This window comes from Elephas maximus, chromosome 6, assembly GCF_024166365.1.
Source record: "Elephas maximus indicus isolate mEleMax1 chromosome 6, mEleMax1 primary haplotype, whole genome shotgun sequence".
Lineage (NCBI taxonomy): Eukaryota > Metazoa > Chordata > Mammalia > Proboscidea > Elephantidae > Elephas > Elephas maximus.
The window spans coordinates 79,182,867-79,327,045 of NC_064824.1; the positions used below are offsets into that span (position 1 = coordinate 79,182,867).

The window sequence follows — 144,179 nt, forward strand, 5'->3', positions numbered from 1 at the left end:
GAAGAGAGTGGGAGTGTGTGGAGTAAGGTTTAAAATTTATAACTTAGCATCTTGGGCAATAATCCTGGCCAAGTTTCTTAAAAGACAATTTGACACACTAATAAAACTTCTGCCAAAATAACCATTTGCAGAGCCAAAGTAACTTTAGGTATGATAAACTGGCCCCAATGCATGAACTCATGAAACAAACAATTGTAACAGGCTATCTGTACTTCTGATATTGCTGTTTTCTCTAAAAACACACGTAGAAGAAAGCAACATTTTGTACAGCAAGTGGTAGTGATGCAGCTAGGCCCCAAGTAATAATTTCTATTTGTACAGGATCTTATAATTTTTATGAACCTTCTTCACAATAAAGGTCTTTATTTGGTTACTATGGTAATTTAAAGTCACCTCACTTCTTGGTAATATTTTTTCTTAAATAAATGTTTTTATAGCTCAAGTAGTGTAGTACTGAGGTAATTTAAAATAAAATCCATGATTGTTTGATGAGAAGCAATCATGATGCTGTCAAGAAGGATAAGGTAAGTCACCATGATGTTTATATCTTGTATTATTGCAGTTTCTAATTAGCATATTTACCTCTAGTTCAGACTCTACATCATTATACATCAATACTCTACTTTATATAGCTCCTTAATGTTATGTCTTCTAAATAGACAATTGGCAACCGCAATAGCAAACAGTCCGTGAGAGGAAAATATGACCTCTTAAGAGGAAAGTGTCGTCTACTGGGACTTGATGTCAGGTAATGAATATTCATTCAAATAAGCATCTGTTACTTCCACAAGCCACTGCAGTAAATCAGTTTTAAGACGCTATACAGAGATGAATATCACATCACCTTCTCTTACCCCAAATCGATCTCTTTAAAACAGGATCCCCTTCGCTTGGATTTTACATCACACGTACACATTAAAATACATTGCAGCTGCTTAGCTCAGGCAAGATAGAGCCCATGTGTAAACTCTGGGTGTTAGTTTCTGATACTGGTTTTTAGTTATTTTATGTTCACAGCATGCAGATTAGGTGTTTTCAAGTTATGTGGTTGTGAATGCTGTAATGTTGATCTTCATTTTCAGTGTCTTTAACAAATACGTGCCTGTTCTTGTAGCAAATTGGCTACCTATACACAATCATACAACACACATATATATGTATATTTCTATGTACATATATATGTAGATATGTGTATATATATGTATATATGGAAACCTTGGTGGGGTAGTGGTTAGGAGCTACGTCTGCTAAACAAAAGGTTGGCAGTTCAAATCCACCAGGTGCTATTTGGAAACTCTATGAGGCATGTCCCGTAGGGTCGCTATGAGTCGGAATCGACTAGACCACAACAGGTTTTTTTTTTTTTTTTTTTTGGTTTATATGTGTATATGTATTTGCCTACATATATATGTATATATGTGTGTGTATATATATATATATGTATATATGTTGTTAGTTGCCATCAAGGCTGGTCCCTGACCCATGGTGACCCCACGTGTTGTAGAGTGGAATTGTTCCACAGAATTTTCTTGGCTATAAACTTTATAGAAGTAGTTTGTGAGGACTTTTCTTCTGCAGAGCTGCTGGGTGGTTTTGAACTGCCAACCTTTAGGTTAGCAGCAGATCAAAAACCATTTGCATCACCCAGGATCCTTATGTGTGTATATATATATATATATATATATATACAGACACATGTATGTATATACAGACACATGTATGTATATACAGACACATGTATCTATATACAGACACATGTATCTGTATACAGACACATGTATTTATATACATACACACATACGTATGTACATATACATATATATTTGCACTCTTTTTTACTAATTGCAGTCAGTATACTCAGAGAAATCATTAAAATGTATCCTAGGTACAGATTGCTTTGTGATGCTGGGAATTTTCACTAAACAACTCCTATGAATAACTCAGTATTATTTTTCTGTATTCACCTAGTTAAACACACAAATACAACATCAATGTTTAGTATTCTTTTCAGAAACCCAGAAATTTCAGCATTGTATAAACTTAACCTCCCTTAGATACACATGAACTTCTTGCTTCCATTAAAAAGAGTCTAATTAAAGTAACAATATTCTTAAATATAAATTTGGGGGTATTGTCAGAATTTAAAGGAAAATGCTAAATTTCAATATAAAATGCTTTGTATTTAAAATACGACTATCTCTTCTAATTTGAAGTGACGGAACATTGGAATTTACTTTCATCATCTCATGTACTTTGGGAGGCTTTTCTTCTATTAACAGCTACTGACCTACATGTCCCAATAAGGAAAAATTTTGAAGATTTTTTTTTAATGGAAGTTGAGAGATAATTAGATGATATAAAAAATGTAATAAGTATAATAACTTAAAATTTAAGTCAACGTTATAACCAGCCAAAAGGAATAGTAGAGAAAATGGAAAAATAGACAAGGGAAGAGAATGGCATAAAGAAAGAGACTGAACTGGAGAGACTGGTAGAAGAAAAATTGCCAAGAAGGACCACAACTCCTTTCTGATTTTTACAAGAACTTCATCATATGTCTCTTTTTCATCAGTTTCTGTCAACAGCACCATCCAAAGATTGTTCAAAGGCAACCCCTCTCAGACACCTAAAACAACAATATTTCCCCCCTCTTTTCTAGCTGCCAATGTCTCTAGCCTGTCCCAGAGTTCCCAATTCTTCTCTTCCTACCATGGGGCCAATGCTATTAATTCCTTCTCCTGCCTCCCAAGCTCTCACTCAGAGCCACTCATTTATTCAAAGGCGGCAGAGCATAGCAGCCAAGAGCATAAGCTCCAGGGCCAGAGGCCAGCATTCACTAGCCATGTGGCCTCAGGCAAGTTGCTTTATCTCTTTGTGACTCTGTTTCCTTGTCTGTAACATTAATGTATAGTAATAGTACCTGCCTTATTGGGGCTATTGAGAGGATTACATGAGCCAATGAATATAAAAGACAATAAAAAAAGACAAGTGAGCTCCAACAGGGTGGTAGGCACTGGTGATACAGCAGTGCTGGCAGGGAGTGGGTGAAGAGACCAACAATCTGAATAAACTCTGAACTGTCTCCTAAAAAGTGGATACCAAAAAAACACACAAAAAACCAAAGCTCTCGCCGTCGAGTCGATTTCGACTCATAGCGACCCTAAAGGACAGAGTAGAACTGCCCCATACAGCTTCCAAGGAGTGCCTGGTGGATTCGAACTTCTGTCCTTTTGGTTAGCAGCCATAGCTCCTAACCACTATGCCACCAGGGTTTCTAAAAAATGAATAACTTGTCACAATATGAAAAATAACTCAACTGCTGCTTTTTAACCATATAATTACCTTGCGCTAGAGCCTGTTTTCCATCTACTTAACCAGTGCCTAACTTCTGCAGAGTTGTTCCGTGTATGCGTGTGTAATTTAGATATATAGTTATATATGTTGAAGGACATTCCATCTACATTCAAAAATGCAGTTTTCTTCTTTGTTGAATAAGTGCTCAGTATTTGTTTCTTGAATAAGCATATATATCCCTTTTTCACCTCTGGCCTCTTTAATGTATTTGAGTGTGGTAGAAGCACAATTCAAACAGGCTGCTCATTATATGAAGAGTAAATTCTACCTTTGTTTTTGAGGCAGGAAGTTCTCCTGCTTGGGCCTTGAGGTCCTCCCTCTCAGACCATGCTCCTAGATTATAAACTCTTCAGGGCAGAGACTGTGTCCTGTCTTTTTTGGTCCATATCCTTTAGCATTATGGTTTGTCCTTTAAAAGATACCGATCATGTTTGTTAAATGAGTAAATAAATTCTCAGATATAAACATAACTGTGTTTTTTTTTTATTTCGATTTTTCAGTTGTGTATATGTGTAGGAAATGGCCATAAAGTTTAGTTACAGACTTTTTTAAAAGAAATTTTTCTAGGGACAAGAGAAAAAAAAATTTAGAATTAACCTGACCAGAAAGTCAAAATCTCACCTGACGTAAACAACTTTATTTAAAAAAAAAAAAAGACATAAAATATTTTCTCTACAAAATTCCACTTAAATTAATGACTGGTTTAGATGCCTATATATTCATGTAGCCAAAATAACTGTGTGGGGGAAGGGGAGAAAACTTGGTATGATATCTTTTACATAAGAAAGACACTCAAATTATTTAAAAGCCAACTTAAATTTTAACAGTAAACAATTTGTGTGGATACAGTGGATATAGTCTTAATGCTGGCATAAGTCTTGCCATTAAGCATGTTCAATGTTTAGATGAAAGGTACCAGCCATGTTGGAGTCCTGGGTGGTATAAATTGTCAATGCACTTGATGACTAAAAGGTTGACAGTTCAAATCCACCCAGAGGTACCTTGGAAGAAAGGCTTGGCGATCTACTTGAAAAATCAGCCATTGAAAACCCTATGGAGCACTGTTCTACTCTGACACACACGGGGTTGCCATGAGTCAGGGTCAACTTGACCCAACAACTGTTTGTTTACCAACCGTTAGCTAATTCAGTTTGTTCAACAGCACTTATTTATACAATAGCATAAATTACAGGGATTCTAGAGTTAGAAAGGACCTTCAGACTCCTTCATTTACTGATGAGGAAACTGGCATCCAGAAGGCTGAAGCAATATAACCACAATTAGAACCCAAGATGTCAGGTTTTTGGACCAGTGAACACAATGATCTGATTAAGTGCTAGAGAAAGTTAGACCAAATATTGAAGTTTTATTTTCTGTCAGTCTTTTTAAACACATCTGACAATGATTCTGAGACTGGTTGAGGTTGATTGATTTTAATCGTAATTGCCAGAAAGCATTTAGTCTTATAGAACACATAATCTCTTCTATGTAGATTTTTCATTAAACACGTCAGAAAAATTTTACTACCCCAATTTTTTTTTTTTTTAAAAACAAGTCCTTTAGTCCAATATTCATTCTCTGACCAAGGTTCTATGAAAAGTTTGGTGAGAAAGTGTGGTCATTGTCCTCTCTGACATCTGTCTCAAAGGTTAGGGTCCCATAGTAAATACCCATAATTTATTTAAATGTATGAACCTATCATCCTTTAACTTCTCTAAATAGTTCTGGACTCCTGTATGGATAGCCCATGCAATCTTTCAAGAAAATTGGTCCCATAAATACATTAGGCAGTGTGAAAAGATCATTTTCTTGTTGCTGTTTTTGTTATTGTATAACACATCCTTCAGTTGGCTTTGAGTATGGTTATCCATCCATTGGTTAGCCATCCACTCATTCTTTCTTTCAGGAATTACTAATTACATGCCAGGCTTCTGACTCATGGCAACCTCGTGTGTCAGAGTAGGCCTGTGCTCCACAGGGTTTTCAACAGCTAATTTTTTGGAAGTAGATCTCCAGGCCTTTTTCTGAGGTGCTTCTGGGTGCACTCAAACCTCCAACCTTTTGTTTAGCACCCAAGAATATCAACTGTTTACACCACCAAGGGACTCTGCCAGGCACTGTCCTAGGCATAAAAACCAGATATGGTCTCTGCCTTCATTTTAGTAGGTAAGGAAAAATATTAAGGAAATAATCACACAAATATTTACATATAAATTGTGATATGTATTATAAAAAATTTATAGGTGTTTTGCTGTTAGGTGCCATCAACTCGATTTTCAACTCATAGGAACCCAATGAGATGGAGCAGAACTTTCTCATAGGGTTTTCTAGGCCACAGTCCTTATGGAAGCAGATCGTCAGATCTTTCTCTCATGGAGCCACTGGGAGGGTTTGAACCACCAACCTTTCGGTTACCAGTTGAGCGCATAACCATTTGTACCACCAGGGCTCCTTATAAAAGGTGTTATGAATGACTATGACAGAATTATCAAATTTATATCACCATACTAGAGGTCTGTCTCATGCTTATGAACAAGGAGGAGGAAAGACTGCTACGGTTACAAGAACTTTTTGATGACTTTCTTCAGACAATCTCTACAGGAACTGGTGACTTGGGAAACTGGGCTATATGCCCTGGTGGATATGACAGAAAAGTGGGACAGGGTCAGCATTCCAAAGTTCTCCCTCTAATTCTGTCAATAGCTAATTTTAAGACTTTAGGGAAGTCATTTTTAGTGTTTCTGAGCCTCGATTTCCTTGCTTGAAGAAGTCTAATACTTCAACTTCTTTTCCTGGATTATAAGGGCAGGTATTAGGTGACCATTACTCTACAAGCACGAGATGGATATGCCTTCCAGCCCCACCAGGGACACACTGAATATACATTTAGTAAAAATTATATATTACTTTTCTACCCACTATAACTCTGTGATGTTTTTACTTTATATATAGAATTCTTTTGAGATAGAACATATTACATAGGCACTTTGGCATTTTACTAGTCATACCTTTGAGATCTTTTATAAATTATGACAAGCCTCAAGGATAGACCTATAAAAAACTCAAGTATAATGCTCAATATAGAAACATATTATTTTAAAATATTTTATTTTACTTCTTTGTCATAAAGATATTCAACTGAAATGTAAATTTGTTCATCATGTCAAATACAAACTGCTTTATTTGCAGCCCCAAATGAAAGAATATTGTTCCTTAGTGATTCTCTTCCAATTAGATGCCCACTTGTGCAAAACAGAAAAGTAGCCAGAATCACAAGGAAATAGGCACCCTTAACCCAACATAATTATGTTTGTGTATTATTTCACAAATTCTTTTACAGTTTTTTTCAAACAATCATTTTGTGTGTACAATTTTGTTTTCTGAAGTAGAAAGCACACATTTAACCTGATTTTACATATGAGATACTGTAAAGCATCTCAGAAAAATTTAAGTGTATACTGTTAAGTAAAAATATCGGTTAAAAAGATGATGTTCAACATCTGGTAGTCTCGTTAGCTAGGCAGGACATGAGCTGATCCCATAGAAAAGGATTCACCAATGAGGAGGGATTGATGGTAAAAATGATAGTTATTATATTCACCATTTTATATTCATATATCACATTCCATCGAGTGAATGGACCATAATTTACTAAAGCATAACCCTTATGTTGGATAGTTAGAGTGGTTTACACTTTTACGTAGTATAAATTACACTGGGATAAACATTGTCAGGCATATGGCATTTTTTAACATTTTGGATTATTTCCTTAGGATAGAGTCCCAGAAGTAGAATTAGTAGGTTAAAGGGTACGAACATTTTTATGGCTCTTGAAACACATTGCCAAATTGCTTTCCAAAAAGGTTATATCAATTTACGATGCTACCAGCAATATAGGGAAATACCCTTATAATACTCTTATGGTTATTTGGCATTATTTAGTTTTTAGATTAGTACTTCATTTTAATATACATTTCTTATATTTTTAAAGCAATGATGAATATTTTTTTCTACATACTGTTTAATATCCTTGAATTTCTAACATGTTCTTTGGCTATCTATGATATTTTGGTATATTTATAGTCCACATACAGAATTACATGGGCTATATATATTAATCATAGCACAAGCTGTTTTGTTTAGTCTGTTGTTTCAACTTGGTGTACATGTGTACATGAGCATGGGGAGGCATATTGAGGATTCAGTTTTTGTACCTGGTCAAATACATGTTTTCTTCTGTGACTTATTTTCTGTTATTTTTTAGCATAGCATATCATGACTTCTTTCTATCAATATTAAGTACTCAATTATATTTACCCTTATTTATCTAAGGTTGTTGTTATTAGGTGCCATGGAGTTGGTACCAACTCATAGTGACCCTATGTACAACAGAATGAAACGCTGTCTGGTCCTGCACCATCCTAAAGATCGTTGCTATGTTTGGGCACATTGTTGCAGTCACTGCGTCAATCTGTCTCATTGAGGGTCTTCCTCTTTCTCACTGATCCTCTACTTTACCGAGCATGATGCCCTCCAGGGACTGGTCCCTCCTGATAACACATCCAAAGTATGTGAGATGAAGTCTTGCTATCCTTGCTTCTAAGGAGCATTCTGGCTGAACTTCTCAAACAGATTTGTTTGTTCTTCTGGCAGTTCATTACATTCAATATTCTTCGCCAACACCGTAATTTAAAAGCGTCAATTCTTCTTCTATCTTCTTTATTCATTGTCCAGCTTTCGCATGCTTATGAAAACTTTTCTAAGGACTGACTTTTAAAAAACTTAACTCTTGAATCCATGTGTAATTTATGCAGATGTATGATATAAGGCATGGTTCTAAGTGATTTCTTTCCACATTGATAACTTTATGCTGGTTGCTGTTGAGTCAATTATGACTCACGGTGAACCCATGTGGGCCACAGTAGAACTGTACTCTACAGGACTCGAATCTCCAACCTTTTGGTTAGCAGCCAAGTACTTAACTGCACTACCCAGAGATGCCTATTGGTAACTACCAAGAAACCAAACCCATTGCCATCAACTCAATTCTGACTCATAGTGACCCTGTAGAACAGAGTAGAACTGCCCCTTAGGGTTTCCAAGGAGCAGCAGGTGGATTCAAACTGCTGATCTTTTGGTTATCAGCCATAGCACTTAACCACTGTGCCACCAGAACTATTTACCTCAATATCATTAATTGCATAATCCTTCTTTTTTCCCCTTGTTCTAGGTAATGCCACATTTGATCCATATTAAATTATCTAATTCTTGGTTACTTCTGTTTCAGTGATCTATTTGTCCTGGAGCCAGAACTTATTGTTTTAATGTGGAGTTCCCTCAAATGGCTTTTTCAGAATTTCATAAATGATCTTATAAATGATCTTGCCTATTTTACTGTACATCAACTTAAAATTTTTAACCAATTCTAAAACATTTGGTTTGATATTTAACTTTTTAATTTATATAACTTAAAAAACCCATTAAAACAAAACAGGATTTATTTTCACTAAATCTACCCCTCTGCATTTATTCATATTTTTTCCTTATTATAAAAGTCATACCTGCTTATTAAATAAAATTATAAAAGTACTGAATATAGAAGGAATAAAAAGAGTTATTCATAATCCTTCTAAAATATAAACATAGTTAACCTTTTGGAGTATTTTCCTTTTAGACATTTTTGTCTTACAAGTTGTAAAGATATAGTGTATATTCATTCAACAAATATTTATTTTTTATTGAGCATTTTGTGCCAATACCTTGCTAGGCATTGAGCCAAGCTTTGACTTAATAAGAATGAATAAAATAGACAAATCCTGCCCTCATTAACATATTATCGTAATCCTTTTTTATATTATTGAGTACTTCTCATATATATTATTTCAATAGCTACAAATTTCACAGTGTGGATTAATCAGTTTGTTTCCTCATTTTCCTACAGTTGGATGTATCTGAATTTTCAATGTTATTTTTTCCATACTTGGAAGTTCTCTTAAGCTACATCTCTAGAAATAGAATAACTTGATCGAAGAGTATGAATGCACTTAATGCTCTTGAGTCAAATTTCCAAATTGATTTTCAAAAAATTTTACCAACTTACACTGCCACTGGAGAGAGATAAGGGTGATTTTTTTTTAACCAATTTTCTAACAATGATTACAATCACTAAAAATTGTTTTTGCTATTTTGATAGGTATTTCATTTTAATTGCCTTTTTTTTTTTATAATTAGCAAGTTTGAATTTTTTTTTTAAATGACATTTAATAAATGTGTTGCTTTTAAAAATTTTCTGCTCATGCCTTTTGTCCTATCAAGGTGCTCATGTTTTATTTCATCAGAAACAGCCTGAAAAAAAAGAAAGGAGTAAAATGAAGGGATATTGAGAAAAGTTACTGAGTAGGAAAGATAAATCTAAAATCAACAAACCAAATTAATATTTATTCTACATCTATTATGTGTGAAGTATGTTGCTGGTCATGGTGGGTGTCTTAGGCTGAGATCTCTAGAGAAACAAAACCAGTAAAAAAAAATGTGCATCAAGGAAATGGCTCATACCATTGTAGAGCCTGGAATGTCCCAAATCCATGGATCAGGATAAAGGCTTCTCCTGATTCACATAGCTGCAGGGGCTGGCTACCCAAGATTAGCAGGTCTGAGAGCAGGGCTCTTGCTCACAGTCTGTGAAGATCAACAAATCCCAAGATCGGTAGGCAAGACCACAAGCCTTCTCTTAATGCACGTAGCTGCAGGGGCTGTTGAACCCAAGATCAGCAGGTCAGAGAGCAGAACTCTTGATCACAGGCTGTGAAGATCGACAAATTCGAAGACTGGCAGGTAAGCTGCTAGCTGAAGTCCCGAGAACTGGAAGTCAGACAAACAGGAGGCAGCTGCAGGATCCAGAGAAGGCAAAAGCCAGAACATCCACTTATATTCAAATGCAGGCTACATGCCCAAGGAAACTCCCTTTCAACTGATTGGCTACTCACAGCAGATCCCATCATGGGGAAGATCACATATAAACATGGAGAATCACGGCCCAGGCAAGGTGACACACAATCAACCATCACAGTGGGTAATTTAAAAAGATCTGGTTCCTTACCCTAACCTACACAGTTGCTCAATTTAGAAACTTCTTAGGCAACTCAAACTATTTCTCTCTTTATGTTTTTCTGTAGACGCACACACGCTTGCACGCGCACACACACACACACACGAGACCGACTGAAAGGCTCAGGAGATAGCATCTCCCAATCTAGGGAGACCTAAGGATTCTGGGGCCTGCCTTGCCCAGAGCCCAGTCCACCCCGTAAGAACAGGTCCCTTTTGGTCACAACATTTAGTGGGAAAGGGAAGAGGAGGTGGTGATATCTTTTGCAACTGGATTTAGTATCTTTTCTCTTACCACTGGCTCTCTTTCAGGGTGAAAGGTTGGCAGGATCCTCATTCCAATAACAGAAAAACAGGAGACTGAGATGGAAAAACCTTCCTGTGGTAGCTGGTGTCTGCTTTGTGGTGCTATTTTGAGGGGCCTTATGGGAAAAAAATTTATTATATGGCTTATGGAATAATTTGCATTAGGTTACATCTGTATGCCCCAGGGGGGCCTATAAAACTTGATCCCTAATTTCAAGGATAAAACCAAACCGAAACCTATTGCCATCAAGTTGATTCCAGCTCATAGTGACCCTATAAGACAGAGTAGAACTTCCTCATAGGGTTTCCAAGGCTGTGATCTCTACAAAAGCGCATTGCCACATCTTTCTCCCTTGAACTGGCTGGTGAATTTGAACTGCTCACCTTTTGGTTAGCAGCTGTCATGGATTGAATTATGTTCCCCAAAAAGTGTGCCAACTTGGCTAGGCCACAATTTCCAGTATTGTGTGATTGTCCACCATTTTGTCATCTGGTGTGATTTTTCTACATGCTGTAAATCCTACCTCTATGATGTTAAGGAGGCAGGATTAGAGGAAGTTAACGAGGCTGGACTCAATCTACAAGATTAGGTTGTGTCTTAAGTCAATCTCTTTTGAGATATAAAAGAGAGAAGTGAGCAGAGAGACAGGGGGACCTAATACCACCAAGAAAGAAGCACCAGAAGCATAGTGTGTCCTTTGGATCCAGGGTCCCTGTGCTGAGAAGCTCCTTGACCAAGGAAAGATTGATGACAAAGACCTTCCCCCAGAACCAACAGAGAGAAAGCCTTTACCTGGGAGCTAGTGCCCTGAATTCCAACTTCTAGCCTACTAGAATGTGAGAGAATAAATTTCTGTTTGTTAAAGCCATCCACTTGTGGTATTTCTGTTATAGCACCACAAGATAACTAAGATGGCAGCCAAGTGCTTAACCACTGTGCCATGGATTTCAAGGATAGACATGGCAAAAACAAGATAGAAAGAACTTCACATTAGAAACAACTCATAATTTACAAGTTACTTCTGGTCAATGTGGTAATGTCTTGTTACCCTGGAGGAGAGCTGTGTCAACCACTTGAAGGACTCCATTAGTCAGGTGAAAGAAGGCATTTGGGAACCTAATATTGTGGGAGAAGGTTGCTCCTATTCCTGCCCTTACGGAGCCATTCATTCTCTTTATCAGGACTGTAACAATATATTAACTACTATACAGAGGGTTGCTATGAGTCAGAATTGGCTCCATAGCAGCGGGTTTGGTTTGTTTTTTGGTATTTATTGAACAGATACTACGTGCCAGGACTTTGCCAGGAGCATTATCTATATTATCACCTACTGATCCTTCCAGGCTCTGGTTATTATTACTTCTTTTGATTCATATCACAAGCTGAATTAATAATTCCATTAAACCAAAACCAAACCCATTGCCATCGAGTAGATTCCAACTCATAGGGACTCTATAGGACAGTGCAGAACTGTTCTATAGGGTTTCTAGGAAACCCTGGTGGCATAGTGGCTAAGAGCTATGGCTGCTAACAAAAAGCTCAGCAGTTCAAATTCACCAGGTGCTCCTTGGAAACTGTATGGGGCAGTTCTACTCTGTCCTATAGGGTCACCATCAGTTGGAGTCTACTCGACAGCAACTTTGTTTTTTTAATAATAGGGTTTCCAAGGAGTGGCTGGTGGATTCTAACTGCTGACCTTTTGGTTAGCAGCTAAGCTCTTAACCACAGCGCAACCAGGGATCCAGTAATTCCACTGATAATTATTAATTGATAATTAATAATTCTCCACTCTCACCCTGTTCACTTTTTTAATAAAACACCAGTCTGTAGACTACATTTCTGGCTGCCTCACTACACAGTGAGCCCATTAAAAGGACCCATGTTTCACTTGATTTCTCCAGCATTTAGTAGTTTAGCCCTGGTGGTGCAGTTTTTAAGAGCTACAGCTGCTAGCCAGTTCAAATCCACCAGCCCCTTCTTGGAAACAGTATGGGGCAATTCTACTTTGTCCTATAGGGTCACTATGAGTTGGGATTGACTTGATGGCAACAGGTTTGGTTTGGTTTTTTGGAAGTGTTCTGTTGAGTGAATGTTGAGTGTAATGTCTGCCACGACTTCAAACTCATTGACGAATCATGGAATTTTTGAGCAACAGAGGACTTGGAACCTTTGACACAATCTCCTTTTACGCATAAGAAACATTAAGTTGGAACAAGTAACTTGCCTGAGGTTACACAAACTAATAGGTAGGATGAGAATTAGACTCTAGTTCTCTCGCTTTCCAACCAATGCAGTTTCTTCTGCAGAAAATACTCTACCAAAATACAACGAAATACCCTTATTCCCTTATCTCTTTGCCATACCCAAAGCCGAAGAACATTTGGGCCTTCAGGTTATTTCCCTGGTATTTCCTAAAACATCCCACTTTTGACATACAGTTTTCCTTTAACAGTCCCCAGTATCAAATAGCACAAAGCTCAAACTCCAAATTAGCCAGCTTTTGCTGTAGAGTCACAATGTGTCACAAAGTTGAGGAAACCTTCTGTCTATATTTGTACCAAAAACTCTTCCTACAAGCATCCTTTGGTCCAGCTAAATCAAAATGCTTGTCCATAACACATGCCACGGTCTTGCCTCACAGTTTCTTGAGACATGCTGTTCATTCTGACTGAAATATCCTTCCTCCTTATCAACCTGGTGAGCTTTAACAATTTGTACCTGACCTTAATCGCATGATACTTGAATGAGTAAATTTTGTGTGTCCAGCACCTAGCAACATAGCCCTCAATGAAGTACCCTGTGTCTTTAGAAAATGAGAGAAACGTAACTTACTGGTCAGAGTGGTGAACAACCTTTTACCAAAACTTAAGTAAAATGAGGAAAAACTTAACGAAAAATAAGTAAATGTGTTCTTTCACTCAGTCTTCTTCCTTTCTTTCCCTTAACTCTCGTTTGTCTGTTGTGGCTGCTATTCTCACTCCCTCTGTGAACTCCATATTCTCCCAGCAAACCAGCTCCTGGACACTTGAGAGGAATCCACAAATTCCTTTGAGGCTCCATCACTGGAACAAGTTCTCAGTAGCTAGAGAAGGTCTGGGCTGCTAACAGGAAGTTTTTGTACTTCTGGCTACTTTGTGCCTGGGGCAAAAACTGCAAAGTCCACCTGGAGACTCTACAGGATAGAATGGTAGAACAAAACTAACATCCACTATCTCCATTGAATGCTTATCTAGATATCACTCTTTCCAGAACTGGCGTCTGGCTTAGTACTTCAGAACAGTCTCCAGACCCCCGTGAGCTTCCTTCTTCCACCTTTAAAAATTTTCAGCAGGACATTTAAAAATTGTTTTGGATTTAAGTTTTCAAGCCTCCCCTTTGGAAGCGACAGCTGCAGGCTGACGGCCAAGGAAAAGCAGAAGCTGGTCCTCTGGTCTCGAAATCCCTTTCACTCCTCTCAATGTCCAGGACCCCATCTAGCCCCTTCGTCTTGCTCACATGAGGAGGAACAGGTAGGTTTCCTCCAACTGCGTCGCTGGCCTCCTTAACACCACCTCTCAGTCCTCCAGAGCCTGGGGCAGCTGGGGACTCCCAGCCACGCGCTCAGGGCCCTTGCCTAGGCGTTGGGACCCTGGGGCCCATACCCGACCCTGCGCAGGCTAAGGGGATGTTGCCAGCAGTAGGGGTGACCTCGGCTCGCCCGCCCTGAAAAGCCCTCCAGCCTCGGCCCGCGGGGCGGGTAGCCTAATGGGCAGCCTCCGCCCGGAGGCGGGCACAGGCCGGAAGCCACCCCGCGGCACAGCAGCCCCGCGAGACGGCGCCCGCGCCCCCGTCCTCTCCAGCGCCGGCTCCGCGGCCTCGGCCTGCAGGGGCCAGCCTGTAGGGGCCCCGCCGCGCTCTTTGTCCTGGACGCGCGCGGGCGGACGCGTGCGCCCCCCGGGTGAAGGTAGGCGCGGAGAGAGCGCGCGGGAGCGCGCGGGAGTAGCTCGCGCCCGCCGGCTGCCGGCGGCGCGCGCCCCTCCGCCAGGCAAGCGGCGAGCACGCGCGCCGGCCCGCGTCCGCCCCTCCCCCGCGCTCGCCTAGGAACTTGCTGACTGCGCGGCCGGGAGGAGCCGAGCCGGGCGGCGGCGGCGGGAGGCCACAGTGCGCGGGGGTCTCCCGCGTCCCCTCCGCCTCGCTGGGAGCTCGCGCCCTCGCCCAGCCGAGCTCCCACCCCCCGTTTTTTCCCGAAGGCGCTGGGCGGCGCCACCCTCCGGCCGGAGCCCGGCACTACACAGCCCCCTCCGACTTTCAATGTTCCACACTCCCCGGCCAGAGCCTCCTCGGCTTCTTTTTTTCCCTCCCCCCCCTTCCCCCCCCAACTGCCTCCATTTCCTTAAGGAAGGGTTTTTTTCTCTCTCCCTCCCCCACACCGTAGCGGCGTGCGAGCGGGCCGGGCGGGCGGCCGAGGTAAGGCAGCCGGGCCGGGGGGCCGCGTGGGGGGCGGCCGGGGCGGCGGCGGCGGCGGTGGGGGAGGGGGCGGGGGCGGGCAGCTTTGTTCGCGCCGGGCGCCCGCGCCGCCGGTGTCCGCGAGCCGCGGCGGGGCCGGCCGGGCTGCTCGCATCACTTGGCGCCCGGCGCGGCGAGCGCTGCCCACGGCCCCCGCGCGGCCCTCCCCACAAAGGGCCGCGGAGCTGCGTGGCGGCCGCCGCCGCCGGCCGCGGTTCGCCTCCACGGGCGCGGAAATTTGTTGCACTTCTTGGGGCTTTGTTTGTTTGTTTTTCCTGGGATTTTTTTTTCTCGTTATTTTGGACAAAATGTCGGTCCGTGATGTAAAAATTGAGCGAGGAACCTTGGTGGCATTGGGAGCTTTGCAGAAGGTGCAGTTTGGATTCTGCTTTTCCCAGGGTGGCAGCTCTCTCTTGGCCGGATGAATCTTCGCTGCTGGCCGTGGAAACGGCTAGAGCAGCTTGTTAGTTGATTTTTAAATTTCTAAATGTTGTGTTTAAAGCCTTACGTGCAGCGAGGAGGAATCGCCACGTTAAATAAGCATATGGGTGATTAACGGGGTATGTTTTCCTCTCGGAAAGGCAATTTGGTAGCTTTGACCAATGTCAGTGTGTAAATATTTAGACGTTATTAGTGACTTTTTAACATTTTTCAGCGAGATCTGTTATTTACAGTGTGTCATATGTTATTAATGCTCGTTGCCTAAGTTCCCTGGCAAATCTGTTTCATGCCTTCTGAGAAAGTAGACAATTGATAGATTGTCCAAGGAATGGAAAAAAAAAATGTGAGTGGGTTTTCTAACTTGAGTCCGGTAAATCCTTGAACGGTGGCGTTGTGAGACACATCGCCTCCCCTTGTAACCTTGTGTGAACACTTTTGAAGCCTTTTTATTAAAATTCGATTTTAATTGATTTATAGAAAATAAAATGCTATTGGTTTATTTCTTAGACTTAACCTTTCCTACCCCCCTATTTTTCTCTTTAAAAGTTTTCCAAGAAATAACTTCACCAAGATGTCCAGTGATAGGCAGAGGTCCGATGATGAGAGCCCTAGCACCAGCAGTGGTAGTTCAGATGCAGACCAGCGAGACCCAGCCGCTCCAGAGCCTGAAGAACAAGAAGAAAGAAAACCTTCTGCCACCCAGCAGAAGAAAAACACCAAACTCTCTAGCAAAACCACTGCTAAGTTATCCACTAGTGCTAAAAGGTAATGTGTTAAAAAGGGTTAAGCACATTGTCAGGTTGTCTTCCAAATGGTCGGACACTTTGTTGGTTTTAGATCAGTAGGAATAGTTCAAAAAATGCTTCACGATTGGTCTTATTTGTATTTGAATGAGTTGTCATTCTGTAGATGATATGTAAACCACTTCCATAGAATTATAGTTTTAAGCAAACTTATTCTGTACTTCAGTAACTTCAGCAAGAATGTACTTGAATAAAGATTGGACTACTATTCTGACATATTAAGGAGTTGGTGAAGGGAAATTTGTGAGCCCAAATTAGAGGTACAATGGGGATGTTTACTTTTTGAGTCATACTCTTTTCTTTATTGAAGTTGACACTTCTGAAGGTCACCAGTGCCTTTCCATGAAACTTTAGTGATCCAAAATAATCACATTTGCTGGAAAATCTATAAATTCAAGGTCTTGGCTATATGTGAAAGCAGATTTAAAATCGTGCTACAAACTGTTCTCAGTTTCACAAACAAGTCTTTAAGTTATGCATCCCAGGTATACTTTAAAATGATGGTTATTCCTCTGTGCCTGTGAGGGCACATAAAACTGCAAGGCAGCCGTTTACAGTTTTAAGTGTCACTTGGCTATTGAAAACTTTCATCGTCCTTGTGCAACTTTTTACACTAAAACTTGTGGAGACACTTGACACATTAATACTCAACAACAAAAGAAACATTTTGTTGGATATAAGTGAAAAATTGCTTGTTTCATGTTGATTTATATGTATTGGAGAGAAAAGATCCTATCGGTGGGGCTCCATCCGTGGGGGTAGTTGTGGAATATCCATGAACTCTAGGAATTATGTGGACAGAGATACATCAGATATATCTATTGAATTAGTATTGACATTCTGTTGGTTTTTATTGATCGCAACTAAAGGGCAAAGAAAATACAAAAACTGATCAAATATTGTGTTTTGTAGTGATTCTAAAATATTCATTTTTCTACAGATTTTCATATCTATTGTATAATAATCAAGCATTAATAACTTGAGAATGTTTTATTAAATAGCAGCAGTCTTTGAAATAATTTATAATTCAGTCTTTTTGAAGAACGTACTAAATTTTAAGTTTTCAAAGCATTTTTCATTTGAATAAAATCAGAGAACTGCTTTTTTTCCTAACTCAAGGCTATATATGTTATTACCGCTTCCCCCAAATTTATTAAATTTAAATGCTGTACTTAAAAGATACTTAAAAGATAGGGAAAACAGAGGAGGTTAAATAAAAATGCGAAAGAGTCCTTTGTAAGTTTTTCACTGATAAATATATTTGTAAATTTTAAACTTTTTTTTAACAGGTAAAATATCGTCAAAACTATTCAGGTGTTCTTGCAGTAGCTTGTTAATTCTTAACCTCAGTAAAAGTGACTTGAAGTCATTGTCAAATATTCTAGTGCTTTCCCTCCTCCCTTCTTGTCTCATTTGCATATAAGCTTGAAAAGAGAATTTCTGTGGTAAAAAGTGTTTTAAAATAGATTTTATATCCTTTACTGAGTACTAGTGGAGGACTATTTCCCAAGTCAGGTGTAAATGTCTTACTTATTTACAGTAGCAAGTGAGAAAAAAAGCTGCAAAGTTTCTGTTAAGGGATTTGGGTTATGCCTCTGAGAACAAAGAGGAAGCAGCCATGTTAGCATTACTGAAGGCAAAGCCAGTCTTGCATTTAACTGCATGGTGGTAGAGGGCAGTGTAATTCCCCGGTTATTCTGTAGACTATCTCAAATGCTTTTTGTCTCTTCTCATTTCACTAACAGAATTCAGAAGGAGCTAGCTGAAATAACCCTTGATCCTCCTCCTAACTGCAGGTAAGAAACAAATTTTGTTGTTTTGATTTCAAATTGTGGAAAAATATCACGAGATTGTTTCATCCCTGGATGTGTATGCAGCACAAGAGGCAACATTTGCTGCTTTTCAGATTTGCAAGTGGGTTAAACGAAAATTGTCTAAGGTGAATTAAATTTGGGAGTAAAAATTTTTTTAGCATGTAATCACACATGTGTGACTTACACTGATTTTATGCTGCTTACTGAGATTGGTATGAATGACATTGATTTTGGTAGTATTTCTGTAGAGTGTTATATTCTGAAGTATATTGTAGAAACTTATAAAATTTTGTTGATCTTTAAAGTTACTGTTTGTGTGCAATCTGAACTGACCTTCCAGATTTAGAAATTGCTGAATGTGGTGTTACAAAATGTAAATGCAGTAAACAAGAGTGTAGTTGTTTCTGGTTTGTTCAGCGACTTGCCTTAAGGACATATTTTATGTGCTAAGCTGATAGATTTAGTTGCTGTTTTCTAGAGACTGCATTGTTGGAATTATTTACATTTTAAGCAAATGTCTTGATTACTTGGAAAAATTCTTAGTGATTTTGGTGGTTGAAATATGTGTGTGAAAAGCCATAAATGAATTGAGGTGTCCGGGAGAATGAATTTCAGTGTAATTTAGAGAGAATAAGATTATTGGTTGCGGTAAGATAACATTAAAAGTAGTCAGTTGGTAATTTTTCTTTTTAGTTCATCTTATGTAGTTCTATTTTTTTTTTAAACGGCTTCCTGAATTCATGAAACTTAGAGAAATTATCTTGTGTAGTTTGCACAGAGATACGTGCTCAAGAATGAGAGTGGCTGCCAGAAATAAGGCAATATTATGGTTTGAGACAAAAATGTTTTTGTGTCTTACCTCTGTTTTTGCTAAAAGTTGTGGTAATCAAACCTATTTCTGAAGCTTATTTGAGATATAATAGGATATAATCCAATTGCTTTTTATTGTGTGTGTGAACGGGATCCTTCAAAGGTGATCTGATCCTGATTTATCCAGTGAATTAACTGTTTTTCTCATGTATTTGTAATCATAGCATTTCAGTTCAGAAGGAAACATGAATGTAAACTAATTTTAAACAGATAGTGATGTGTCAAATCTGAAACTATTAGTTAAATGCTGTGTTGTTCAGTAACATAGCCCTTGACCACATGAGGCTGTCGAGCCCTTGAATTGTGACTGGTCTGAATTGAGATGTGCTATCAGCGTAAATTACACACTGGATTTTGAAAACTTAATATAAAAAAATAAATACCTCATTAATATTTTTAAATATTTATTGCATGTTAAAATAATACTATTTTGGATATATTGGGATATTTAAAATATTAAAAATTAATTTCACTTGTTTGGCCTTTTTAGATGTGGTTAGTAGAAAATTTTAAATTTCATATGTGGCTTGTATTATATTTCTGTTAGACACTACTGCTTTAGAGAATAAGTAAATCAAAGTATTTTTTTTTCCAGCCTTCTAAATGGTGTGTTAAATCTGTAGCCATTTAAGGAGGTCAAGTTAAATTCGGTCTCTGGAAGACTCGCTTAACTAGCAGAGTGTACTCTGATAATTCCCACTATAAAATATATAAAGATCTACCAGTTTAAAACTCTTAAATGTTTTAAAATTGCATGTAAGGTCAAATATTTTTAAAAGGTTTATGTTGGTTTTTTGCAAATGTCACAAACTAGAATATGTGCATAAATCTAGAGAGCCCAGTAGACACGTGTTGAATGCCCTTAGAGCAAAAGCCTAGTGTTGCAGTTACTGAGGAAATACCCTTTCCTTGTTTAACGCAGGGATATTTCCACAAGGTCACTGAGGATTGTTTTAAGGGAAGTAGAAACTTTCTATAAAACATTTTATTTTATTTTCCTCTGATACCCCAGATTTGTTACAAGTTCATGAAATAATGCATCACATTTAATGATTAGTGAAATACCAAACTTTGGGATCACTTGCGAATAATAACATGGACTACCTAGGGTCTCTGCTTTCCTTTGTAACAACCTGTGATGACTCAGCTATTATAAATGACATCTTTCAATTCTCGAGTTCTTTTAAGCATATGAATTTCTTTGTGTAAGTGATTAAAGAAAAAAAAACCCAAACATAAAATACGAGTCTTTGGCAACTGGGAGATGCTGTTGCCCATTACTTTGGACACAGTCTTCTATATACTTGATACATAAAAGACCCAGAGACTTTTGTGCGTTTTAAGTGACTTCATATTCTTTAGGGTGGAAAATAGCATATGTATAAATATGTATATTAAATTATATAAGATGGCTAATAAGTATGCTTTCTTTTCTTTAAGTGCCGTACTGTGTTCCTTGTTGAATAGCATCCACCAGCTTGTCTTTTTTGATCATAACTGCAGTACTCATCACTTCCAACCAAAAACCAAACCTGTTGCCGTCGAGTCAATTCTGACTCATAGCGACCCTATAGGACAGAGTAAAACTGCCCCATAGGGTTTCCAAGGAGCAGCTGGTAGATTTGAATTACTGACCTTTTGGGTAGTAGCCAGGCTCTTAACCACTGCGCCACCAGGGCCCCACTTATCTCTTAGGTGCCCTTAAAAGAGATAGAAGACAAACCGTAAGGCCTAGTCCTTGTCCTTGAGCAGTAAATTGGAATATTGAGTGTTTACTGGAGGCATTTTAGATTTTGACAGGGAAGCCTGAATTTGTCTTGTATTTTTACCTTCGCGTTAAATATGTGGTAGATTACAGTGTTATGTTCCTTTAATTCACCAGTGCATAGGTGAGAATGTTAGGTTTATGGTGCTTGTACAGTTTAAGTTTATTAATTTATTAAAAGTGGGACTCCATGTTCATGAATTCTAGAATATATGAGTTCATATTGCCTGAGATATATGAAAATACTTCTAATTTTCATATAGTTATTAAATCAGGATTCCATTTTGGTTTTAAATATGATTTTTATAAGCTTGTCAGAGTATGTGACAGAGTTGATTCCTCTTCAGGGAAGAAAGAGGTATCTGTATATTCTGGAAAAATTCTGCAAAATAAAAATAAAATTTCAGAGATCTGGAGTTTGCTTTTAAATCCCTTCCTATGTTTAGCTAATATAAAACAAAAAAAAAGTGTTCTTTAATTATTATATCGTTTTTTACAGTATAAACTGAGGGTGATCTTACGGTAGCGGTTGCCATGAAGTCGATTCTGACTCCTGGAGACCGTATGTCAGAGTAGAACTGTACTCCGTAGCGTTCAGTGGCTGATTTTTCAGATGTGGATCACCAGGTCTTTATTCCCAGGTGCCTCTGGGTGGACCGGTACCTCTAACTTTTTGGTTAACAACCTAGTGTGTTAACCATTTGCACCAACCTTTTAGGATAGACCTAATTGTTGAATTAAGTGTATGGCTTTAAACATGTTTGAATACATTTTGATAATTTTTTTTCTTGATAGTGTAAAAGTTCGATAAAGATGTTGTTTTCAGTGATTTTACGGTGTTTTATTAAGTATTAGAGGGCTGTAGGCCAAAGCATCCTAAACAAAGATGCAATTTTCGTATAGTAGTTTCAAATTTATAGTCGGTACTTTTTGACATACTCTGTTTTAGATTAGAATATAAATAGTTGATACACCAGTGAAAATGAAGGGAAGTTGTGTAATGGGTATTACCTTACCTGTTTTTAAGATAAAGTTATTGATTAGAATTGTAGTGTGTTAAGACATTTATATTCTGATTACCAGAGTCCTTGATCTCTCATAGTCATCTGTTATGCAAGTGGCAAAAGTGTAGAAAGATACAGGATTTTTAAATCAGCTGTTGATTTTTTGTCCATATATGAAAAATATAAAAATTTACCCTGAATATTCCTTATCATGTTTTCATTGAAACCATGTTAAAGTAAATATTGAAGGGATATTTGTAAATACATCAACTGCTCACTTATCGACTATCTCGGTGTCTGACATTTCACATTTACAGTAGTATTTTGTGCATTAATGATGCACGTCTGGCAGTAATGAATGCGAAGGTATGAGGTGAGAGTAATGCTGGCTGTGATGGTTAAGGTTGTGTGTCAGCTTGGCTGGGCTGCGATTCTCAGTGGTTTGGCGTTATGTAATGATGTAATTAGGCAGTTGTGTAATGATGTAATTTGGCAGTTATGTGATAATGTAGTCATCCATTTTGTGATCTGATGTGGTAATCCTCCATTTTTGCATAATACTGATTTTCACCTAATGACCTGGTCTTTGGAACCTGACCATGTTGGTGAGTGAGGAGAGAGTGTTGTAGTTTTTGGATGTGGGAAAGACTTTTGGAGCAGGGAGGAGTGTTGTGGTATTTTGTTACAGTGTTAATATGTTTGCTAGCAAAACCTGAAAACAGGTAGTGTAAAAACTGCACATTTTGCTATCTTGCTTTTTTTTTTTTTTAAAGTAAAAGAAGCATTTAAGTTCTAAATCAGAAGTTGACAAACCCTGACTTCTTCATAAGCTTTGTTTAATATGGATGAAACTACCTCCTGAAAGTTGTTACTACTTTACCATTTTCTAGAGTAGACTAGAACTTTACTACTGAAAGGATGGCCTGCAGACCAGCAGCATCTGCATCACAGATGGGATTGTTAGAAATGCAGAATTTTGCACCCCTTTCCTTAGTACTGAATCAGAATCTGCATTTCAAAAAGATTCCCCTGCGATGTATATGTATATTAAGGTTTGAAAAGCACTGGTACTGGAGCTAGCCTGTGTTTTGAAATCTCTTCTCTGCCATTTATTAGCTGTGTTACCTTAGATAAGCTACGGAATGTTTCTGTCCTTCAGTTTTGTCAGCTGTAAAATAGAGATTATAATGGTAACATCTTTTGTAGAATTGTTAAGAGAATTAAATAAGTATATTTAAAGTTTTGTAAAAAGTGTAAATTGTGGGTCAGTAAAGTGGCCAAAGCATCATAAAAGTAGGAGAGGTGGTTTAGCAGCATGCCTCACCCTTGTTGGCATTTTCTCCAGTGCATCAGTATCCCACTCAAGGAATAATTGTATCTTAGTTCCTCAGCTCTTTATTATGTTCCAAGCAGTTTTTTTTTTTTTGATATTAGTAAAAGCAAGTTCTTAGAACTTAAGTAAAAGAAAATTATCCTGAGAACACTGGGCAAAGGTGAATAGATACTTAAAAAAGCAGTTGCTGCAGAGTCAGTGCCGACTCACAGTGACCTCGTGTGTCAAGAATGGAGCTGTGCTGCTCGGGGTTTTCAGTGGCTGATCTTGTAGAAGTAGGTCGCCATGCCTTTCTTCTGAGGTGCCTCTGGGTTAACCTTTCACTTAGCAGCTGAGTAGTTTACACTACCCAGGGACTCCATGCATAAGGTGGGTGTCGATGTTGTTGTTGTTAGGTGCCGCTGAATTTTCTCTTTTCCTGAGAAGAGATTATATCAGTATTTGTAAAATTTAGATTTTGAATTAATGTAGTTTACCAGTTACCTAAACATGGCATTCTCTCCTTGTCTGTCATCTCAGGAGAAATTTTGAAAACGTTTTCTAATTGGAGTATGAAGGCAAGCTGATGATCAAAATAACATGTGTTTTTTACATTGTTATTGCCTACGTAGTACTTGATTTGAAATCCTCCCACACATACAGATTTCTTTTTTTACTTATTTATCGTTACTGGTTTACTTAGAAAGTGCACTCTGCGTAAAGGTGTACCCTATTTATAAAACAAAATTATATCTCATTAATCATCAAAGTCCTTTTATTTTCAGCTTTGCAAAAAAAGTCCTGAACTCCTCTTTTATAAAAATGAAATCTTAATTGGAAGCTTGATTTGTAAAAATAAGTATAGAACTAATCTCAATGAGGAGCCCTGGTGGCTAGTGGATAAGAGCTCCGCTGCTAACAAAAAGGTTGGCAGTTCAGATCCACCAGCTGCTCCTTGGAAACCTTACGGGGCAGCTGTACTCAGTCCTGTAGAGTTGCTGAGTTGGAACCGACTCAAAGGCACTCAGCAACAACAACAGTCTCAGATGAAGGTGTTTTCCATCCATCCTGTCCTGCCTTGGTCATTTACAGGTGGATAGTTTTTATTACAAATTTTATGATTAATTTTGAAATTGGGATCAGCATAGACCTCAGAAACCTTGGGAATTACTAATCATTTTATGTGGTTTATGATCAGAGTGAAATAATGTATTTTTCTATAAGCTAATTGTTGCTGTATGTTGTTAATGCTGTATTATAATTACTTGTCTATCCTCTGTAAGATTGAGTGTTGCTTGAAGGGAGAGATTGTCCTACATTTTTGCAACTCTTAAGTCACAGTGCTTTGTGTGTGAAGTTTTCTAATAAATAAATGGAAGTCTTCAGATTGACATAGAAATGGAATTTTTAGGCAAAACAATGACTTCGGATTGGAGAAAACCTATTAAATATCCTATGTATTTGCTTTCTTTCCCCCATAATTGTAATTTTAACATGATTACTCAAAAGTTATTTAACTAGTTTTTATTTGCTTGTAAGATAAAATTGGTAATCACAGTAAGCCTAATGATTTCCCCCATACACGCCAGTGTAGTGGATGGACTCAGTAATGTGTGACTAAAAACATTTTCTCTAATAATGATGTGATTGAAAACAATACACCACTTTCCAAAAAGGTTACATTTTTATCATAGATCTATTAAGTTGAACGTAGATAATGTAATTAAAAGGTGGGGTGAAACTGTGTATGCTTTTAAAAACGTTAAAACCAGCTGTAGCTGGTTACTGCAGCTACTTTCAAGACCCCTGAGTTTCATTCTTTTCTGTAGTTAACTTATTAGTACCTTATTCCTCTTGACTGAGTTGCTGTACAGGTGAGTGATATGTTTAGTTAACAGGAAAATCAACAAGCCTTTCTTGCGTATAGTGCAAAGGCACTCAGGTTGAGAATAAAAAACTTGACATGCCATTCTCTCCTTCCACATAAAATTGAGATAAAAACACATAAAACCACTGTTAGGTCTAGAGAAATAGAGTGATGATGATTATTTGCTCCCCAAAGTGCTTTTGACAGGGAAGTATATTTGGATACTTTATTAGAATCTGGAAGCGGAAATGTCTTTAAACTTTTTACCTTTTTGTCTCTAGATTAATGGTTCTCAACTGGGGCCAGTTTTTGTTCCCAGGGAATAATTGGCAATGCCTGGAAACATTTTTGCTTGTCTTAACTGGGGTTGGGGGCGGGGTGGGGGAGAGGGGAGGCCTGCTGACATTTACTAGATAGATGCCAGGCATGGTGCTACATACCTATAGTGCACAGGACAACCCCTCATAACAGAGAATTATCTGGCCAAACGCGTCGATAGAGCTGAGGTTGAAAAACCTACTGTAGATATTTTTGTCAAATATCTTGGCTCCTGAATTATTTATATGGTTTACTTTTTACTGTTTTTCTCTCTTGTTAGTGATGCCTGTTCAATACTTTCCCTTACCCCTTTCTCAAAGTTGATACCCTACGTTTTACCACACCTTGCTCTACAGTTACGTATATCTTATGTTGTCTGATATATGCGTGTGTTATCTTTCTATGGAATTACAGGGATGGCTACCATGACTACTTGCCAAATTATTATGGTCTGTTTAGGCCAGAAGTATTTTTATTTATTTTTTAATTGTAGTTTAAATGAAGGTTTACGGCGCAAACTAGTTTCTCATTAAATGGTACACATATTGTTTTGCGACATTGGTTGCCAGTCCCACAACACGTCAAGATTCAAGCCTGATTCAGAAGAGGACACAGAACGAGGGATGCTGATGTCAGATGGATCCTGACCAAAAGCAGAGAATACCTGTGTTTTATTGACTATGCAGAGGCATTTGACTGGATCATAACAAATTATGGATAACATTGCAAAGAATGGGAATTCTAGAACACTTAAATTGTGCTCATGAGGACCCTGTACTTAGACCAAGAGGCACTTGTTCTAACAGAGTGAGGGGATACTGTGTGGTTTAATATCAGGAAAGGTGTGCATCAGGGTTGCATCTTTTCACCATACTTGTTCAGTCTGTATGCTGAGCAAATAATCCAAGTAAGCTGGACTGTATGAAGAAGAACATGGCATCAGGATTGGAGGAAGACTCATTAGCAACGTTATGCAGATGACACAATCTTGCTTGCTGAAAGTGAAGAGGACTTGAAGCACTTACTGATTATGATTAAAGACTTTACCCTTCAGTATGGTTTATACCTCAACATAAAGAAAAAAAAAATTCTCACAAATGGACCAATAAGCAACATCATGATAAAGAGAAAAGATTGAGCTTGTCAAGGATTTCATTGTACTTTGATTAACAATCAATGCCCGTGGAAGCAGCAGTCAAGAAATCAAATGGCGCACTGCATTGGACGAATCTGCCATAAGAGATCTCTCTAAAGTATTAAAAATCAAAGATGTCACTTTAAGGACTTAACGTGAGCCTGACCTAAGCCATGGTGTTTTCAGTCGCCTCATATTCATCTGAAAGCTGGACAGTGAATAAGTAAGACTGAAGAAGAATTGATGACTTTGAATTATGGTGTTGGTGAAGAATATTCAATATACTGTGGACTATCAGATGAACAAGTCTGTCTTGAAAGAAGTGCAATCAGAATGCTGCTTAGAAAGAGGGATGGCGAGACTTCATCTCAGATACTTTGGGCATGTTATCAGGTGGGACCAGTCCTTGGAGGAGGACGCCATACTTGGTAAAGTAGAGAGTCGGTGAAAAAGAAGACCCTCAATGAGATGGATTGACACAGTGGCTACAACAGTGGGCTCAAAATAGCAATAATTGTGAGGATGGTGCAAGACTGGGCAGTGTTTTGTTCTGTTGTACGTAGGATTGCTGTCATGGATTGAATTGTGTGCCTCAAAAATATCCATCAACATGGGTAGGCTATGATTCCCAGCATTGTGTGATTGCCTACTATTTTGTCATCTGATGTGATTTTCCTGTGTGTTATAAATCTTGATCTCTAACGTTAGTGAGGTGGGGTTAGAGGCAGTTACGTTAATGAGGCAGGACTCAGTCTACAAGATTAGGTTGTATCTTAAGCCAGTCTCTTGATATATAAAAGAGAAATGAGCAGAGAGGCCAAAAAATAAGAGCCAGGAGAATAGTGTGTCCTTTGGACTAGGGGTCCCTGCACTGAGAAGGTCCTTGATCAGGGGAGGATTGATGACAAGGACCTTCCCCCAGAGTCAACAGAGAAAGAAAGCATTCACCTGGGGCTGGCACCCTGAATTTGGACTTCCAGCCTCCTAAACTGTGAGAGAATAAATTTCTCCTTTCTTAAAGCCATCTGCTTGTGGTATTTCTGTTATAGCAGCACTAGATAAATAAGACAGTCACTGTGAGTCATAGTGGACTAGAAGGTACCTAAGAACAACTAAAACTATTAAAATGAAAATTACTGAAACTACGCACGGTGAAAAGGTGTTTTATTGTCTTATTATGTTTTTCTTTCTTTTTACATCTTTCCTAATTATAGCTTCTCAGTTGTTCTTTTTGGATTACTGCTTTTTTGTGTTATAACTTGTATGCTTACTTAAAAAATCTTTAGATGCTTGATTTTAGAGGTCTTTCACCTTAAAGTGAAGCTGTATCAGTTTCAAGTATTGCTTTGTGTGTAGTTGACTATTCCATTTCGGTATTAAATATTGGCCTTCAATCATTTTATTCATTCTAGATATATAAAATTACACAAAAATGAAGATACTTCTTAATACTTAAACAAAGGACTTGCCATTTTTATGTATGCTTTTTTTTTTTTTTTTGCAGCATTTTAGTGCAATTAGTCTATAGAAGGTTGGATTAAATTATGCTAGGTCGTGTTGCAGTACCAAACCTAGAAGACTAAGTGGCTTAACATATAATGGTTTATTTCTGTCTCATATGAAGTCCACTGTGGGTCCAGGGGCTCTCTGGGGCCGCTCTTCCAAGTGTTGACACGGATCTCCGCTGCTTGTACCTTATAGCTTGCCATTTGGACCATGTGGTCAGGCAAGAGAAGTGAAGGGTCATATGCCAGCTTTTAAGTGCTTTGGTCTGGAAGTAAGCCATGAATTAGTCACGTGGCCTTGAGACCAACTGCAAGGGACTGGAAAATGTGGGGTGGGGGCAGGAGCTTATGGATATTCATTGAGAAATCAATTTCTTTGCCAGAAAGGATATATACTTCTATAATAGGTTACTTTCACTCAGGAAATAATTGGATACCCAACCTGGCACTCTACCAGGTTCCACAGTACAATACATGTTAGTACAAGATTCTATAAAGTATATCGTCATCCTTTTTAGGTTTCAAAACTGAATATGGGAATTGTTGAGAAACTTGACAAACATCACATATCTAGTGCATATGTTTAACAAACAGATCCACAGCAAAAAATTTAGATTCCCTTCTGACATGAAAGCGAGCATTTTCGTATTGCACAGTACCACTTCAGAAATCTGATAAAAGCATTCAGAGTTGATTAAATGGGTCTAAATATGCTTGCGTAGACATATGTGAATCCCATGTGCTTTCTTATAGTCTCTTGAAGGATCCAAAAATACTGTTGGTTTTAGAATCTGACAAGTCAGGTCCAGATGGTGAGTTGGGGGAAGAAGAGAGTGTCTTTCTTTGGCTTGGGTGTGCTAGGCCCTTACTTTATTTTTTAGGTCATCATTCAGAAACATTTTCATTTCAGGGAGCACTCCTCAAATTGCCAACCCTCCTGTCCTGCTCTCTCATGTAAAGAAGGTCAAGGATTGAATATGATCGTAATGGAAGAGGCAAGTCTTTATTCTCTGCCCTGCAGTTCTTTGTTTATGACTCTCTTGTGGCAAAGAAATAACTTTTAAATCTACCTCTCCTTTTTTCTCTGAGGTACTATGAAACAGTCCACGTTTATGAATTGCTTTGAAGTTGGAAAAATTCTTTGTGCAGATAAGAATTTCTGTGCTTTATGGGGAAAGCTCCAGTCACATAAGATTTTGGGTTTTTTAAAAAAGTGGTTAAGAGGTATGGCTGCTAACCAAAAGGTCAGCAGTTCAAATCTACCAGCTGCTCCTTGGAAATCCTTTGGGGCAGTTCTGTTCTGTCCATTAGGGTCGTATGAGTCTGAATCGGCTCTATGGCAAAGGTTTTTATCAGACATGTGCACACCTTATCTTTTAATAGTGGTATCAGTTCTGAGTTTTTGCTGAAAATTGGCTTTGTATTAGATTCTCCTTAGTTTTGTCTCGTATTGTTTCATAGTCTATTTAATACAATTTTTTCTAAACTTGTTAATTTATACAAGAAATATTTGCACGTGTTAATATTGGGATTTGGTTTTTTTCTAATGGGTGTCTCTGGAGGAGGAGGTGGTTACTTAGTAAAACAATGGAAGTTTTGGGTTGACCTGCCAGCTTTTTATAGTTTATTTTAGATTGATGAAATTGAATTTTACAAATGAAATCTGTGCTTTGCTTTCTTCTGTAAGTGCACTGTTAATTTCTAAAACTTTTGAGGATTATCATTCTGTGGGCATTTTGTAAGTTTTATGATGGCGTCCAGGTAAACAACATAAGCTGTTTATCATACCTTTTGTTGGGATGTGTTGGGTTAGGGCAGTAATTAACCTTAAGAATAGTATCAATATTGTCTTTAAATTGTTTAAAATCCCAGTCTGTCCATTTGGTCCTTGGTGTGTATATAAGAATTGTTTTAATTTTATGGTTATTTGCAACAAGCAGAACTTTCATGGGAATTACAATATTGTAGTGGCCAGTCATTGTCTGAGGTTTTAGTCTGGTTGTTCTGGAGTTATTTGGACTAGTTTATCGTTCTAAAGTTTCTTTGCTGCTTCGCCGTCCCAGAGCAAATGTACTTTGTCGTTTTGTTTAACTTACAACGTGTATGGGGAAAAATAAAGACATCTCTAGTCTGATACTGCTTTAGGGAGCATAGTTCCACATCTTTTGGTCTGAATGAAAGGCCTAGGGAGACATGAATTTTGTTACCTTTTTTATTTTCCTTTACTTATAAATCATCTTGATGATCTTCCCTTTACATCCATGACTCTCACTTTTTATAAACACCATTTATTCCCTTTCTGAGAGTGGTTATTTGTAGTTAGTTTTGCCATTTACAATCTTATAGGCCCTTTACAAATGGATCGTTTTTTCACATTAAATTTTAGTAGGTCAAGAATCCATTTGTTCAGTGTCCTCAAGAGAATCGATCTCAGAAGATTGTGGCTACATATTTTTTATGGCTCCGTATTGCTTTCTGTAGTCTTCTTAATTTAAACAGTAGCAACAACAAAATATGAAAGATGCCATAAGGCCTTGGCTTTATGATTTTATTCTTGCTTCACACTTGTTTCTAAGGGTATTGGTATAAATTTGTTGACTATGTGATATATGTACTTGTAAATTTACCCGGTATCACCGTGAGGAAAAATCTACCATTTGAACAGCAACTGAGAGGTATGTGAGCTATATTGAATTCAGTGGCAGTCTTAACTACTAGAATGCCTTTAGATTTTCTTTGTTTTATTTACACCAGCGCCTATTCAAAATTAAAAAAAAAAAAAAAAATTCTGTCGTACGTTCCCAGAGGCTTAATAGCCCCATTTTCATTAGAGGACTTTTATTGCAAATATTCATTTTGTTCTTTTTTAGACCCTAAAATAAACATGTTGCAGATGATCAATTTCCCTCCTGCCAAGGTTACTTAATTTTTTTAAATTAACTTTTTATTATGGAGAACTTGAAACATATGCAAAAGTAGTCTGACTAGAGTATAACGGATCACGATATAACCTTCACCCAGTTTCAACAGCTAGCAGCCTGTGAGTATTCTTGTTTCATCTATATGCCTATCCGTTTCACTCTCCCAGATTACATTAAAGCAAATTTCAGGCATCATTTCATCTGTATTTTTAAAGATGTAGATATTCACTGTGCATTTTCAAAAGATGACATCTTTTAATTTATCCACAATGTCATTGACACACTTAAAATTTTTATAGCAGTTCCATAACCAAGTGTTCTGATTTACAAATGCCACCCTCCTTCGTTTATTTGAATCAGTATCCGAATAAACTGAACACATTACGACTACTTGGTATGACTCATATCTCTTCTAATCTTTAACTTCCCCCTCAATTCCTCTTTTTTTTCTTTGCCATTTATTTATTGAAGAAACTGAGCTGTTTATCTGGTAGAGTTTCTTTCTCAGTCTGGATTTTGCTTTATTAGATTCCTATGGTGTAGTTTAATATATTTCTTATTCCTCTGTTTCCTCTAAATTTGGGAGTTAGGTCAAAAGGCTTGATCAAATACAGGTTTGATTTTTTTGTTTTGTTTTGTTTTTAATTGGACAAAACTGCTTCACAGGTATTAGCATGCTTTTCTGTCAGGAGACGCATAAGTTCTGGTTGTCTTTTTGAGATGTAGCAGCCACTGGAGTACATTTCTGAAGAGAAACGTAACCCTCATCTTCCGTTCGAACGTGCAGTGATGTAAAAGGCAGGGTAAGTGCTCAATTCTTTCTCTTTGTTTACCAGTCTCCCCAGCCCCCCAAATAATGAGATACTTTCATAGCAGTAGTGATGATTTTTTTCTTTTTCAGAGTCATTGTGAACTCATACTTGTGTTTCAGTCCATGACACTACTTAAGTGTATTGTCGTTATTATCGTTATAAAACTTATTAATTTTAAATAAACTTCAGCTTAAATTGCTTTGCCTTAGGAAACTTTAGATTCTAAAAATTGCAATAGTAATGCACATTCATGCATTCAACTTAGCTGTCGCTCACAGGTATTATTTTGAAAACAGTACTTGTTGAAGCTATATTGTTAAAAATGTGGTATTCTCCTGTCTCATTCTGTCATCTGCCAAAGGACAGTCTTAGCATTAGAATAACTGAAATACCTTTATTAGAATTATCAGTCTGTTTTAAGTTTTGGATTAAATTGAGACACTAGATCAAGGTAGAAGGCAGAACCTTTATCAGAATCAAATTAATTTATCAAAATAATTCAATTTAAAAATTAACCTGTTATCTAAACATACCAGACATTTGACTTTTGGCTGTTTGCAGTGTTTCTCATTAAGGGCATCTTGGGCATTTTGGGCTGGATCCTGCTTTGCCTTGAAGACATTGAGCATCCTTGGGCCTTACTGACTAAATCCTAGTAGTAGGACCCCTCCCAGTATTGTGGCCAACAGCAGCAACAACAACAAAATACACTCACTCCATTTCCACCTGTCCCCTGAGGGGTTGAGGGTGTGATACCACTTCCAGTTTCGAAGCACTGGTCTAAATTCCACATTGTAATAATAGCAAATCAAAATGTTTGTAATAAAAACTAATTTGTATAGCATCTTTTTGAGTATTGTATAACAGTTTGTAATAGATTTTTTAAGTAAAATTGATAATGATCAAAATCGTATGATTTTACTGCAGATACCATTGTTTTCTATGCAAAAGGTAGGTATTTGTTTTTCTCTAGCAGTTTACTTTTTACACCTTTCCCAAACTCTGAAATCTCATAGTAAATTTGAACTTTGTGCATGAGCGTACATGTACATGTATACACATTCTCTTGCAAACATGTGTCTTTGTGTATTCCTTTGACGTTTTTGTCATGAATGAATTTTATTGACAGGAAGACTTGTGTTCTTAACAGGATTTTTCTCATAGTCCATTGCCTCAAGCGGAATTTTTCTTTTTGTCTCTAAGTTCTGTTTCACTAATTAGTAACCTCTTCCTGTTTCTGAGAGAACTTTTAAAAGCCCATTTAAAAATTATTTCTGTCATCTTTTTTCTCCCTGTTATCCACTATCCCACTATCCATTTATCTCTAGTTTAATGAACCAGATATAGCCACTTCACTTTTCTGTCTTGTACTTATTTCATTTTTTTGTCATCTGGCTTTTTTTCTTCTGTTTTGTTTCACGAAAGATTATTTTGGTAATCTTAGCTGTCATTGTTTTCTTCATATGACTTTTTCCTAATTACTTTTTTGCCGTAAGTGCCCACCTTTTCTCTCTCTACTTTCAACTTTTCTGACATTCCTGAAATGTCTCTTTTCTCCAAATTACTCTTCTTTATTTAGTATTTTCTTGTATATGTGATTTCTATTCTTCTTTCACCCCTTTTTGTCTTTTACCCGTCCTCATCTCTCCTGGGCATTCATGTCACATTGTATCACTTTTTGATTGTCAAATTCCCTCAGAAATTTCTGTTCATCAGGATTTCCTACATTTGGGTCCTAACTTATATTTATCTCCCATTACATGTAAAACCCTTATGCTGGTGGTACAGATAGTTAGATGCTCAACTACTAGCTGAACGATTATAGCCTTGAAAACCCTATAGAGAAGTTCTACTTTGCACACATGGGGCTGCCATGAGCCGGAACAGACTCAACAGCAGCTAATGCAAAAACATGCTCTAGCAAAAGTGATCTATTTTCTACTCTCTGGGCATAACCTGGGTTTTCTGGGTGCTACATCTTTGTGCAGCCTTCTCTCATTGTCTAGATTGGCTTTCTTCCTCCGGACAGTAGTGATCCTTTAAGGCCCATTTCAAATCTTACATCTTCTTGTGAAGCCTTATTCATTCTGTTTATTCACTGGTACCGAGTACGTCTTGTCATATGCTCTTTCTTCCCAACTGAATTGGGTGTCAGGACTGGGTACAGGTCTTGTATCTCTTTATATTGTCAGCTCTTAACAAATGGCATTACGCTAAATATTAAAATAATTTTAATTAACTTTTTAGTTGAAGGTATTTTTGAGACTGGCCAGATTCTGAAAGTGTGGTGCACCCTCTAGCAACCCTGCTTGGACCATACATCCTGATTTGCGCCTGTTCTCTTGGCATAATTATTAATAGCACTTTCTTTTATTTTCAGAAATGCCTCAGTTTGTATGATAAATCACAGGGTCACCTTACCCTGATCTATTACGTGGATAGTGTTCTAGTTAGGCATGGTGAATCAAGAGGTGCTTGTAGTGAACAGTTACTCAAAACATAGAGATTCTGATTCAGTAGGCCAAGAGTAGCCTGTGAATGTAAATTTTAAGAAGCATATCTTAGGACTTTGGTATTAAAACTAGTTTCCATCGAGTCAGTTTTGACTCATGGGGACCCCGTGTGTGTCAGAGTAGAACCGTGCTCCATTGGGTTTTCAGAGGTGACTTTTTGGAAGTAGATCTCCAGGCCTTTCTTCCGAGGAGCCTGTGGGTGTACTTGAACTTCCAACCTTTTGGTTCACAGCAGAGCACGTTAACTGTTTGCACCGCTTAGCAGCCCCACTAAGCATTCTTTGAGAAATAGTGATGGGGAAGGGGCAGAGAAAGTATAATGAAGTACCATTTTCCTCAATGAAGTTAAAGAGCAGTTAAGATCATGGTTCTGACTTGATTTTAAGGGTTAGCCGTTTCTTAAAGTTCCCCCTATACTTGCCTGTGTCGTTATGTAAAACTGTTGATAAAAATGTGTGTGGGAGGGGTCTGTACTAGAAAGTTAAGGACCTTTTTTGTGTGTGGCACTGGTGGCTTAATGAAATCATGAAATTTCAGTGGAAACAACTGGAAATAGAAGTAAATTAGAACTTAATAAGGTACAACTTTGGAGGAAGATGGAGTGAGCCAAAATACCAGAGACATAATTGTAATTTCACTAATTTGTTCTTTAATTCAAAAAGCAAGAAAACTTAAGAAAATCTTCAATTTATCTTTCAAGTAATCATCAGAAGATGATTCATTTGAAAACATGTATGAACTGGATTTATTTGTAAATTAGCTTTTTCCAATGTATTCTTTATACTTTTGTTTATACTTTTCTGTATAGATTTATGAATAACATGTTTTAAACTTTTAGTGGTAGGTATTGCCCATGTTTTTTATTCTAGAGCATACTCAGGTCTGTAATAAAAATATCAGGGTTCACAGTGATTGGATGAAGGATACGAATTCACACGAGCTCCTTTTTTAAAGAAGTATAAATTAGAACTAGTGTTGGAGGGGCTGTACTCCTTGAACTGCTTTGAGAACTATTGAAAGCCATGTACCAACTCTTTAGAAAAATACTTATATGCTTAATATTTTAGGAGCTTTGCAGACATCTAGATTAGGAATTTTTAATTTAGGAAACCACAAACTTCCTTTCTAAGCCCTAGAGTTTTATAACTGTGGAGTATTGCATTTAATATAAATTAGTGTGAAGAAATGTAACAAGGTAAAATATTTCACTTATTCAGGAAAGAAGTGGGAGAGAAATACCTGCACAGCCTCCAGAAAGTTGAAAGCTTTCATGTTCAAAGTAGAATTAAAAGCTTCTTAAATAGCTTGGGGAGAAAATCATAAAATTATATTTTGCTTCAAGTCTTGGAAGTTTTTTTTCTTTTTTTTTTCCACTGAATGTGTAGAGTGGGCGAACAGAAAGTGGAAACAAAGAATAAGAAGATTTGGAGAAGGGGTGGGTTGGTGGAGCACCAGATAAGTAGGTTTATCCAAGCACAATGGATGGAGCAGGCAGAAAAGTGGACAAAAATTAGAGGAGATTAAAAGCCTGAAGTGGCTTAACGAGGCGCCTTTCAAAGCAGAAGGTAAGGATTCTACATGTAAGGACAATAGGGAATCTCTGTAGGGTATTGAAAAAAGGGGCTGGAACAGATTAACCTATAACTTGACTTGTAGTGGTTAAAGAGACTTGGTTAACTGACAAATGGATTATTGTGGTGGGGAAAAAATGATCTGAATGCAATTCACCTTTCAGATTTGTTCATGTACTGGTTTCAAATATGAATGACAGCTTTAAAATTTTTAATTTTTTAATCCTTCTAGAAGACAAAGAATACTACCTTCACTATTAAATATTTTGTGAATAAAAAATGTGATGTTTGCCCAGTGTAAGTTTACAAGGAAGTTATACTTTCCCAGCTTTTGTTGCACCTGGAGATTCAAGGGCTTAAATATCACAAGAAGCAAGCAATTCAGGATCGTAGAAAACTAGCCGTTATTAGACGTACATATGGCCTTCCATACCTAGCATTGCTGGAAAATGAAATTCTAGGAATTGGGTTGACTTCATGGGTGGTCTACCAACTGTGTCCTGGAATAGATTTGTTTTAATGGATTTCTGTTTCAGTGAAACTGCTTATCAGTTGTTGGCTGCATAATGAAAGCACTAGCACATTGATAACAACATAACACATTTTGTAATCTGTTTTTTTAGTGTAAACTGTAATGTGTTTATTTTATATTGCTCATTGCTGTTAGTAAGATATCCTAAAAGGTTGTATGAAAATGTATGGAAGGGTGATTGGAAATGATAGTGTTTAAACTGGAAGGTACATATTAATTCATAAAACTTCTCTCTTTTTAAAGACAAATATTTACAAGTAAGAAAAAGCCTCCAGATTTATAGATTTAGATGCCATGATTTTAGTAAAATTATAATGCAGGCAGCACATAGGCTATTTTTAATTTTCTTTTAGCCACATTAAAAAGTAAAAGAAATAAGTAAAATCAATCTTAATATGTTCTTTAACTCACATGGCCAAACTACCATTTCAACATGTAAACAATATAAAAATCATTGAGATATTTTATATCCTTTTTTTTTTTTTTTTTTACTATGGCATCTTTGAAACAGCATATCTCAGTTCAGACTCAGTTCAGACTAGCCACTTTTAAAGTGCCTAATAGCCACAGGTGGCTAGTGGCTACTGTATTGTACAGTATAGATTTACAGTGTTTGCCCTCTCTCCTTCCATCTATCATGAATTACCTTGTCTTTTCCTCCCTTTTCCCTCTTCTTAACGTGCATAGATTTCAAGAACTGATGTACTCCCTAGTTTGGAAAAGGAAGATTAACAGCCCTTCTTTGTTAAAGGTGACAAGATGTGAAAGGTCCAAAAGAAAGCCAATTCAGGAACTGTAGGGTGCTTTCCAAAGGATTTTGTTTTGAAACACACTTCTCTCTGTCCATGAGTCTTCATTGTTAGGATCATACATAGTTTATGTATACTTTTTGTTTGTTTTGAGGGAATCTCTGTATTCCTTTTGAAAATGGAGAACATAGCTTGAACATCACTTCATGACAGGAAGTATATTTGGCTTAATTAGGATTCCTAGATGGAGAAGTTTACATAAATAGTAAAGAGCTTACATTGGACTTAAATGTATTTTCACTGGTTTTCTAAACTAAAACATTATTTGTTATGAGTTTAATTTTTTATATTAATTGCTTCTAAGCAAACATGGGTTAATTTATGTGTAACTTTTGTTATAAATAATCTTACATTAACAATACTTGTGTTTCAAATAACCTATAATGAGCAAATGGGATATCATCACTCTGGACACTTCTGGAAGTACTTTGTAAATAACTTTAAATCAAATTTTTTGTGTCTTTTTAAGAACCAACTTCTGGGAAGGATTATGTTGTCTCAAGATAGGAAATTGACTTAATCTAATTACAACTGGACTTCATCTGATGTGAACTTTAAATAATGTTTTGTTCCCTGTTTTTTAGATTGTGATTTTATTCACTACCCTTATGTAATAAATTAGTTTGCTGCTTTTGAACTCTAAATTTGAATGTTATAAAATTTCAGAAAACACAATTTGTGTACACATAGTACTTGATAGAACCAGACTGTATTTTCTGAGACTTCTTGTCTTGCACATTTTTATTGCCGTTTGCTTTTTCTTATTTGATGAATTGTGACAAATGTCACTTAATTGCAGCTGTGCATGCCCATTTGCATGTAGGAATTTCTTGTTGAATGTGAAACCGCAGCTACTTATTGAGCGTGCTAGATACTGTGCTAGGTAATTTACATGTATTATCTTATTTCTCAGTTCTCCTAAGAAGATCTTATATTATCACAGATGAGAAGAAGAATCTCTGTTTGAGAAAGTGTGTAACTAGTATAAAGACTGGTGATGAGCACAAGGTTAAAACTCAGGTCTGTCTGACTCCAGAAGTCATGCTCTTTCCGTTACAGTACACTGCCCTAGAAGTTCAGATGGCGTAACGTGGAAGTGTGTGTGTGGGTTGTGTGTTGGGGGCTGGAGGTGGAGAGGAAAAGAAAGCCTAATACTGTGAAATTAATCTATTTAGCACAGTATTTGTTTTCCCTTTCCTTTTCCTTTGTGTTATATAGAGTTTACAGTTAATTGATTTAAAAACAACTTTCAGGAATTTATAGTCATCATTTTTAAGGTTTAGACCTTATCTGTTGAAATCGGTGGTAGGATGTAGTAGTTTGTATACAAAAAATTAACCATGTAAATAATTAACTGTAGCTTTGAAGCAATAAAATTGTGTTAACTCGAAGTAACTTTTGACTTGGAATTTAGTGTCAGGAATACTTTTGTGTTGTGTGCAAGTGCTTAGTGTTTCTTTTTAAAGAGGCCAAGGCATGATAGTCTGTTATACTGCCCACCAAATATCGTACCTCTTATATATAGTGATAACCAAATCCTCTTACATCTTCGTCTTTTGCCAAATATAGTTTTTAAAGCTAGTATTTGTATCTTAAAAACCAACCAAACCACTGCCGTTGAGTCGATTCTGACTCATAGCAACCCTATAGGACAGAGTAGAACTGCCCCATAGGGTTTCCAAGGAGCACCTGGCAGATTTGAACTGCCGACCCTTTGGTTTGCAGCTGTAGCACTTAACCACTACGCCACCAGAGTTTTCTTGTATCTTAAGGCAGGCTATTTAGTCTTACAAAGGAAATATTTTAGAAGGATTTTTAATAAAACTCTAGAGTTTATATTTGCATATAGTTACATACTGGCAACCTGTAAGCCAGACTCAGCACTGTGTGTGTGTTTGTTTGACTTCCAGTGCCTGTGTTAGGATTCTTTTGATTGTAGTAGCAGAAAACCCAAACTAAACTGTCTTAAGCAAAATGTAATTTGTTGGATCGCATAACTGAAAAGTTCAGGGTAATTTTGGCCTTAAGCATGTCATCAGCAGCTGACTTAACCTGTCCATCTGTTAGCTCTGCTTTCTCTTGGTTTAAACCTTTATCAAATAGGCTTTTTTTTCCTGTGGTACTAACATAGCTGCTAGCAGGTACATTCTTTAGGTTGAAATGCAGTATAAAATAGTTTGAGTCCAGGCTTCAGCATTTCTGTGAGCAGTATAGTGTGCATCTCATTAACTCTAATTGGGTGTATCCATTATTGAACCAGTCACAGTGGGTAGGAGTGAAATGTTACATACGTATGGTTCATGCTTAGGCCATGTGCTCTGTCCCTGACACTTAAAACCCAGTTTCCTTTGAGTCGATTCTGACGCATAGCGACCGTATAGGACAGGGTAGAACTGCCCCATAGAGTTTCCAAGGAGCACCTGGTGGATTTGAACTGCCAAGCTTTTCGTTAGCAGCCATAGCTCTTAACCACTATGCTGCCAGGATTTCCGTCCCTGAGACTTAAAAAAACCCGGTGCTGTCGATACAGGTGGCTTTTAACTCCACTGGAAACATACAGGCTGTGAGAAGGTGTGCAAATGTGATTAGGGTTACCATAGTCAAGTGAGTGGAGCTCAGTAGCACGATCATTATATGTTTCTTTTAGGGTGGCATTCTCTATTTCACCATAGCCCTCACCCCTCCGTATTTTTGCTGGATCACTTAGCTAATTTACATTACCCGCTTGGCACCTAGAGACATTTGAGATTGTTTCCCCTGGTTTATAGAGTCCTATTATCAGAACTATTAAAATTGTTATGGTTGTTTAAATATGTATTTTTCTCTACTCTGTTAAAAAAGATACACTTTTATAGCTTTATTTTTTTGGGGTATCTGTTTTAAATATTTTTATGAGTATGAAATTGCTAAATCTGGCCATTCTTTTCATACGGCAACCCACCCCCTTTTGTATTTCCATGTCACTTATATTAGTTAGAAACCTTTAGGCCCTCCAATACTTCAGAGAAAACTAATAATTGAAAGAATGATCTTTGAGGTAAGATACCATTAAAATTATGTAAACATTTTAAAAGCCATGCAAAATAATAGAGTAGTAATCTAACGAGAAAAGAAGACAGAAGAGTTGATGCATTTGAATTGTGGTGTTGGCAAAGCATAATGGATATGCCAATCACTGCCAGAAAAACAAACATATTAATCTTAGAGGAAATGCATCCGGAATGCTCCTTATAAATGAGAATACCGAGATTTCATTTTACTCATTTTGGGCACCAAAAAACCCAAACCCACTCCTGTCGAGTTGATTTCGACTCATAGCGACCCTATACAAGTCATCAGGAAAGACCAGTTGCTAGAAGAGAACACCATGTTTGGTAAAGTAGAGGGTAAGTGAAGATTAGGAAAGCCTTCGGTGGGGTGATTGACACAATAACCTCAATAATGTGCTTAAACATATCAAATATGATGGATATGGTGCAGAACCAGCAATGTTTTATTCCGTTGTACAGAAAGTCTCCATGAGTTGGAGCTGACTTGGCAACCGCTAACAACAACAACAAAAGTAATCTCATCTTTCTACCAGGACACTGAATTGAAATGTTATAAAACATACAGTTATCTAATTTAGTTCCAGGGATCTCTAAGCAAGTAATATTTTGAGCCAGATAATCTCAGATTTCTTTCATCCCTTGTCCTTCAAAGCTCTTCCAACTCCCTTAACACAGATTTGGCAAAAGGGTTATAGTCCTATCTTTTCCAGCAGTTTGTGGAGACTTCATTAGTGATTTTGTCACTGTGGAATCATGATAATTTGGATAAGCCAGAATTTATATACACTTCATCTCCTTTTAATAAGATGATGAAAATGACTGTCTTAGTCGTCTAGTGCTGCTATAACAGAAATACCACAAGTGGATGGCTTTAACAAAGAGAAATTTATTCTCCCACAGTCTAATAGGTTACAGGTCCAAATTCAGGGTGGCAGCTCCAGGGGAAGGCTTTCTCTGTCTGTGGGCTCTGAAGGAAGGTCCTTGGCCTCAATCTTCCCTGGTCGAGGAGCTTGTCAGGCGCAAGGACCCCTGGTCCAGAGGATGCACTCTGCTCCGGGTGCTGCTTTCTTTGTGGTATGAAGTCCCCCTGTCTCTCTGCTAGCTTCTCTCTTATATCTCAGGAGACTGCCTCAAGACACCATCCAATCTGGTAGATTGAGTCCTTCCTCAATAACACAGCTACCGCCCATCCCCCCTCATTAGCATTATAGACGCAGAATTTACAACACATAGGAAGATCACACAATACCAGGAACCATGGTCCAGCCAAATCGATACACACATTTTTGGGGGGACATAGTTCACTCCATGACAATGACTCTTAATGTTTTCAGAGTTCTTGAGTCTAATTGGAATAGTCTGCTTCCTTATTCTCTCATTTGGAGAGCAGGTAGTATGGCATGGGGGAAATATGGCCAGCTTGATTCCCACACAACTACTTACTCAACCTCTACTGCTGTTCCCCTTTGGCAATAAAACTTCTTCAGTACTTTTGCTGTTTTTATAGAGAGAGTAGACTAGGCTAGGGTGAGAAAGAGGAAATGGAACTAAGTAAACCCTGAATTAAGTAAAATTGATCATTTCTTTTTTCCCCTCTCTTTCCTTACACTTGAAAATAACTAGTCAGATAGCTTTAGGACATTGTTCTCTAATGAGGAGCTGAAAATTGGAACTTGAATTAATTAGTTCATTGGATCTTTCATTAGATCAGTTTTGGTCTCTAGCTTTACTTGTTCTGGAGGAGCACTGCATACTGGTGTGTCAACATATCCTTTTTTCTTTATTCCACCACTCAGTGGGGCAAGGAGACAGTGAATGGAGGCCAGGTTAGCCAAAGGTGCTGCTGCACGTCTTGTCTACACCAGCACTGTCCAGTAGAATGTTCTGTGATGATAGAAATGTTTCGTATCTACCACTTGTGGGAATTGAGTGCTTGGAAGTGTAGCTAGTGTGACTGAGGAACTGAATTTTGTAATTTTGTTTAATTACTTTAAATAGCCACATGTGGCTAGTGGCTGCTGTATTGGATAGTCTTGAACCTATATCAGTGTTTCTACAGGAATGGAAAAGCCAGTTTATCCTAGTTCCCTGAGCATCCACAGAAAATAAAAACCAAACATAAAATATTTCGTATTCTCAATCTTTTATTCAGTGTGGGTTTTTTAAGTAGGAGGACTTGACAGGTGTTGAGATTTAATCAGTTTAAACTTTGACCTTGGTAATAAAATTAGCAGTTGTGACATTATGAAGTCTTTGAAGTATACATAGGATAAATGTGATGGGTATGCCAGTCAGGCGGTTAGGCGTAAGGATTTTGGAAGCTCTGCAAATAGTTCTGCAAATGTTTTTCAGTGATTTCTCTGTGGCAGGCATTATTCCAAGTCTCACAACAACCTTATGAATATCATCCTCACTTTAAGGTAAGAAAACTGAGGTCCAGAGAGGTATTTGCCTAGGATCACACAGATGGTAAAAGGTGAAATCAAGATTTGAACTCAGGTAGTTTGGCTCCTGAGCCCATGTTCTTAACTGCTGCATTGTACTAGTGTTTATAACTTATTTTTAAGGTGATCATAAACATTTAGACTGAGATGATTGTATTTTCCTGGTGTCTGTTGAAGATTGTAGGGGAGAAGTGGAGCCACTTTTATACATTTGATGTTTTTCCTGGAGTATATTGTAATGTGTTCCTGAATTCTCTACATCCTGGACATTCATTTAATTCTTTGCTTGTTACTCACAAAAGCACTGGTCCTTTGGTCAAATGAATATTTCCAAATGATGGATTTGAGATACAGATTATTTCAGAATCATCAAATTCAGAATTACAGTTTGTTAAATGCAAACCATATTTAGGAATAGGTTTTGCCCCAGAAAGATCCCTGAGTTAGTTTTTTGAGGCTTGAAATGACATTCAGAGTTGATCAGATTTACTTAGAAGGCCAGAACATCTAAAACTGTATTAGCTGTAGTGTGTTTGAGATTTTTCAATGACAATAAAATGGATATAAGTCCTATTCTATGTATAGAAACTGACTAAAATAACCGGTTGCCATTGAGTTGATTCCAACTTGTGGCGACCCTATGTGTGTCAGAGTAGGACTGTGTTCCATAGGGTTTTCAATGGCTGATTTTTTAGAAACAGATTATTAGGACTTTCTTCCCATTTTGTCTCTGGGTGAACGAGAACTTCAGCCTTTTGGTTAGCAGTGCATTAATCATTTGCACCATCCAGGGACTCCAAAAACTGACTACTGGGGTATGTATGAGTCGGAATCGACTCAACGGCAGTGGGTTTGATTTTGGTTTTGGGGGTGAAATGCATTCTTGGTCCCAACTGAGGGAGGTTTCCCAGTTCTCAGCCACTGGTGGCAGCACCCTGTTCCAGTAGAGAGAGAGATTGGGTCTGTCTGTGGTGCGGTCTCTAGTGGTGATGAGTATGGGGGAGAGAGAGAGAATGCTTCTGGTTTTGGGTTGGGAAAAGGGAATATCTGTGGGCATGTTTAAGGCAGGTCTGCTTCCGATAAATAAATGTTAAACAGTAACTGAGAGAGGTAGTGGTTTAATTTCCTGAGAGCTAATAAGTTTGAAACCACTGACTTTTCAGTTAACAGATGATCACTTAACCACTGTGCCACCAGGACTCCTCAAGTTTGAAATAAAAATTTGATAGATGGACCATGATTGTTTCTTGCAGTCTTTGACAAAGTTTTTCAGTCTCATCATAACTTTTTTTTTTTTAACATTTTATTGTGCTTTAGGTGCAAGTTTACACAGCAAATTGTTTCTTGTTCAACAATTCATACGCAGATTATTCCGTGATATTGGTTGATGTCCCTGCAATATGTCAGCACTCTCCCGATTTACACCCTAGCTTCCCTGTTTCCTTCCCTCCAGTTTCCCTGTCCCTTTTTACCTTCTCATCTTTGCTTTTGGGCACATGTTGCCTGTTTGGTCTCATATATTTGATTATTCTAAGGAGTACATTCCTCACAGATGTTATCGTGTGTTTTATAGGCCACTGTATTATTTGGCTGAAAGGTGACCTCTGGGAATGGCTTCATTCAGTTCCAGCTTAAAAAGATGTCTTAGGGAGATAGTCTCTATCAGTTCAGTAAGTTTGGCCTTTAACGAATTTGAATTTTGTTCTATGTTTTCCTCCCATTCTAATTGGGGCCTTCTGTTGTATCCCTGGTCAGAGCAGTTGTTGGTGGTAGCCGGGCACCAACTAGTTCTAATGGTCTCACGCTATGGTTTGTGTAAGCCATCAGCCTTGTGGACTAATTGCTTCCTTGAGCCTTTGGTTTCCTTTACTCTTTGCTCCTGACAAGAAGTGACAACTAGTTGTATTTTAAATGTCTGCTTGCAAGCTTTTAAGACGTTGGACACTGCTTGCCATACTAAAATTGTCTTTATGAACTCTGTTATGCTAGTTGACCTAGATGTCCCCTGAGACTATAGTCCTTAGCATTTGTGATGGTTAAGATTGTGTGTCAGCTTAGCTGGGCTGTGATTCTCAGTGTTTTGGCAGTTGTATAATGTGATCACTTTTCTGTTGAAATATGATACACGATCACCCCCATGATGGAATCTGCTGAGTGGTACCAGCAGAGGTGGGGCCTTTGGTGGCTCACTACTCCCTCAGCCTTCACCTCTCCGCCCTCTGCTGCCTACTTCCTTCCTGCTTGCCTTGCCAAGGTTTTTGACTTGCTCTGGATCCTGCAGCTACCTCTTGTTCATCTGACCTCCAGTTCTTGGGACTTGAGCTAGCAGCTTACCTGCTGATCTTGGAATTCATCAGTCTTCACAGCCTGTGAGTGAGAGTCCTGGTCTCCAGCCTGCTGATCTTGGAATTTGTCAACCTTCATAGCTTGTGAGCAAGAGCCTTGCTTTCCAACCTGTCGATCTTGGACTTGCCAGTCCCTGTGGCTGTATGAATCAGGAGACACCTCTGTCCTGATCCACAGACTTGGAATGTCCCAGCCTCTACAGTTGTATAACCTGTTTTCTTGATATAAATCTCTCTCTGTATATATTTATTTATACACTTTACTGGTTTTGCTTCTCTAGACAGCCCAGCCTAAGACAGCCTTCAAGCCCAGTACCTCAGTCCCATGAGGTGTTTGGGTATGTCTAAGAAGCTTCCATGGCTGTGCCCCCATGTGCTCTATCATATATATATGTATGAGTATATTTTTTTTATAAATGTGTATATGCAGATACCCACAGCTCTACCCATGTCTGTACTCACATGCCCTCCCATCCATCCTGCCCTGTCTATATAGCATGCGTATCTACCTGGGTGGAAACCCTGCTGGTGCAGTGGTTAAGTGTTGCGGCTGCTAACCAACAGGTCAGCAGTTCGAATCCGCCAGGGACTCCTTGGAAACTCTATGGGGCAGTTCTACTCTGTACTGTAGGGTCGCTATGAGTCGGAATCGACTCGACGGCAGTGAGTTTGGTTTTTTTGGTTATCTACCTGTGTAAATCACTCACGGATTTTTGGTTTTTACTGTTGGAGAATTGTATATGGTATAGTAGTTACCGTAGTTGTCCTTTATTCTTGCATCTCTCTCGGTGTCTTCATTTGCCTTGGTCATGTTTTGCTGCCTTCTCCCCATACTGTGTATTGACTTTCCCTTCACAAAAATTAACCGTGTCTACAACCTAGTAAGTGATTATCTCTCCCTCCTCTTCCCATCCCAGGTAAACATCAAAGAATGTTGCTTTCTGTGTGTAAACCTATTCTTTTTATAAAAGTGTCATCATACAGTGTCTCTCCTTTTATGACTGAGTGACTTCACTCAGCATGATGTCCTCCAGATTGATCATGTTACAAGATGTTTCGTGGGCTTCTCTTTATTCTTTGTTAATGCGTAGTATACCATTGTATACATGTACCACAGTTTGTTTATCCATTTATCCATTGATTTATCCAATCAGCGCTTAGATTGTTTCCATCTTTTTCCAATTGTGAAGAATGCTGCAGTGAACCAGGCTGTTTTGACTAGCATGACTGTGTAGTAATTTCTGAGATCGGGAAGTGTGAGGCCTCCTATTTGTTCTTCTTCAGCATAACTTTTTCCTCAACAGAGTAGGTCATAATTTCTTTAATTACGCAGTGGGAAAATAAAATTAGTTGAATGATATAACATTAGATTATGACGCATTAAATATTACAGCAGTGCTAAGGATGTTGTTGTTTGGTGCTGTCAGTTCCGACTCACAGTGTGTCTAAGTCATCTAGTGCTGCCATAACAGAAATACCACAGGTGAATGACTTTAACAAAGAGAAGTTTATTTTCTCACAGTAAAGTAGGCTAAAAGTCCAAATTCAGGGCATCAGTTCCAGAGGAAGGCTTTCTTTCTCTCTCTGCCTTTTCTCATCAATCTTCCCCCAGACTAGGAACTTCACTGCCTATGGACCCTGGGTCCAAAGGATGTGCTCTGCTCCTGGCACTGCTTTCTTGGTGGTATGAGGTCCCCCTCTCTCCCTGTTAACTTATCTCTTTTGTATTTCAAGAGACTGGCTGAAGACATAATCCAATCTTATAGATTGAGTCCTGCCACACTAACAGGACTGCCATCCACCCTCCCTCATTAACATCATAGAGGCAGGATTTATAACATATAGGAAGATCACACAATACCAGAAATCATGGTCCAGACAAATTGGTACACACATTTTTTTGGGAAAATAATTTAGTCCATGACAGCATGTGTACAACAGAATGAAACACTGAAGGTAGTTATTCTAAAAACACCGTAAATAAATGTTATTTATATAAAACAGTTAAAAAGGTAAAGGAAGTAGTTATATCTTTTTTAGCCAGCCCTTCCATGTTTTGTCACCTACTCTGCTTCTGCTTCTTTACTGGCTAGTTGGTGATTTTGTTTCTCAGTAATTGTTAATGTGATACTAGCCTGATGTAAAATAGTGTGTGATGTAAATTGAGGCATGTAATATTTTTGATGTTAAAAGATTTGGTGTCATAAAACAAGTAACTGGAAAGTAAATTACTTTTCTCATTATCCATAATACCAACTCTGAATTATTAAATGGTCTTACGGGTTTTGTTTATTGTACTGTATACCAGTGCTTGAAGTCAGTGAACAAATATAATTTTCTTCCTCTCAGTATTTATTTTTCTTCTACTGAAGTGTAGATTGTGAAGATTTCTGACTCCTGTACTATGAAGTACAAACCAAAACTTAATACCTCTAAGAAATATAAAAGCATTAGCAATCTGGCAAGTTGTACCTATTTTCCCACTGGGTAAACAATTCTTTCTTTATTCAGAGTTAACTTAAAAAAACGAAGCAAAACTGCTGTTTCTAGCCTTTACTTGTTAATGCCTTTACCAAAAACACTTTAGAGGCAAGTCTTAATGATCAGTGTTCTCTACGACATGTCCAGTTTACTGTGAGCCCTCTTAGAGGGCCCTATCCAGATTTTTATCATTTTTGTATAGAGGAAGAGCATTGGACTGTGAGTCTGGAGACCTATATTCTGAGATTCATTTTTTCCTGATGTCTGACTTTAGTCTGGACACTTCAGTTGTTTTTATCTTGAAAATCTCATCTGTGGCTTCCCCCAGATACCCTAAAAAGCTGCCTGGGACTAAAATGAGGCGAAATGAGATAGGAGATATGAAAACAAGGTTTTAAGGAAACATTGCTATCTTGTGCAGTGGTTAAGAGCTAGGCTGCTGGACCGAAAGGTTGGCAGTTCGAATCCACCAGCCAGTCTTTGGAAACCCAATGGGGCAGTTCTCCTCTGTCCAATAGGGTCACTATGAGTTGGCATTGACTCCAAGGCAACAGGATTAATAAAGCATATTGGTACTTAAACCCGCTTAGCTACTTTATAAATGTTTTTTGATCGTGAAAATATAGCCTGTTACTATTTTTCTCAATAAGCTGGCTTTTCCTGTTTCTTTAATAAGTTTTTTACTCTTTGCTGATTCTCCTTTAACTTATTTATGTATTTTAATATTGTATTGAATGCCCCATACATGGTAGCAAGCGTAATCAGATTCTAGTCACGTCCGTTTCTTTCCTGTTCTGAATCATGGTAATGTTTTACCAGCTAAAATGTTCACTGGTAATGATGAAGATGAAAGTACACTAAAGTATTACTTCTGCCTACAGTATTAGTATAATGATTAGAAAATATATATTTGTGGTAGGCTGTATTCTTTTGTATTTTAATTGTGCTTTTCTTTATAGTTCTATCTTCATTTAAAGAAATCAGTGGAAGTCTCAATTTCAGGTGTGTCAGAGCTGGATACAGAGTTAGCTACTTTAATACTATTTGTCCTTTATAATATTGAAGGGTTATTTTTTGAGGTGATAGCTTTTAGCCTAATGGTTTTTGTTTTTTTTTTTTTAAACAAGAATGGCCATTAATATTCTTACTGTAGAATTCGGTATTCGCATATTCTGGGTTTTGCCTGCCTGTCCTAATCTGTTTGTGTGCTCTCCAGGCACAGTGAAGGACATCATCATCTGCAGAGAGTGTGCACGTTTTTAATACTTCTGTCAGAGAGGAATTTCTCCTTTGTATTGGTGTAAAAAATTCAGCAGACTGGTATTGTTTTAGTTAGAATTTGATAGTTGTTTTGTGGCTGCCAAAAGTGGATTTAGACATTGCATATGAACTTGGTTTCACAGATGTAAAAGGAAAACAACAGCTAGTAGAATTTTTCTGAATATATTTTTCGTTTCCTACATTTGGATAAACGGTGCTTTCCAGTTGGACTTCAGAATAACTAAAACAGCCTTTGATAAAGCTAAGTTAGGGGGAAAAAAGACCTTTTTTTTTTGCTTTTAGAGACATGATGCTATGAAGTATTGAATATATTTACCTCCTCTGGGAGATTTTGTCGTATCTTCTCCCTTTTTGCATTTTACACTAACATGCATGTGCCTATTAGCAATATTGAAATCTGTCGGACTTTGTATGTGTACTTTGAGCACCTCTTCTTTGCAAAAATAAACCCGCTGGTTTCTTTATTAGTGAGTACTTTGAGTTAAAACTTTCTAACAGGAAGATTATCCAATAGCCAAGGTAAGCACGGTACTTACTTTGGTTACCAGATCATTTGTAGTGTACAATTTCACATTTTTTGACTACATCAGAAATTCTGCTTCTAGGTATGGCTGGCATCTATCTCTCTGCCAGCCCACAGCAACTTCCTACAGAATCAAAGCCTCTTTTGAAATTTACAGTCCCTGACAGGGATGGATGACCCAGTAAGCAAGGTAAGCATGGATAATCCACCCCGCTTTCTAATGGGGACTTGTTTAGCTTTAACGTCACATCATACAGCAGGCAGGGCCTTTAAAGACTTACCTGGTATAAGCCCTTCACTTTGTTAATAAAATTAAGGGGCGATTTATGACCTGGGTACAAAGTCATTGACTCATTTTTGATCAGAGCCATAACAAAAGTCCAGGTCTTTAGGCTCTAGTCCATTGCCCTTTATAGGGCACCCCAAGTAAAAACAAATTTTCTCTTAGAAGGATAGCTCAGAAGCTGTAAAGGAACCATGGTTTAGAAGCATCATTTCTAGCTATATTAGTTACCAGGTAATGTCCTTCCATTCTTCAACTTTCATCTTAATGCCAGCCATGTGTGAGCTTTAACAATTTAATCACTGAGATCCTGTGGCAAGTAGTGTTAAAAAATCAGATCATACCATTATTATTGTTTTTATATTGGTTTTTGAAATGAATAAACCATGTGTCACCCCTTTAACTGCTTTTAGGAAGAGCAAATGATAAACATTGACTGTAGCATTCTTGCCAATTATTTAATTTCACCTTGTGGACAGTGATTTTCATTTGCTTCTAAATTCCCTGAGTGAGGTATATAAGGCAAAGTGGGCTCCATAGAATACTTCATGTTTTCCTGTGACTTACAGTGTTCTCAGAATTCAGCTGTCATTTTATGTATTGAAGGGTAGCTCTACTTTGCGCCACTTCAAAATAAAGGACTTAACTAGGTAGGAAGAAAAACGCATTAAAAGGAAACATTAATTGTCTTCTTTTGATAGAAGGCAATGCCATTGGTCACTAACTGTAGATTTGTTTTGCCCCTTGCCATCCTTTGACATATTTGAGTGGCACGCATGTTCCTTTCTGGCCTGGTAGTACTGACTAGATTAGTTTTAACAAATCCATCATCTAACAGCTAATACTGTAAAGTTTCAAATATAACTCAGGGAAATATTTTGTTTGTTGACAGAGTCAAGGTATTCGTTAAAACTGTTTTTTGAATCACTGTTGTCTTATTATTTGCATTATTTCCTAGGTAGTTTCCTGCATGTTTTACGTGCTTTAATAGCTCTTTAAAAAAAAAGTTAGTGTGTGTGTATATATGCATGCGTGCACATGGTTGTGCGCTTGCTCACGAATTCATATTTGTGTCTATAATTAATCCTAAGTCATTCATCTGACAACTGCAGATAAGCACATAGAGAGGTTTAACATGTACTGGCTGCTTTGTTATGCCCGAATCCAACTGGGAAGTCCTGGCTAGTAAGATGAGTGGAGTATATTCTGTACATAGTAATAGTTTTGTATATACATATGTATATACACATGCACACATACATACATACACATATTTTTAATCGTATATATACTTATTTGTAATTAAAATCTAGGTTTTGAATTAAGGTATTATGCCATCTGATAGCATTACACGTTAGACTAACGTGAAGTTTTAGCATCTAACACATTTGTTGTAATGAATGTAGAGATGATATTGACAAATAATGACGTTTCTAATATTAAATATTTATGGAATCTCTTTTATGTGTTAGGCATTGCTTGGTGTTGACATTGTAGCAGTGAACAAGCCAGGCATTGTCCTGTATCCTGTCTTTTTCAGTCAAGAAGACATACACATTTTTTTAAATTGCAGATGTGTTAAGTGCAACAAAGGAAAAATACTAGGTGTTACGATATTGAACCATAGAGTTGTATTAGTTATTTATTAATACTTAACACACTACCCTACAACTCAGTGGCTTGAAATAACATTTATTATCTCATTTTCTGTGAGTCAGGAATTTGGGAGATTAGCTGGTGGCACTGGTTCAAGGGCTTTCATGAGGTTGCACTCAAGGTGTCAGCAGGCTGCAGTTATCTGAAGACTCGATTAGGTTTGGGGGTCCGTTTTCAGGATGGCTTATTCACATGGCGGTCGGCAGGAGGCTTCAGTTCTCGCTGTCTTTTGGCAGGAGGCCTTAGTTCCTTGCCACATGTACCTTTCTGCAGGCTGCTTAACGGACCAATGAAGAGTAAAGTTTGCCTGACAAGCTTTTTAAAGATCACAGGAATTTTTAGGAAGGTAAAATATCCACTTGCCACCTCTGTCATTCATGTGACAGACTTCGAAATAAGTGGCAGTGAACAAGGTGGAACTGGGTTTTAATCCTAAATCTACCACCAATAATTCAGCTGCATGAACCTGGCTATCTTAGTGTCCTAGTGGTGTTGTAATAGAAATACCACAGGAGAATGATTTTAAAGAACAGAAATTTATTTTCTCACAGTTCACGGGCTCTGGAGGAAATAGCATCTGTGTCAGCTCTAGAGGAAGATCCTCGTTTCCTGGTGTCCTGGGTGAGGCTCATGTGAAATCTCTCTTCTCCTATTTATGTTTGCTTGTCTCATTAACTGTGCTGCTCCTTATAACTTGGAAATGGTTAGGTTTAGGGTACCCCCTACACTGATAGGGCCTTGTTAATATAACAAAGAGAACCTTATTTCTAGACAGCATTATATCCAAGGGTTGTAAGGGTTAGGATTCAAACACTTATTTTAGGAGGATGAAATTCAATACATAATACTGGGCAAGCCACGTAATTTTTAGCTTTTTGTCTTTATCAATAAAATAATAGAGTTGGAATCAGAGCTATGGAAAAAAATCCACATTTATAGAGCACCAACTGTACGATAGAGTATCATTTTTGTAACATTTTCTGTTTTAATCCTTGAAACAACCCTAGAGACCGCCCTTTTACAGATGAGGTTAGGTAATTTGATAAGATTGCCTAGACTCACCAAGCAGTAGAGGTAGGATTCCAACTCAGGTCTGTTGACCCCAAAACTGATACTTCTTATGTAATGTCAGTGTTCCCACACTTTATTTTTGTACTATAACATGGGTTAGATGTGCCACTGCTACTGTTATTTAATTAATGTTTTTCTTTAAATTCTTATTCACATTTTTACTTAAATTTATTTCAGAAAGAAACTGCTTATAAATCTAGACAGAGCACAAACACATCCTCCCCGGAGTAGGGGTAGGTGAGATATATGAAGGGTAGAAACACCATGGATGTGTTCATAGAGAAGGACATCTTTTTAGGTTAGAGGCCAGAGCCTAGAAATGCCAGGACAGTTCAGAGAAGTAGGTTTGGGACTGACAGTTTGGTCGTCTCTGACTGAGAACTGTATCACAGACAAGGGTGAGGAGAAACAGGGTAGGTTTAAAAGAAGGGGCAGGGAGTGGGCTACTGAGTGGGAACCTGGATTTTAAGGAAGTCTGGGACTAAGGATGAGCACCATTCCCTGGGAGCTGGGAAAAGTTTTGATAGAGCCTGATGGAGAGGCATAGGGATTGAGAAGTCTGGAAGTAGTTTAGAACTGGGAGCTCTGAATATAAAGCAGGACAGCAGCATTTGAGACTCCCCAGAGATTGAAGAAACATGCAGGTGAAGGCTGAGGTCCAGCAGGGATCACTGGGACAAGTAAGGGCAGGACCAGTGAGAAGGGCTCAGAAAGGAAACCTTAAAGGTGGGTGGGTCTGAAGTTGGGACCCTAGAGGGTGGTGAGTTGGGGCTGTGGCAGGGAGGACCAAGCAGGACTCCCTTCTGTTTCAAGCCAACAGTTTTTTTTCTGAAACTGAATCGTGAGTGCAACAGCTCTGGGCAGTTTTCTCCAAAGGAAGACAGTTTGTATGTATCCTGTCTAAAATCATCTCTTGTAAATGCAGATGCCCCATCCTTTTGGGAAATATTGTGGCTTTTTTCTAAACTTGATCCATCTGTAGTTTCACTTCCAGCTCTGGGTTCACTTGATCCTTTTTGTGTAGGAATACTTACTCTTGTGTCACATACTGCATATTTAACAACAGTATATTATATAAAAGTTTTATTAAATAAATATTTAAATAATCCTCAGATCCAAAATACTGTTTTGGCTTGATTTGTTTCTCAGCTCCCAACTAAAAAAAAGGGGAACTCTGATAAATAGGGCAGAGGGAGCTCAGACTGCCTTTATGATGTGAGTAGTTGACCAGAGAGGTTCTTAGAACCCTGATGCTGCAGGTTTTCTTGCTTATGGGAATCCCATCCCTGGTGATGTCAACCATCATCTTCCAGCGTTGTCTTCTGAGCTCAGTTTACATTTGTTTCCATCATCTTCCAGCGTTGTCTTCTGAGCTCAGTTTACATTTGTTTCCTTTTCCTTTCAACAGTATCTTTACTGTTCCTGCTTTCTTTTTCTACCCAGAAGATTATTATCATTTTTACCTACTTCTACCTTATGAGACTGCCTCAGAGGTTGTGCTTTGATTTCTACTCATGCCCATTGGACTTTCATTTGCTTTTCTTTACTTGAGACTTTGTTGGTCATCTAAAGTGAATAATTTTGAATAATTAATAAGAAGGTCTGTATTACAGTAGTATTTTATGCTAGTATTTGTAGTATTTATACCTCTAAAGAACACTATATTTAAAGATTTTGCCCTTCTTGGAGGAATGTATTCTGGTGATGTACATGCATACATAAATACATATACACTCCATGTTTACACAGGTGTGTTATGTTTTCATCTATACATATACATATTTGGCATAGGGAAACACAGTGTGTGTGTGCATGTTATATATCTGTGGGTGGGGAGGCTATGCATGTGTATATATCTGTATCCACACATCTTTCCTTGTAGGTGATCCATTGCAGGAGTTAGTTAGGGTTTGCTTCATTACGGTTTTCCAGTCTGCCAGGACTCGTCATCTTTGATACGATAGCCAGCATTTTAATGAATGCCCGTAGTGTTATAGCACAAAATATATAATTGTTTTCTTCAGTGTCTTGAGTCTAGAAAAGCTCATGCCTTTTGTCTAACCACCCCAACCCAGTGCCTTCGAGTCGATTCCGACTCATAGCGACCTTATAGGACAGAGTAGAACTGCCCCATAGAGTTTCAAAGGATCGGGAGAATTATTTTCTTGATGAACAGTCACCTGGGCCGGAAGTCAGGAGAGAACTAAATTCTCTGATCTGCGGTTTTGCATGATAAAGTGAAGGAAGTTAGATCATTAAAACTCTTAGTTCCCTTCTAGCTCTAAAAGGGTATAAGACTGTGATAATCTTAGTTGACAGACATTAAATCATTGGTACATGTTCAGCCAGTGTCCAAATTTGCTGCCCTCAATTGTCACTCGGAAGCATATTAACTTTGCAATAATTTTTTTCTACCTATAATACTAAAAAAAATACTAACTTTCCAAAATACAGTGTGCATTGTTCATTTTTAACTTGCTGTTGTTCATATTACTTTAGAAAGCACGAGTTTTATTTTTGTCTTGTATTTTGAAGAAAAAAAGCAACTGCAGTCCTCTCAGGTGTGTTGGGTCCTTCGTTTGTAATTATATTAAAAACATTCACATGCTGATTTTTTTTAAACGTATTTACTGTTGCTTTTTACGGGGAGGTTGATGAGAGGATTTTTGATCATGATAATAGTGTGCTAAAACCAGGATTGCTGTCCTCTTCTTATTTCACAGCCCTTTCTTTCAGTACTGCTACTACCACCCTTCCATCTGCTGAGCAAATATTGCTGAACGCTCCTTTGTTCCCAGTATCTAAGATCCAGTAAAAGCCTAAGTATAGATTCAGAGGGAATGTTGAAACTAGTCTTCATATAAAACACAGAAAAAGAAGGTGAACAGTTACGTGGTTTTTATATGTAATGTATCAGAAAACAATATTAGGTAGCCGTAGAAAGTAAAAAACGTTAAATTCACATTAAGATATCAGGGAATTCCCTGGTATGAAGGTACAATCTAATGATGGTTGTAGCTGACTGGGTAGATTACATTTTTTTATTAAAATACTAGATTTAGGGAAAAGGGGGATTTTTATCCTTCCTGTCTTGTAATGTTTTATTTGGAAATGTTCAGTGTTTGAATGTACATGTATTTGAAGTAAATGAAAAGCGGTATTGCATACTTTGTCCTCTATTCTGTAGACTACTGTGCATGAAAAGCAGCAATTATTTCAGAAAAGGTGGTTTAATAGGTACAGAAATGGATGAGATCATTGCTACAGGAGTATACCAGTCCTTGTGCACTTGAATGTGTAACATAGTTGCAACTCAAAAAATATAAGATTACTCAGGATTGTATTTTTACTGGCAAGCAGATTATTAATCTCACTGGAGTTTTGTTTTCCCTCTTGAAATGATACATTCATTTAAATTACATTTTTCTGTTCCCAAGTTTTAAAAATTATCCAAATAACTGTAAAACTCCACTCCCCATTATAATTTTTCTTTTAAATGTGTTGTATTTATTAATGTTGTTTCAGAATCAAGTAGTTTAGTATGTTTGAACTGATGGATTTTTTAATACTGTAAGCTACTGTCTGTTGCTGCTAGCTTTTATTTGACATTTCTAAAGACCATATGTAGGTTGGGAAATGTTTTTGAGTTTTGTTTTCTTAAATTATTTCCAAATACATCTGGACAGTTAAAGTAATAGTCCTGAGAGTCCATGATATTGGCCTTTCTTGTATGTGAAACCACCAATTTTTCTCTCTTGTTTAGTTGTGTTATTGATATAAATACATAGTATCAGCTCTCCAGAATCATTCACAAGATTTGTGAAGATTAAGTAAAACAATAAAGCTTGTAACATTTTGGAAATTGTAAAATGCAGTACAGATGCAATAAAATGTCATTCATGGTAATATCAGAAAGTTCATTGATGTTCTCTGATTAACGGCTGTCATGGTGTATATGCTAGAAGTCTTAGGCTCATGAACTGCCATTTTTCTATGAATGTTCCATAGTTATTTGATAGGAAATTTAACCTTTTCATTAAAATAGTATTTTATTCAGTTTTGGGTGAAAGTTTATGTACCAATTTAGGTTCTCATTTGATAATTTCTATACAAATTGCTTAGTTATCATGATATGTCAACATTCTCTTTGTGTTTTTTTTTTTTTAATATAATTTTTATTGTGCTTTAAGTGAAAATTTACAGGTCAAGTCAGTCTCTCACACAAAAACTTATATACACCTGGCTACATACTCCCAATTACTCTTCACCTAATGAGACAGCCCGCTCCTTCCCTCCCTCTACTCTCTGTTTTCATGTCCATTTTGCCAGCTTCTAACCGCCTTCTACCCTCTCATCTCCACTCCAGGCAGGAGGTGCCAACCTAGTCTCAAGTGTCCACCTGATCCAAGAACTTCACTCCTCACCAGCATCCCTCTTCAACCCATTGTCCAGTCCAATCCATGTCTGAAGAGTTGGCTTCGGGAATGGTTCCTGTCCTGGGCCAACAGAAGGTCTGGGGGCCATGACCACTGGGGTCCTTCCAGTATCAGACCAGTAAGTCTGGTCCTTTTATGAGAATTTGGGGTCTGCATCCCACTGCTCTCCTGCTCCCTCAGGGGTTCTCTGTTGTGTTCCCTGTCAGGGCAGTTATCGGTTGTAGCCAGGCACCATCTAGTTCTTCTTGTCTCAGGCTGATGTAGTCTCTGGTTCACGTGGCCCTTTCTGTCTCTTAGGATCGTAATTACCTTATGTCCTTGGGTTGAGACCAATTGATGCATCCTAGATGGCCGCTTGCTAGCCATTTAAGATCCCAGACACCACTCTTCAAAGTGGGATGCAGAATGTTTTCTTAATAGATTTTATTCTGCCGATTGACTTAGGTGTCCCCTGAAACCATGGTCCCCAAACCCCTGCCCCTGCTACGCTGGCCTTCGATGCATTCAGTTTATTCAGGAAACTGCTTTGCTTTTGGTTTAATCCAGTTGTCCTGACCTCCCCTGTATTGTTTGTTGTCTTTCCTTTCACCTAAAGTAGTTCTTATCTACTGTCTAATTAGTGAATACCCCTTTCCACCCTCACTCCCTCCCCCTTCTCGTAACCACAAAAGAATATTTTCCTCTCAGTTTAAACTATTTATCAAGTTCTTTTAATAGTGGTCTTATACAGTATTTGTCCTTTTGCAACTGACTAATTTTACTCCGCTCAATGCCTTCCATTATGAAATGTTTCACAGATTCCTCACTGTTCTTTATCGATATGTAGTATTCTATTCTGGGAATATACCATAATTTATTTATCCATTCATCTGTTGATGGGCACCTCGGTTGCTTCCTTCTTTTTGCTATTGTAAACAGTGCTGCAGTGAACATGGGTGTGCATATATCTGTTCGTGTAAAGGCTCTTATTTCTCTAGGATATATTCCGAGGAGTGGGATTGCTGGATCACATGGTAGTTCTATTTCTAGCTTTTTAAGGAAGCACCAAATTGATTTCCAAAGTGGTTGTACCATTTTACATTCCCACCAGCAGTGTATAAAGTGTTCCAATCTCTCCACAGCCTCTCCAACATTTATTATTTTGTGTTTTTTGGATTAATGCCAGCCTTGTTGGAGTGAGATGAAATCTCGTTGTAGTTTTGATCTGAATTTCTCTAATGGCTAATGATTGTGAACATTACCTCATATATCTGTTAGCTACCTCAATGTCTTTAATGAAGTGTCTGTTCATATCTTTTGCCTATTTTTTAATAGGGTTATTTGTCTTTTTGTGGTTGAGTTTTTGCAGTATCATGTAGATTTTAGAGTTCAGGTGCTGATCGGAAATGTCATAGCTAAAAACTTTTTCGCAGTCTGTAGGTAGTCTTTTTAATCTTTTGGCGAAGTCTTTGGATGAGCATAGGTGTTTGGTTTTTCTTCTAGTTTTTCTTCTGCATTCTTAATAATGTGATTTTCTGTTTTATTTATGTGATGGAATATATTAATTGTTTTTCTAATGTTGAACCATCCCTGCATGAATCCCACTTGGTCATGGTGAATTATTTTTTTGATATATTATTGAATTCTATTGGCTGGAATTTTGTTGAGGATTTTGCATCTAAGTGCATGAGGGATATAGGTGTGTAATTTTCTTTTTTTGCGGTGTCTTTACCTGGTTTTGGCATCAGGGATATGGTGGCTTCATAGAATGCGTTTGGGAGTGTTCTGTCCTTTTCTATACTCTGAAATACCGTTAGTAGTGGTGTTAACTCTTCTCTGAAAGTTTGGTAGAACTCTGCAGTGAAGCCCTCTGGACCAGGCCTTTTTTTTGTTGGGAGTTTTTTGATTACCTTTTCAATGTCTTCTTTTGTTATGGGTCTATTTAGTTGTTCTACCTCTGTGTTAGTTTAGGTTGGTAGTGTGTTTCTAGGAATTCATTTCTTCTAGGTTTTCAGATTTGTTAGAGTAGAATTTTTCATAGTAATCTGATATGATTCTTTTAATTTCCATTGGGTCTGTTGTAATAGCGCCCATCTTACTTCTTACTCGGGTTATTTGCTTCCTCTCCTGTGCTTCTTTTTGTCATTTTGGCTAGTGGTTTATCAATTTTGTTGATTGTTTTCAGAAAACCATCTTTTTGGTCTCGTTCATTCTTTCAGTTGTTTTTCTGTTTTCTATTTCATTTAGTTCAGCTCTTTTTTTATTATTGGTTTTCTTCTGGTGCTTGAGGGTTCCTTTTGTTGCTCTTTGTATTTATTCAGGTTGTAGGGATAATTCTTTGATTTTGGCCCTTTATTCTTTTTGTATGTGTGCATTTATTGATATAAATTGACTTCTGAGCACTGCTTTCGCTGTTTCCCCAACGTTCTGATAGGATGTGTTTTCATTCTCATTGGATTCTAGGAATTTCTTTATTCCATCCTTAATGTCTTCTCTAATCCAGTCTTTTTTTGAGCAGGGTATTGTTCAGTTTCCAAGTGTTTGATTTCTTTTCCCTGATTTTTCTGTTGTTGTTTTCCCCTTTTATGGCCTTCTGGTCAGAGAAGATGCTTTGTAATATTTTAGTGTTTTGGATTCTGCTAAGGCTTGCTTTATGACCTAATATGTGGTCTATTCTAGAGAATGTTCCATGTGCACTAGAAAAGAAAGTATACTTGGTTGCTGTTGGGTGGAGTGTTCTGTATATGTTTATGAGGCCAAGTTGGTTGGTTGTGGCATTTCGGTCTTCCGTGTCTTTATCGAGCTTCTTTCTGGATGTCTTGTCCTTCACTGAAAATGGTGTGTTGAAGTCTCCTACTGTTAATTGTGGAGCTGTCTATCTCAGTTTTCAGTGCTGATAAGAGTTTGTTTTGTATATCTTGCAGCCCTGTCATTGGGTGCATAAATATTTGATATGGTTATATCTTCTTGGTATATCGTCCCTTTTATCATTTTATAGTGTCTTGCCTTATCCTTTCTGGTGGATTTAAAGTCTATTTTGTCAGAAATTAATATTGCCACTCCTGTTCTTTTTTGATTGTTCTTTGCTTGTTATATTTTTTTTTCCATCCTTTGAGTTTTAGTTTGTGTCTCTGAGTCTAGGGTGTATCTCTCGTAGGCAGCGTATAGACGGATCTTGTTTTTAAATCCGTTCGGCAACTCTCTGTCTCTTTGTTGGTGCATTTAGTCCAGTTACGTTCAGCGTAATTATGGATAGGTATGAATTTAGTGCTGTCATTTGGATCTCTTTTTTTTTTTTTTTTTTGTGTTGTTGACAGTTTCTTTTTCCCAGGTAATTTTATGTGCTGAGTAGATTATCTTTATATATTGTCCTTTCCTTCTATTTGTTGTTGTTGATTTTGTTTCTGATGAGTCTCTATTTTTTTCTTGGATTTTATTTTGATGAGTAGAATAGTTTGACTCCTTTGTGATTTCCTTATTATTTACCCCTATTTTTCTGAATTTAAACCCGAGTTTTATTTCTTTGTATCACCGTATCTTCCTCTCCAAATGGAAGATCTGTGACTACATTTCTTAGTCCCTCTTTATTGTTTTAATGTTCTCTTATATAATAACATCGCGGTTACCCTGTTTTTAGCTTCTTTTTTTTTATATATATAGCTTTGTTTTTTTGATTTCCCTGTCTGGGTTGTCTTCTGATTGCTCTGCCCATTGTTCTAGTCTTGGGTTGATACCTGATGTTACTGATTTTCTAACCAAAGAACTCCCACTTTAGTATTTCTTGTAGTTTTGGTTTGGTTTTTACGAATTCCCTAAACTTCTCCTTATCTGGAAATGTCCTAATTTCACCTTCATATTTTAGAGACAGTTTTGCTGGATGTGTGATTTTTGACTGGCAGTTTTTTTCCTTCAATTTTTAAAATATGTTATCCCATTGACTTCTTGCCTGCATGGTTTCTGCTGAGTAGCCTGAGCTTGTTCTTATTGGCTCTCCTTTGTAGGTGGCTTTTCATTTATCCCTAGCTGCTCTTAAAATTCTCTATTTTTGGTTTTGGCAAGTTTGATTATAATATGTCTGGGTGACATTCTTTCAAGATCTACCTTATGTGCAGTTCGATGAGCACTTTGGAAAAATATCTTCTCGATATCAGGGAAGTTTTCTGCCAACAAATCTTCAACAATTCTCTCTGTATTTTCTCTTATCCCTCCCTGTTCTGGCACTCCAATCACTCATAGGTTATTTCTCTTGATAGAGTCCCACGTGATTCTTAAGGTTTCTTCATTTTTTTTTTAATTCTTTTATCTGATTTTTCTTCAGATACATTAGTGCCAAGTGATTTATCTTCTAGTTCAGAAATTCTAGCTTCCACGTGCTCATTCCTGCTCCTTTGACTTTCTATTGAGTTGTCTACTTCTGTAATTTTATTGTTAGTCTTCTGAATTTCTGATTGCTGTCTATGGATTTTTCCAGCTTATTAAATTTTTCATTTTGTTTCTGAATAATCTTTCTAGTTTCTTCAGTTGCTTTATCTGTGTGTTCCTTGGCTTGTTCTGCGTATTGCCTCATTTCCTTCCTGATGTTTTGAAGGGTTCTGTATATTATTGTTTTGTATTCTGGCTCTGGTAATTCCGGGAATGCACTTTTGTCTAGAAGATCCCTTGATTCTTTGTTCTGAGAGCTTGTTGAGGTGATCATGGTCTGTTTCTTTATGTGACTTGATACTGACTCTTGTCTCTGAGCCATCTAGAAGTTATTGTATTAGTTAATGCTTGCTTACTGTGTCGTAGCTTCTTGCTTTGTTTTGTTTTGATATACCCAAATGGGTTGCTTGAGTGAGCTAGCTTTATTATTTTCTCCTTTGGAGCTCTGACGTCCTGTCCGCAGATGGCTAGAGCTGTTATCAGATATATCCATCTAGGAGTCCATTCGCTTTTCGTATATGAATTCAGCTCAGGTGTCCAGGTAGCCGATCATCAAGTGTGTGGTACAGGCTCTGTCTTACAGTCTTAGAGGGGCAGGGGTGATTGATGTAGGTACCGGTATCTGATTGTAGCAGGGGGACACGCTGTGAACAAGGCAGGGGCCTGAGAACCGACCCTCACGTGTCTCTGAGGAAAGCACATCCCTGTTCCTAGAGTGTGCAGGTGGGTGGGTTCTGCAGACGGACCATGGGCATCCAGAGTTTTTGGTTGTAAGGACTGGGAGGTACCAGTTATTCTTGGACCCCTGTCACGGGTGGTTGGGTGACCTGAGCGAAGCTACCAGTCCTTAGGTCCCTGATGTGGGTACGTGAGGACCTTGTTTAATAGGCGAAGCAATGTCAAACATCAAACACCCACCTCTCCACCGCACAGCTGAAATGGTTGGAGTCTGCCAACAAGGACCTGTTCTCCTGAAACAGGCCCACACAGGTCCACGCAGAAGGGAAAGTTGCTCCAAGTCCATGGAAGGTTTATGCCTGGACAGGAGCCTCTTCTGCCCTGAGCTCCCCGGATTAATGGAGCTAGCAAATTAAGTTTTCCCCCAAATGCAAATTTTTTTCCGTCCACAAGGCCGGGAGGATGGCTCTAGGTCCTCAACAGTGCCTATCTCAGGCCCAGGGTATTCAGCCGCTGAAGCCGGTTTGCAGGTGAGGGGGCGCGTTAAAATATACCCAAGTACGTAGCTTTTGCCGAGAGCACCGTTCTCCTCAGGTTCTGGAGGTGTGAGCGGGCTGTGTGGCTGGCTGCTTCTCCCTGAAGAAACTGCAGCCGAACGCTAGTACCAGCCCGCCGCCGCCACCGCCACTCTGGGAACGGTACCTGAGGGCTCCCGGCGGTTCAGGTCCGGTAACTCCTCTCCGCTTCTGAGCGGTCTCTTCTTCCCCCTGCCCCTCAGTTCGTTTTCTAAGCTTGCCTTTGAAGCTCAGGGCTCCCAGCTTGTCACAAATATAGTCCTTTCACTTGTTTTTTTGTGTCTTTGTTGTATAGAGGGCTCGCTGGAAGTGTCTGTCTATTCCGCCATCTTGGCTCCGCCTCTAAAATGCTGATTCTAGGAATTTTTAAAATTTTCACTTTTGATTTCTTCTGTGACTCAGTAGTTTTACAGTAGTGTATTGTTTGGTTTCCAGGTATTTATTTGTTTTTCCTTTTGTTGATTTCTAGCTTCATACTGTTATGGTCAGAGAAGATGCTTTGTATGATTTCAGTCTTTTTAAATTTGTGGAGACTTGTTTTGTGTTCTAGCATTAGATCTATGCTTGAAAATGATCCTTGTGTATTGGCCAAGAATGTGTATTGTTCTGATGCTCCATGGAGTGTTCTGTATATGTCTGTTAGGTCCACTTGGCTTACAGTTTTATTTAAGTTCACAATGTCCTCAGGAATCCTCTTTTTTAAATGTTTTGTCTGTAATTGTAAGTGGTATGTTAAAGTTCCCTACTGTTTTTGTGGAGTTGTCTATTTCTCCTTCTTACGTGAGTCAGTATTTGTTTCATGTATTTTGGAGCATTGCTGTTAGGTGCATATACATTTATAATTGTTACGTCTTCTTGCTGGATTGGCCCTTTTAGGGTTAGTTTGGGGACTGTTGTAAGTGGGATTGTTTTTGTGTGTTGAACTTGTACCCTGCAGTGTTGCTTGATAACCTTTTATTTTTATGTAATGTCCTTCTTTGTCTTGTAACATTTTGATTTAAAGCCTATTTTACCAGATTATCTGTAAGGCCACCTCTGCTCTTTTTTGTTCACTTGGTTGCACGGAGTATTTTTTTCTATCCTTTTATTTTCAGTATGTTTGTGTCTTCATGTCTAAGGTCTGTTTCTTATAGACAGTGAAAGGATGGATCATGTTTTTTAATCCATTCTGCCACTCTCTGCCTTTTGCATGAGTGCTTAGACCATTTATATTGAAGATTATTACTGAAAATGAAGCATCCACCTCACTCATTTTGCTTTTTCAGTGTTTCGTCTTTTATTTGTGTTGCCTGTTCGAAGTATTCCCCTCACCCTGATGCCCTTGCAGTTCCTCCTGATCCTAGTGTTTGTCCGTCTCGGGCCTCACCGAGATTCAGTAGCGCTCTGTCTTACAGCTCCACAGTCTCCCTTTACACCTCCCAATTTTGAGGCCTGTTAACTCCCACGGCCAGTCTGCATGCCACCTTTAAAAAATTGGGTTGCAGTTTCCTTAGTTGGCTCCCTTTCTGTGTTCCCTGTTTGGGGAGTTGCTCAGCCCCACCTCAAAATGGCTGCAGTGAGGGAGCGCTCCAGATTTAGTGGGTAGTTCCTCCCAGCTTCTGTGCCATCCCGGCTCCTCCTTTCCCCTGCTTCTGTACTCACCCCAACTCCAGCATCTTAGCTGGCTGCCATCTGAAGTTCTGAGATCTCAGACTATGCTTGTTCTTATTCGTTGTTCAGTGGTTTAGTTGCTGGGGGAGTAAATGGAAGTGTGCACTTACTTCTCCATCTCTTCCTCCATCTCCTTCAGCAAATATCTTGAAAATAAGATTAATATTGCTAGCTCCATCATTTCAGGAAGAAGATACTGTGAGGTTTTATCAGGTGGAAAAAGAAAAACACTGAACAGTAAAAGAATGAGTTGGATTAAGTTGGGTTAAATTATTATTTGAAGTTAAAGTTAGATTCAGATACTTCTTAATTTCCTAAATTAATGTTTCACAGTAAATAGTACGTACTCTATCTTTTGAATTCTACGACAGTATATAGTGCTATAAAAATCTCCATTATCAATGATACTTGTTAGAAATAATTAAAATTATTTTAATGGTTTGCCCCTTCATTTACTAGAAAGAATATGCTACTTAAAGGAATCATACTGAATTACTTTGCAGCAAGAGATATGGACGATCTTGGCCAGTATGAGGCATCCCTCATACAGCCTGACTTGATAGTAGCCATTCTCTTTAAGTAGCTCCAAGTAAATCAGGGACATCCAATATAGCATAGGGGTCAAGGGCATGGACTCTATCTCGGTCCCATCACTTACTAGCTGTGTGACCTTGCGCCCATTACTTAATCTCTTTGTGCATCAGTCTCTTCTATACAGTGAGAATAATAATAGTATTTACTTATGATTTTGTTGTAAGAATTAAGTGAATTGATACATGGAAAGTGTTTAAAACAGTCCCTACTCCTTAAGTTGTTGTTTTGTGCCATCGAGTTGATTTTGACTCATAGTGACCCCATGACACAGAGTAGAACTGCCCCGTAGGGTTTCCCAGGCTGTAATCTTTACAGAAGCAGAATGCCAGGCCTCTTGCTCTTAGAGCCACTGGGTAGGCTCAAACTGCCAACCTTTCGGTTAGCACCCAAGCACTTAACCCTTATGTCACCAGGGCTCAGTGCTCAGTAACCTTTAGCTATTATTATTGTTGTTGTTATTATCATCTTTAAGTAGACTCTTTTTATTCCTCCCTAGCCTTAAAGAGCAATTTGAAGACCTCTGTTTTATGATATTCCTTGTTTACAACCTCTCCCGGCACTCATATTTATACCTCTTGGATTTAGTCACCTTTTTGCTCCTCCTTATACTATCATTTTAACAAGTCAAGAAGAGGAGACGATAAATATGTAGGGCCAGTCCTCCATTAAGAGCCAGGTGTTGATACTGGAACTTCAACAATGAGTCATTAAAGGATTATTTTTTTTAAATATTCATTAATATTTTTGTCCTCTTCCAACATTAGTCTTAAAATTAGTCTATAAAATTGACAGTTAAAGGGAATTATGGATTATGTTAAGACTAGGTTAGGAAAAGTGAGACTCTTTTTTTTATCCTACCATTCAGTCACCAGGTACCAGAAAAACCCAGAAAAGTTTTTAAAGGAAGAAATTTAATAAAGTATTTTGGAAACTGAGTTTCAGTCATTATGGAATAAACAAGCAATAACCAGGTTAGGTAAAACTAAGTAAAATAAAATTATAGAGCTGTAAATTAGACTCTGAATTTCTTTCTAAATTTATTTTCAAACTTGTCATTTAATATACATGATGATGATGTAATGATGTAGTGATGATGCCCTGCTGTTTAGGTATGAGTCCATGTTACAGTGAACTATTTTTCTCCAATATTTTATTATGAAAAATTTCGAACATACAGCAAAGCTGAAAGAATTTTACAGTTAGTACCTGACTACCTACCAGCTAGGTTTTACCATCCAGTAATCTATTTTTATGAAGGTAATTTGATGTAGCAGTTTTATAAATGAAGAACTGTGTACTCTTTTAGACAAATATGTGATCTCCAGAGTCTTTGATAGAAACGAAACAAGGTTGTCTAATTTTTTCTTATATAATGTTACTTGAATTGTAGTAATGCAATAAGTAGTGTAAATATGTAATAAGCAAATACAGTAATTAGAGAAGTAGCTTCTTTTGAGGTATTGTTACATTGCTTTACAACAGCTCTGTTAGTAAAAGTAGAACAGCAGCAGACTAATTCTCATGTTCCTATTGACAGGACATATACCATAACCCAGTGCCAATCGCACCGGACATATAGTAACCTTTTAAAACAAAATGTTAATACAGGTTTTTCGGAAAAAAAAAAAAAAAAAAAACATTGCCGTCCAGTCAATTCTGACTCATAGTGACCCTATAGGACAGAGTAGAATTGCCCCATAGAGTTTCCAAGAAGCACCTGGTGGATTTGAACTGCTGACCTTTTTGGTTAGCAGCAGTAGCACTTAAGCACTACGCCACCAGGGTTTCCCAGGTGTTTAGAATCCAGCAAAAACATTTCTTGTGGCTTTAGTCAGCTAGATGGGGTGGGTTCGGGGATCAAAGTTGCAAGTTTTCTTGGAGGGTTAAAAATATCAATAATTTCTAGGGGTACCAGTGTTTTGGGTACCAGTGTTTTGGGTACAGTTTAGGACTTAAGATGGGCCTGGGCGTGTGTCCAGAAACCAGACAGCTCTGTTCAGTATATAGTGGAATTTGAATTCCTAAATGTATTCACCAGCCCAGGCTCTCTCACTCCTAAACAGACCAGAAACTCTGCTTTTAGTAACAGGTAAGACAGTGGGGTGGGTTTGCTTTGGGGAAATGTTCTTCATCTTTATTATTAGTATTTCTTTTATAAATAAACGTACATTTCACAGTATCATTGTTGAACTTGTTAGTAATGGAGTTAGGTTTTTTTTCCCCCCATCTTCTTATAGCTGATGTTAAAATGGATTCAGCCTTGTTAGGCAAGAGAGCTTTGATATTATTCTTCAGAATTTGTTATGAAAACAGGTATAATTGCCTGGAATATATGTCATTTAAGGATATTATTTTAGAACAGTTGCTTAAGAGTTACCTTTAACCTTAAGTTGTGCTTGTTAAAATACTTCGTCACTTTTTTCTGAATTTAAGTGACTACTGTGCTGTGTTAATTGAACTTGCCTCAGAAATGGTAGAAATAAGGGGTTTTATATTGGAAACTGGTAGCATAGTGGTTAAGAGCTCCAGCTGCTAACCAAAAGGTTGGCAGTTTGAATCCACCAAGCGCTCATTGGAAACCCTATAGGGCAGTTCTACTTTTTGTCTTACAGGGTCGCTATGAGTCGGAATTGACTCAACAACAACGAATTTGGCCTTTTTTTATATTCAGTTAATTCTGGAATTGATCATGTTATTTACTGTTAATAATCTGGAATCAAATATACATTTATTAGTATTAAAGAATCATTTTAGTGACAGTCTGATTTAATAAAAAAGTTTGAGTTTGTACTTAGCCTCTGTAAGAACAATTCTAATGTCAATGTACAGTTCTTTATTTTTTGTTTTTAAAAACTCTCTAAGATGGTTGAACTTTATGTGCTATCAATTTTCACAAGAGCAGGACATGGATTTATGGAAATTTTTACATAAATGTGGTCACATTTTATCTAAAATGTGTACAAATATTTTCTTAATTTTCAAAAAATGTTAAAATTTGAATACTACCAAGAAGCAATTTGATTTCATTTACAGGGTCAACAGAGTAGTTAATAAAATAATGATAGAACTGGGGAAATTTTTGCTGTAGGAGCAAATACATTGGAATAATGAACGCTTAAACCCAGTTGCTGTGGAGCTGATTCCGACTCATGATGACAGACACCATGTGTGTTGGAGTGGAACTGTGTATTATCGGGTTTTCAGTGGCTGACTTTTCAGGAGATTGTCAGACCTTTCTTCTGAGGTGCCTCTCAGTGGACTGGAACCTCCAACTTTTTGGGTAAGCATACAAGTGTGTTAACCCTCTGCACCATCCAGGGACTCCAGTGAAAACTTAAATCCTTTTAATTAAAACAGCAGGAAAAATTGAAAAAAACAAACCAAACTCTTTGGATGATTTCATCAAAACTTTTGAAAATAATGATGGAAGCTGATACTTTAGACGTGTCTTCATAGAAAAAGAAAAACGAATTTTTTCTTTTTTAGCGTAGCAGGTGTAGATTTTATATTTTATAGATTGTTGTGGCATTTTGTCAAAATCTGAATAAAAAGACACAATAAGATCTAGGTTGACTTCTTCATTGTGATTACTGTAAAAGATAACCCTGTCCTCTCATCGAGCAGTTTGGTTCTTGTTGGTTTTTATATCTTGTCTGGCTGAAGGCAGGCCCGAGGCACCTCTGTGTGTGTGTGTATGTGTGTATTTTCTTTTAGCCAGTTTTTAGGTCTTTCAACCATTTATTTTTCAACTGTTTTTTGATAATCTTGAGGAAATGCCCTCCAGAAGGTTGAGGAAAAAGAAAGGGAAATGAAGGGGAGAAGCTGCATATGATAGGGATCAATAGAGAATTAATTGGCATACTCAGTTGCAGTAACGCTGTTAATGTTAATTTCTGACTCTGGCCCTTTTATATATGAGGTTTGTTCCACCTTTGCTCTCTACTGCTAACAGAAATGTTAACAGATCAAATCCACCCAGTGGCACCACGGGAAAAAGAACTGGAGATCTCTTATGTAAGATTACAGCCATTGAAAAAACCCTGTGGTGCACAGTTCTCTGAAATGTGTGGGGTCGCCATGAGTTGGAATCAACTTGATGACCGTGGGTTTGGTTTTTATTTTTTACTACAGGTAAATACATTACCTTGGCTGGACTGCCTATGTATGTCTTTTGTGTCGCTCAAACTAGCTATGTTTAAACAGATGGCAGTATTAGATCTATTGTACGTATATCTATAAAGTTGTATTAGTTGGATATTGATTGAAATTCACGTTTGACTTGAGTCTGTTGACCAGATGGCATTTTATATAATTTCTATGGTTATGGTTATTATAAAGATACAAGTGATAGCCAGTTACCCAGGCAATATGGACTTTATATTTTTTTTTATTTTACTAATCAGTCAGAGAAATGTCTCTCTCTATGAAGCTAATTATTAGTAAACAGATTTGTGAAGGAAAATTGTGGTGGGATATTCTAGCTTTTATTTTGTCTCTTATAGTTAAATTGTGATTTGAAACCTTTTGATAAAAGTAATATATTTTATAAATTAAGTTTCAAATTTATAGCATATATATACACACGTGTGTGTGTATGCCTGTGTGTATTATGTGTGTGTGTGTGTATAAATTAAATGTTAGAAAAAAAAGACTGCAACCAAAAATGTGAAAAAATTTTATAGTCACAGTGTCCTGCTTTTTGCTTTTCTAGATACTGGTAATTGTGTCAAGGCCAGCCAAACCTCTTATTTCAAATGAGAGGTATGGTTAACATAATTAAAAATGCCAAATAAAGTTAAATACTCTTCTGAAAAAATTATTTGACCCATTAAATAGAAAAATCTTACAAGGAGTACCTAGATGTTCAGCCGTTTAATTCTCAGACTTTTTTTAAAATTTAAGAATTTAAAATCTTTTGTTTTTCAGGCGTTGTGGAGGCTAGAAATTAAAGTTTTTAATTTGAAAGTCTTAAGAGAAACAGCATATATTAGTGAGAAGTAGAATACTGTAGCATGTTAAATCTTTTGAAGGTCTTTTAGAGTGATACAGTGGAGACCCTGGGTGGTGAAGCAATTAAGTGTTCGACTACTAGCCAAAAGATTGGTGTTTCAGACCTACCCAGAGGCACCTTGGAAGACAGACCTGGTATTCTGCTTTTGAAAATTCATAGCCTTGAAAACCCTAGGGGGCACAGTTCTGCTCTGGCACACGTGGGGTTGAGATGAGTTGAATCTACACGATGACAACTAACAGCAACAGCAGTAGAATGACAGAAAAGCCCAAATTCTCTCCTAGTGTCACGTTTTTCATGAAGTATTAAAGCTGAATGTATTTATTCCAGCCGGGTTTCGTTTATCTACCATTCTCGTTAACATTGCTATAACTCTGCTTTACTAGTTATTTGGTTCTATAGAAAAAATACGTTCTTTTATTATACATGTAAGTATATTCTTTCATTAGTGAATATCCATGCACTACTTAATGCATAGAAAAAAATAGATGTAACATATTTTATGAAACATAATATTAAAATAAACACTGATGACCTCTGTCCTAACTCAGGAACTAGTATTTATCATTTAATCTGTTTGTATTATCCATTGCTATCCAGTCTCCCTATTTCCCTTACCTAGGTGTGACCATTATCATGTCATTTTTTAACATTCCTTTGGTTAAAAAAAAGTTCACAAATGTATTCCTAGACAGTATATGTTTTGCTTGTTTTTGAGCATTATATATGTAGTATCATACTGTAATTAGACTTCTAAATCTACTTTTTCTCTTAAATCATGTTTCAAGATTTATCTGAGTTGTAGCATGCATTTATAATCCATTACTTTCACTGCTGTGTAATATTTCATTTTGTGAATACACCAGGTTTTATTTATTCATTCTATTGTAGTAGGGCATATTGGATGTTCCTTTTTTTTTTTTTTTGGGTCATTATGATTAATCTTACTGTGAACATTACGTGTTCTGGTCTAGTGCATAAATTCTTTAGTGTGTATCTAGGAGTCGGATAGGTGGATCTCACGAGGTACATGGATATTCAATAATGCAAGATAATGCCAAGTTGATTGTGCACTATTATACAGTGCCACCAACTGAATGTATCAGCTCTCTTTGCCTGTCAACGCTAACAATTTTATTCTCCTTGATTTTTCCTATTCTATGGGTGTAGAAATGGTATCTCACCATGATTTAAATGTGTATCTCTTGACTATGATTTTAAAGAGAATGGTACAAACTTTTCACCTTTAAAAATTATGTTTGGTGTAGGTGTTTTAGAGTTGACTATCAGTTAAGGAAGTCCTTCTTCTAGTTTTCTAAGAAGGTTTTTTGGTTTTTGTGACTTCTTTTTTTCTATTTTTAGATATGACTCCTTGTTAAGAATTTTGCATCTGTCTTTTGAGTGAGACTGGCATTTAATTTTCCTTTCTCGTGCTTTTATATTGAGGTTATATTGTCCTCAGAGAATTTTTTTTTTTTTTTTTTAGGTTCTCAGCAGAGTTTTTATTTAAAGTGATGTTTTGCTTCAAACTTGGTAGAACTCTCCTATAAAACTACTTGGGCCTGGGGGTGTTATTTTTGGCACGGTGTGGAATGAGGGTATAGATTTTTAACTACCAGTCCATTTCTTTATTGATTATGGGAGTATTCACTTAGTCTTTAGTAAGTTATAGTTTTGCAGTAATTGGGCCATTTATCTAAAATTTTTTTCATGTCTATTGTTTGTGCTTTCCTCAGCCAGTCTTGTTAGAAGTTTGTGTTTTAGTAGTCTTGACCATAATCCTTCTAAAAACCCCTTAATCTTTGTTGATACTCTAATGTGTGTTTTTATTCTATTTCACTAATTTATGCTCTTATTTTTTGTTAATCCCATTCTTGTTATTTGGGCTTATTTTCTTGTAGTTTTTTAGGTTGGGTGCTTAAGCTCATTCCAGTCCAGTTACCACTGCATCAATACCAACTAATGGTGAGCCCATGTGTGTCAGAGTAGAAGTGTGTTCTCTATGGTTTTCAATGGCTGATTTTTCAGAAATAGATTGCTGGGCCTTTCTTCCTTTTTTGTCTTTTTAGAATTTGATCCATTTATATTTGTTGTGACCAGGGCTTGTTTCTACTGCCTACCAATTATTTTCTGTGTGTTTTCCTCCTCTTTTCTTGCTCCCCATTTTTGATTGAGGGGTTTTTGCCTTTTTTTTTTTTAATTCCATTCTTCCTCTACATAAAAAAACAGTATATTTTAAAAAATACGCTATTTTCACTTTTTTCATGCTTCTCTTGAAATTTTACCATACCATACCTACTTAAAAAAGTTGAAGTGAGCATCTGAAGTCCTCAAATAACACACAACTCTTTTTCTGATTTAAATGTTTCCGGGTTAGTGACTTGTGTCTGTATAACTTAAAGCTTGCCAGGCTCACAAATGCCAGTTTGGGAATAATTTGTACCCTGTTTTGTCATCCAGGATTGTCTTCTGCAATGAGACACCATCTTCAGAGAGAGTGAAAAAAATAAAACAAAAAAACCCACTGGCTTTGAGTTGATTCCAACTCATAGCAACTCTATAGGACAGAGTAGAATTGCCCCATAGGGTTTCTAGGGAGCACCTGGTGGATTTGAACTGCCGACCTTTTGGTTGTAACTACTACACCACCAGGATTTCCTCAGAGAGAGTACTCATTAGCAAAACCTGGAAACCAGAACTACTGAGGTTTTTCTTCTTAGGAGAAGCAGAACCTTTGAGTGTCCCTCTGAGCAGATTCTATACTCAGCTTTTCCTTTAAAGAGTATCAGATAACCTTTTTGGTATAAGCAATATGACCACAAAAATGAACATCATATTTCAAAGGAAAAAAAAAATATGGCCTAACTTATTCATCTGATAGCAATTGTATGAAATAACACGTATTCAGCATTAATTTTTAATTGATGAAATTTATTTCTCTGGAGAATCCGCTTCTGCTGTCTGATAAAAGTATGTATCATCCATTCTTACACATGGACTCCAGGAAAATCAGTTGGCTGATTTATTCAGATGGCCTCTTTGGAAGGAAACCTCTTTAGTAGATAGTCTGAATATGATAATAAAGTTTTAAAGAAATATTAGAGTGAATTATTTAGTGTTTTTAAATATGTTCTTTGTGTCTTAGCTCTTTCACGTCTGCACCCAGATCTTTATTAATGCTCTAGCTTTTTGACCTGGTATTTTTCTAGGTAAGGGAAATTTACAATCCCTTTGAAAAAAGCAAAAAAGAAACGTTTAAAAGTTTATTGCCTTAATTTGGACATGCAAAGAAAGTAAGAATTAAAATATACTATAATTTTTTTTTTTGTAAATTTTTAATTTGCCTCTTTATTCTCAACCATGAATAAGAACTACTGACATCTATGACCTAATGTTTAATTTTTGGATTATCAAACATTGACTAAAATTTCCTAAAGCTAGCATGTTGCAGCACTATTTTGTGTCCAAGTCAAAATTCAGTATGTACCTTGAATTGTGTATCATTTCTGTTTATTTGGAATTTCAATGTGGTATTGAGAAGAACAGAATGTGGCTTTCATCAGGAGAAATTTTTTGAGTTAATCGGAAAAAAATAGAATTTGAATGTAAACACAGCTTTATAATTGCTGTAGAAACTTTTCTCAAGTTAACATATTTAAAGAATTTGTAATAACATCTTCCGGGAAGAATTGGTTTGGGACTTACTTGTAATTTGGGGAAGATTAGAGAAAGGTGAACGTAATTCCAAGAAAACCCGCTGCCATTGAGTCGATTCCAACTCATAGTGACCCTGTAGGACAGAGTAGAATGCTTTTGGTGGTTTCAGTATTTCTTTCAACTACTAATTTTTCTTTTTTATATGAAATATCATTTCATTAATTTTTTTTATAGAAAAGTGTTCCTAAAGAGTATTAATTAATTATTAAAATAGTTATTAATACAGGTCTTTTTCTGTGTGCTCCCAGGGTTTTTGCCATGGCAGTATCACATAACAGGTAATATAACCATATAAAGAATTTTTTTTTGACCCCTCAATAGCCAGCTGTCCTAGGGCCCAAGATTTATTTTTATGAGATGTTGAATTCTATAGGTATATATTAAAGTAAGCTTCCAATCTCTTCCGTGATATCAATATAGTACATACCTCAAACAGCAGAGACATAAGCTAGATTTTCTTGCAGGCTGTCTTTGGTGGGTGGTGGATGTTTTTGTAGCATTGGAGGGGGTTAGGCCATTTATGATTTTTTTTTTTTCCCGTTATTCCATTGTGAAGTCTTGATAAAAGACCTTTTAAGTTTCAGTGGCACTTACGGTTTCAAATATTACTAGTTATGTTTTGTTCCATCTTCTTACTAGACAAGCACGCCATATTTTTTTAAAGTGGTTCTCCATTCCATTTTTGAGAATTGTTGCCTTCAGCAGTGGTACCAATTAGAAAACAGTTCTTTTGTTATTTATCTCTTCTTGCATTTTAAAGTAAAACTATTTAAGTTCTTTGCGTGTTTGTATTTCATACTTTTATCAAGTATATCATTTCTGTTCTAAAAGTCAGTTCGATGGTTGTGTATCCTTTTTTTTTCTTTTAAGATGATGGTGATATAACTAAAGAACTTGGTTATGAGTAGGAAAACTGAGTGATCACACACTATTTGTGTATTTAAACTGAGTTCTTTAGTTCATCCTAATTTTCTGTCACTATCTTTTATACAAGTTCCCATCAAAGATAAACTTGGAATCAGTTTCTTTTTTATGTAATTCTATTGAACTTACTTATTTTGGACTTTAGATGTTAGGTATAATAATTTATTCCTTTATTTAGTTTTTAACTTTTTAGGTAAGGAATGTCATACCAATTAAGATAGCCTCGTTTTATTTTCTTTGATAGTACCAAAGAGTGTGTTAGAATTCAGCTTCTCTGAGGGGAACTAGTTCATAGGATTTTTACTTTCTGTAATAGTTCTAGCTCTGGACTGTGTCGACTACACGTGTATCCTGTCTGTTAAATTTAATTCCTGAAATGAGAGTATCTTTGAACCAGTAAAGCATGTAACGTAGAAAATAATTCTTTTTGCTCTTTTAGATTTCTTATGAAAGATTATTAAACATTCCCTAGGAGAAAGATATTAAACACTCTAGGAATTTTTTTTTTTTTATAATAGATATAATAAGAACATAGTATAAATATTTTGGTAGTATGGTATTAAGCTCTTTCTACACTGCTGTGAGTCAGAATCGACTCAACGGCAGTGGGTAAACTGCTGCAAAAGAAGAATCCTAATTGTATAAGTGGTTGAGTTAGTGCAAATGAAGTTTATATTATCTGTGGTAACCAATTGTGATTTTCCTCAGTTTTAGCACCTGCTTCTTTATTCATCTAGGTTATCCTCTTAGAGTTTCTGCAGCACAGGACAGGTTTTTGTTAACATGTTGTAGTATTATTTTATCTAACATAAAAATTATTGGGCAGTATGATTGCATATTATGCAAAGATTTTTATGTTGCTTGTATATTTATACTGGCTAGTTTCTAAATGATCTGATTTTTAACGCTCACTAACTTAAGTATACAGCTTGATGAAATTACGTAGGTGTACATGTATAATCACCACTCAGTTCAAGATGTAGAACATTTCCAGTGAAAAGACTCCTCCTTCCCCTCTAGCTAAAAATCTAAGTTTGCTGCTATTCTTAACCTTTATCATCATAGTTTTGCCACTTTTTGAGCTTCATATAAATGAAATTACGCAGTATTCATTCCTGTGTGGTAGGTATATCTGTGACATTCATCCATGTAGTTAGATGCAGTAGTAATTTGTGATGGAAAATTGCTCTTTATTATACCATTGTATTAATATACTACAATTTATTCTACAATTGAGGAACACTTGTGAAGTTTTCATTTTGGAGCTATCATAAATAAAATTGTGAATGTACCTGTACATATTGTTTGATTGACATACGCACTCCTTCGTGCACATCATATACCCAGGGGTGGAGTTGCTAGGTGATAGAAAAGACATATGCTTATCTTCCAAAATGATCTTACTATTCCACAAATGTACTGTGTGCATTATTTCATCATCTTATGTTGTATCATTTTAACATATTCATTCTTTATTTTCCCTCATTTTTTATGTCACTTGTCTTGCATTATTATCAGCATATCTTCTTCAACTTCATTCAGCATTCTTGTTTTATTTAGTTTGTAACATTTTTTAATATCTGAGTGTTGTTGAGGGGCCTTGTAAGTTAATTGAAATGGGTGAGATGGAAGAACTAGATCACAGCAGGTATCATTTTGGACATTCTGATCATTGAAAAGGAAGATCCAAGTTGGAGGATTTGTGGTACCTGATTCTAAGACTTAATAAACTACAGTAACATGTCAGTGTGGTATTGGCGTAAGTATAGACATAAAGATCACTGAAACAGAATAGAGAGTCTAGAAATAGATCCACACATAAGTGGTCAGTGTATTTTTGACAAAAGTACTAAGATGATTCAGTAGGGAAAGGATAATCTTTCAACAGATGGTGTGCAAACAACTGGGTATTCAAATACAAATAATGAACCTTAAATTTTATCTCACATAATACACAAAAATTAACTCAAAAGGGATCATAGACCTACATGTAGGAGCTAAAGCTTTAAAACTTCCAGAATAAAACAAAGATGAAAGCTTTCCTGACCTTGGATTAAGCAAAAATTTCTTACATGAGGCTTCAAATAGTTGAATTATAAAAGAAAAAAGTTTGGTAAATTAGACTTCTCCAAAATAAAAGACACTTGAGCAATGTGAAAGGTAAGCCACAGAGAGGGAGAAAATATTTGCAAAATATGCAGCTGATAAGACTTGTATCCAGAACATATGAAGAACTCTTACATCTTAATAATGAGAAAAGCAGTCTGATCAAAAAGGGCAAAATATTTGAAGAAACATGCCATCAGTGAAGCCATATGAATGGCAATGATGTTAAACACCATTATTCATTAGGGAAATGCAAATTTCCACCACAGTGAGATACAGCTACACGTGGACTAGAATGATTAAAGTTAAAAAGATAAACCGTATCAAGTGTTGGAGAAAATAAGGGGCAATTGGAACTGTCATACATTGCCATTGAGAAAGTAAAATGGTACAGCTACTTTGGATAACAGTTTGGCAGTTTCTTATTATAAACATATACCATAAACAAACAAAAAAAAAAACTGGTGCCATGGACTGGATTCTGACTCAGTGACCCTGTAGAACTGTCCCATAGTGTTTCCAAGGAATGCTGTTGGATTCTAACTGCCGACCTTCTGGTTAGCATCCATAGCTCTTAACTACTGTATTACCAGGACTCTAGCAATACCGCTTTTAGGAATTTACTCAGAAATGAAAACATGTTCACACAAAGACTTGGACTTAAATGTTTATAGCAGTCGTGTATTATATAATAGCTCCAAACTAAAAACAACCATGTCTTCCAACTGAGTGACTAGATAAGCAGATTGTAGTGTACCTACTCCTCACCTAATGACTGTCTCGTTATCTGACATTTCACATTTATGACAGCTTTGACAAAATTCTAAGACAGCACCTCCGATGGGCCTGGTCCGCATCCCACATGGACTGGCCGGGTGGGACAGCCTTCTGTAGGCTACCCGGAACGATATACCAGAGGTCCTGGCAACGACCAGGCAGTGCAAGGGACGGTGGCCTACCAGCTGCAGGACACCTTCTCCTGTTTGTCCTCAACATCTTGGTCTGGCCGTGAAGGATGTGGGGTGCTGGCAGGACAATGTGAGTTTGTGGGCAGGCAGAGCAAGGCCAGGTCAGGATCTGAACGTATCGGGGAATTTTTCAGGGGTAACTTGTTTTGTTGTATATGGGAAGGGGGCCACGGGACTGTGGGGCCGGGGGAGGGGAGCACAAGTGCAGTCCCCGCCCAGGGAAGGCAGGGGGTGGTGGGCTTCAGGCAACACCTGACCACCACCCCCAACCCCCTCAGGCTCTGTGGTGGTGGGGAAGGCAGGCCTGCTGCACCACATGAATCCCAAGACTGACAACAGGGGTGCCTGACTGGTGGTGAGCGACCAGGGGGACCCTGGCACAGAAAATGAGGCAGGGCTTCGACTCATAATGCTGATTTTACATAACGACCTGCTATTTGAAACTTAACCATGTCAATAAATGAGTGGGTGTATATCCATATAATAAAGTACTGATACACACAGAAACAGATGAACTTAAATGTATTATGCCAAGTGAAGAAAGCTGGTCAAAAAAGTGTACATAGTGCTTGCTTCCATTGATAATAGAGTTCTGGAAAGGTAGAACTATAGTGACAGAAAACAGACCAGTGGTTGCCAGGGGTAAGGAGAGGGGGAGTAGAAGTTGAGTGCAAAGGTGCACAAGAGAACTTTTGAGGTGGGGGTGAAAATGTTCTGTGTCTTGATTGTGGTGCTGTTACATGACGATACAGATTTATCAAAACTTATCGAAGTGTTCACTTCAAAATGATGTATTTTATTATAAATTACATCTCAACAAAGCTGACTAAAAATTTTTAAAAGGAATACAGTAAATCGTTGCATTCAGGATATAATGAATATACTTTAAAGCTGAACGAAAACAAAAACTGTTGCTCTTAAATGGTACAAATGGTACTCTTAGCTGTGATAAAATTTCTGATAACTGTCAGTTGCAGAATCAAAAATTGCCCCATCTCAATAACTTAGAAGCGAGTACAAGTTACTCTAGAAAGCTGGAACAGTGAATTTTAGTGATGATGAAGACACTGATATCAAGGAGTGGAATAAAAAGTTAATGAAATGTGAGAGTGGAGAAAAGCATTTGTAAGTTAATTAATTTTTTTTATTTATTGTGGGATTTTTAATATCTGTAACTAAACTGATCAGTATTTTAAGTAGCCATTTGACTGTTTTCTTGACATTCCAAATTATTTGTATTCCTAGATTGGTAAACAGTAAACAAAAAACCCAACTTTTTTGTACTTACAGCCAGGCATTCATAGAAGTTCCGGTATACCTAGGTAAACAGTTTTGGTACATCCCCCTTCACCCTTCCGTGGGACATTGAACTCGCTCTCATTCTGCACATGTTATTACTGTATTGCATTTAACTATTTTCATATTTGTAAACTCAATTAGATTGCATCTTGTTTATCCTTTTACCCCTAACATGGGTTACTGTGCTTAAGATACAATGTGCATACAGTTAAACATTAGTGAATAGGAAGAAAAATTTATAAGGAGTAAATCTTGCACCATGATGCATTTTATTCAGTAAGCATTTATTATTATGTGGAAAGTACTATACTAGCTGTTTTAGGACAAAGATGCTATAACATCTAAACTTTAAGGTTAGAATAAAATGTAATCTTATAGTATAAGGCATAATATAAATGGTGAGAGTAGATAATCACTAGCCCTTTCAGGTGGATCAGAGATTAAACATACTGGAAAAGCTGTTTGATGACAAAGGAAATAACTTTTCAATAACTGTAATGTTCACAATAGTCATTTTTAAATGCCAGTTAACAAAACAGTTACTGGAATTTTTATAGAATCATTCTTCTTACTGTCATATTGTTTGGTTGATAAAAACAATTGGACTGTGCAATAAACGAGATATTCTTTACCTTAGGAGAGTGGAAGACTTGAATTTTTGTAAGTAGGCTCTTAGGTTCCTTCCGATGCTTCAGCACATTTTCTTTTCTCTATAAAGAAGTACAATGAAGAGTAATGCTTCAGAGATCACTGACTTTTTCTTTTAAGTAGGTCTTAGTTTTCATACAGAGCGTCAAATAGTACTTGAGCAAAAACCCATTACTTCCCATAAGGAGTTATTACGCGATAATGTCTTTTGTAGATGATCAGGATAGCTCAATACTAATTGTTCAAATGGGTGTCAGGCTCTTTTGCGAGGGCTATGCAACATACGGACTCTTAATACTACAAATTGTGATAAGACTTTGTCAGATACAATTATATTCACGGCCAGTTGTTACACTCAGTGATTTGAATGATAGCCAAAGGTTGAAAAGAGGAAGTGTGGCCGGAAGAGTAATAGAGCATGAGGCAAAAGACCTCATCTCCACCCTCACAAAGTAGAGAGTTAATCTGGGCAGCCTTTTTACTCTAATGACTGTCAGCACTAGAGTCGTGCCTATCCCTTAGGCAAAAGAAAGCAAGTGTAAATTAGAAAATATTTGTTTAATAAGCTTTCTAAATTCTGAACATTAACACCTTGAAGCCTTTAAAACTCCTGTTAGTTCTGCTAGCCTTATATCTTTAACTAGTTAACCAAAATTTCTATTAGCTAGATTTGTTTTTAGACATTAGCAATGACTATGAATGTAGACTTTTTTTTTCTGGGGTATGTTAAGCATCATTCATTTGAAATACGTGACCTAAAAGCAATGACTGTACTATCTAAAAAGCAAATGTAGTTACAAGTTTCCTCATAATCTTTTAGTTTACCAGCATGTCAGAGTGCAACATGGTGAAATACTTAGATTGGGAATACAGAAGAAATGGAGCATTTTGTCTGAAACTGATGAAAAATTGATAGTTGAACTAAAATTCATGAGAAACTATAAAGTATTTACAAGTGTTTACTCTTTGTAGTGTTTGTTTTGTAAATGTACTTCAAACAGCATTAATGCAGTGGGCCGCTAACAGAAAGTTTGAAGGTTTGAGTCTACCTAGAGACACCTTGGAAGAAAGGCCTGGTGATCTTCGGAAAAATCAACCATTGAAAACTCTGTGGAACAGTTATATTCTGACTCACATAGGGTGGCCATGAGTCAGAGTTGACTCAACAGCGGCTGGTTTTTCTTATGCTATAGTATCAAAGGTTAGAGCAGGAAGGCATCTGGGAGAGTAGGCATGTTGTAACAGAAACAGTACAGGCCTTGAGGTTAGGCAGACCTGGGTTTGCATACCAGCTCTACCGCTTACTAGCCCTGTGAGTTCAAGAAGTTCCTTAGCTTTCTGGGCCTGTTGTCTTATCTGTAAATGGATAACACCTGAAACTAGAAGGTAGTCAATAAGTAGTTTTCTAATTGAGTGTTTGATTTTTTATTTTTTTTAGTACTTTAGATGAGGGTTTACAGAACAAACTAGCTTCTTATTAAACAGTACACATACTGTTCTATGACATTGGTTAACAACCCGCCGACACGACATGTCAGCACTCTCCCTCCTTGACCTTAGGTTCTCTATTATCAGCTTTCCTGTCCCCTCCTGCCTTCTAGTTCTTGTCCCTGGGCTGATGTGCCCTTTTAGTCTCGTTTCGTTTTATGGGCCTGTCTAATCTTCGGCTGAAGGGTGAACCTCATGAGTGACTTCATTTCTGAGCTAAAAGGGTGTCTGTCCGGAGGCCATACTCTCAATGTTTCCCTGGTCTCTGTCAGGCTAGTAAGTCTGGTCTTTTTCTGTGAGTTAGAATTGTGTTCTACATTTTTGTCCAGCTCTGCCCAGTACTCTCTATTGTGGTTCCTGTCAGAGCAGTCAGTGGTGGTAGCCGGGCACCATCTAGTTGTGCTGGACTCAGTCTGGTGGGGGCTGTGGTAGATGTGGTCCTTTAGTCCCTTGAACTAATCTTTCCCTTGTGTCTTTAGTTTTCTTCATTTTCTCTCGCTCCTGAAGGGATGAGACAAGTGGAGTATCTTAGATGGCCGCTGACAGGCTTTTAAGACCCCAGACGCTGCTCACCAAAGTAGAATGTAGAATATTTTCTTTATAAACTATGTTATGCCAAATGAGCTAGACGTTCCTGAGACCAGTGTCCCCATAGCCCTCAGCCAAGTAATTTGGTCTCTCAGGGAGTTTGGATGTGTCAGTGGAGCTTCTATTACCTTGCCTTGTATAAATTGTGCTGGCTTCGCCAGTGTTGTGTGCTGTCTTACCCTTCACCACTTATTGTCTATTTGGAAACCCTAGTGGCATAGTGGCTAAGTGCTACGACTGCTAACCAAAGGGCCAGCTGTTCAAACCCACCAGACACTCCTTGGAAACTCTGTGGGGTAGTTTTACTCTGTACTGTAGGGCCGCTATGAGTCAGAATCGACTCAACAGCAACAAGTTTTTTTTTTTTTTTTTTTTGGTTTTTATCGTGTGTTTAGTGTTTTTTCCATCCCCACCTCCCTCCCTCGTAACCATCAAAGATTTTTTCTTTTTATGTGTAAACCTTTTTGTGAGTTTTTATAGTGGTGGTCTCATACAATATTTGTCCTTTTGTGACTGACATTTCACTCAGCATAATGCCCTTCAGATTCATCCATGTTGTGAGCTGCTTCAGAGATTGATCATTGTCCTTTATCAATGCGTAGTACTTGATTGTGTGTATGAACCGTATTTATTTATACATTCATCTGTTGATGGGCATCTAGTTTGTTTCCATCTTTATGCTCTTGTGAGCAATGCTGCAACGAACATGGGTGTGCATATGTCTATTCGTGTGGCAGCTCTTATTTCTCTAGGATGTATTCCTGGGAGTGGGATTGCTGGATCATATGGTATTTCTATTTCTAGCTTTCTAAGGAAGCGCCATATTGTTTTCCAAAATGGTTGTACCATTTTGCGGTCCCGCCACCAGTGCATAAAAGTTGCCATCTCCCCGCAGCTGCTCCATCATTTGTTATTTCCTGTTTTTTGATTCTTGCCAGTAATGCTGGGGCGAGATGGTATCTCATTGTAGTTTTCATTTGCATTTCTCTATTGGCTAGTGGTCACTAGCATTTCCTCATGTTTGCTAACCCTTTGAATGTCTTCTTTGGTGAAGTGTCCTTTCCTGTGCCCATTTTTTGATTGGATTATTTGTCTTTTTGTTGCAGAGGTGTTGGATTTTCCTGTAGATTTTAGAGATTAGACCTTTGTTGGATTTGTAATAGCCAATTTTTTTCCCCCAGTCTGTAGGTTCTTTTTTACTCTCTTGGTGAAGTCTTTTGATGAGCATAAATGTTTAATTTTTAGGAGATCCCAGTTACCTACCTTATCTTCTGGAGTTTTTGTGTTGTTAGTTATGGTTTGTGTACTGTTAATGCTGTGTACTAGGTCCTCTAGCTTTGATCCTATTTTTTCTTACGTGATCTTTATAATTTTTGGTTTTATATTTAGGTCTTTGATACATTTTGAATTCATTTTTGTGTATGGTGTGAGGTATGGGTCCTGTTTCATTTTTTTTTTTTTTGCAGATGGACATCCAGTTTTGCTAGCATCATTTGTTAAAAAGACTGTCTTTTCCATATTTGGTAGACTTTGGGCCCTTGTTGAAGATCAGGTGACCGTATGTGGGTGGATTTACATCTGGGTTCTCAATTCTGTTCCATTGATCAGTGTATCTGTAGTTGTACCAGTACCAGGCTCTTTTGACTACCGTAGCTGTATAGTAGGTTCTGAGGGTCAGGTAGTGTGAGTCCTCCTACTTTCTTCTTCTTCAGTAGTGCTTTACTTATCTGAGGCCTCTTCCCTTTCCATACAAAGTTAATGATTACTTTTTCCATCTCTTTAAGGACTGTTGTTGGTATTGAGATCGGAATTGCATTGTATTTGTAGATTGTTTTTGGTAGAATTATCATTTTCACACTGTTGACTCTACCTATCCATGAGCATGGTATGTTTTTCAATTTATGTAGCTCTCTTTTGGCTTCTTGCAGTAGTGTGTTGCAGTTTTCTTTGTATGACAAAAAACTCCATTGCCATCTAGTTGATTCCGACTCACAGCGACCCTACAGGACAGAGTAGAACTGCCCCATAGGGTTTCCAAGGAGCACCTGGTGGATTCGAACTGCTGACCTTTTGATTAGCTGTATGTCTTAGCCACTACCGCCACCAGGGCTTCCTTTTCTTTGTATAGGTCTTTACATTCCTGGTTAGATTTATTCCTAAGTATTTTATTTTTTTAGGGGCTATTATACAGGGTATCGTTTTCCTGATTTCCTTTTCATTGTTCTCTTTATTGGTGTATAGGAAGCCAACTGATTTTTGTATGTTTATCTTGTATCCTGTGACTCTGCTAAATCTTTTTATAAGTTCCAATAGTTTCCTTGTGGAGTCTTTTGGATTTTCGTAGTGTCATATCATCTGTACATAGGGACAGTTTAACTTCTTCATTACCAATTTGGATGCCGTTCATTTCTTTTTCTTGCCTTATTACTCTAGCTAGGATGCGCAGCACAATGGTAAATGCAAGCGGTGATAAAGGGCATCCTTGTCTTATTCCTGTTCTCAAGGGGAATGTTTTCAGCCTCTCTCCATTAAGAATGATGTCGTCTATTGATTGTGTATAAAAAACCAAAACAAGCCCATTGCCGTGGAGCCGGTTCTGGCTCATAGTGACTCTATAAGATGCCCTTTATTATGTTGAGGAATTTCCTTTCTGTGCCTATTTTATTGAGAGTTTTTATCAGGAATGGATGTTGGATTTTATCGAATGCCTTTTATGCATTGATTGAGATGATCATGTGATTCTTTATAAGGTAGATTATGTTGATTGATTTTCTAATGTTGAACCATCTTTGCATATCTGGTATGAATCCTACCTGGTCGTAGTGTCCCGTCCCCCCGCCCCCCCCCCCCCATATGGTGCTGAATTCCATTGGCTAGAATTGTGTTGAGAATTTTTGCATCTGTGTTCATAGGAGTTATTGGTCTGTGATTTTCTTTTTTTGTGGTGTCTTTGCCTGGTTTTGGTATCAGGGTTATGTTGGCTTCATAGAATGAATTGGGAAGTATCCCTTCTTTCTCTGTGTTCTGAAATAATTGGCACAGTATTGGTAGTAAGCTCTTCTCTGAATGTTTGGTAGAATTCACCAGTGAAGCCATCTGGGCCAGGGTTTTTTTTGTTGTTGTTGTTGAGAGTTTTTTTTTTTTTTAATTACCTTTTCAGTCTCTTCTCTTGTCTTCTGGGTCTGTTCAGATTTTCAGCATCAGTTTGTGTTAATTTGGGTGGTTAGTGTGTTTCTAGAAATCTGTGCATTTCCTCTGTGTTTTCAAATTTGTTGGAGTATAGTTTTTCATAATACTCTTATGATCCTTTTTATTTCAGTTGAGTCTGTTGTAACATCTTCACTTCTTACTTGAGTTAAATATTTGAGTCCTCTCCTTTTTTTCTTTTGTCAGTTTGACCAGTAGTAGTTTGTCAATTTTGTTGATCCTTTCAAAGAACTGACTTTTGGTTTTGTTGATGCTATTGTTTTTCTATTTTGTATTTCATTTATTTCTGCTCTGGTTTTTATTATTTCCTTTCTTCTGGTGGCTGTGGGCTTCTTTTGCTCTTCTCTTTCTATTCGTTCAAGTTGTGAGGCTGATGCTTTGGTTTTGTCCCTTCTTTTTTGATTTGTGCATCCGTTGATGTAAATTGACCTCTGAGCACTGCCTTTGCTGTGTTCCAGAGGTTTTGGTATGATGTGTTTTCATTCTCGTTTGATTCTAGGAATTTTTTTTTTATTCCATCTTTGATTTCTTCTCTTATCCAGTGGCTTTTAAGCATGGTATTATTTATTTTCCATGTAATTGATTTTTCTTTTTTCCCCTTCCCTTTCCGTTTGTTAATTTCTTCTTCCATGGTTGTTGTGATCAGAAAAGATACTTTGTATTATCTCCATGTTTTGGATTTTGGCAAGGGTTGCTTTGTGGCCGAAGGTGTGGTCCGTTTTGGAGAATGTTTCATGTGTGTTAGAAGAGAATGTGTACTTGCCAACTGTTGGGTGGAGTGTTCTGTATTTATCTGTGAGTTCAGGTTGGCTGATTGTGGCCTTTAGGTCTTCTGTATCTTCGTTGCGTTTCTCTCTAGATGTTCTGTCCTTTACCAAAAGTGTTGTGTTAAAGCCTCCTGCTGTCATTGTGGAACTGTCAGTTTCCCTTTTCAGTTCTTTTAGAGTTTGTTTTGTGTATTTTGGAGCCCTGTCATTGGGTGCATAGATAATTATTGTGGTTGTCTTCATAATGGATTGTCCCTTTAATCATTATATAATGCCCTTCTTTGTCTTTTTGGTGGATTTTATTTTTCAGTCTGTTTTATCTGAGATTAGTATTGGCCCTCCTGTTCTTTTTGGTAGCTGTTTGCTTGATGTATTTTTTCTGTCCTTTGATTTTTAATAAATTTACATCTTTGTTTCTAATATGTGTCTCTTGTAGACAGCATATAGATAGATCCTGTTTTCTATTGTCCATTCTGTCAATCTCTGTCTTTTTATGGGTGCATTTAGGCTGTTCATTGTAATTATTTGATAGGTGTGAGTTTATTGCTGTCATTTTTTAGTGTTTTTGTGTGTGTGTGTGGTGCTGACGTTTTCTTTGTTCCTCTTACTCTCCTGTGCTGAATTCCTTTTGTTTGTGGATTTTTTTTTATTTCTTTTGTTTTTGTAGATTTTGTTTTTACTGTGACTTCATGTTTTCCTTCTTTATTTTGATGAGTAGGTTTGTTAACTTTTTTTCTGGTTAACTTGAAATTTACCCTTATCTTCATAGGTTTAAACCAGTCTGATATTACTTGGTATCGCCTCGCTGTCCTCTTCGTTACGAAGTTCTATACTTACTCCACGTATTCCCTCTTTCATTGTTCTGATATTGTTGTCATTTGCAGATTAACCTCTCTGGTTCACTGTTGTAAGTCTTTTAATTTTGAATAGTCCTGAAAGTTGATTTCCTGGGTTGGCATCTGGCTGGTGTGATCTTGCGTCCTAGATTGAGGTTGTTATCTGATGTTGTTTGTTTTCAAACTGAAGGACTCTCTTTAAAAATTCTTGTAAGTTTGGTTTGGTTTTTACATATGCCCTTAATTTCTGTTTATCTGGAAATGTCCTAATTTCATCATTATATTTGAATGAGAGTTTTGCAGGGTATACTATTCTTGGTTGACAGTTTTTTTCTTTCAACGTTTTATATATGCCATCCCATTTCCTTCTTGCCTGCATGGTTTCTGCCGAGTAATCAGAGCTTAGTCTTATTGTTTTCCCCCTGTATGTGACTTTTCATTTTTCTTGAGCTGCTTTCAGTATTCTCTCTTTGTTTTGGCTTTATCGAGTGTGATTATAATACCTTGGAGATTTTCTTTCAGAGTCTATCTTATATGGGGTTCATTGAGTTTCTTGGATGGTCATCTTTTCATCTTGTGTGATATTAGGAAAGTTTCTGTCAGCAATTCTTCAGTGATCCTCTCTGTGTTATCGGTTTTTTCCCCTTGTTTTGGAACTCTAGTCACTTGCAGATTTTTGCTTTTGATTGTATTCTGTATCATTCTCTGAGTTTCTTCATTTTTCTTTGTTCTTTTTTCTGATTTTTTTCCTCTAAGTTGTATCAAAATGTTTGTCCTCAATTTCACTGACCCTGTCTTCCATCGTTTCAGACCAACTCCTCAGCCCTTCTGTGACACTGCCCATTTCTGAAATCTTGTTGTTTATCTTTTGGATTTCTAGTTGTTGTTTTTGTATGATTTCTAGTTGTGAATTTATTTTGACATTTTGTTCCTGAATTATTTTCCTGAACTCTTCCATTGCTTTCTCTGTATTTACCATGATTTTGGCTGCCTTCTCCATGAATTTGTCAATTTTTTCCCCCATCTTTGCCTACTTTTTGCTTTAACTCTTGGATAAAACCAAAAAACTAAACCCATTGCTGTCGAGTCAGTTTCGACTCATAGCAACCCTATCTGACAGAGTAGAACTGCCCCTTAGGGTTTCCAAGGAGTGCCTGATGGATTCTATCTCCTGGTCTTCTGGTTAGTAGCCATAGCTCTTAACCACTGTTCCACCAACTCTCAGCTCTGAATATTAGAGATTTGAATTCCCTGTCAGGTAGTTCCAGTACCTTTTCTTCCACTGGAAAGTCATCTGGTGTTTTATTTTGGACGCATACTGGAACCATCCTGTCCTGTTTTTTTATTATTGTCTGCTGTGTTTGGGACATTCAGTAGTTATTTTCTTTGTTCATTGATTGTAGATTTGTTTATTTTGTCCTGCTTTTTTGTTTATTTGGTTATGTCTGAGCAGACAGTGTGTGTTCTTTGTTGTTTGCTCATCTGTGGGTAAGACACTTTGAATTCCTTGTCCAATGAGCAGGGCCAGGCACTCAGCTATGGTGCAGCAGGGCAGGTCCAGCTGAAGGGGAGGGGCATATACTGGGGCGGACAGGGTGGGCCAGGGATCATTGCAGGGCAAGTTTTGGTAAGCCATGCCTGTGCTGCTTGGGGGTGCGAAATTCAGCACACAGGTGAAGATAGGCAGGAGGTAGGAGGGAGGTGGTTATGTGTGGAGCCAAGTTGGGTTGGGAAAGAAGAGAGAGAGGAGAAGGAAACAGGAGCCAAGGGAAAAAAAAAAAAGTGCTGAGGGAACCTGCCATTGGAGTGGGGAGACGAGAAACTGAGAAATGAAGAAAAACAAAAAGAGAAAAAAAATTAGAAAAAAAAAAGAAATGGCTCCAAGGATCCCACCGTCCACCTGGAAAGAAGCTCCCAAGCCGTATAGTACAACCCAGCTAGAAGGCACACAGTACCGGGTATTCAAGAGACAGGAACTGAAGGTAAGTAGAGGGAGATGAGAAACCGAGAAATAAAGAAAACAAAGGCCCTAGGGATCCCACCAGCGTGGCTGCACAGACCAGGGAAATAGTTCCCCACTGAACAGTGCTTCACAGCCTGTCAGGAAGAAGTAAAGATGGCACACAGAACCAGGTGTTTGAGAGAAAGGAACGGGAAGAGGTGAGAGGCAGGAAGAAACCAAAAGAAGCTGAAAAAAGGAACATGAACAACAATGAAATGGTACTAAAGGAGCTGGCTGGTGTGGGTGGGACAAATCCACACAGCATGGAGCCTGTGTGTCCTGGCCGAGCGAGCAAGACCCTCCGGGAAGCAGTGGAGGCCAAGCAGGGGGAAGAAGGGTGGGGGTGGGAAAGCACGTATCGCTGGTTCCTGGGTGCTCTGTCTCCTGCTGGGAGCTCCGTGAAGTTGCTTTCCCATAGTCCCTGTTCACCAGTCTCCAACAGGAGTCTAAGATGTCGAATCCATATTGTGTTAGCTGATAAGGAACCTCTTCTCTGTATCGCTCCTCGCTCTCTGTTCTGTCAGTTTCTTATTCCATTCGGTGCTTGGTTGAGTTCTTTATCTCTTCATTTGACACTTGGGGTTCCAGGATTGACGCTTGTCTCTTTTTTACTTAGTTTTTCGGGTCTTTGCTGTGGAAGGACAGCATAGTGCTTCTGCATATAGTGCCATGTTGACTCCGCCCGAGTGTTTAATTTTTGTAGTGCTTTAATCATCATCTTTTAGAGATGAGGAAATTGTATCAGAAGACGTTCTATATCAGAGATGATAAAATTATAATAGAAGACTGTCTTAGTTATCTAGTGCTGTAACAGAAATACCACAAGCAGATGGCTTTAACAAAGGATTTATTCTCTCACAGTCTAGTAGGTTACAAGTCCAAATTCAGGGTGTCAGCTCCAGGGAAAGGCTCTCTTTGTCGGCTCTGGAGGAAGATCCTTGTCCTCAATCTTTTCCTGGTTGAGGAGCTTCTCAGATGCAGGGACCCTAGGTCCAAAGGATACGCTCTGCTCTGGGTGCTGCTTTCTTAGAGGTATGAGGTCCCCAACTCTCTGCTTACTTTCCTTTCCTTTTATCTCTTGAGAGATAAAAGGTGGTGCAGGCCTTTTCTTTACATTGGACCTGGGAAGTGACCTGAGTAAGGGTGGTGTTACAATCCTACCCTAATCCTTTCAACAGAAAATTATAATCACAGAGTGGAGGACAACCGTACAATACTAGGAATCATGACCTAACCAAGTTGATACATACATTTTGCGGGGGACATAATTCAATCCATGACAAAGACATACCTGAGCTCACGTGGTTTTTAGTGATTAGTTCAGATCTGGGACCGAAGTCTGACTCTTGAGTTCAGTATTCTCCCTGTTACATAGCTCAGCTCTAGGCAATTCTGCTGAGTAAAGCCACAGAACTCTGATAACCAGAACCTTGTCAACTCCTCTGCAGCTTTTCCCCTTAACTAAAGAGGTGGTGGAGCCCTGGGGATTCGGTGGCTAAGAAGAGCTCAGGCTGCTAACCAAAAGGTGGAACAGTTCAAATCCTCCAGCCACTTCTGTGGGGCAGTTCTGCTCTGTAGGGTTGCTATGAGTCAGAATTGACTCGATGGCAGTGGGTTTAAAGAGGTGGTATAAGATGCTAAATTGAGTGTTGTTCTGCCAAATATGAGTGTTTTAATGATGTTGAGAAGGAACTTACAAGGACAGTTGAATTAATAATACGGGCAAGTTATGTATCCTGATAAAATCATCCAGCATGCCACATAGTTTTAGAGTTTAAAACAAAGTCAGTCTTCTGGTACAACCCTGGACTACTTTAGAAGCTATTTTATCCATAGAATATAAAATTGAGTTATGGTATTTGTAGTCAAGATCAAGTATTAAACTGTAATATGGCACATCAGTTTTTTAAAATAAACTTCATTTCGAACAATTTTAGATTTACAGAAAAGTTGTGGAGATAGTACACAGGGTTTCTGTATACCTCTTTCTCAGTTTCTCCTGATGTTAACATCTTAACATAACCGTGCTGTGTTTGTCACAACTAAGAAATTAACATTGAGACATTGCTATTATTAACTAAACTCCATGCTTTACTTAGATTTTACGTTTTTCCATTAATATCCTTTTTCTTTTCCAGGATACCACATTGCCTTTAGATATCACGTCTCCTTAGGTTAGCATATTAGTTTTTAATCATATTCTAAATTTTCCAGGTGTTTGAAAATTGATCTGTTTATGTTCTTTACTAAACGGAGAGTATGTACTAAACATAACTCAGTCTTTTCTTGTTAAAAGGCTTTTCTTGTGAAACATCAGTTACTATTTGGTGCCTTCAGGGGCAGTTGGCTTGTTTTATATTTTCTGCTTTGACCTCAAGCTGTTCTGCTCTTCTAGTTGACCCTCCCTCGATGTGGCCTAACCAAAAAGAGCCAAACAGTAGTATGTACTAGACGCATTCATAAACGGGGAGAAGTTCACTTTTAACATTAGGGAGTGCTTTGGCACAGAAACAGAATCCAGATAAAGAATATTGAAAGAGGCAGGAGTGATTAAGGAGGTAGGAGCAAAGAGCTGAGGAATTTTCCAAGAATGCTGGTGAAACAGTACTGAACTTGAGTCAAGAAATACAGGTTAGAATTCAGGTTCTGCCACATACTAGCTAGCTTTGAGCAAATGGTTTCCTCATTTGTAAAACAAGGGATTCATACTAAATGATCTCCAAAGGCCCTATCAATTCTAAACATCTGTAGTTGAATCACCCCCGTCATGTATCTTAGACATTGTTTAAATTACTTTTTTATTTTTCTCACTGTGAACTGACTGATCTTCACCAGATGAAGCCTTTGTTGTTGTTAGGTGCTGTCCAGTAGGTTCCCACTCATATTGACCGTATGTACCACAGAGCGAGATGCTGCCTAGTCCTGCGCCGTGCGCACAATCATTGCTATGCTTGAGCCCATTGTTGCAGTCACTGTGTTGATCCATCTCGTTGAAGGCCTTCCTCTTTTTCGCTGACCCTGTCCTTTACCAAGCGTGATGTCCTTCTCCAGGGACTGATCCTTCCTGACAACATCTCCAGAGTATATAAGTGGCAATCTCGCCATCCTTGCTTCTAAGCAGTATTTTGGCTTTACTTCTTTCAAGACAGATTTGTTCGTTCCTTTGGCAGTCTGTGGTATATTCAATACTCTTCACCATCACCACAGTTCAGAGATGTCAATTTCTTCAGTTTTCCTTATTCATTGTCCAGCTTTTGCATGCATATGATGTGATTGAAAATACCGTGGCTTGGGTGAGGCACACTTTAGTCTTGAAGGTGATATCTTTACTTTTCAACACTTTAAAGAGGTCCTTTGCAGCAGATTTGCCCAATGCAGTGCATCTTTTGATTTCTTAACTGCTGCTTCCATGGGTGTTGATAGTGGATCCAAGTAAAACAGAATCCTTGACAACTTCAGTCCTTTTTCTGTTTATCCTGATGTTGCTTCTTGGTCCAGTTGTGAGGTTTTTTATTTTCATTATGTTGAGGTGTAATCCATACTGAAGGCTATGGTCTTTGACCTTCATCAGTAGGTGCTTCAAGTCCTCTTCACTTTCAGCAAGCGAGGTCGTGTCATCTGCATAATGCAGGTTGTTAATGAGTCTTCCTCTAATCCTGATGCCCCCTTCCTCTTCATATAGTGCAGCTTCTCAGATTATTTGCTTAGCATACAGATTAAATAGATACGGTGAAAGGCTACAACCCTGACACACACCTTTCCTGCCTTTAAACCATGCAGTATCCTCTTGTTCTATTCGAACAACTGCCTCTTGATCTATGTACAGGTTCCTCATGAGCACAACTAAGTGTTCTGTAATTCCCATTCTTTGCAATGTTACCCATAATTTGTTGCGATCCACACAGTCAAATGCCTTTGCATGGTCAATGCAGGTAAACAAACATCCTTCTGGTATTCTCTGCTTTCAGCCAGGACCGTCTGACATCAGCAGTGACATCCCTGGTTCCACGTTCTCTTCTGAATCCGGCCTGAATTTCTCTGGCAGTTCTCTGTTGGTAATACTGCTGCAGCGGCTTTTGACTGGTCTTCATCAAAATTTGCTTGCGTGTGGTATTAATGATATTGTTGGATAATTTCCGCATTTGGTGGGGTCACCTTTCTTGAAATTGGCATAAATATGGATTTCTTCCAGTCAGCTGGGTAGCTGTCTTCCAGATTTCTTGGCACAGATGAGTGAGCACTACCAGTGCTGGCATCTGTTTGTTGAAACATCTCTATTGATAGTCCATCAATCCTCAGAGCCTTGTTTTTTTGCCAGTACCTTCAGTGCAGCTTGGACTTATTCTTTCAGCACCATCAGTTCCTGATTTTTGACAATTTCCAGTTTTCCTGAATTCGTACTTTGTATATTCCAGGTTCTGATTATTAACGGATGTTTGCAGCTGTTTCTTCTCATTTTGAGTCATGCCACATCAGCAGATGAAGGTCCCGAAAGCTTTACTCCGTCCACATCATTAAAGTTGACTCTACATTGAGGAGGCAGCTGTTCCCCAGTCGTCTTTTAAGTGCCTTCCATCTTCTGGCACTGTATCAGACAGTGCTCCGCCGATATTCATAAGGTTTTCACTGGCTAATGCTTTTCAGAATTAGACTGCTGGGTCATTCTTCCTAGTCTTAGTCTGGAAGCTGAGCTGAAACCTGTCCATCATGGGTGACCGTGCTAGTAACAATACTGGTGACATAGCTTCCAGCACGACAGCAACATGTAAGCACTCACAGTATGACAGACTGACAGACGTGGTGGAGATGAAGCCTTAACCTCATCTCTAAACACGGTTTTCACACCCAGCTTCTTCACATATTTGTTCATGTAGTTAGTGTCTCCCCTGCTTTGCTTTTTTCTTTTCTTTTATTGTCCCTCTATGAGTTGGAATCGATGGCACTGGGTTTGGTTTTTTTTTTTTAGTTTATTATACACTTGTCACAAGTCTGCCATATATTATCATTTCTTGTGTGTGCTTCTCTCATCCAAGGCATGTTTTCCCCTTCTAATTCTGTAGTCTATTCCAAGTCTGGCCTGTCTCACTCATAGGACTTTAATTACTACCTCTGTAGCAAGATGTCACAAATTTTTATCTACAGCCCAGATCCCAACGCAAATGTATATTCCATCCCACTGTCTTTTTGACATTCTGTCTCTTGGATCTCTCCAAGATGTCTCCATCCCAGTTGTGTAGTCCAGGAGACTGTGAGTTATTTGTGATAATCCCTTCTCCCTTACTTCCTGTATTCCAGAAACATGTTTGGTTGATTTTTACCTCCTAAATAATCTCTCAAATCCATCCACTTCTTTTTATCTCTTTATCTCTGGCATCACCTTAGTCCAATTTACCATCATTTTTCACCTGAGTTAACAGCAGCAGTCTTCCAAGCAGTCCACGCATAGTCTCTGGCCCTCTTCCTGACCATTCTCCTCCATATAGCAACCTTAGGAAGCTTATCTAAATAAAAATATTATTATGAGTCCTCCCCTGCATACAATTTTTGTTGGATTCCCAGGGTGAAGGATAGGACAAACATAAGTTTTTTAATACAGCCTGGCAGGGCTCTGCGTGTACAAGTGTTACTATGTCCTTCTTTCTGTTCATGTCTCATTTTCCTCTTCTGGTTTACTTCTGCCATTGGGCTTCTTTCTAAACCTTCCTCACCAGGCTCCAGATTGCCTCAGGGCATTTGCATAAAGTGTTCATCCCTCTTTCCCAGCTCTTCCCTCTTACCTTCTAGCTAACTCCCACTGGAGTTAGTAAACATCTCTGGCATTGCTTCCTCTGTGAATTTTCCCTGGTCTTCTTGACCACCAAGTCACATCTCCCTGCACTCAGCAAGCTGCCCTTCTATGATAAATAAGTCATTTGTCATATTTTCAGTTTTACATTTTTGAGAAGTTTATTTGGTTAATATCTGTATCCCCAACTATACTGTGATCTCCTTGAAGGCAATGGCCATTAGATCTCTAGTTTCTAACACAAGCGCCCAGCACAAAATAGACACTCAGTAAACCTTTGGTGGATGAATGAATTTATTTCTATTTTCTCTATTGAATCTAGCAAGTATTGTAGTTTGCATATTGTAGAAGCTCAAAATACATTTTTTGATTTAAACTGAATAGTCCATAAAGTACAACATGGATTAATAAACAATACCATTTCCTGGTTGGTTGTAATAGGAATTAGTTCACCTCTTCACCAGAGTCCATAAGGCCTGGGAAGGCATTGGTGGTTCAGTGGTAAAATTCTTACCTTCCATTTAGGAGACCTGAATTCGATTCTTGGGCAACGCATCTCAAGTGCAGCTACCACTTACCTGTCGGCGGAAGCTTGTGTGTTGTTATGATGCTGAACAAGTTTTTGAGAAGCTTCCAGACTAAGACAGACTGTGAAGAAAGGCTTGGTGATCTGAAAATCAGCCAATGAAACTGTGGATCACAGTGGTCTAATCCTGTTGTACATAGGGGTCACCATGGTCGAGGCCAACTCGATTGCAGCAAACAACAGCAGCAGGTAACTAAAAAAAAAAAAAGGCCTATCTTATTAGTAGAATTATTTTCCTGTATTGTTTTCCCTGGCCACTCTCCACCCCTAGTTGTCTTAATCTCTCCTTAATAAACCCTGAACTCCTAATTGCTTTCACCCTAGCAGAATGACTTTTTTCCAGAGCACTAGGGAATAGCACTTGTTCATTTTTAAAATAATTGTTTTAAATTTGGAAAGAAATACAGAGATATCGTTAAGATTGTAGCCTCCCTGAATAGACTTAGCATACTAGTTTTAGGGGAAACTGCTTACCTGTTGTGAAGCTGGGATAGTTTTAGTACCTATCTCATAGGACTGTTGTAGGATTAAAAGAGATATAAACTCTTCAGCATAATGAATTTTAGCAACATGTTAAGTGCTTAATCAGTGTAAACAATTGCCCGTCTTGCTGCAGCTGCTATTGTTGTTGCAACACATTTTCCTTTAGAAATGTATTATGAAGGCTGCTTTGCATAGGTTCCTAGTGCAGTTCACACACGTCCATTTAAACACTTGATGTACTTAATATAATTAAATTTGGTCTACATGCTAGGGATATTCCAAAGCCCCAACTGCCATTGGTAACCTTGTTAAAGTAACACTCAATGATAACTGTGAGATCTGCCCCCGCCCCACAGCTTTCAGTGAAGGTGGAATTCTTTGGCTTAAAGTGAGAGAGATTAGGAGGGACTGGGAGGAGAAAGGGTAATGGATGTCTGAATCAGTGATTTGGAGCAGATATATTTTGATGTCTTCATTAGAAGAAGAAAGGGCAGGGACCTCCTGGACAGAGCAGCTTTTTGAGTGCAACTATTTTAGTTAAGTCTGGTATTATACTCCAGAGTGAATGTGCATATAAACAACAACGGACTTTTAAGTGTGAGATTGTGAACACAGTATTGACATAGCTAAAGGCTATAGAATTATAGATGCCAATGTTTAATTCCATCATCGTCACAATTTCTGCTTCTGGCACCAGTAGTAAAATAGTAGTTAATCAAAATGGTGTTTAACTGGCTGAACTCGGGCATTTTTATTTTTTAATTATTTCACCTTGTGTCTGATTGTACTTTTAGAAGTGTTTTCACCTGCATTTATACGTGTGCTTTGCAAAGAAGAACATCTTGAGTAGAATTCTATTTATTCTCTTATAAAGTGTTTTTCGTGATTATACAAGTAGACTTGACTGCATTTGGATGATGAATGTCATAATGGACCTAAGATAGACAAATCACAATCTTTATAGTGGTGGTAAAGAAAAACTACATGGTAATTAACTGGATCAGGAAAACATTGCAATATTTGTGCAGAGAGAAGCCTGTAGGCAGGTGCCTTAAATATTTTCTGAGTTCAGTAGTTTATATATATTTGACTACCAGAAATATTCATTAATCCTTTCATGGACATGATTTTGCAGATTACAAATTGATTTATGTGTAGGTATGTGATATATACATACATATATGTTGTTTTTAGGAGTGTTGCAACCTAATCTCTTTAAACAAAAAACATGAAAATAAATATTGCCTCTTTCTCTGTAGACCATGTGGTAAGAGAAAATCTGTTTATATGCCACATTTTCGATATATGTAAAGAAGACTAAGAAGACTAGACCTCAAAAATCATGTTTTCAAGCATCGTAATGATTTACAAAGGTCCAGGTGGTTACATAAGCATTTTGTAGTAATGTATATAAAAGATAATAAGCTGGTAAGGGATGGTTCAAAAACTTTTTAAAAGAAGAATTGGATCTGCATAACACGAATCTTATGAAAAGAATCCGCTTTTTTACGGCCAAGACTCTGATCACAATTTCCTTAACAGTTACAAGGTGTTTCTGGGAAAGAGTTATGTACTAACAGAGGTTTTTAATGCAAATAAATCGTACTTGTTTTGGAAGCAGTTGCCTTATGGATTTCTTTTTTAACTGTTTTAAAAACTTGAATTTAATGTTATTTTAGTTGTTTCCCTTCCAATCCTTGCATTCTGGGTTTTGGTAGGCATACACTCAGCTTGTCACCTGCCGTTTTGTTCAACAGGGTTCCCTTCAAAAACAGCTCCTGAAGTTGGGAAGGGTTTACTATACTAGACACTTAAACAAAACAAAGGTGGAACAAAAAGATTAGCAATCCAAAATACATGGAGCATTTAATTTGTAATTTTGTTTTAAGTATTTAGTCCTAGAAGTTATTACAGAATTACCTTCAGTGTGTCATCAGATACTTTTATTTCTGGATCTGTTAACATTTTGATTGCTTTTGGCAGAGAACTGAGTAATTAATATTTGTGTGGATCTATTGCTTTAAACTTTGTGATAAAAGACATTTTGAAGAGAATCTTAGCTGTATGTGACCCTACGCAACAAGTCACTTCACCTTCCTGGCCCAAGGGTCCCTTTCTCTTCCTCCAACCCTTCTCCCTCCCACCCCAAATACTCATGCTAAGGTGCTAGAAAAGCGTTATCAACGTTAGGAACCACAATTCCTTATTTTAGTAATATCAGAAATGATTGGTTTCAGTTTCTAACATGGTGCATTTTAAAATGGAATGTATAAATTCTGAAGTGTTCTTTTTACAACAGAAAATGTATAAAAATGCTGATGATTCTTGCACTACTTATACTTAGTCCAGCTTAATGGAGTAATATTTTATATGTAATTTCTTTTTAAATATATATTAATAGCAAATGGATTAACTAGCTTTGAAAAAGTAAATGTATACTTTTTATGTTTTCTAGACTGCTAATTGTTTGGGTGATGGCACCTTATTTAAAATTTTTATCACTTTTTTTTCCCCAAGCTAAAAAGACATTTTCCAAATCAAATTATTTTGTATAGGTCCTGCACAGACACTAGATAGATTTCTGAATCACTGAGGTATTTCCATATGGTTTGGCACAATGTAAAAATTGTATAATTTTACTTAATTTGAATGATTCATAGTGCTGAAATGCCTCTTGTTTCATTAGCTATTGTATTAGTTTGACTGAATCTTACTCAGCTGTTAAGGTTATAGGAAAGAAAAGTAGCTGACACAGCCATGTTCTATAAGAAAATGAATGTAGTGCTTGAACTATAAAATAATCATTAAGGTACCTAATTCTTGAATTGCTTTGTAGGAATTTGGTTTTTAACACTAACTAGTAAGGGTCTTGGTTATATAAAAATTCATTAAAACACTAGAGTCTGTGTGGCTTTTAAATAATCTTATTGACCCAACTGTTTAGGATATATGCTAATTGCCTTTTGAAAACTTTGAATTTTAAAAAGATCTTGAATTGGCTTGAGTGCTAAAAATGACAGTGCAGGTAGTCATCAAGGAAAATACCTGATTTTCAAGCATTATTTTAAAACTAGGAGGAGCCCTGGTTGCAGTAGTTAAAAGCACTTGGCTGCTAACTGAAAGGTGGTGGGTGTTTTGAACCCACCAGTGGCTCTGTTGGAGAAAGTTGTGGCTTCTGTAAAGATTTGCAGCCTTGGAAACCCTATGGGGCAGTTCTGCTCTGTCCTATAGGGCTGCTATGAGTCGGCAGTGGGTTTATTTTAAAAAGTAATATTAACATTGGCCTCTCTGTTTTTGTCTGGTAATTGTTATAGTAATTTCCCTTTCTTTCTTATCTCCAGGATCTCTGTTTCCAATTCTATCCACCCTTGTCTTCCTCCTCACTGCTGCAAGAACTGCCCACTGTTACGGTCAGGATAAGGTTTCCTTTTCTTTCCTTTGCCCTGCTCTTCTGCCTCTCCTGTCCCAGGAGAGTCCCCTTTCTCCATTTTCATACCTGTCATGCCATGTGTACTAGCCACTTTACTACCTTGCCTTCCCTTTTCTCCTTACCGCCCTCCTGTCAGGCTGATTGGTCCAAAAAAAAAAAAGACACCACCAAACCTGTTGCTGTTGAGTTGATTCTGACTCATAGCGATCTTACAGGGCAGAGTGAAACTGCCCCATAGGGTTTCCAAGGCTGTAAATCTTTACGCAAGCAGACAGACTATCAGGTCTTTCTGCCGCAGAGCGGCTGGTGAGTTTGAACTATGGACCTTTCAGTTAGCAACCGAGTGCTTATTCTCTGTGCCACCAGGGCTCCATGACTGATTGGTAGGCTGTCCACAGAACACCTATCCATCAGTTTTACAAGGGCTCTCCTCTGTGCTCCTCATTCTTTTTGAACAGAATCTCCTTAATTTTGCTTCTTACTTTCTCCTTCGTTATAACTGTGTTTGAAAGGCTAGGCAAAGGTCAGAGGTCAGAGTGAATAACTGCCAACTATAAAAACTTGAGAACAGACTGAGTTGAGAGCACTGTGGATTATTATATATTTTTAAAATGTTTAGCCTGGTATCATGATACTAAAATGTAACATTGCTTTTCAGTATTTTTTATTGCAAATATATAGTACCTCACTTCATGATATGGGAAGAATGGTTTAATTGACTTTGATTTGGTGGGCCAAAATCAAAATCACCATTTATACTGCTGTGGTTAAAACGTGTTCCAGCTTCCAAAATACCTAATTTTAAAACAAATTTTTTGGAGCACATCCATTTGTAAGTTGGAGGCTGTCTTTATAAACCAGTGCTTAAAGAGACATTAACTTTTTCTTGCTTTAATATAGAGACGTTTACTTTTTCTAAGCTTTATTTGTATTTTTCCACTTTTTTTTTTTATTGTGCTGCAAGTGAAGGTTTACAGTTCAAGTCAGTCTCTCATACAAAAACTTAAACACACATTGTTATATGACCCTAGTTGCTTTCCCTACAGTGTGATGGCACACTTTATTTCTCCACCCTGTTTCCCATATCCATTCATTAAGTCTGGTCTTTTTACTAGAATTTGAGGTCTGCATCCCATTTTCTCCTGCACCATCAGGGATTCTCTGTTGGGTTCCCTGTCAGGGCAGTCATTGGTGGTAGCAAGGCACCATCTAGTTCGTCCAGTCTCGGGCTCCTGGAGTTTCTGGTTTATGTGGCCCTTTATTTATCTTGGGCTCATGTTTTCCTCATGTCTTAGTGTTCTTCATTCTCCTTTGCTCCAGGTGGGTTAAGGCCAATTGATGCATCGTAGATGGCCACTGGCTAGCTTTTAAGACCCCAGACGCCACTCACCAAAGTGGGATGCAGAATATTTTCTTAATATACTTTCTTATGCCAGTTGACCTAGATGTCCCCTGAAACCATGGTCCCCAGACCTTTGCCCCTGATCATCTGTCCCTCAAAGTGTTTGGTTGTATTCAGGAAACTTTCTTAGCTTTTGGATTAGCCCACTTGTGCTGATTTCCCCTATATGGTGTGTTGTCCTTCCCTTCACCTACAGTAATTCTCGTCTGCCATCTAATTAGTGAATACCCCTCTCCTTCTCTCCCTTGCTCTCCTCGTAATCTTCAAAGAATGTTTTTATCTGTGTTTAAGCCTTGAGTTCTTGAAATAGTGGTCTTATACTATATTTGTCCTTTTGTGACTAATTTCACTCAGCATAATGCTTTCCAGATTCCTCCATGTTATGAGATGTTTCACAGATTCATCATTGTTCTTTATCATTGTGTAATATTCTATTGTGTGAATATACCATAATTTGTTTATCCATTCATCCATTGATGGGCACCTTGGTCGTTCCCATCTTTTTGCTGATATAAATAGTGCTGCAGTGAACATGGGTGTGCATATATCTGTTCGTACGAAGGCTCTTATTCCTCTAGGATATATTCTAAGGAGTGGGATTGCTGGATTGTATGGTACTTCTTTTCCAGCTTTTTAAGGAAGCGCCGAATCGATTTCCATAGTGATTGTACCATTTTACATTCCTACCAGCAGCGTATGTGTTCCGGTCTCTCCACAACCTCTCCAATATTTATTATTTTGTGTTTTTTTGGATTAATGCCAGCCTTATTGGGGTGAGATGGTATCTCACTGTAGGTTTGATTTGCATTTCTCTAATGGCTCACAATCGTGAGCATTTTCTCATATATCTGTAGCTCCCTGAATGTCTTCTTTGGTGCCTGTTCACACCCTTTGCCCATTTTTTAATTGGGTTATCTGTCCTTTTGTGGTTGAGGTTTTGCAGTATCTTGTAGATTTTAGAGAGTAGATGCTGGTCGGATTTGTTGTAGCCAAATTTTTTTTCCCACTCTGTAGGTTGTCTTTTTATTCTTTTGGTGAAGTCTTTGGATGAGCGTAAGTGTTTAAATTTTAGGAGCTCCCAGTTACCTAGTTTGCCTTTTGGTGTTTGTGCATTGTTAGTAATGTTTTACATAGTGTTTATGCTGTGTGTTAGGGCTCCTAGTGTTGTTCTTATGTTTTCTTCCATGATCTTTATTATTTGTTTTAGATTTTATATTTAGGTTTTTGATCCATTTTGAGTTAGTTTTTGTGCATGGTGTGAGGTATGGGTCGTTTCATTTTTTTTACAGATGGATATCTAGTTACTCTTCTTATAATTTTATTTAGTTATTCTACCTCTGTGTTAGTTTAGGTAGGTAATGTGTTTTAGAAATGTGTCCATTTCCTCTAGTTTTTCAAATTTGTTAGAGTACAATTTTTCATAGTATTCTGTTATGATTCTTTTAATTTCATTTGGGTCTGTTGTGATATTGCTCATCTCATTTCTTTTTCGGGTTGTTTGCTTCCTCTCCTGTTTTTCTTTTGTCAGTTTGGCCAGTGGTTTATCGATTTTGTTGATCTTTTCAAAGAACCAGCTTTTGGTCTTGTTAACTCTTTTGATTGTTTTTTGTTCTCTATTTCATTGCTTCTGGTGCCCGATGGTTTCTTTTGCTGTTGTCTTTCAATTTGTTCGAGTTCTAGGATTAATTCTTTTAGATTTTGGCCCTTTCTTCTTTTTGAATGTGTGCATTTATTGTTATAAATTGACCCCGAGCACTGCTTTTACAGTGTCCCAAAGGTTCTGGTAGAATGTGTTTTCATTCTAATTTGATTCTATGAATTTCTTTATTCTGTTCTTAATTTCCCCTGTGTAACCCAGAGTTTTTTAGCAAAGTGTTGTTCAGTCTCCTTGTGTTTAATTTTTTTTTCCTTGCTTTTTTCTGTTATTGATTTCTACTATTTACAGCTTTATGGTCAGAATAGATGGTTTGTAATGTTTCGATGTTTTGGATTCTGTTAAGGCTTGCTTTATGGCCTAATATGTGGTCTCTTCTGGAGAATGTTCCATGTGCGTTGGAAAAGAAAGTATACTTGGCTGCTGTTGGGTGGAACGTTCTGTATATGTCTATGAGGTCAAGCTGTTTGGTTGTGGCATTTAGATTTCTTTGTCTTTATTGAGTTTCTTTCTGGATGTTCTGTCCTTCACAGAAAACGGTGTGTTGAAGTCTCGTACTATTACTGTGGAGCTGTCTGTCTCTCTTTTCAGTGCTGTTAGATTTTGTTTTATGTATTTTGTAGCCCTGTCGTTGGGTGTGTAAATATCTATTATGGATTGACCCTTTAATCATTATATAGTGCGTTCCTTATCCTTTGTGGTGGGTTTTACTTTAAAGTCTGTTTTCTCAGAAATTAATATCGCCACTTCTGCTCTTTTTTGATTGTTTGCCTGATATATTTTTTCCATCCTTAGAGTTTTTGTTTTTGTCTTTAAGTCTGAGGTGTGTCTCTTGTAGGCAGCGTATAGACGGATCGTGTTTTTTTTTTTTTTTTTTAATTCATTCTGCCACTCTGTCTCTTTATTGGTGTGTTTAATCCATTTATATTCAATGTAAGTATGGAAAGGTATGAGTTTAGTGCTGTCATTTTGATGTCCCTTTTTTGTGTGTGTGTTGTTGACAGTTTCTTTGTTCCACTTAATTTTCTATGCTGAGTCGTTTTCTTTATATATTTTCTTTTCCTCTTTTTCATTGTTGTTTTTGTATTTGCTGAGCCTTTATGTTTTTCTTGTATTTTATTTTGATGTGTAAGATTGTTACTTTCCTTTGTGGTTAACCTTAATATTTATGCCTATTTTTCTAAGTTTGAACCATTCTTTTATTTCTTTGTATTGCCTTGACTTCCTCTCCATGTGAAATATGTATGACTACATTTTTTAGTCTCTCTTTTTTATTTTAATGTTGTCATCTTTTAGAGAATGACATTTCTGTTTCCATGTTCTGAGCGTTTTAGCTTTATTTTTATGATTTTCCTATCTGGGCTGATACCTGGTTGCTCTGTCCTGTGTTCTAGTCTTGGGTTGTTATCCGATGTTACTGACTTTCTAACCGGAGGACTCCCTTTAGTATTTCTTGTAATTTTGGTTTTGTTTTTGCAACTTCCCTGAACTTCTGTTTGCCTGGGAATGTCCTAATTTTGCCATCGTATTTGAGAGACAGTTTTGCTGGATATATGATTCTTGGCTGGCAATTTTTTTTCTTTCAAGTCTTTATGTATGTCATCCCATTGCCTTCTTGCCTGCATGGTTTCTACTGAGTAGTTCGTGTTTAGTCTTATTGACTCTTTTTTGTAGGTGACTTTTTGTTTATCCCTAGCTGCTCTTAAAATTCTCTCTTTCTCTTTGGTTTTGGCAAGTCTGATTATAATATATCTTGCTGGCTTTCTTTTGGGATCTACCTTGTGTGGGGTTCGGTGAATATCTTGGATGATAGGTATCCTGTCTTCTTTCATGGTATTAGGGACATTTACTGCCAACAGATCTTCAATAATTCTCTCTGTCTTTTCTGTTATCCTCCCCACCCCGCATTCCAGTACTCTAGTCACTCATAGGTTATACCTCTTGAATAGAGTCCCACATAATTCCTAGGGTTTCTTCATTTTTTTAATTTTTTTCTCTGATTTTTCCTCAAATAAGTTAGTGTCAAGTGCTTTATCTTCATTGTCACTAATTCTGACTTCCATTTTCTGAATTCTGCTCCTATGACTTTTTATTGAGTTGTCTAATTATGAAATTTTATTGTTAATCATCTGGATTTCTGTTTGCTGTCTCTCTATGGATTCTTGCAGCCTATTAAATTTGTCATTGTGCTCCTGTCTAATCTGCTTAAGTTTGTCTAATGCTTTGTCTCTGTGCTGCTTGGGTGGTTCTACATTTTACCTGATCTCCTTCCCGATCTCTTGAAGAGTTCTGTGTATTAATCTTTTGTATTCTACCTCTGGTAATTCGAGGATTTCTCTTCATCTGGAAGATTTTTTGATTCGTTGTTTTGGGAGCTTGGTGAAGCCATTGTGGTCTGCCTCTTTATGTGATTTGGTACTGACTCTTATCTCTGAGCCATCAAGAAGTTATTTTATTTTATGCTTGCTTACTGTGTCCTAGTTTCTTTTGTTTTGATATGCCCACATAGGCTGCTAGTTTGATTATTGGTGCCTCTGAAGCCCAAATGTCCTGTTGCCAGGTTTTCAGAGCTGTTACTGCATATTTGAGCCCAGGAGTCCGTTCACTTTTTTTGTATGGGTTCAGCTCAGGTGTCCAGGTAGTCAGTCAGTCAGTCACCAAGTGTGTGGTGCAGGCTCTCATCTGCAGTCATAGACAAGCAGGGGTGATTGGTGTGGGCACAGGTATCAGGGTGTAGTAGGGGGCCATGTGCTGAGCAAGACAGGGGACTGACAACTGTCCCTGAGTGTCTGTGACGGAAGCATGTCCTTGTTCCCCAGAGCGCTTGGGTGGGATTTGCGGACAGACTGTGGGCACCCAGTGTTGCTGGTTGTAACGACTGGGAGGCACCACTTATTCTCGGAGCCCTGTCATGGGTGGCTAGGTGTCCTGGGTGGAGCCACCAGTCCTCAGGCCCCTGTTGTGGGTAGGTGAGGACCCTGCTTAATAGGCAGACCGGTGTCAAATGTCAAGAATCTGCCTCTCCGCCATGTAGCTGAAACAGTTGAAGTTAGGCATCAGGTATATATCCTGTTGTACTGGGCTAATGAGGGCCTACTCTGTTGAAATGGGCCCACACAGGTCTATGTAGGGGTGAAAGGCATTCAAAGTCCATGGACCCCTTATGCCTGTGCCTACACACAGGAGCTCTTTTCTGCCCTGAGTTCCTGGCTTAGGGGAGCCGACAGATTATTTTTGCCCCTGTTTGTTAATTTGTTCCCTCTCCAAGGCTGGGAGAATGGCTCAGGGTAAGTGCAGGGTCCTTCTTCCAGCCCAGGGGATGCAGCCAGCTGGGATCCAGTGGAGAGAGGGAAGGGAGCAGATAAGTAGGAGGGAGGATTTTCCCAAAGGGGTATTTTTAGATCCGGGAGGTAGGTTAAATGCAGGTACTTATTTGACGATTGAAGGCCACTTCTCACTTTTCTGGAGGGTTGAGCAGACTGTCTTTTCCCAACGTGGAAAACACGTCCCAAACACCACTGCTTGTGTCATGACACTCGCGCCAGCGGAATTGGCCTGCGGGGTGGCAGTTCCTGCTGGGTCAGGTCTGGCAACTCCTCGCTGCTTCGGAACTATTTCTCCCTCCCCCTGCTGCTCAGTTGATTCCTCAACTTTGCCTTTGATGTTCAGGGCTCCTAGCTTGTCACATGTAATCTATTCACTTGTTTTTTGGGGTCTTTGTTGTTAAGAGGAACTACAGAAAGCCTCTGACTACTCCACCATCTTGGCCCCATCTCTTATTTGTATTTTTAGTACATTTTTTCATTACTGTTTAGTAACTTTTTTTTGGTATATAGTGCTTGGAGCTATGGTGGCTCAGCAGTTAAGAACTCTGCTGCTTCAGCAAAAAGCTTGGCAGTTCAAATCCACAAGCTGCTCCTTGGAAACCCTATGGGACAGTTTTGCTCTGTCCCATAGCATTGTTATGAGTCAGAATTTGCTTGATTGCAACAGGAATATAGTGCTTAAAATCTAGTCAAGGTGGGCAAGACATATTAAAGTTATACCAATGTGATATTTCAGTTCATCCTCTTCCATTTTTACACCTCTTTAAAATTAAACCCATGCTTTAATTAGAACTTTGTATTAGTGTTCTTTCCCTTTCAAATGTATATTACAGACATGAATATTGACTTTAATAATTTAAGAATTTAAAATGGACTGCTCACCATTATACCACATTTTCCATGGTTATGTCATTATATTCTTTTCTCTTTGTATTTAGTTCAACTCATTTTACGTTAAGACTGTCATAGGGATAAAAAAAAAAAAAGCATACAGTAGGTGTATAGCCATTGCATTTGGTTTGGTATGGGATTAAAAAAGTTGAATGTATAAAAGTATTGTTTAAAAATATATATATGTCACATGAATCTATTATTAAATTAAGTAAAGTTTACAGGGAATTACTCCAGTGCAGGAAAAGAGTAGTGTTTATCACCCTTTCAATAAAAATAATTGCTGACTCAGTATTCAAGCAGTGCGAAAATGGATTTTGGTAAGATATTAATTTCATGCTGCTAATGTTTGAAAGAATGTCACTTTTTAGCAGTAAGAGCAGCTAGTAACTAAAAATTCCCAGGTGCAAGATTGTCACTGTATTTGCACTTTCTACCTGCTTTTTACTTATGTGTAGAAGATACACTAGCTTATGGGAAACAGGGAAACATGGTATTTAAAAGGAGAAAATGAACGTTTGCAGGAGAAAAACAGTAGAATCAAGATAATTTTTATTTGCTAAGTGATACTAAACAAAAAATTGAGTCACTAATTATGGAATTTAATAATTGATCTTCTCAGCATTAACTCATATTGAGGTTTCCATAAGCAAAACCCTTGTTGATTTCATCTGTGCTTTTCATAATTTGACTCAGAATGGGAGTGAATTTTACTTTTGCAGTATCAGTGAAGTTAATTACTGAGTAAATAAACCCATACATATGTAACTAATATGAGAAAGGGTTTTATTTATGTCTTGGTCATCTAGTGCTGCTATAACAGAAATACCACAAGTGGATGGCTTTAACAAAGAGAAGTGTATTCTCTCACAGTCCAGTAGGCTAGAAGTCCAAATTCAGGGTGCTGGCTCCAGAGGAAGGCTTTCTCTCTCTGTCAGCTCTGGTGGAAGGTCCTTGTCATCAGTCTTACCCTGGTCAAGGAGCTTCTCAGCTGCAGTGACCCTGGGTCCAAAGGATGCACTCTACTTCCAGTGCTGCTTTTTTGGTGGTATGAAGCCCCCGTGCCTCTCTGCTTGCTTCTCTTATATCTCAAAAGAGATTGGCTTAAGACACTATCTAATCTTGTAGATCTCATCAGTATGACTCCCACTAATCCATCTCAGTACATCATAGTGATAGGATTTATAACACATAGGAAAATCACTTCAGATGACAAAATGGTAGATAATCATACAAGGACCTAGCCAAGTTGACAAATATTTTGGGGGGACACAGTTCAATCCATGACAATGTATTGATTAATTATCACCACTGTTATAAAACTTGCTCTGTGAGATCTCCCTTTCTTCTCTCTTTGGGCAGATCTCAGAGCTCTTTAGTCACTTTGAGGTATTAAAATATATCTCACTTTCAGAGCATAAAAAGCCCAGCCCACTTCAAATTAAAATTTAGATTGTGTATCCATGTGGCACTTATGTTCTAATGGGAAGAAGGATAATAAGTAAAATAATAAATAAACTATACTACGTGTTCCCCATTGCTGTCAATTTGATTCTGACTCATGTTACATGTTAGAGAATGATAAATGTTAAGGAGGAAAAAGGGAAAGGAGGATACAAAATGTCTGGAGATCGTAAGTGACATTTCAGATAGGTTGGCCATGGAAGATCTCACTGAGAAGGTGACTTGGGTCAAGACCTGCAGAAGGTGAGGGAGCAAATCATGTGACTGTCTTGGAGAGAGCATCTCAGACAGAGGCACAGCTGATGCAGGCCTAGAGGTGGGAGGTTGGAGGAGCAGTGTTGCTACAGTAATTGAACAAGGAAGAGAGTAACCAGAGAAGACATGGGGGCGGGGCGCAAATTATATAGTCATTGTAGGTCATTAGACTTTGAATTCAATGCAGAATAAGAAGGTGAGCCTTTGGAAGGTTTTGACCAGAGGAGAGACATGTTTAGATTTACATTTTAACTCTGCCATGCTACCTGGTTGTCATAGTGATTGCTGTGGTGAGGGTGGGGTCAAAGGTGGAAGCAGGGAGGCTGTTGCAATTAACCAAGCCAGAGATGATGGTGTTTTGAACCACGATTGGGCCAGTGGGGATGGGAGCAGTAGTAGAACTTTGGACATGTCTTGAAGACAGAACCAATAGAATTTACTGATAATACTGGATATGAGTTGGAAAGAGAGTTGTCAAGAATGAAGTCTAGGTTTTTGTCGTGAAGAATTAGAAGAATGGAGTTGTCATTAGCTAAAATAGAAAAGATTGTAGGAGTTGAAATATCAGGAACTCAACTTGGGATAACTTAAATTTGAGGTACATATTAGATTTGAAAGTAAAGACCGATTAGTAGCATTTAGAGGTATAGATGTGGAATTCAGGATAGAAATTCTAGGCTGGAGAGACAAATTTGGGATTTAACGGCATATTGATGTTGTTGGAAGCCATGAAACTTCATGATCTCCAAAAGATTGGGTATGGGTAGAAAACAGGAATAGCAAAAGTGCTTGAGAAGGAAGAACCAGAAAAGTAGGAGGAAAACCAGGCAAATGTGGCATTCTGGCACCCAAACAAAGCCAGTATTATCAGGGAGGAGAAAGTGATCAACCAGGTCAAATATTGTTGGACCAGTCAAATAAGATGAAGGCTTAGAAGTGATCATAAGATCTAGTGAAAAGGTCATTGGTGACCTTGAACAAGAGCTGTTTCAATGTAGTGGTAGGGGGAGTAAAAGCCCATTTGAAATGAATTTGAGAAGAAACAGGAGGAGAGAAATTGGAGGCACCGGGTATAGATAACACTTCTAAGTAGAATTGCTGTAAAAGATCATTGAGATGGAATCTGGAAGGAGTAGAGGAATAGAAGTTAGTTTTTTAAATAAGTATTGGAGAAATGACATCATTGTATTCTTTTGGTTATGGCCCATCAGAGAAGGAAAAATGCATGATTAAAGACAGGTTAAAAGTGCTAGAGTGTTATCCTTTGGAGGTGAAAGAATGAGGACTAATACAGGTGTGAATGTGAATAGCACCTGTCTGGAGATGTGGGCATTTAGCACCCATTTTCTACTAGTGGTGGGGCCCCAGTGGCAAATATGCTGCTAGCCTATAAAGTGCTTTGTTTGGATTAGAAAAAGTCATCTCAGTGGCATCAGTTCTACTGGCTCTCACCCTTACCCCCTTTCCTGGCTTGGCTAGCAAAGGACACCTTCATGAGAAAGGGGGCCTTTCCCCCAGGCAAGGCGGCTATCACAAGGGGTGAATTTTAGGCCTCACTCTCCTTAGGCCAGGTGCTCTTGGTCCAGTACAGGAACCACACTATCAGACTTCAGTCCAATTCTGCCTACTCCAAGGCAGCAGGGAAAGTTCTGTTTAATATCCTGTTGTAACAGACTGCGTGAATAGCATGATAAATGGGGAGAAGACAATTTAAGAAACAAGATTTGGTGTGGGGATCCCAGCTCTTTTACCATCTGGCAGTGGGATTTATTTGCGGTGGATAATTTACTCTCAGTTTTTTCAAGTGTAAAGGGAAGAGTTGGGTTTCAGTCAGACCCTTTCCAGTCTATGATTCTGTGATTTGTTAAAATACAGTAATCGCTAGCTTATCCTATTCACTACCTGAAACAGCACAGTTCTTCTAAGAACCAAAAATTATTTCTGAGGCAGTTTGTTTCTTTGTAGAGCAGCTTTCCCCTGGGCATTTATACAATTAAGTATTTGTAAAATTTCACTGGAGATTATAAGTAGCAGCATTGAAATTATAAGAGGAAATGTAGCAAACCATTGAGAAAAATCACAGACTAGTTTGCATACTTTGTTCAAATTCAGTCTGTGTATTTTGTAGCTGTGGGGCATTCAGAAAGTTATTTAACTCTCTGTGCCCTAGTTTCCTCATCTAAAAATAGGAATCTAATAATAACACCTGCCTCTTAAGTTTGTTGGGATGATTATAGTAAGGACTGAGTAAATCTTAGCTAACATTTTTTTGTTAATACTAGTGTGTAACATGTATTGGGAGTCCCTGGGTGTTGCAAACAGTTAACAGGCTCAGCTGCTAACTGAAAGGTTGAAGGTTTGAGTCTACTCACAGCTGTCTTGGAAAAAGGGCTGGCCAATTTCCAAAAAATCAGCCATTGAAAACCCTGTGGAGGACAGCCCTACTCTGACATGTATGTCGTCACCATGAGTTGGGATCAGCTCAACAGCAACTGGTTTTAACCCTGTGTAGATTGGAACCATTTTAGTAGATCAGCTATGCTATAAAAGTCTCTTTTACTATCATTGAATTAGAGTCGCCAAGTAAAAAAAAAAACTGAGAAAAGATACTGAATCAGGTTAAACTTTTTTTTTAAAACAAAACAGTTATTCAGTTCTGATTTTTTTTTTATAGTTAACAATGAAAATTCACTTATAGAATATACCTGATTGTCAAATGACAGCAGAACAATGAGTCATTGCTATAATTAGTTCTAGTTGCTGGGTATAATTAACATTTATAAAATGGTGTTTATTTTAAAATATTTTTTTACTAAATAGGTCGAAATAGTATGATTTTATCTCTGCCTTATTATATCTCTGCCTTAAAGATGGATTTTTTAAATATTCTCTAAATATTTTTATCATACCATCAAGTTTTCATACCTTTCCAGTATTAACCACTTTTTAGAGCACATATTTGATTATTGACAGCATCAGTTATCTAAAGTTCTATAGTTTACATTTAGAGAGTTAATAAGATATACTTAAATCATTTCAACTATTCATGAATATTCTATTGTAATTAATATGGTTGATTTATCAATGCTGGTTTATACTTATTTTAAATCAGACATGCAGCTCATTTCTAAACTGATGGCTATTTTAAAAGAAGAAAAGTTTTATACAGGCATGTTCAGATAGTTAATTTATGATTTAAAGGTTAGAGAAAATGGAAAAAAAGTGTGTTTAAAGAGAATTAGAGTTGCCTTACCAACAAATAATTGTGAATTTAGATTTTATTTGAACTGTCTCTCTTGCTTATATTTTATAAATGATTATGTGTTGAGTATAATGCATCAAAGTGTAATTGGGATTTGGTAGCATCTTGTGCTCAGATTTTGTTTTTTCTCACTAAAAAGAACTAGGGCTCCTTGGAGAAATGGCTGATTCCAAGGCTTGGAGCCTGGAACACATTGTTATGCCAGAAAGTAAGGAAGTGCTCAAGGAAAAAAAAGAAAAAAAAAATGATGGCAGCATGTCATTAGGATATAGGAGCCATTTTGAAGGTACTCCCACTGGCCAAATCTGGGATAATTTCAACATCAAAATAATTAAGAGTAGTAATTAATTATAAAGCATTGGAAGAAAATAGGACTCCATGAGGCCATATTGATAATAATACATATATAAACACATACATGGATACATATATATATGTGGGTATGTATGTATAGGAGAAGAGAGGGCTTGGGTGCCAGCTAGTTAATGTGGGAGAAGTATTGGAGTTGGAAAACCATGATTTTGCCACCATCATAGTAAAGATTAGAATCATAGGTGTATACTAAATCTAGGGGAGAAATTTGGATGAGAAACAGGATATTTGCATGGTTCTAAAGTGTCTCACCTCAGGCTGCTTACTGGTGTCAGGGCTAAAAATAGTAACTAAGCAGTAGAGAAATCAAACAGCATTTTCTCTGGGTGATCAAAATTAATGTCATCAGTAAGAGGGACATGTGGACGGTATGTGCCTCTGGATATGATACCATGAGGAAGACACAATATCATTTATGTGCTATTTTGGCCAGGAATGCATTACCTGAATCCAGTAATTCAGAAACATTAGGCAAGCCCAAAATGATGGACATTCTTTTTTTTTAAGGACCGTATTCTTCAAAAATAATCAGTGTTATAGAAGTCAGAGGCTGAAGAACTGCCTCCTGTTAAATGAGACTAGTGACACGGGGCATACATGATCCTAAGACTGGATCATCTTTATCTACAGGAAAATTAAATGTTACAAAGGGCATTATTAGGTTTATCGACAAAATTGTAATACAGGTTGTAGGTTAAATTATTGTATAATTTTATTAAATTATCGTGTAATTTAAACATCTTTTAAATTTTTTTTTTTTTTAATTCAAACCCATAAACATCTACCAAAGTTGGAAACTTTACTGTGGTTGTATAAAAAACAAAAACTTGTTGCCATTGAGTTAATGTTAACATGCATTGCTTACAGATATACACATTGATTTTTAATTTCTTTTAAATAGTGCTGGGCCTAAAGGAGATAACATTTATGAATGGAGATCAACTATACTTGGTCCACCAGGTTCTGTATATGAAGGTGGTGTGTTTTTTCTGGATATCACATTTTCATCAGATTACCCATTTAAGCCACCAAAGGTAAGAATCTAGAAATGCATTCTTTAATATTTATCCTTCTCCAAAATCAGTTTATTCCAAAGATTAATCGTGTATTTGTGTGATAATGTTTATGTCATTATGTTTTTCATGGATCGATACAGAAACTTTAAAGTAACTAAGAATTTGAAAGCTGTGAAAGTAATTGACCTCTACCTTTTACAAATAACTTTGAAATCTGCAGAAAGGTTTAATTGCTGATTGTAAATAAAACTTTATTACCTTGCATGTCGATAAAGCAAAATAATTTTGGATTTTTGATCACAGTGAGGAAACATCCTATGAATCTTCCTTAAGAAACATATTGGGATAAAAAATAAACCTATTTAACAGTGTCCCGAGGTAAGGGGTTAAGTTAAATAACTGCAGTTTCATGCTAAATAACTCATCATTATAGATAAGCAGAGAACTAGAAACCCATAACAAGAAAGACAGGCACTAATAATGTTTAGTAAACTCATTTTGTGCACTTTGTGGGTACAGTGTAGTAATGGGAACTGAGAGTGACTGGGCAACTTCTCCTTCATTGTTGTCTTGTTCATTTGAAGTATGAATTTGGTGGAGAACAAACATAAGGGTTGAGTTGTGCCTTGTAATGACTAGTAATTATTTTGCAAAGCCTAAACTTAGTAGTTACAGAATGGCTTCCTTTCCTTATTTTTCATTCTAAAATGGTCATGCCAACAGGTTGGAACTACCAGAATTAAGCCTGAACATAATTACTACAGAGACTTCCGACATGCCAGGGATAAGTGTGTAATCGAGTCTGTCAACACTTAAATACAACAAAATGTTTTTCTTTTCAATATGGTTCCTTATGTTCCCTATAAAACCAAACCTGTTGCCATCAAGTCAGTTCTGACTCATAGTGATCCTGTAGGACAGAGTAAAGCTGTGCCATAGGGTTTTCTAGGCTGTAATCGTAGGGAAGGAGACTGCCACATCTTTCTCCCATGGAGCGGCTGGTAGGTTTGAACTGCTGACCTTTTGGTTAGCAGCTGAGCGCTTAACCACTGCACCACCAGCGCTACTTTTTATGTCCTCTAAGCCAACATTATGAAAAATGGAGAAAATATTGAAGCTGTTGAGGATTTCATTTTTACTTGGATCCACAATAGCCACCCATGGAAGCAGCAGTCAAGAAATCAGATGATGTATTGCAATGGGCAAATCTGCTGCAAAGGACCTCTTTAAAGTGTTGAAAAGCGAAGATGTCACCTTGAAGGCTAAGGTGCACCTGACCCAAGCCATGGTATTTTCAACTGCATCATATGCATGTGAAAGCTGGATAGTGAATAAGGAAGACTGAAGAAGAATCGACGCCTTTGAACTGTGGTGATGGTGAAGAATATTGAATATACCATGGACTGCTGAAAGTATGAACAAATCTGTCTTGGAAGAAGTACAGCCAGAATGCTCAAAAGCAAGGATGGAGTCACTTCATCTCACATACTTTGGACACATTAACAGGAAGACCAGTCCCTGGAGAAGGACATCATGTTTGGTAAAGTAGAAGGTCAGCAAAAAGAGGAAGACTCTCTATGAGATGGATTGACAGTGCCTGTACGGATGGGCTCAAGCATAGCAACAGTTCTGTGAGGATGGACTAGGTAGTGTTTTGTACCGTTGTACATAGGGTCACTATGGGTCGGAATCAACTTGAGGGCACCTACCAACAACATTGTACTATTTAAAATCTGTACAGCTACTTAATGCATCTGTGTGTGTATGTGTATAAAATTTAAAGGTGTTTTTGCCTGTATTATTTTTTTTAAAGGCAGGATTTTTAATCCTGCTTAGAAATCATTTTTCCAGAAAACATCTAGCAAAGTAACAACAGTTCCACCTAGTGATGTTTACCTCCAATTGCAGCTACAGAGGTCTACCTGGAGGTGTTTTTTTCTTAACTACAGCTTTACTGTAAGTTTTGAATGATTTACTGTGCATGCCCATCAGAATCTAAGATATTCAAAGGGTTATCTCATTGAAGGCTCCCAGGTCTGCAGAATCTTGTCTCACTAAATTAATTAAAGGGGTAAAATCCTCATGTTAGTAACAGCACTAATTGTATTCTCATTCAAAATTATGATACATGTTAGAGGCCAGCATATCACTAACTGTTCACTTTCTGTTCAGCAGTCAAGTTTCTCATAGAAAAAAATTCAAACCTTAGCAAAGTGGCTTCTGACTGTAGTTATAACTAGTGATATTTATTTCTATATGCGTAGTTTTTTTAGATTGGAAATTGTTTCTACATGTTGAAGAGTTAGCAGATTTTTAGTTTGTACAAAATTTCATGTGTGAGGGGAAAATTACTGACAGAATAGACCCATACATTTTTCTTAGTATCTTTCAATAGAAAATGGAAATTGATTAATATAAGGGTTTCAGTATATGGTTTTGTATATCATTGATCATAATCATTTTGATTAATGGTTATCCATAAATTTAGCATATTAAATATTTTTGCTGAAATCTCGGTATTTTAATTCTAAATCTTTAATGTTAGTTCAGTCCTTTTTCTAAGATACCTTATGTAGTATTATTAAATATTATCAAGATCTACAGTTGGACATGTGAAAAATAAATAAGATTTCTGGGTACAACTTTTTCTGTGTAGAACTGATTCTTTTTGAAGGTAAGATAAAGTTTTGAAAAAATAACATGAATTCTCTTCTGTTCATGGATACTGTTCTGTTATTGTTAATAGCTGAAAGGATTCAAAATGTTAGGTGTATTACATTTATAAACTACTCTTTTATACCTCTTTAGTAGCAGCTGTCAATTATCTGGACATATTTTATGCCCATATTCCAGAGCAGCACTAGTGGAAATGTCATATGAGCTATGCATGTATATTTACATTTTCTAGTAGCCACCTTAAAAGCTAAAAAGAAATAGGTAAAATTAACTTTTAATAACTTACTTAACCCAAAATATTGTCATTTATACATATAAATGATATAAAAGTATTATTAATGACATAGTTTACATTCTTATTTTGGTACTAAGTTTTTGAAATCTGATATGTCTTTTACAGTTTTAGCCCATCTCAGTTTTACTAGCCACACTTGAAGATCTCATTGTTCACAGTTGGCTAGTGTTTACCATATTGGACAGAGCAGTTCTAAAGGCTCATAGTCTCTCCTCCTTTGTCACTACACCGAAAAACCAAAAACCAAACCCAGTGCCGTCAAGTCGATTCCGACTCATAGCGACCCTATGGGACAGAGTAGAACTGCCCCATAGAGTTTCCAAGGAGCGCCTGGTGAATTCGAACTGTACGACTCTTTGGTTTGCAGCCGTAACACTTGACCACCACACCACCAGGGTTTCCTACACCAGAGGCCTCTAAATTTTTCAAAAATCATGTAACTATCAAAAAAGAAAAACAAACTTTTTACAGCATAATATTTTCTTTCCGGACTCCCCTTTGGAAATCATATTACAGCGCTAGTTCCAAGACATCAAGAACTGTGTCTGTTTCTTTGCAACTCCAGTTCACAAACTAACCATCCCATTAGGGTTAGTGTCTGTGGTTATTTGGAAACTCTTTGGTATCTGTTCCTATGATTTCTCCTCTTTTCCCGTACAGTCATAGATATGTTTCCTTTGTCCAGTAGCTAAAGACCTTGTTTATTTTGTTTTACTGTCTTAGCTTAACAAGACAGTGAGCCAACTGTGTGGAAATGAAAAGCTGAGAATAGAAAGGCAGGTAGTGCTGATGAGATCACCAGCCTTCCTCTAAATCCTTCTTCAATATATTCTTACATGTGGTAAGAGATAGCTGAATTGGTGCTAGTATTTTCTACTAAGAAACTAATGTAACTTGCATTTTATGTGTTTTTTTTTTTACCCTTTGGCCTCAAAACATTTCTGCTCCCCCTTACTTTCTGTCTTTAAAATTCAAGTGTGTGTGTTTGTGTATGAACACATGTATACGTATACATACATAGGAATACTATATCATTCATTTAGATTAAATTAATCAAATCAACTGCTCATTTTGGTATGAAATCAGCATAGCTCCCTCTGTACTGGGTTGGAGCCCTACCAAAAGGTCAGCAGCTTGAATCCACCATCTGCTCCTTGAAAGCCCTTTGGGGTGCTTCTCCTCTGTCTCATAGGGTTGCTATGTGTCAGAATCCACTCGACGGCAGTGGGAAAATACTGGGGTTAGAACAAAAAAATTATTTAAATGGAATCAAATAAAACCATTTACTTTTGTTATTACTTGAACATAATCTAAGATTAACTTTTCAGTTCAGTTATTTGCTATTTAGTATTATCAGTGATGCATTACCTGTTGTTTTTGTTGGTAAGAGTTTTAGTTGGTAATGAAGTGTTCATTTTCTTTCTGTATTTTAACATGACTGTCCTTAGGTTACTTTCCGCACCAGAATCTATCACTGCAACATCAACAGTCAGGGAGTCATCTGTTTGGACATCCTTAAAGATAACTGGAGTCCTGCTTTGACTATTTCAAAGGTTTTGCTGTCTATTTGTTCCCTTTTGACAGACTGCAATCCTGGTAAGCAAATATTTATGAACACATAATGAGACTACCAAAACCAATGTATTTTCTTGGTTAGCTTAAGGGTAGAATGAGAAATAAATGCTTTCGGTAGAAAGATCAACACAGTAGATGTTGCAGTGAAATTACCAGTATCATTTCACTTAGAATAGGCCAAAAAATCTCTTTAATAACTTCATTTAGTTTGCTTACTGGCATACCACCCTACAATTATTTTCTCCCGTCATTAATGTGGTCTATTTTCTAAATTATTTAGCTGTACAGACCGCTTCTGATAGGAGTAAAGTGATGTCTCTGACATTTGTCCCTCTTTTTCTCACTCCTTTTGTTCTCCCTTTTTGGATTAATGATCAATTATATTAGATGCAGTAGTGGGTATAAAAGTTATTACTGATGAGAGAGTTGAACTAGATTACGATCATATAAACTCACATTTTTTTAGAAATGTATAACTGCCATGTATAAACTTCAGTATGGACAGTTGGACTTGATGAAGTGATACGTAGGCCTGGGATTTCATATATGCAGTCTTAATGTGGTTATCATTAAAGAAGTTGACTTACTTTTTAAAAAAGATTGATGAACCACCAAAGGCTATCACTGCTGCCTTAGGTCTAGCAGTTATACATATGCCATAGAGAGGGATTCATTGCAGCATTGTTTATTAAAGCAAAAGATTGGAAATGACCTGAGCATCCATCGATAGAGGATGCAGCTTTTAAAACAAATTACATACACTTGTATAATTTTTTTTTTATGAAGAAAATACTATTATAAATGCTTGTAAATGCATGTAATATCTTTGGAAAGAAATGATGTAAATGGGTAACCGTGGTTTGCCAGGGAGAAGAATTTCTGAGTAGCTAGCAGAGAGGAAGAGAGCTTTACTTTTTACTGGCAGTCATTTGGTACACTTCAATTACTATAGCATATGTATTTATTTTAAATTTTTGAAAAGTAAATAAAATTTGGAATTAAATTTACATCTGAAGCTCAGTTTCTGGTTCAGAATTCTACTTAAAATAAAGTGACAAGTAAGTTTTTAAATGGAGATGTGGTTAGTGATTAGAGTCATATTACTGCACGGAATGAAGAACAGATTTCGTTCTGAATAACAATGTGTTATAAGATATGAATTTTATTTAAAAAATGTAAATTTAAAAATTACATTTTTAAATATCCATAAGAAGGCAGAAATATAATCACTTAGCATGCTTTCATTGTTGGATAACATGCCAAAAGTAAAAAATTGTTTTTGTATATTAAAGTCAGACATCCTTATAAAAAATCAGATCTATTAACTGAGCATTTACTTTTTAGCAAGGGAGACTTTTCTGATTTTCGTATTAAAACATACAGATGATTTTATTATTTTAAGCATACCTCTTTTGAAGATCTAGCCATTATATATCAAGATGCTGGTGAAAAATAAGCATTTCAATTTAATAAAATGTTAGAACCATACCTCTAAGACACCACATAATATCTTCTTTCTACTTTTCCAGCGGATCCTCTGGTTGGAAGCATAGCCACTCAGTATTTGACCAACAGAGCAGAACATGACAGGATAGCCAGACAGTGGACCAAGAGATACGCAACATAATTCACATAATTTGTATGCAGTGTGAAGGAGCAGAAGGCATCTTCTCCCTGTGCTGCAAATCTTTATAGCCTTTACAATACGGACTTCTGTGTATATGTTATACTGATTCTACTCTCTGCTTTTATCCTTTGGAGACTGGGAGACTCCCTAAAAAGGTAAATGCTATCAAGAGTAGAACTTTGTAGCTGTAGATTAGTTATGTTTAAAACGCCTACTTGCAAGTCTTGCTTCTTTGGGATATCAAAATGTATTTTGTGATGTACTAAGGATACTGGTCCTGAAGTCTACCAAATACTATAGTGCATTTTAGCCTAATTCATTATCTGTATGAAGTTATAAAAGTAGCTGTAGATGACTAGGAATTATGTCATTTGTATTAAACCCAGATCTATTTCTGAGTATGTGGTACATGCTGTTGTGAAAATGTTTTACCTTTTACCTTTGTCAGTTTGTAACGAGAGGATTTCCTTTTACCCTTTGTAGCTCAGAGAGCACCTGATGTATCATCTCAAACACAATAAACATGCTCCCGAAGGCTTAGTTTCCTGTCGTAATATTTTAAGTGAGTCTTATTAGAAGGTGTGTCTGAGATGATTGTTGATGAAATAAAAATGGAAAGATGAAGATTGACTTTTAAGGACTAGTATAAATAAATGAATTACTAAATTGAAAGCATTTAAAATCTTATTAAATGTGTAGAGTTTTTTTCCTTTAAGTCTATTAATACTTAAATATCTAAAACTGGAATTAAAACCATTGGTTTAAAAACAGAAAGCGTAACTTTATTAATGTGATATTTCCGAATTATGAAATGCTAAGAATTTGAGTTAAAAAAAAAATTAGAAATCCTGCCTCATTCAGGATGGATCATTTTGTTTCCAAATTGATTTCTGTCCAGTGTTGGGCAGTATTGTCAGATAATAACTTCGATCTGGTAGCTGTTCTAGGTCTTTGGTGCAGTTTTTACTTTTAATCTTGGTTTCGAATGTCCATGGTGTGCATTACCGTTCTTACTGTGGCACATGGCCAGCAGATATAGCCAGAGGCAGAGTTAGCACAAACCTTTGTCTGCCCTGAAGGTAGAATGGAATTATGGATTAGTGTGTAGATACGACATTATTTCTTAATGGGGGGGGGGGGACCCCAACTTTTAAGGTTTTTAGAGTTTAAATTTCTAATTATGGTTAAAATAGTAGATTTCTTCAAGAATTAGAATTACTTTATAATATTCAGGTTTGGTAAACAGAGTATAAACGTGCTTTTTTTTCTAAGACTAGGATAATTATTGAGGTGATTCTTTGGTCATGTAGCCAGGACTGTGGAATATGGAGAAAATATCTTCTCAATACTAAATATGGAAATGGAGTGTACCATATTAAAATTTATAGAATGGAATTACTAACAAAAATACATTGCTTCGAGGTAATCAGTAAAACATGTATAATTGCATGTATACTGTCACTAAGAATGGTGGGCTCCTACTTGAGTGTTTGTCAATAGAAGCCTCAAATTAAGATAAGGAAAATTATACTTTCGTAGATCTGTTTCTCACTTAAGTTCCAAAAACATCTCTCCCTATCACAAAGGAATACCAAACACAAAGGTGCTCTTTCAAAAAATTCAAGCTTAAGCTTATGAAAATCTGAGCCTTGACTCTTTTAAATGGTAACTAATAATCTGTGATGGCATTCAAGAGGGTGTGATAAAGATGGAGTCCTTTTACGTAAGCTATAAAAACTTCTAGGAACTGCAGGTGAGCTGTAGAAAGTAGTTTTCCCCCAACTTCCAAGATTGTACATGGTGTGTCCTAAAGGAGTAAATTTATCTCTCGGTTCTAGAAAACCTCTCATCATACTGGGTATTTGGATGTCTGAGGGTTCTCTGATTGTACTTCCCTCGTTTTCTCTCAGCGTAATTACTACTACTAGCCTGTTTTTCTTACTTGTAGGCTTTTATGTCCCATACTGGCTTAAGATGGAGTGGAGGGAATTGATTACCTAAAAATATTTGTGGCTCTTCTTCAAACTACATTTGTGACCTTAAACAAGATGGTTTAACTTCTTTGAGTTTCATTTTATTCATATACAAAAGAGTTGAATTTGATTATTTCCTTGTTCTGCTTTTTCTTTCAGGGAACAGGCTATAATTTCAAATGAGTTAAGGGTAGCCTGGTGTTTTAATAAGTACCTCTACCTATAAAATGATAGCCACATTCTTCTAAATCTGGCATATTTACAAAATAACAATCACCATTACCTACTGTTAAATTCCAGAGTTGAGATTTTTTTGTCTGATTATCTATTTCTGAAAAACTATGGATCCTCTTCATGGATGCATAGGTAGCCATGTCTGTGTACTCTTATTAGGGAATTTTTTCTCTGTGAAACTTTGCTCGGGTTATAAATTGTGATATTTAAGAACTCAGACTTTTTCCATCGATTAAGAGCAAATTTTACAAATTACAAGTTCAAAGGATACTTGACAAGTGTTCAAGAGTGGTCATGGCACCATGCATCTCATTGTAACTGGAGTGTTGTGATTACGATCCTTTGCCCTCAGAGGAGTCATGCAGTGCATGTCAGCACCTTTTAGGCACTAGTGCACCTTACCTCGTTTAATGTCCCCTAAAGGTTCCCAGGAAACCCTGGTGGTGAAGTGGCTAAGCGCTACGGCTAACCAAAAGGTCGGCAGTTTGAATCCACCAGGCGCTCCTTGGAAACTCTATGGGGCAGTTCTACCCTGTCGTATAGGGTTGCTGTGAGTTGGAATCGACTCAACAGCAGTGTTCATTTTGGGAGTTTAAAAGTTCCTAGGTGGTGTAAATCGTTTGTACTCCACTGCTAATCTAAAGGTTGGAGGTTTGAACCCACCGTGGAAGAACAGGCCTGGTGATCTGCTTCCGCTAGTATCAGAGCCAAGAAAACCCTGTGGAGCAGTTCTATCCTGTAACACATGGGGTCACCATAAGTCCAGACCGACTTGACGGTAACTAACAGCAAAAGAGCTTTAGGTGAATAGGCACTCTCATGATCCTTAGTTGGCATTTGAAACTGATGCATAGAAAGATTAAATAACTTGCCCTGGATGACACAGCCGATGTGATGTGGAGGTACAGCCCATGTTCTTTACCACTAGGCCTAGAGTTTTGGTTTATAACATCGCATGTAAATATTGAGTGCATATATATATCTAATTTGCTTTTTTTAATTTGGAAAATTATTTGCAAATGAGGTAAATGATATTATTTTATTATCTTTAAATTTCATCATTTGTATGGTTTAGTGATGCTTTTTAAAATAACTTATATTTATGAAAAAAGTCGATATGATATCTAATATAATTTAACCATGATTTATATATAACTACATCAGGAAATTTGTATTGATATCAAGTATTTAACATCTACCTTTTTCAGAGTAACAAGGTGTTTTTGTTACCTTGGCATTACTTTTTTTAAAATCAAAATTTTAATTAATCACAGTGATAAAATCCTGTTGATACTTAGTTTGAATTGACCCATATATGTTAACCTTTCTAATAATAATTTTGAGTTGTTTACTGATGTGAACTTAAAGAAGTGTATTCTTATAACAGTACAAGAATCACTGTATTATCAAATGTAAGTCAGTTTGGGCCTGATGGCTTCAGATATTAACCTGCATTGTTGTCATGTTAGTGCTTCATATTAGCACATTTTTGTCAGCCTTGATATTGTGGCCTTTGGAGAGATGTGTAGCATGATCTGAAACACCAATTATTTTTTAAAACCATTGCACATTGTTTTAAGAGACTGAGATAATCAATCTACAATATTTACACTATCCATTTATATTTCATTTAGTGTTCATTTTGTAGATAAATACATTTAAACAAATTCATTTCTAAACAAATTATTTCAATGTATTTTCAACCAATACCCAAATAATAGAAAGTAATTCATAATTACATTTTATCAAATATACATTATATAAAATGAAACAAAGTGTTTTCAACTAGCTTGCCAACTTTTTCTTGTACAGGTACTAATTGATCTAAATGTCTAATGTGAATGCCCAACCTGTAATTGGATATTTCTACATAGTGCTCTGAAACTCCTTTCAAAATGATTGTAAAATGATTGCCGGGACTGTTTATAAACAACATTGCCAACAGCTTGGCCTCATTTAAACCACAGTAGTCAGGGAGAATCAACCTTGTCAGTTAGAAATGTTCCTCTTACTGTCCCAGACACTGTTAAAAGCACTTTTCTGAAGAAAGCAGTAGCTTTCTTGTTTCAGTTTTGACACCTGCTGTGATCACAAAACTTCTTGTGGTCCCAGTAGCTCAAGTAGGTAGAAGCCCAAGATGATTTTAAAATGACAGTATCCAATATATTAATAGGAGCAGACATTGAGAAGATGAGTTAAAAAAAAAAAAAAAAAACCAATACATTACCTAGATTAAGGCACAGTAGTCTTTGTTATTAATTTAATTTTACATGAGTGATTTAACTATGATTAGGCATCAGATTAGGCTCTGGTGCCTAGTTCTGAATATGTTCTAAAATAAACAGAACTGTGGCTTAACAAAAGGTAAATTGATAATTCTAGGTATTACCAATAAAGTGGTTTTAAATAAATTTTAATTCACTCTAAATCTTCCATATCTATAGGTTACCTCCTGTTGAAGTCAGGAGAGGCTAGAAGACAATCATGCAGGTCTCTGCAACACATCATAAAAGGCAATTTATGTTTTCAAATATTCCAAGCCCTGAAGTTTATCTCAAGCCCAACTCTTTGGTGAAACCTTTCTCTTTTACTGTTCTCAAAATATACCTCTTAATCTGTCAGTCTATCTGTTTCTCTGAGACGCCATCTGCACAAACGTCAGAAATATGTTGGATAATAAAGAGAAGTCAAGCATATGCATGTTTTCAAGTGCCAGCGACAAGCCAGGTGCCCTTCTCAGCAATGGTGGATCTAAAGCCAAGAATCTTTTTTTCTTTTACTTTGGAGGGTGGGAAAAGGGGGGCTTATGCTACCCCTTAACTAATCTCCATTGTCAGTTTATTTGTTGTGCAAATATTAAGTGCCTTTCTGAGTGCAAAATCCTTTCTGTCTCTGGTGTACAGAGATGAATATATTGTCACATCCTTAAATAGTTTGTCCTTTTCCTGTCCAGATAGATTTTTTTTCCCCTCTCCTTAGCAAAAGAGAACACATCTTTGCTAATATGTATCCGTTTACTGTTGAATGAGAAATTGAACAGATGTCCCTGCTGATTTAGCTATGAAAATATTAGTACAATATTTGGTAAGTTTTACCCAATCTATATATTAAACATGCTTGTAATACTATTTGGTGCTTTTAAAATAATTGCTGTCTATCTTTCAAACTACTCTTAGTACCCAGTGTCTGTTGCATATATTTTGGCATTTTATTATATCCAGTTTAACACCTTATACGTATTTCTGTAGAGCAAGTTTTTGGACAATAGTATCAGCAATTCCTTTTCTCCATATCTCGGTACCTGGCCCAATATCTAACATAATATGTGTGTTCGTTGAATGAATGAATATTATATCATGGGTGTAAATCATCTCCATAAGATTACAGAGATGCCCCTTGAGGGCAGAGATCATGTGAAGCATATCCGTCCTGTCTTCTTTAATTCCCCATTGTATGGATTCAGTGCTTTTGCACATGGTAGGTGCTGTATCTATTCCTGTTAAGCTGAAATAGAGGTAATAGCCAATGGGTTATTCACATAACCTACTTAATGTTTCCTTGTTTAAAATGGAGAATGAATTAATCTTGTAATTTTAAAAGTTCTTAAACCCAAATTCATTCTGGTCTATCAAATTTACAGAATTTACCAGTATCATTACTGTCTGCTTAATTGATATGTTTCTCTATTCCCTTTTGGTAAAAAGAGAAAAGAGAAATGTATGTGTCTACTTAAAATATTCTTCTAGGGAAATCTAACGGGAAAAATAAAAAGTGACCTTTAAAAAAAATCTCTTCTAAGAGAAACATATATTTCAGGGAGAGATAATTTGTGTACTATACAGTATTATGGGGGGAGTCCGTGAGTGTTGGAAGTTGTTTATTGAATTATTGTCTGGCTTCTGTGAGAAAGGGAATGGAATAGTAGAAAGAAATCAAATGAGTCACTTTTTCTTTACTGCACCATGTTATTCCTGTGCCAACAAGTGTAAGTAAAAGGTGACTGAGCAAAAGCTCCCCAAATCAGAAGTATAATTCCAGCAGCTTCTCATTTACCCCATTAATTGTAGCATGAACAAAACTCGGGTGTATGACTGTTTATTGCTCCTAGGCCTACCTCAGACCAAGAAAGGGAAAGGTAAACCTGTGGAGAAATGGGTTCCCAAGAGGTGTTGGGCACCAAGAAAAATCCTGACAGTTATGAGCCTGCTGCGTGCGGAGAGTTAAGGATGCTCTTGTGACTGAGATTGGGGTAATTACGTATTTACATAAGCGTTCCATATTTTCATCTACAGAGTGTGAAGAGTAATTATGAGGAACACAGGGAATTGAGGGAATAGGGCTGTAGGGATGCCACTAGCACCCCTCAGCTGAATCCTTTATCGTACACTGGGGAGCCCTCTGCCAAACTCTGGCCCTGGCCACACACTTCCCAAATGATAAAGATCATTTTAAATATCCATGTGAGACAATGTTTTTTCCTCTGTAGTTTTTTTTTTTTAATGACACATCATATTTTATTTGTGGATGTACATCATCAGCCTTACTTGATCATTGTTAGGTGCTGCCAAGTAAGTTCTGACTCATAGCAACACTGTGTACAAGATGAAACACTGCCCGGTCCTGCACCACACTCACAATGGCTGTTAACGCTTGAGCTCATTGTTGCAGCCACTGTGTCAGTCCATCTCATTGAGGGTCTTCCTCATTTTTGCTGACCCTCTACCAAGCATGATTCCTTCTCCAGGGACTGGTTCCCCCGATAACATGTCCAAAATAGGTAAGAGGAAATCCTTAACAACTTAAATCTTTTCTCCGTTTATCATGGTATTGCTTACTGGTCCAGTTGTGAGGATTTTTGTTGATCATGAGCTCCTTGAAATCAGGGATCCAGTTAATTTCATTCAGTCAGTAAATTATTAGCTGTCTACTCTGACAATATTGTTTTAGTTGCTTAGGATTAGCAGTGAACAAAACACATGAAAAATGCCTGCCCTTCTAGAGTTAAATTTCAAGTAGAGAGAGACAGGAAAAAAAAAAAAAAATACGTATATTAGATGGGGATCCGTGGGTGGCCCAATGGTTAAACACTGGACTACTAACCTAAAGATTGGTGGTTCAAACTCACCCATAGGCTTCTTGGCAGTAAGGCCTGGGGATCTGCTTCCAAAAGGTCGTAGCCTTGAAAACCCTAATGGAGCAGTTACACTCTAAACACATGGGGTCGCAATGACTAAAAACAACAACACGCCAGATAGTTGCTTGGGTGGCACAAACGGTTAAGTGCTAAGCTACTAGCGAGAAGGTTGGTGGTTTGAACCTACCTAGAGTCTTGTTGGAAGATAGGCTGGGAGATCTGTTTCCAAAAGGTCACAGCCTTGGAAACCCTATTGAGCAGGTCTGTTCTGACACATGAGTCAAAATCGACTCAGTGGCAACTAACAAGTGCTCTGGAGAGCCCGGAAGGGAGGTAGGGAATGTGTGTTGGGAAGGAGGAAGGGGAGCTGTAGTGAAATTATAAAAAATACTTAGGGAAGACTCCACCAAAAAGTCAACAGCTAAAAATAATGAAGGATAATCCACATAGAGGAAGAGTGTTCCAGGCAGGGGGAATATAACAAGCAGAAACACTCCGGGGCAGTAGCATGCCCAGTGTGTTCAAAAGTAGCAAGGGCCCAGTGGGACTGGAGTAGGTGAACAACTAGGAGAGGAGTAAGAGGTGAATCAAAGAGATAACAGATGGGCAAATCACTTAGAGTCTTACAGATCACTGTAAATAAATTGGGAAGCTATTAGAAGGTTTTTTAGCAAAAGAGTGACAGGATCTAACTTACATTTTGTTTGAATCTCTGGTAACTATATTTAGGAAGAGACTTGGTTCAGGGATGGGCCAGTTGGGGAACGGACCAATTTGTTGATGGGAAAGATTAAGCGGGGAAGTAGAAGTAGATGATGTAGGGGAGAGAGCGAGTGTCCTTGAGAAAGTCATCTCCACCATCTACTGAGATATTTCCAAGCTCTCTGCCCTTACCTTGGACGTCTGTCTCTTCTTGCCTACGAGTTCATTGGGAACTGTAGCAAAAAAAAAAAAAAGAAATCTGGCACTTAAAGCAGTTTTAGCATTCACCAAATTCTTGAATTCACCTGCATAGGCAGGAGGGGATAGATCTAGCACACAAGTGAAGTGGTTGGCCTTTGCTAGGGCAGACATCTCATGTATAGTTAACAGGAGAGGTGGCAGAAGACAAGGGTATATGTCCAGATTGGAGGATGGATGCAGTGGAAAGCTCCGTAAAATGAATGGTTGTTAGCTGAAAGTGAGTTGGGGGGATGAGAGCTCATGCATCCGTGTGCCCCTTTGTGTCCAGCAGAGTAGTCATTTGTTGTTGAATGAATAAATGATTTAGAGAGATGTCTACCTAGATCTGCCTTCAATTTCATAGTTGCCTGTTAATAACAAGTAATTGAAATTCCCACAGCAACTAGAACAGCTTTTTCTCATCATGCATGGTTAGCAATTGTAAGTTGGTTTCAGCCTCAAACACCTTAAATGTTTTCTTTGTTTAAAATGATTTTCCTTAACTCATTGAAGAATCTACCTTGACAACAAATTTTACTAGGGGAATTCCAGTATTTGCTGAAGGCCAATACTGCTTAAAATGCTGGAAACAAAGGGTATATATGCTATGTTTTCCTAAGAAGTCACAATCTAGTCAGGAAGAGAGACAGATGTTTAAGGTCAAGGCAGAGAGCTTTGGAACAACTTACTAGATGGTGGGGGTAGATAACTTCTCTGAGTTGGCTAGAGGAAAATGGCATATCATATCTTTTTTTGTCTATTTAGGTGATTCTAGAAAATTAGTCTTTATCTTCGACCTACGTTGTGGATGTTGGTGGTCAGAACATAGGGTGACACACAAAAACCAAACCGAACACGTTGCCTTCGAGTTGATTCCAAATCAAGGAGCGACTGGTAGATTTAATCTGCTGACCTTTTGGTTAGCAGCTGAACTCTTTAACCACTGCGCCACCAAGGCTCCATAGTGACACACAACCTCCTATTACCCTGAATTCCATCCCTGGTCCCATGGTAAGACACTCCCAGTTCCAGTCCTTCTCTCTTTCTGGCCCGCTCCATGCTCAGGAAGTAGGAAATTTGAAGAACAGGTTTAGCTTTGGGAGAATCCACGGGACAGTCACATCTTATGACCAGGATTCATGTCTTAACTGCAGAGAGTCAAGAGGTAACAAATACTTAGGGTATGACTCTTCTTTTGTAAGTTAAATTAATCATGGCAGTGCTCTTTAGAATATTTCACGTACCCACGGGCTGATGTTTGTTTTCTTTTGATCCTGTTCCCTCCTGTGCAGCCCTAGTGTCTTATTCAGGGCTTTGGCTATCCCTTATCTACAAGAGCTTTTAAAAAATTATTCTCTTGTTTATACAGAGACTCCATTCTTCACACTGTCTCATTAATCTTTCCAGAGTAAGCTCTTTATCGTGACACTCATCGCACAAAAGACTTCAGTGGTTGTCCACTGTTGAGGGAATAAAGGCCAAACTCCTTGGAAGCCTAGCTTTCTGTCATTACATTAGTGTGCTCCCGTGGTGAAGCGGCATCTATTTCAGTAGCAGCTTCAGATGCATTTGCTTGGTAGTGAAATACCAGAGTCGTTCTTGCCAATGGCAGGAGTTCTATCTATCACTTAAAATACTTCCTCAGAGAAATAACAAGAACAACTCAATCTACTGACTCTTTTTCAAGGCTTTCTACTCATATGGCTGCAACTCTTTGATGCTCTGACTTCTTTATAATTAATTTTGCCAGTAGCAGTTCAAAGTATTGATGCATATAACCTTGTTGCTGGCCATGTTAATAAGTTTTAAGCATCAGAAAATGGATTCCTTAAGTTGCTTTGCTAGGCACACCACTATTTTAAATGTGAATTGATACACTTGGTGTTTCAAGACAGATGGTGCATTGCTTCTGTGTCTAAGAGCATTTGGCAGTGCTAAAATTGAGCCTTCTGTTCAGTCCCAAATAATTCAGTGATGAGTGGGCAACTTTGAACATTTTTTTTTGCACACATACTGGATTTGAGTATTTGCAAGTGTTTTAGCTTGCATATTAACTATATGTAAGCTGTAAGCGCCTTCAATAAAATGACACTACTGGCGTAGGCAAGTGCATAATCAGTGGATAAGCACTGTATATCAGTGTGGCATATGGTACCACTTGTTTTTATTTTCATTATAGTGATGTGTTTCACTAAATTAACTGATAGACAAATATTGGTTAGCTCTAAAGAGAGGCTTTTCAAATGGAGTTGAAGTGAGTTCAAAGGATCAGAGGACTTTAAATCTTATGCTGGTCATCCCACCTCAATTTAATTTTATTCCCCTGGTAGACACCTCAGGCACCTAGCTAAGATGGCATTTTCTTAAAGTCCTGGTTGGAAGATTGTGATGTATAGCACCTCTAAAGTCTTATATCCTGTTACCTAAAATTAGAAATTGTTTTGTATTACCTTTGACTTGCAACATGGTGGAAACTTCTCAGTGATTATCTGAAATATATTTTTTTCTTCATGTATTTTCAATGTAGGATTTATGTAACTGAGTTTGTGATTTGGAGAAAACAGTGTTAAATATAAGATGCCAAGAGCTCAGAAGAAGAACACTCCTGTGGGGATCTCGGAAGAGAAACAGCCAAAGCACCCCCATTCTGCACTCTAGGTTGTGGATTATTACGGCAGTGGTTGATTAAGGACAGTGTACTATAATGTGGAAAAAACATCCAGCCCATTTAAACTTTGGAAGAAGGTTTACTCCTTTGAGCTTGGGTTGAAAATATTACATTGCCAACTCTCGTAGTGTTGGGAGGATAAAAAGATCAATAAAGTTTCCTCAGATTTTGTAAGCCGTACTTGTTTTTATTTTCTCTATACCTCCAGGGAGACCAAGACTGCAAAAGGGTGGTGGATTCTGGTGGTGTGCATATTATCTACAAGTATGGATCCTGTATATGTTCCTGTAAATTCTTTTTCTGAGATTAAATATGTTGTTCGCAGGTACTCTGACCAATCTCTAGATTCATTTCCTATAGTATATTCATGGACTGAACTGTTAATAGTTGCCTCTTCTATAGCATCTACAACCTTGAGCTTGTCTGGAAGATTCAGTTCTTGTCTACTACATAGCAGCATACCCTGGGAGAATGGAACTGGAAGAAGAATTTGGAAGGACACACATACTCACCCTAAAACGACTCTTGGCTTCTCTGAAAATCACTGGAATCTGCTTATTCTGCATAGTGGGGATAGTAGCCTTAGCTCCGAAGTCAAAGTCCTGTCCAAGAATCTTTAAAAATCACCATCTCCGAAACGGAATGTGGTATCCATATATATTGCAATGTATATTACATGAAAACCACCAAGGGTTGCAGTTGTACATTGACACTTTCTTTTGAAAGAAATGAATATGGAGAGCACAACTTTTAAATTTTTATTGTGTTATCACTTAAAGCAATTAAGGGTCATTGATTTATCGCAATAGTTGCTCTGTAAGACATTCCAGTAATAATTGATATTTCTGAGTCTTTGGGATACTGAACACTAGAGCCAAAATAGTTTAATTAATTTAATCAGCAGCCTATAATAAAGGAACTAAGCTTTCAAATCTCTTTCATTTACTATCTTACTCTGTAACTAGGAATTTTTTTTTTTTTTTTTTTACTTCTGTGGGCCTGCATTTCCTCAATTATATAATCAAATTTAAAACAATGAACAACCTGCATAAATGTTGTAGTGAAGAAAAAAAAATTCAGTGGTAGAACAATGGGCAGCTTGAAGTATCTGGAAGGATTTTTTTTAAGTAGTAAAATATACAATTGAAGTTGTGTGAATAGTTAAACGTTTCTGTGTAGCGTGAAGCTTCACTATTAGTACATTATTTTTGCTTGTGCTAATAGGTTGTGTTGCATCTTTTTTTGTTTGTTTTTGTCTCTGGGCTCTGAAGATTGAAGTTTACTGGTAATTGCAGAGAAGGACATGAGTGAGTATATTCCTTCTTTTAAGTTTAACACCAACCGTGGATACACATGTAGTTAAGGCTGTTTGGTTATGATTAGGCAATGTGGCTGCTTTAAGATTCTTCTAGGATTTTACATTTGAGAGCTCGTCTGGCCAAATCATTTCTAGAGGATTCTTCTGACTCCCGGACATAAATGAAAGAGTGAAAGAGTTAAAGGATTTAAAAGCACTCTGGGTGTGGTGGGAAGAAAGCATGCACATTCTTCTCAAGAGAAATTATACATTTCCTGGTCTTTGAGGGTTTCTTTTAGTGCCTGCCATGTTGCCAGCAGACCAACAAACAGTAAGATGTTTTCAATTTTCTTCTTTTTCTTTTTTTCCAGAAGAAGTGTGATGGAAGGGTCTGCCAGAACCAGACGCTAAGCACACGGCAGTATATATATAAAACTTTCTTCTAGCTTCCAGAATTCCTCCTCTTTAACCTTGTCTTTTCACTGGAATAATGAAGCTATTAAACAAGGGTGTAAAGAAGTACCATTCAGTGGTTGAAGCTTGGTAGAAAAGAAGGAAGTAGGCTGGGGTAGATCCAGTAATCATCTGCACTCCGAGCCTTTCCTGGTCTCCCTAAGGGGGGAGGAGGGAAACAGTTTTAAATTTCATTTGTACTGTAGTAGATATAATGTGATTGTGACAGTCTTCCAAAGAATATTTGTCAACGCTACCTAATTTAAATAATTGTGTAATAAATAAAATGTGCAGGTGTTAAATTGACTTCCTCCTGGGACCATCTACATTTATTTCTTGTAGCCTTTGGAGGGAGCACCAGAGGAAACACAGAAGCCACACTTCTAGAGACCCAGCTAGGCATTTGGGAAAGCTCAGGGTAGTAAGAACATTTTGTATGTTTCTTTCAAAAGTAAATACAATGTATTAAATAAGCAGATTTAGATAGATGCTTAGTGACATGCCAAAAAGTTTACACATACATTTGCAAGGGAAATGTCCCTCTAGAATTAATAAAATTCTAACCTCAAAGAAGTCCAGAAATTTAGTGGGAAACCTGGAAGACTTGTTTTCTTCCGCTTTTCTCTCCACACTTCCTTTCCCCTTCCCTGTCCCCATCCACCGTAAAAGGAAAAGAGCAGCTCAATCCACAGTTACATATTTGCACTTTTTAATTCTGAATTTGAAGGAGGGTTTTGGGAACTTTTTATAACAGCTAACTTTGCCGTTCCTACCACCGCCATCCCATAACTTTTGATTATGTCTTGTGAATTGCCCAGTGTTTGAACAAGCAAAACTTAAATATACAGGAAGTCTATCTTCCTGCTTTTAATATGTTTATATATTTTGTATGCTTTGCATAAAGACCAAAAGGTGCTTTTGCTTCTCTCTGCCAACTCCAGACTCTGGAGCTATTCTTGGGTACGTGGTTTCCCACAGCACACCATAAATCTCCACTAGATGTCAGTGTGTCACCAAATGAAAGCGGTTCAGCAAGCTCTCTGGACCTGTTCTTGAAACAGATACTAGAAAGGTGAACTCATTTAGAATTTTAACCAGAATGATAGAAAGGTTATAAGTAGTGCAGGTTAGTAATAAGTGAAATTTGCTCTAATGAATAATAAAAACAAATGGAACATTATTTTAAAAAATTCAGTACCTTTTCTGTGAGGATTTCACAATGCTTTACAGGTAATCTCAGTTCTTACCATAATACCCCCAAAAAGACAGGATGCAAAGATAGTCTTCAGTTTACAGTTGTATAGTCAGTCAGAAGTGCAGGGGAGCAAAATAACTGATTGACCCTGATCATATACTTGCTGTGTGGTGCCATCAGACTGCTGTTTCTGTCCTTTCAGGGCCTGCTCTACCCCAGTCGTGCTGCTGTTCCTGTAGTGTGTTGAGATGCAGATTCCCTTAAGCCTGTCACATGTATTAACTACCTTCCTTATGAACTGAACTAAAAAAAGAGTAGAATAATTATGGAAAGATTAAGATAATCAGTTAATTTAGTATGAGGATATTTACACCAAAAAAAAAAAAACAAAAGTGAGCACAGCAAGAAGTTCTAAAATCATTATAGAAAGGTTGTTTAGTGATCGTTTCAAACTATTTTATATGTTAGAAACTACATCATTTCATAATTTAAGATTTTATAATGATTGTAGTTAAGAGTGTGCTCATAAACAAATGAGATAACAGTATTTTACACACTATGGAGAAGGAAAGAAAGGCAGTCGTAATTTGGTCTGGAAGGTTGAGGTTTTCAAGTACTTGAGGATTGTGGGGTATATTGCATATTGTAGGTTTTTACACTGTGCAATTTCCTTAAGAAGGGTCATGAAAGGATTACGTGTAGACCACCGGGGCTCCTGGTGAAGTACAGGGTCAGATTTTCAAGCTTTGATGTAAATTTTAAGCAAAATAAATAATTGCCCAAACCCCAGCAGCATTGTCTGGGTGGTTGGACAAAGGCTATTTGCTATAGTATTTAGTGCATTGTTGGTGTTAAGTAAATATTGATAAAGAAGTGTTTAATAAATGTAGGTCTCTTCAATCTGTTTCCGTTTTAAATGGTGCAAGGTTAAAAGAGTTGCCTACAAAGTTTAAGAGATTTTAAAAATTAAAAAAGCTATTGATGTTGCATGTTTGGACTTATCTTTTGATTCAGAACTTGTATATGGTAAATGGTGCAGACATCTAATTGAGATATAAAATAACATTTCACTTATATAAAAGAAAATGTGCTTTTATGATATATCAAGTAATAGCAGTACGGTCATTGAATTATGAATGAAAAAATTCATGAACAATAATAGATGAGTGATTATGAGTTGAGGAAGTTGAGCATGTATATCAAACTTGCCTAGAAAGCTTTTGTAAAACCATCTATGTCCCCCTGTCACCATCTCCCTGGTGGCACAATGGTTGAATACTTGGCTGTTAACTGAAAGGTCAGTGGTTCAAACCCACCAGCTGTTTTGTGGAAGAAAGATGGGGCAATCTGCTTCCATAAAGATTTACAGCCTTGGAAATTCTATGGGGTAGTTCTACGGTGCCTATATGGTCACTACGAGTTGGAAACAACAAGATGGCAACGGGTTTTGGGTTTTTTCTGAGGCCACCATCTCCAGGTTATTTTATTTGGAGACCTGGATTTCCAGATTTGCCAGAGGTGGAAGGGGTCTGCAATCCAAGATTTTTCAACGTGCTGTAATGTAGCAGTACATAAAACATAACTAAATGTCATCAAATCGATTCCAACTCCTGGTGACCTCACGTGTGTCAGAGCACAACTGTGCTCCGTAGGGTTTTCAGTGACTCAGTTTTTGGCTCCATGAGGTTTTCAGTGGCTAGTGTTTTGGAGCTAGATAGCCAGGACTTTGTTCTGAGGTGCCTCCAAGTGGGCTTGAGCATCAGTAAACAGCTGTTTGCCTCACCCAGGGACTCCACTGGTGCATATAGGACCTCCGAAATCACCCCATCTCCAAGTGTATACTCAAATTTAAGTGAGTTCTTAGACTCCTACAGTCACTGAAGTGTTACTAGCTACTGGGCTCACACAGGTCTGGAGTTATCATATAATAAATCTAATCAAGGTGATACGTCAGTCGAGGTGATTAGACTCCAACTTGCAGACGAGTTCTTTGTTCAATCATTTCTTGTTAAATACAGAAGAATCCAGGTGGAAGACCAGGACCAGCACAGCCTACGTCATGCCCCAGACTCCAGCCCCCCATAAAACCTTTGTTTTCTCCACCTGTTTTTAACAGTGCCTAGAATTCCATCATTAGAGATTGTCTGACTTAAAATATAGTCATCTCCAGAAATACTTTCTTTTTATTGCTGACACTGCTGGAATCAGTGACGACACATTGAGCTATCTCAGTGGCTATACACTAAGCTCATTTTATAAAAATTGCTTTTTTCCTGACACCTACCTGAAGCAAGTTGTTGGGTAAATGTGGATTTTGCTTGAGAGACCAGGCCCAGGGAGGACTCTGATTGCCATAGGAATACCCTCTGGGAGAACAGAGATCAGTGTTATTTTCAACTTGAATGGGAAGGGAATGCCCTGGTGGGGGGGGGGGGGGGAGTGAAATCTTCCTAAAATGCAAATTCTGATTATTGGGAAACAATCTCCTTATCGGGAAACAATCTCCTTCCCACATTTGTCCGTGGCAAAGTCCTATAACCCAGCACCCAGGGGTCATTTAGAACAGAGGTTCTCACCCTTGAATGAGACTAAGAATCACCGGAAGAGCCAATTAAACCAGATTCCTGAGCCCCACCTCTGAGATTCTGATTCAGTAGGTGAGTCCCAGAATTTGCCTTTCTAACTGCTGATGCTAGAGCTACACCTGAGAAGGTGATTAATGAGGTGTCCCCAAGCCACATCGGCAACTCTGAGAGGTGTCCCCAAACCACATCGGCAACTCGGAGAGGGAGAGCACCTAATATCCCAACATACGTGTGGGTGCTTCCGGATGTGCTGCCAATATGAGCTGAACGTTCACACCAGCACTTAGCTTCTTCATGTTTACCAATAAATACCAGCTAGGAGACCTCTCGGTTCAGGTTCTCAAGATGTTGTCTTTCTTGCCTTTGTAAGGTTAGTCACATACAAGAAGATCAAGATTTCGTATTGATGGTTTGTACAAGACATATTTTAAGAACTTGAAAATGTACTGAAAAACATCCATAGGCATCTGGAATAAAGCCCTTAACGTTCTTATCAGAGTAAGGCACATAAGCAATAAGAAAAAGCCCTGGTGGGCGCAGTGGTTAAAAAAAGATTTACAGCCTCCAAAACCCTATCAAGTTGCCAGAGTCAGAATCGACTCAAGGGCAGTCGCTTTGATTGGGTTTGGTTATGCTTGTAAAGTTAAAGGATAAAGATGAGGGTAATTAGAAAAGTATTTTAACTTAAAATAAGTTAGCTCGGCAGATTTCCCGTCTATTATTATCGCAATAGTTTAAAATACAAAACTATTACACAGATTTTTGTTTCCGAGTAGAAGTTCACGTCTGTTTTCATCAGAAGTTCTCTCTTCGTCAGTGTTATTGAATGTGTTGTCGTCATCATCGTTATCATTATGAGAAAATATGGTCACAGTTCCTTGACTTTTACATAGCAGTATTTGATAATAAGCACTTAAGTTTAAGGGTTATCAAAATGTAATTTGTCCCAAAGATTAAATATGTTAGATATTACGTTTAAAATATGTCAAATATGGACTTTTTAAAAAAAAATCAATTTTACTCCTTTCATTAATATATAGCCATCCTATCCGAGCTCTGGTGTTCTGTGGTTTGTAAAATTTCACTCGTGAGCAAGAATTTAAGAACATTAACTTTCTTCCTTGGAGATTTGTGCCAGAGCTGATAACAAAGACCTCATGCCACAGCTGTGTGTTACAACTGGAAATAACTATGTAACCTTGTGGCATAGTGGTTAAGTGCTATGGCTGCTAACCAAAGGGTCGGCAGTTCGAATCCACCAGGTGCTTCTTGGAAACTCTATGGGGCAGTTCTACTCTGTCCTATAGGGTCGCTATGAGTTGGAGTCGACTCGACGGCACTGGGTTTGTGAGTTTATGTAACCTTGGTTTCATAACAACATGCACTAAATGAAAACTACCATGATAAAACTCACCAGATATTGCTTGTTGGAGTCTGGTCTACTCAGCAATGCTATCTGATAGGATCTGTCCAAAGCACATTTTTTTTTTAATCTACGTTACTGGATGGATTTCTTAGATAACATTCAATGTTAAAAGTTCAGTTGCCATTACATCCTGTTGCTTTTACGTATTGTTCTATCACTAGAAAAGATTTTTAAGCGGGAGCTCTTTTCTACCCCACCAACCCACTCCAGGCTGATTTCCTTTGTTATAAGTTCTCAGTAAGCAGGCTCCTTCCCTTAATAGAAATCACTTCATTCTTTGTCATTCTATAATCAGGGTATTTTCTCAATTGTGTGTATATTTGATTGTATATCTTCCCCACCTGAGCTCCTGAAGCATATGCGGTACACACCAGGGCCCAGCATACTGTCTTATTTGGTAATAGCTCAATTATGTTTTTCAGTGTCAGGTTTTTCAGGAGTAGATAGATTGGCTTTTCTTGTGGCTGCCTCTGACCTTTTGGTTAGTAACCAAGCAGTGTTAACCATTTGTACCACCCAGGGACTTCTAGAAGCTCAATAAATAGTAGTAGTAGTAGTTGTAATTTGCTGTTAAAGATTTTCCTATACTCATATGTAACAGGTATTATTTTCCCAGGCCATCATCCTTGAAGGCCTGTCAGGGTGTATATTAACTGATATTCTCTGCCTTGGCCCCCCAAATTTCACCCTCTAGTTCAAATAAGGAGCCCTGTTGGTGTAGTGGTTGAGAGCTCTGCTGCTAACCAAAAGGTCAGCAATTTGAATCCATCTGCCTCTCCTTGGAAACTCTATGGGGCAGTTCTACTCTGTCCTATAGAGTCCCTGTGAGTTGGAATAGAATCTACGGCAACGGATTTTGATGTTCATTTGTTTTTTTAGTTTAAATAAAGGAGAGGCGATTGCTTGTGAATTTCCTAACTGCCTTGTTCCTTCTGGAAGCCCTGGTGGTGTAGTGTGTAAGTGCTGCGGCTGCTAACCAAAAGGTCAGCAGTTCGAATCTACCAGGCGCTCCTTGGAAACCCTCTGGAGCAGTTCTGCTGTGTCCTATAGGGTCACTATGAGTCGACTTGATGGGCAATGGGTTTGGTTTTGGCTTTTTATGTTCCATCTCTGACAACGTGGCTACTTTGATCTTCTGACTGACTGCCCAGCACAGCCCTGAGAACCCTTCGGCTGTGGCTGCTGTTGCTACTCCCCTGCCTGGCCGCTTCCGCCCCGAGCCTGGATGCTGTCACTGCTCTCAGGCCGCTTCTTTCGCCACAGACCCCAGAGCTGGCAAAAGCTGGTAGAGAGTCAACTTTCTCCTCCACACCATGAAACCACACTTCCCTGTTTCCATTCCCTGTGAACCCGGCAGCCCTTCCTGAGCTAGAGACTAAGAAAAAATCTTATTTTTGTCTCATTGTTATTGTGGAGTTGGCTCCAGCTCATGGTCACCTTTTGTATAGAAGAAAGGGAACGTTGCCTAGATCTGCACCATCTTCATAATAATCATTGGTATGTTTGAGTCCATAGTAGACTATACAACTAAGTTCCTTGGAAACTAGGTTGTCATTTTTCTATATTCTATGTCTAACCTGGTGCATTTTTTTTTTGCACCTAATAAATCCTGTTGACAAAGCATATTTGGGGGCATTTTTCTGCTGCTTTGACAGGAACTTGAGGCTTTCAGTTTTGTTCCTTCTCCCTGTAAATTTGAACCCCGTCAACCCCCACTCCCCTCCCCCTGGCACACACACACAGCCCAGCACCAAAGGTGCTAGCTAGGCATGTTATTTCTGCTGCCTCTGAAATTGTTTTATGAGTTGTTTTTGACTGCTCTCAGCCAGCCCAGCTTAAGAACTCATTCTCTCTTCCTCTTCCAGGGAGGTATGTGCTCATCAACCAGGCTGTGTCATTAAACTTACCTACGTTCTAGATCCTCTGCCCAGCCAGTCAGCTGGCTGCCAATCCTTGGCATAATTTCTTGTGGGAGAAGGGAAGGAGTTTTTTTTTTTTTTAATTATAAAAGCATTAATTCATATTGAAATGTGAATTCAAGGAATTACATTGGAGCGAACGTTTTGTATGAAATTTATTTCTACATATAGTATTTTGCTATTTCTTTGAAATTGTAGATGTAAAATGTATGAAGAATTTTATGAGTTTAAAATAAAAACGATGTTAACCAGGTCTTTCATTCACACTATTTCCTTGGGCCATCAATACCTTTTCAATCTCTTTGTGTTTTTAACAGGACAACATTTTTTTTGTTTTACTCCTTAAGAACATTTTTATCCTTTCCGCACCCTGCTTTTCATCAAGATAGCACCTCCCCTTCCTCTAATTCCTTTATTCTGATGGTATATTTTTTCCAGTGTAATTCACTTAACTAGATTAATTAGGTCTTTAGTTTTATATCCAGTAAAGAGGAAGAGGAAACCCTGATGGTATAGTGGTTCAGAGCTATGGCTGCTAACCAAAAGGTCAGCAGTTCAAACCCACCAAGAGCTCCTTAGAAACTCTACAGGGCAGCAAGCCCACCAAGTGCTCCAGAAACTCTACAGGGCAGTTTACTCTGTCCTGTAGAGTCCCTATGAGTTAGAATCGCCTTGATACAGTGGGTTTGGTTGGTGGGTCCAGAGGAAGAATGGTTACCTTAAAGCTTTTAACAAGGCCTTGTTTTTCCAGTTTATGAGAAACAGACAAAATTTGATTAGGTGAAATTATCAATATTCCATAGTAACTCTGGGCATATAGTGTGGCAGTTAAAAGCATGGCTTTCCACCTCATGCTAGCTGTTTAACCTTGAGTAACTTATTTAACCTCTCTGTGGTTTACATTTTTCATCTGTGAAATGAAAATAGCAATAGTACTCATTTCACAAGGTTGTGGTAAGGATAGAGTGTAGCATAGTGCCTGGCACCTATTAGGTGTGTCATCATTGTCAGCTCTGTGTTGTGAAGTACACAGTATCAGTTAAGGTCTTTATTTTTAGGAAAGGAGCCCTATTTCCCAGAAAATCTGATTAGCCTAGGTTATTTTTTTTTTTTTCCCCTCCCTTGCTCTCATCACATGATTATCTATTCTACCTTTCATAGCCGGCTTATTTTTGTATTTGGCATAAGCATTTTCAGCCATCCAAAACCAAAAATCCATTGCTGTCAAGTGGATTCCGACTCATAGTGACCTTACTGGACAGAGTAGAACTACCCCATAGGGTTTACAAGACTGAAATCTTTATGGAAGCAGACTGCCATATCTTTCTCCGGCAGAGCAGCTGGTGGGTTTGAACCACTGACCTTTTGGTTAGCATCTGAGTGCTTTAACCACTGTGCCACCAGGACTCCTTTCTCTCAACCATTGATTAAAAAAAAAAAAAAAAAAAACCATGCAACAGAGTTCGGACTATTCTGAAGCAAATAGGTCACTTGTATTATGAAGCCTCCTTGTCACGATGTTGCAGAAAATCATGCCTCTGGCCGATCCCAGAACACTTTCTTGTAATAACATGAAATTGTCTTGTGTTCTGCAAATGTTTGAATAAATCCTCTGAGTCATGGTTAAGGGTGTTTAACACTGCTGAGCACATATTCCCAGGACCACAAAGAACAGACTTGTGCCTAAATCTCAAGCCCACTGCATCTCTTTTCCTGTCAGCTCTAAGGTTGATGCTGCTAGTTTTACAATTGCACTCTCAATAATTGATATTTAAACCTTCAAACATGATTCTAGGAATTGGCATGAGCAAGAATAAGGCAGCAAAATTGTTCTTGTTTTTTGATCATCACTTTATATTTGCATAATAAAACCCAAACCAAACCAAACCCTTTGCTGACAAGTGGATTCTAACTCACAGAGACCCTATAGGACAGAGTAGAACTGCCCCATGAGATTTCCAAGGTGGATTCAAACTGCCAACTTTTGGTTAACAGCAGAGCTCTTTACCACCGCACCACCAGGGCTCCTATGAAATGGTATTCATTCTTAAAACATAATGCAATTCGTTCTACTTTTTGAGAATTTTTTTCCCTGGAAATGTCTTTCGGTTTCTTTTTCTGCCTTCCCATTTCTAAATTAACATAGATGTTTTATTTTACTTGATTCCATAGTTAAAACTGTTTACACGCGTAGAAAGCTTGTTTTAGTGGAATTGAAACAGTGGCTTCATTTATTTGGTCTACCATATCTGTAAAAGGGGTGATTCATTTGTCTTTTCCGGAGAGTAAGCCCTTGAGCTGGTAGTGAGCATTATTTTGCATGGGCAGCCTTAGGAGGCTCATGCGGGAGGAGGGAGGCAGGTGTATTGATTAGATACGTGGCAAATGGCAACCATCTTCAGGTCTCAGCCCTGAGCTATGGTTAAAAGGTTATTCTTTAATCCTATAGCAGTGCTCCAGGTGAGGAAAGAACTCAACCACAAGGAGTAATCAAGGTGAACAGGGTACATGTTTGGGGTGGGGTTGGAATCAGTTTGGGCTGTAGCACTATGTGTCACTCAGCTACCTTCTTACCCCCAGGAAGCCTGTGCACACTGAATAATTAAAGACTTTGTGATATTCTCAGAGCATAAGACATCTCTGCTTCATGGCCTAGTCTGAGAGAATGCCCCAGGAACAATGAGGAAATTTAATTCCTCTTCACCATGGAGGCCACCTAGAACACAACATGAAAGAAGTTCTCAATTCTTAAGAATAAATGAACAAAAAGAGGAGAGCAGCTACAACCAAGCTGTGAATAGCAAAGGATGTCTGAACACTGACCAGTGAACCACGCAGCCACCCTGAGAGCATTGGAGGTCATTGGCACCAAGGTCTGGAAGTAGGTATGAGAATTAGGGGCACCACACGAAGCATATGCTAAGAGATCAACCACATGAGACACCCCAGGAACCTCCTTGAACCTGAGGGGAGGAAATTTTGTGGAAGAATTCCAAAATTCTGGTGATGGTTAAGCCAGGAATTTATTGATTTTTTTATTGCCACTCCCAAGTTGGGAAAATGTGTATACATTTAACTGCTCAGGCAGGAATTGTTGAGTATTTCAGTGCACATGTTTTTGTTAGGTGCTGTGAGTCGATTCCTACTCATAGTAACCCCATGTGACAAAGTAGAACTGTCCCGCAGGATTTTCTTGGATGTAATCTTTCCAGAAACAGATCACCAGGTCTTTCTCCTATGGAGCTATTCATTGGGTGGTTTCAAACTGCCAGCCTCTTGGTTAGCAGTCCAGCACTTAACCGTCTACTCCACCAGATTTACTTTCAGTGCATATACATGGGAGTAAAAGTCAAATAAGGAGGACCTGTTGGCCTCATTTTACACACATTTGTTGTTTTCAGGGATAGAAGGGGAAGAACGTGTTAGATAAAGGGAGCAATAGGTATAAAAAGGCCTGATAGGGTAAGTGGCACTTAGTGAGGATTTTAGGAGTGAAGTTGATAGATTTGGTGATTAATTGAAGGAGAAATATGAAGAAGGGAGTACATTTTTGAAAAAGACTCTGAACCTTCCTGATTGGGTGACTGGTTACATAGTGACACCCTCATCAAGGAAATACTAAGGAAGGGAGTAAGAGCAAAAGGGGAGAGAACTAACAACTGCTGTGCCTGGTCATCTCCATAAGCTGTTTCTTTGATTCCTTGAAAATCTCCAACATAAGAGATTTTATTAAGAATAAGTGATTTGCCCAAGGTCACAGAGCTAAAGTTCACAGAATCAGTATTCAAACTCAGAACTCTCTAATTGCAAAGCCAGTGGCCTTTGTTAGAACACCATGGTGAAAAGCAACATAAACCACACTCTAGCATTGTGCCTTAATTGCTTCTAAAAGCCAATCTTATGTACTGATTGGAGCTATGAAAGACATATTAATAGTTATTGCAGGACTCAATGTCTGCAACAACCTGCCCAGTCATACTTTCTCAATTTGTATCAAATGCAGAGTTTTTTTATGGCTGTAAAAAAAATACATAACACATTTCAACATTTTTTTCATGTGCTATTCAGTGACACCAATTACATTAATCACTATGCTATGTAGCCATTGCCAAGTTTCCCATTACCAGAAACAGAAACTCAATGCTTCTAAACAATACCTCTTCCTCACCTCTTCCCTCCTGCCCCTGATAACCACTAATAAACTTTGGTTTCTATACATTTGTCTATTCTAGATACTTCATGTAAGTGGGATCATAGGATATTTGTCCTTTTGTGGTTGACTTACTTCACTGTCAAATGCAGAATAATTAAGGAGAAGCTTATGTATATAACTGCACCACCAAAAATGCAGCACTAAAGCATTCTGCTGTTTTGATAATTATAAATTTGACCATAGGCCTTGAAATTGAGCATCAAATTTTCACGTATTGAACAGACTGCTAATTGTAAGCCTTTGTTACATTGAACCTTCCTTACTGGAATCTTTTATTAGAATTCCTTCCTAACCTAGTTCATCACGCTGCTTTAAACACAATTAACTGCCTCAGAGCCAGACAGACTAGATTGGCTCAGGTCCTGAACAATTTGGGAGGACCCAGCAACATAATTTCCATTTCCCATAATAGCGAGCATAAGGCCTATGTTGTCCAAGATCCAAAGCAGCGTTTCTTGAAGTTTGGTCCAAGAAATTCATCATTTGGGTCATGATATATATACAGGTGCCTGGGCCTCACTCCAAATCCACTGTAACGGAAATTATTGCAAAGTGATCCAGGAATCTGCATTTTAATAAACTTCCAGTGTGATTTTCATACACACTAAGTGGGAAACAACTGGTCAAGATGTGGACAGGCCATAGCTGCAATATAGTGTTATTTGATATCCTCCCAGGGTGACAGGGCAAGAAATATTGTCTCTACAACCCTCTACTGTTCATTTTTCTTCTATACATAGTGAGATATATTAAAAAGCCCATTGCTGTCGAGTCAATTCTGACTCAAAGAGATATATAGGAACACAAAAAGAAGAAAGTCACCATTTTTATTTGCATAAATCCCACTGCTGCAATCAAGATGCCTGTGTACAGCAACAGCCTACTAAAAGGATGCCCTTTGCTGGTTAAAAATATGTGTGTGCTTTGGTGAGCGAGAAATTTCATATTCCACAAAACACTGGTGTTCAATTTTTATGATTTTATTATTTCTGAATTTCTGTAGTTCTAATCTGATAGGACGATCCAAGAATATTTTTCTCCCAAGTAATGCACTATTAGAGTGCTGTGCAGTGCTACCCCAGGTACGATGCTCAACCACTGAAACCAGAAGCAACGATACACCTCACAGGGAGCCCAGCGCACCATGGGCACTCTCATTACTTGAACAGTTTCATATGAGCCACAAAATTACCAGGAAATAGCAGAGCAAAGAGTTTTTATGGACAGCTTTTTTTTTTTTTTTTTTTTTTTGTGGCTCCAGGACAGCATTCTTTTTACATTTATAGAAAGATCAATAAAATAATTTGATCGATGCACCTATCCTTGATCATGAAGGAGTGCAACGTTGATTAAAGGTCCTAGAGCAAAAATAAGTTGTGCTCAGGAAACTATACGTAGTACTAATAGGGAATCTTTTAAAAGAGATACTTCACTGGGTATTTGATAAATAAGTGCAGGGAATACACTCTACTAACTGGTGGAGCTTAAGTCCTGTCCCCCCCAAACAAAATGTCTTTTGTAGCTGTGGATTATGATAAAAATTAATTCTGCAGAATTAGCCAAACAACTGTGACATGAAATTAGTAAGAAAGCTCAAAGAAATGAGAATTAACCAATTGCTATATTATTATATATGATTTGCTTAAAATATATAACTAAAAAATTGAAACACTCAGGCAACTTCCTTGTCATTTGTCTCTAGAACATTAAACAATGACACTCTGATATTTTAGATTATTTTTTACTGAATTTAATGGCTCCTTTCCT

General features: G+C 37.8%; 1 protein-coding gene across 5 annotated transcripts; it reads left to right on the forward strand.

The window, feature by feature from the left end:
* The first annotated feature begins 14,604 nt into the window (after window positions 1-14,604).
* Window positions 14,605-119,019, forward strand: UBE2E3 (ubiquitin conjugating enzyme E2 E3). 5 transcript variants are annotated; one of them, XM_049887579.1, is made up of 6 exons: window positions 14,605-14,711; window positions 16,241-16,459; window positions 18,243-18,293; window positions 112,086-112,218; window positions 116,620-116,767; window positions 118,276-119,016. In XM_049887579.1, exons 2-6 carry the CDS (start codon window positions 16,266-16,268, stop codon window positions 118,371-118,373), a joined length of 624 nt encoding a protein of 207 aa, XP_049743536.1. In that variant the 5' UTR covers window positions 14,605-14,711; window positions 16,241-16,265; the 3' UTR covers window positions 118,374-119,016. The 5 variants fall into 5 exon arrangements, with proteins under 5 accessions (XP_049743536.1, XP_049743534.1, XP_049743535.1 ...); XM_049887577.1 differs by lacking the exon at window positions 14,605-14,711 and adding an exon at window positions 14,848-15,214 and having other exon boundaries at window positions 118,276-119,015; XM_049887578.1 differs by lacking the exon at window positions 14,605-14,711 and adding an exon at window positions 15,414-15,624.
* Window positions 119,020-144,179: the final 25,160 nt, after the last annotated feature.

What these genes read in the sequence shown, in the direction of transcription:
- UBE2E3 (XM_049887579.1), top strand. Translation starts at nt 16,266, where the DNA reads ATGTCCAGTGATAGGCAGAGGTCCGATGATGAGAGCCCTAGCACCAGC. An exon ending in GATCCTCCTCCTAACTGCAG is followed by an intron (nt 18,294 to 112,085) that starts GTAAGAAACAAA and finishes TCTTTTAAATAG; the next exon opens with TGCTGGGCCTAAAGGAGATA. An exon ending in ACCCATTTAAGCCACCAAAG is followed by an intron (nt 112,219 to 116,619) that starts GTAAGAATCTAG and finishes GACTGTCCTTAG; the next exon opens with GTTACTTTCCGCACCAGAAT.